General features: G+C 43.4%; 1 protein-coding gene across 1 annotated transcript; it reads right to left on the bottom strand.

Moving 5' to 3' along the window:
* Positions 1-45,011: 45,011 nt before the first annotated feature.
* RRAS2 (RAS related 2) lies at positions 45,012-95,028 on the bottom strand. Its single transcript, XM_066640229.1, has 6 exons — positions 94,755-95,028; positions 53,757-53,844; positions 53,265-53,367; positions 50,814-50,922; positions 47,196-47,314; positions 45,012-47,001 (listed from the first exon to the last, which is right to left on the bottom strand). The coding sequence occupies exons 1-6, from the start codon at positions 94,857-94,859 to the stop codon at positions 46,914-46,916; spliced, it is 612 nt and encodes a 203-aa protein (XP_066496326.1). The 5' UTR covers positions 94,860-95,028; the 3' UTR covers positions 45,012-46,913.
* Between the last annotated feature and the right edge of the window lie 21,903 nt (positions 95,029-116,931).

Consider the following 116,931-nt stretch of genomic DNA (forward strand, 5'->3'; position numbering starts at 1 on the left):
TTTATTATCTGCCCCAACCCTGTATTTTTAGTAAATTATCTTTTTTCCTTTGAACTCTTTGCCTGCCTGTGAGTGGTTGAACGTGATGAGAGCCTTGCCCCAGTTATCCTTGATCTTTGACTACATGCTGTTGTTTATATTTTGGGAAAATTCATCCCAAAACTAGGAGGAAGACATTCGAGTACTCTCTCTCTCTCTCTCTCTCTCTCTCTCTCTCTCTCTCTGGCTTTGTCCTCATAGTGGCAAGCAGACTCTGCAAATTTTGGTCTTGGCATGGGGCAGACCAGAGGAATAGAACGAGTCCCAGGCACCAAGACTCCATACCTTATTCTCTCCTTCCATTCCACAAATAAAAGCAAGTTGCTCCGCTACAACAACAACAAGGCCTGCACAACTTGTGATCCACTGACTAAGCCAAAGGCAGCCTGCTTTGGGCACAATCCAATTCCTGTCTGCAGCCTAGGAGGACAAAAATGGGATGAAAGGGAGGCAGCCAAGTACTTGGTGGGCTCTCATGCAGTGCTGGTGGACAGCCGGCGTTTAGTGTGGTGAGTCACAAGTTACACAGACCTGGATGGAAGATTGTCTTCATTCACCATTGCCCTTGGCTGCACTGCAATTGTAGCTGATCTGTTTCATGTTACAGCTGCCACATTAAATCAAGGGTCGGAAGATGTTTACTGTGATTTAAACAGAGCAGCACATAACTAAAATATTTCTTACTTTAAAAGCTTCTTGGAAATTCTTACTTAGTTTGTTTAAGAATGTATACTATGGAAGAGGAAATGAAGAGCCATGAAAATAAAGCAGGTACTTTCTGTGCCTGGCTATGATGGCAACATCTGTACCTTGCCAGAAGGGAACATTGTTTCAGGAAATGACTGTGTATTCACATAACAGTTGGAAATTCTTTGGGCTGCTTCCAGTTAATATACTTTGGGAATGGCACATATTTAATTCAGAGGACAGCACAATCCACTGCTCAACGCCAAGTCCCTGTGCAGGAAGGCTTGAACAAAATGACCTAATCGGTAGACAGCTGCGGTATACATTCGAAAATCAATTCTCTGGTGTAGACATCACTGTTACTGAAATGCTGTGGTGATTACTCTTAGCTCTTGCTATGCATTATGCCACTGATTAAGTGGCTCTTATGTTGAAAATAAAAATGAACGAGAAGATGAATGAAGAAAGAATGTCGAGCAGCAAAATACCTTGGAGAAATCTAGAAAGATGTACTGAAGGAACAACACAGTATAATATGGGAGCTCCAACTATTATGCTCCCTACCACTTTCTGATCCTTCATATTCATTCAGTAGCAAAATAGTTCATCTGATGGCCAAATGGATGCTGGACACACTGGACATTCTGCAGCTACAGCAGCAGGTAGTTTGACATTAGCAGAAAGCTCTGGTAGCTTTGTCATTGTGCTAATGTTTGCTCTCTAAAGTACAAAGAGCTAGACAAGAGCCCTTGCAAAGCACCACTGAGGATGAGAGCGTGTCCTCCCACCCTCTTCTGGGCCCATTGAAGGCAAGGCCAGGGCACTTCTTAACCAGTCTCATTTACTAGTAAAACCAGAGTTACAAAAGGTGACAAGGGCAAAAACATTAGGGAGAAAAGAAAATCTAGGCATCTAAATCCAGATGGAATGGGAAGTCTTATAACACAAGCCAGTTTCCCAGGTTTTTTTTCAATCAGTTCAGAAGGGCATTATGGCGTGAGGGGAAAAAGAGTTGATTTTAAGTTGGGTGGGTGTGTGATGATGCCTTGATTAAATGATATAAAAGCACACTCTCCACTAAAGATATACTGTATGTGCACACAGTAACCCAGATTGGGATACTGCCATCTTTTCTCTGAATTGGCAAAAACCAATAATGATTGGTAGACATTCTTCTTGAGTTTGCCATGTAGAACCCTGTTGCCCCTGGCCCATTTCCTACTGGAGTGATAAATCTGTATCATTTCAGACTGCAAGGAGGGAGGCTCACATGGCTACAGGTTCCTGCATACAAAAGTATTCCCTCTGCATAGAAAACTAGCACATCAGGGAAAAGGCTCAAATCATTTTCCCTGACATGCCAGTTCTCTGTGTGTGTGTGTGTGTGTGTGTGTGTGAGAGAGAGAGAGAGAGAAATAGCATTATCATATGAGAGTCCCCACTTGTCATTTGAAATTGAACAACCCAGGTACAGGTTTACCACTTCCATGACAAATGTCTCTGCCTAAAATTATTACTTGTTATTGAAACTGCTACAGACAACTGGTTTGACTGCTAATCCTGGCCTTGAAGGTGTAGTGTGTGGGGACTAAAGGCCCAGTCACATGTTATACTTCAGGCTAAACTGCATACTACATACATGCTTGGAGCTGACAAGCTTCATTTTTACTCTCTCTAAATAGCAGCTGTTGGGGGCAACGGCGATCCCAACTGGGATCATGGCAGGGGCAAAAAGTTCACACATACCCACTCCCCACACTTGAATTCCTCTCAGCACTGATTATCTAGAAAGGATAACGTGAGCATTTCTGCTCCAAGCACACATTTAACTTAAATGTAGTTTGGCCCATAAGTGCATCTGTGCAAATGTAGTACAAATATGCAGTTATGCTTATGTTGCCATCAAACTGAATGGCACCTTATAGAATATTTTGTAATTTAGACATTAATGCATCAGTAACTACTGCATCAACTTCTCAAAAACCAGTTTATCAGGGTAGAAAAACCAACACACTTCTGAAGTTGTTCCTCATTATGAAAAATATCCTTGAGTGTGAACCTGCTCCTCCAAAATGGAAAACCTGTAAGGGGATGTTCGCATCAAACTTTTTTCTTGTACTGTGATACATGATCCTCATAAGCCACACTGTGCCCATGCACAGACTCCCCCAGTTTCCATCTAGCCAAGAAGCACAGGTTCCGCACCACTTAGAGAGGAAAACATTGGGCACATTGTACCAAGTACCACTTACTGCACCTCTGGTTGTATACTGAAAACAGATCCAGGATGGTAGGATGGTTCTGTATAGATTTCCCCTAGAAGTTGGTACCCTTTATTGGCATCCTTTTTCACCACCGTTTCCCCCAGAACCTCCCCCATAATATAGTTGTTCTGATTCTGGGATTGCTCAAAGGTTGACAAATGCCTCTTCCACCACATCATACTGCTATTTCTTTGTGCAAAAGTAGGAACTGCTGCTGTATATTAGCCATGCAATTTGTCACTTACCGTAGATAAGAACATAAGAACAGCCCCACTGGATCAGGCCATAGACCCATCTAGTCCAGCTTCCTGTATCTCACAGCGGCCCACCAAATGCCCCAGGGAGCACACCAGATAACAAGAGACCTCATCCTGGTGCTCTCCCCTACATCTGGCATTCTGACTTAACCCATTCCTAAAATCAGGAGGTTGCGCACACACATCATGGCTTGTACCCCATAATGGATTTTTCCTCCAGAAACTCGTCCAATCCCCTTTTAAAGGCGTCTAGGCTAGACGCCAGCACCACATCCTGTGGCAAGGAGTTCCACAGACCGACCACGCGCTGAGTAAAGAAATATTTTCTTTTGTCTGTCCTAACCCGCCCAACACTCAATTTTAGTGGATGTCCCCTGGTTCTGGTATTATGTGAGAGTGTAAAGAGCATCTCGCTATCCACTCTGTCCATCCCCTGCATAATTTTGTATGTCTCAATCATGTCCCCCCTCAAGCGTCTCTTTTCTAGGCTGAAGAGGCCCAAACGCCGTAGCCTTTCCTCATAAGGAAGGTGCCCCAGCCCCGTAATCATCTTAGTCGCTCTCTTTTGCACCTTTTCCATTTCCACTATGTCTTTTTTGAGATGCGGCGACCAGAACTGGACACAATACTCCAGGTGTGGCCTTACCATCGATTTGTACAACGGCATTATAATACTAACCGTTTTGTTCTCAATACCCTTCCTAATGATCCCAAGCATAGAATTGGCCTTCTTCACTGCCGCCGCACATTGGGTCGACACTTTCATCGACCTGTCCACCACCACCCCAAGATCTCTCTCCTGATCTGTCACAGACAGCTCAGAACTCATCAGCCTATATCTAAAGTTTTGATTTTTTGCCCCAATGTGCATGACTTTACACTTACTGACATTGAAGCGCATCTGGCATTTTGTTGCCCATTCTGCCAGTCTGGAGAGATCCTTCTGGAGCTCCTCACAATCACTTCTGGTCTTTACCACTCGGAAAAGTTTGGTGTCGTCTGCAAACTTAGCCACTTCACTGCTCAACCCTGTCTCCAGGTCATTTATGAAGAGGTTGAAAAGCACCGGTCCCAGGACAGATCCTTGGGGCACACCGCTTTTCACCTCTCTCCATTGTGAAAATTGCCCATTGACACCCACTCTCTGCTTCCTGGCCTCCAACCAGTTCTCAATCCACGAGAGGACCTGTCCTCTAATTCCCTGACTGTGGAGTTTTTTCAGTAGCCTTTGGTGAGGGACCGTGTCAAACGCCTTCTGAAAGTCCAGATATATAATGTCCACGGGTTCTCCCGCATCCACATGCCTGTTGACCTTTTCAAAGAATTCTATAAGGTTTGTGAGGCAAGACTTACCCTTACAGAAGCCATGCTGACTCTCCCTCAGCAAGGCCTGTTCGTCTATGTGTTTTGAGATCCTATCTTTGATGAGGCATTCCACCATCTTACCCGGTATGGATGTTAGGCTGACCGGCCTATAGTTTCCCGGGTCCCCCCTCTTTCCCTTTTTAAAAATAGGCGTGACATTTGCTATCCTCCAATCTTCTGGTACCGTGGCCGATTTGAGGGACAAGTTGCATACCTTAGTCAAGAGATCTGCAACTTCATTCTTCAATTCCTTAATAACCCTTGGGTGTATGCCATCAGGGCCCGGTGACTTATTGATCTTTAATTTATCAATGAGGTCTGAAACATCTTCTCTTTTAACCTCTATCTGACTTAACTCCTCGGTCAGGAGGGGCCGTTCGGGCAGCGGTATCTGCCCGAGGTCTTCTGCCGTGAAGACAGATGCAAAGAACTCATTTAATTTCTCTGCCATCTCTAAGTCTCCTTTTATCTCCCCTTTCCCTCCCTCACCATCCAGAGGTCCAACCGCTTCTCTGGCGGGTTTCCTGCTTCTAACATATTTGAAGAAGCTTTTATTATTCCCCTTAATGTTGCTGGCCATGCGTTCCTCATAGTCTCGCTTGGCCTCCCCTATCACCTTCTTACATTTCTTTTGCCACAGTTTATGTTCCTTTTTATTCTCCTCATTAGGGCAAGACTTCCATTTACGGAAGGAAGCTTCCTTGCCCTTCACAGCCTCTCTAACTTGGCTGGTTAGCCATGCGGGCACTCTCCTGGATTTAGTGGAACCCTTCTTTCTTTGCGGTATACACCTCTGCTGGGCCTCTATTACTGTTGTTTTAAGCAGCCTCCATGCACTCTGGAGAGACTGGACTCTTTTTACCCTCCCTTTCAACCTCCTTCTAACCAGCCTCCTCATTTGAGGGAAGTCTGCCCGTCGGAAGTCAAGGGTTTTTGTTAGAGATTTGCCTGGTATTCTTCCCCCAACGTGCACGTCAAAACGGATCGCAGCATGATCACTGTTCCCCAATGGCTCAGTAACGTTTACATCTCTAACCAGGTCCTGCGTACCGCACAAAATTAAATCCAGAGTCACCTGTCCTCTGGTGGGCTCCGTGACTAGCTGATCTAAGCCACAGTCATTTAGCACGTCAAGAAATCCGGTTTCCTTATCGTGACCAGAACACAAATTGACCCAGTCAATATGAGGATAATTGAAGTCCCCCATGATTACAACCCTGTCCCTCCTTGTCACCTCCCTGATCTGTTTCCTCATTTCAAGGTCCCCATCCGATTTCTGGTCTGGAGGACGATAGCACGCCCCCAGTATTACATCGCTGCACAAGCCTGGTAATTTAACCCACAGAGATTCTACGGTGGAATCGGACCCACCTTCAATCTCTACTTTGCTGGATTCTATCCCTTCCTTAACATAAAGGGCCACCCCACCTCCAACACGCCCCTGCCTGTCCCTCCTGTAGAGTTTATAGCCCAGGATTGCAGTATCCCACTGATTCTCCACATTCCACCAGGTTTCTGTTATGCCCACTATGTCAATATTTTCCCTTGTCACCAGACATTCCAGTTCTCCCACCTTTGCTTGTAGACTTCGGGCATTCGCATAAAAGCATTTATACACGGAATGCCCCAGGATGGGCTGCTTATTTGCTCCTTTGTCCCCGCATCCTCTCATTGTGCCAAACCGTCTATCACATCCCATCACCCTACCTTTCCCAATTTCTTCTCCTACCCTGCCTTTGTCTTGTTGTTCTCTAACCTCCCCATCCTTATCCCATAGGGATGAGGAGTCCCGAACCGGATGCCCTTCAGCTCCTGTCGGCCTTCCCCCAGGGATCAGTTTAAAAGCTGCTCTGCCACCTTTTTAATGTTATGCGCCAGCAGTCTGGTTCCATTCTGGTTCAAATGGAGCCCGTCCCTCTTGTACAGGCCCCGCTTGTCCCAAAACGTTCCCCAGTGCCTAACGAATCTAAACCCCTCCTCCCTACACCACCGTCTCATCCACGCATTGAGACCCCTGATCTCCGCCTGCCTAGCTGGCCCTGCACGTGGAACAGGAAGCACTTCAGAGAACGCTACCTTTGAGGTCCTGGCTTTCAGCTTCCTGCCTAAAAGCCTAAATTTGGCCTCCAGGACCTCCCAGCTACACTTGCCCACGTCGTTGGTGCCGACATGCACCACAGCCGCTACCTCTCCCCCAGCACTGTCTACCAGCCTGTCTAGACGAGAAGTGATGTCCGCAACCTTCGCACCAGGCAGGCAAGTCACCACGCGGTCCTCACATCCGTCGCAAACCCCCCTCTCTATGTTTCTAATAATCGAATCCCCCACTACAAGAAGCCCCCAACCCCCCTCCCGCCGAGGATTATCCCGAGTGCGCTCGGATACGGGCCCATCCCCTGGAGAAGGGATCCCCCCTAGGGGATTGTTTCCCTCCTCTCCAGGATGACGTCCTCCAGTCCCGAGACTTCCCACCCGGGCAGCCGAGGAGCTGCACGCCTGAGGTTGGGACGAAGCCTGATCGTCCCCAGAAGTCTCCCCACGGTCCTCCTCTGGCTGCCTGCGCTTCTCCAGGTCGGCCACCAAGGCTTCAAGGGAGCGGACGCATTCCCTGAGAGCCTGGAGCTCCTTGCACCGAGGACACACCCATGACTTATGCCCCAGAGGCATATAATCATACATGTGGCACTCGATGCAGAACACTGGATAGCCCCCACCCTGCTGCTGGCTGTCTGACTGCATAGCTTTTTTGTTGTTGTTGTTGTTTTATTTAGGGGTCCTTTTAAAAACCGTACACTGGATAGCAGCCCTTTTCTCAAGGGAAGAGGAAGGGCAGTGTATGGGGCCCTGGCCTCCTCGCCCTGCTGCTGAACTCGCCCAGATGCTAAACTCTTGTGCCTTACCTGGCACTTAGTTCCAATTTTGATTTAAGGTTGCTTTAAAGGTAAGGTTAAGGTTAGAAGACAGGGAGTTAGAAAGACAAAGCGTTAGAATGAGTACACTTACCTCCTCCTCCTGCTCCTCCTCCTCTCCTTCTCCAAAACTCAGAGGTCTCCTTGCCTTCTCCTCGCCCAGATGCTAAACTCTTGTGCCTTACCTGGCACTTAGTTCCCGAGGCACTTGGTTCCCAGAGGCCACACGCGTCTGCTCAAGTATAGTACGTGAAATTTTTGCCAAGTAATCAAGTTCCAATTCTCACTTTGCCTGATCTCCGGGTCAATCAGAGGGCAGAGCCTTTCAACTCTGAACAGTTTGGTTTCTCAAGCTGCAGGTAGGCAGGCACCAAGTTTCTCAAGCAGAAGGCAGGCACCAGGCAAACAGGGCAGAGATCGTTTCTGTGGCAACTGGGAAATTCCAGCCAAAGTTAACCTTTTAATCTCCTTCCTTCTGCTGCAGCCTGGTTCTGGTTCTGCTTGGCAAATGCTTGCAGAGCAGGTCTGTTTCTTGAAACACCAGGATGGGACCCTCCTTCCCAGGCTACAGTTCAGTGCACCATTACTTAAGAATGATTTTTTTACTTAAGAATGACCCATGGAAAGCTGTGGATCTACTTCTGAGTAAAAAGGGCTGCAAATATATGCAGCTGCAGCTCTCTGCTGTGAATTGAATTCCACACTCCCAGTTATGTCTTATGCGTTGTATGTTGTACGTAGCGCTTCTTACTTAACACACCAGACACCTTAAAGGTGGATTTGATTCATGGTTCAACCTTTTTCACTTGCATATCCCTTGGCAGCCCATTTCCATAAATTGTACCCTTCATATTAGCAAAATATTTGTAATAATACAAGCCCTCATCTCCCGCACATGAAAACCCAGACCATGAATTTATTACAGTGTTTTCTCTTTTCATCTGTTTGAGGAACAGAAGACTCTGCCTTTGCACTGTTTTGCACCAGAAGTGTGCTGAGAAATTCTGACTGAATGATCACTCCATATTATGTTTCAGCTTTTTTACTGTGCTGGTTTTCAATCACTGGTTCATACTTGAATTGATGACCAAAAACTAGCTATTGGTGGGGCTTTCACAGCCAACTAGCTACCTCCCTTCCTGCCTTGCTGGCCCTGCAAAGCATTCTGGAGCACGACTTGCTTTTTTCTACCATCATTCCATTCTTTTTCAAGTACCACTACAGGTCCTGTTAAGTGTCCCTGGGAGTACATGAATACCAGGTTGGGAACCACTGTTTTACTGGTATGTTGTTTACAGTGCACTTACTCTGATAGTGTTTACACAAAGGTGGTGAAGACCAGAATTTAAAAAAGAATAAAAATGTATCTTATGATCTTTGACTATGTTTTTAATAAATTAGAGACTACAGTTCTTAGGTAACAATTAGTGGTAGGTTATTTATTTTTCAGGATCTGGCTTTGGGTAAAATCAGACAAAACTATAGTCAGACACCCCCCTAAGTTTAACCCCCGACTTATCCGAGGGTCATAGAAAATTCCATAATTGTTGGCTCAAAACCTGCCCTCGACTTATCTGCGGTGTCTACTTATGGGCGAGTGTCTGCGGTGCAGGCGCTTGTAGCAGACTGCCCTCAGTGACCAGTCGAGGGACAATGTGAGCTACAGTGCTGCCATCCCATCCATTGAATTGCCCTCCTGTTACTGCTACTATTAATGCCCACCCCTCTTTCTGCTACCACATCCACTGTCTGTCCCCTACTGCTGCTGTCACCACTGTTTTTTTTGTGTTTTTTTTAAACTGAAAAACTACTGTGTGCCAATATGGTGACTGTTCATACACTTCCTCTCACACACTTCAGATTTTACTAGGCCTTAAAGTCTGAAGTGGTACTGGTGGAGAATCATGAGCTTGCAGCCTTCTATGTCCCGGAGTAATAGTGGCCAATGGTCAAGTGGCAGTGATTAGCAAAGGCTAAGTATGATAGAAGGTAACTGGAAGAGAGCTGAGTAGCTGCTCTGATAGCTTTGAAATGCCTCCACTCAGTGGCGTTGCTAGGAGGGTGTGGGTGGTGTGGGCCGCACCGGGTGACACGCACGGGGGTGACACACTAAAATTGTGGTGGATAGGAGTAATACCATCATGTTGGATGTGGAATTTCCAGTAGAATGCACTGCAAAAAACCAGAGCGAAATATCTCCTTTCTATAAAACGTTATGGCCAAAACATTATAGAACAAAAAATGCATGGAGCCCTATGGAAAGTGAAACTGAGCCGTATTGCATGTTTACTCATGAGTAGATGAACTTGCCTTAGCCTGTCAGAAAGGGCAGGCTGAAAGGAATCCAACAACACCAGAATGGTCCTGATCCAATGAATGCAGCCCCCAAAAGCACCTGAGAAGAAAGTCCCTCCCTCCAAGCAGACAAATGTATTGAGCCCTATGAAAAGTGAAACTAAGCCTCATGGTCGCATCTACTCATGAGTGAGCAATGCCTTGGCTGGTTGTCAGACCAGGGAATGTGAAGTCACCAGAATGGTCCTGATCTGATGGAACTGGAGCTCAAAAAATGCTCCAGAAGGCAGCCTCCCCCACTAAAAAGGATCAAAACAGAGGCTTCAGCTGATGACGTGAACTTTTTTGAGACTTGCAAAGCCAGGTGGATCCTGACAGTGATCTGGTTTAAACAGAAGTTCTTAAATTGAACTGGGCACTGGGTAGGGTTGAAAACCTTACTGATTTTGGAGGGGGGGGGTGTTATTGCAGGCAGGCAGGCTACAGAGGAAATTCACTTGGTGGAATAGGGCTGGCTTATTTAATTATTTATTACTTTATTTATACTTATTTATTTTAATTTGCCTGATGATGTCAGTTCCACCATGACATCACTTCTGGCGGGTCTTGGACAGATTGTCATTCTAAAAAGTGGGTCCTGGTGCTAAAAGTTTGAGAACTGCTACGATAAGTTAGTAAGCTGACACCCTGGGGGTGTGACACCACTAGTGACCAAAATCACTAAAATCAGAATTTGGAGGAATAATACCATCACGTTATATATCAATCAATGTGTAATTTCATGCAGAATGTGGTCTATCTTTGTTCTATCAAAAGGTACAGCCAAAAAAACCACTGTGGGCAGAGTGATGGTACATCACCACGTCCACCACCTGGGGCATTGCCCCGCCCACTGCATGGGGGTGACGCGCTGGCATCCCGCACCGGGTGATGCGAACCCTAGTGACGCCACTGTCTCCGCTCTTTCTTCATAGCAGACATGCCTTGAAGGAATTAGAACAGACTAAAATTGCAAGACCATTTGTTATTCCCTTTCTGTGGTTTACTACAGCATCAGAATGCAGCAAGTGATAAGTACTATTTATGAAATTAATGTTTGAGGTTTCCAATTTCATTCAGCAACAAAAATGTGTTACTTTTGTTTTCCCACCTATGAACTCTCCACAGAGAAAAATGCATTTCTGACTCACAAAGGCTACAGTAACACTGAGAAAGAAGCTCAAAAGCACTTTAAGTGGCACCCATGAAGTCAGCCTGAGCTGATCTGCAGCCCAGTGTCTATGCTACTTGAATGAATCAAACTGGGCAAGGCTCCATAGCTTATTATCATGTATTCTCAGTCAACTGATCATGAATGGCTTGTTCTCTCTGCACCCTTGGCAATGCTTGTTGTTGTCGTAAACTGGCAGTAATGCAGGTTCACCTCATGAAAACTGAAGAATGAAGCTTAGACTTCAGCTTTACACACCCTGTTTTACTAAAGACAATATTCAACCAAAAAAAGGTTCTTGGGATAGCAACTCAACTAGTGCTTCTACCATCAGGAGCTTCCTCTATGATTAGAAGGAGTCCTTACTCATGCAAAAGGTCTGTAAGGAAATTATAAATCTTGTTGTTGGGATCCATTTTAGTGTACTCAGGAATCCATCTTGAAGAGAAAGTCTGTGTACTAGGAGGATGGCTGCTAATTGGAAAAGTTCTCATGAGAAGGAACCTGTTATCAGGACTGCTAAGCCTTCAAGGCCATGTGCTGGGTCTGTTAATTAGAAATTGGCATCAGCTGCACGTTGCAGCAAGGCAGGGGCCAGGATGAGCCTTTTGGCAAGTAACTACAGAATGTTCAGGGAATTGAGGCCTGTGATTGGCCAGAACCTTCCAGAAAGTACTTTGTTTCATCTTCCTAGGTAGATTTTATCACCCTTCTAGCCTTTTTGGGGGTCCCGAGTCTCTGATTGGTTAGAACCTGAAGAAAGCATCTAAGGCAGTGTTTCTCACCCTTTTTAGCCCAGGACCCACTTCTAAGAATGAAAATCTGTCTGGGGCCCACCAGACGTGATGTCAACAACCTGGAAGTGATGTCATAGCCAGAAATGACATCATCAAACAGGAAGTGGCATCACTGTGATGTCAGAGCCGGAAGTGATGTCATCATGCAGGAAGTTCTTGCCTAGAAACTCAAACTGTAAATGACAAGAGACAGTATTCCAGCTCAGAAGCTTCTTCCAATTCTCCCTGCCCTCGCTACCATTGCTATCAAGCAAAAAATAAATCATCTGGAACAAAATATTTGTGTATTTATTTACTACTGTTTTTATTTCTGTCTTTATTTACAAAATCTCAAGCTACTTCTTGTATTGTGCTTGAAACTAACAAACACTGATGTGGCTATTGATGCTGTGCTCAGCACTAGGCAGAAAGAAGTGCACCCTACTCATGCACCTCCATAAAAAAAGTAGCTTGAGCTTTTGTAAATAAAGGAAATAAAAACAGTCGTATCCCCCTCAGAAGGAAGATAAGCAGGGACGCTTCCCCTCATCTCCCCCAAGCCTAAGTACGTCTGCTCAGAATTGACTCCCATTATTGGCAATGGGGCTTACTCCCAGGTAAGAGTAGACAGAATTGCAGCCTAAGAGAGAAGTAAGAAGAGGGGAAGGGTGCACATCAGAGAAGCAACTGGGGGAGCAGCACTCTCCCTGGGTGCTTCCCCCTCCCCACATGCCAGGCTTGCCCTCCCTCTTCCCCCACCTCCTGGGTGCTCTCTTGGGGTGAGCACTCTCTGGGGTACCCTCGCCCCAGCAAAGATATAAAGAGAGAGAGAACGTGCTAGCCAGGGCAGGAAAGGATCGTGGCTTCCAGGTGATTTCAGAGAGGGAGAGAGATTGTGATGCAGAGGACGAGAACGGCAGTGGGGTGGCGGCGGTGGCGATGCTGCTTTCAAAGCAGGCTCACAAGAGGGGAGATCACGCGGGTCTGCCTCTACTCACCCAAGCCCTGTGTTCAGGTCTCCACCTACACTCTCCAGGCCAGTCCAGCTGCCGGGGGTGGGGGAGCTGCTCTGTCTTGCAACCCTGAGGCAGCCCATCCCATCAAGGCAGCCAAGCCGACAAAGGTTGGTGGGGAGAAGCCTGGCTGGCTCGTCCACGTCTCTCCCGGTCCTTCTTTGCCTGCAATCCAAGCCTGCACTCCGCAATTGGCCCCCCTGAGGGAAGCCTCCAAGTGCAGAGGGAGGTCCAGGTGGAAGGCAGCAGCACGCTTTCAGGGGAAAAGCAGCACGCTGCTTTCTTTGCACATGTGCAAGCCGCTCTTAGTTACGTCTCAATGCCAGGAAGTTTAAAATGGCGATAAACAGGCTTTGCCCACTTCCAAAATGGCGTTACCTAGGTCTTTTGCCATCTTCCAAGATGGCTGCCGCCAGCTTCTCATGACCCACCAGAAATTGGGTCATGACCCACCAAGTGGGTCCCGACCCACAGTTTGAGAACCACTGATCTAAGGTATTAAAGTCATTCTGGAGATACTGTAGTTTCTTCAGAGGGGAGGAAAGGTGTCAATCTTTTGATCATGTGCAGGAGTGATATGCTCAGGTGAAGTTAACCTGTGTTGGGTTAGGAACATTATTTGGCATTAGGCAAATAATTTGGCACTATTTGGCATTATTTCTGTATAATTCCCATAATAGTCTTCAGAGAGCCTTATGGTTGTTTTATGCTTTTGTTCTTTAATATACATTCTTAAACTTTATAGCAGTTGTGATTTGTGGGTTCTTCGAAATTCAGTATTAACCACAAAGTTACACGATTGAATGTTTTGCTAGTACCTGCAAGGCTTCTGTTTCCTCTGAGTAGCTGAGATGCCTATAGGACTCCTCCTTTTCCTGGGTTGGAGGACTGTCAGTTAGGGGTGGTGAAAGTACTGTTTAGCCTGGTTTAGTGATTTTAGCCTGGTTTGTGGTATATTCAAGCCAACCCTTGACTAACCCCTCAGGTCCCACTTAGCTGGACCTGGCAGGATTTTAGTTTGTCCCTGTGGGATGGCTGTAGGAGGTTGTGACATGGTGGCAAGCTTTGGTGGCATGTGTTGAAAATACATATTTTTTCTATTTTGGGTGACTAAGATCAGATCCCTGGAACCTAATCTGTACATAAATATGGGCATTAGACCTATCCCCCACCAGTTTGTTCAATGCAGCAGTGCCAACAGAGCATGTGTGGCAGCTTATGATGGAATAGGGGGCCCGACTAAATGGCCCAGGAGAAGTAAAAATATGTTTTACTTACCTCGAGGTAGGCCACCTAGCTGCTAATGGACCTGTAGCACACTACTTTGCTGGTGTGAGGAGATTTAGGGCCAAATCCTATACAACTTTCCAGCAGCGGTGCTGCCGTAATGCAGCCCTAAGGTGAGGGAACAAATGTCTCTGTGACTGTCCCTCCACCACAGGATGCAGAGTATGCCCCATTGGCATGGGTGCACAGCATTGGAAAATTGGATAGGATTGGGCCCTTAGGCAGTTCCGTGCCAGGAAAGGGGGACAGGATCTCACTGTATGCTGCTGCCACAGCAATCAACCCCTGCTGCCACCTTACCTGCTTTGGCGTAGCCTGGGTGGTCGTCTGGCCATTTGCACTGGTGGTCCCGCACCATATGACTGCAGTACATGTTTGATGCACTGCACCAGCACTTAATGACGGCAGATCAGGAGAGCCACTGCCATAAGCACCCAATAGGATTGGGCTGGCAGTACATTAGTGGAATATATAGTATTACAGTACTGTGCATGCATATTAAGGTATCAACACATTCCAAACATTATAGTGTAATGCAGAAAAGATTCATTGTAGGATGTGAAGGAAAACCAGAATGCCTTGGTTGTTACAAACAAGAATAACATTCAGTAGAAAAGTTATAGGCCTGCAACTGCCTCAATTTGCTGCTGATAAAATTCCATTTCATTTTTCCCCTCCACTGGGAGTAATATTGATAAAAATTGCAACCAAGGCCTAGAGAAGGGGGTGATAAATTGAAAGTCAAAAAAAAAGTTCACAACATTCTAGCTGATCAGTTTAATTCAGGTGTTTTTTTTTTGTTTTTTTTAGCCACTAGCTATAACAATCATTTAAATTTCTATTGCTAGTCATGTCTAAGTTTGAAAACAATAAAATATTGTTTTCTCCTGACAAAAGATCATGATCTCTTCAAAATATGAAGCTGCCTTATACAAGAGCTGTTCACAGGCCTGGATATGATCACTGTTAGTCTGTACTTGGGTACAGTTATTCATATGCTCCATTTAATGCAGATGCAATTTCTGAATCGTGTACATGTTGATCTGTAAAAATGAATGCAGATACAACCATTCACATGTGAATGGACACAGTTAGTCTGTACCTGAATGATGTATAATGCATGAACAGCCCTATGGAGTCATATCATTGGTTCATCTGTGTCATTTACATTGACTGACTAGCTCTCCAGGATTTTGGACAGAAGTCTTTCTCTACCAGGGTGATATCAGGGGTCAGCCAAGTTGGGCACTGGCCAAAGTCTCACCCCCATCAGAGGACCACCTAACGCAGCCAACCTTTGAGCCCTGGTGGCTGGAAGTAATGAGGCAGCAGATGGAAGCTACACAAATGGAAAAAAAAAACAGCTCAGAAGATAAATATAACCATCACTGTTTTCCTAAGCATGTGGAGGGCCATGATGTTTCTACATTTCTTAGGACTGCATAAAAGAGTAATAGTAATATCAAACACTAACAGCCCAGTCCTACCTAACATCCTACACTGCAATGTGACAGCAGTGGTGCAGCCTCCTCAGTATCTTGTGAGGGAGTTTTGGCTGCTGGAGGTCTCCTCAGTGTAAGGGGACATTTGTTTCCTTGCCCTGAGGGTAAGCGCCAGCTGCTGCAATGGGTTAACTCTGATCTGCACCGCTGTATAGCTAGTGAAAGTCCAAGTTGATTTGTGCAGGCAGATCAGAGCCAGGAAGGGTGTTTGGATTTGGCATGCACTGCTGCTGAATCCGTCCCCTCCCGGACCTGATCTTCTCATCCCCTGCCCCATCTCCCCCCCCCCCCATTCCACCTCTGCGCTGGGCTTACCTCCTTCAGTGGGACTTCTGAGGTCTGCCGGCACATTCAGGAAGGCTCCAGCCTTTCTGTTGGCATGCTGGCAGTTCACATGGGCATCCAGCACTTTACAGCTGCTTTTCAGCAGCCAGCACTGGTGGAAAGCATGTTCCACTGGCACAGTGATCCAACTGGGCCGTTAATTTCTAGCTTAAGAGTTGCCAGGTGAAACCTACCTGCAAGTCACAGCCTCTCTCTGAAAATCATGTCCTTCCCACCCCACAGTCCCAGATGTCTGGTAATGCTGGTTGTAGCTCCTGGTAGAGTAAGAGAGAAATTTTCTGCTGTTTTTTGTTCTCTGTTGGTAAAAGAAACTCTCTTGTTTTGTTCATTCATTCATTCCATGCTCCTTTCGGGACTGAGACATAGAAACCAATTTTCAGGGTTAATTCCAAAGGATAACTGACGAAGCCCTTGGAACAGAACTAATAGCAGACTTATATCAGACATATATTTATGAATTCTATTATAACAGAGCCGTAAGAGCCACAAACAATTTACAGGTACATGGGGATGTCCTTGGGTTCCCGCAGCACTGTGATCACTGCAATGCCGTCAGGGACTCATTCCTGAGCCTCTTAAGGGGCAATGGTCCAGTTTTGGTTCCCAATGGTGGTTGCAACCCACTCTTTGGAAACCACTGTTTTAGGCCATTCTGAAGCCTGCAGAGGCTGCAGGTGGTTGTATGCAGCCTCTGTGGACTTCAGACAGCTCCAGTCGCCTTCAGAAGGTTCAAGTGGGACCAAGTCTGGCTCAACATGGGTCCAGGGGACCCGCGTTAAGCCAGATCAGCGGATATAAAATCCACCGATAAACAGGCTCCACATGTATGTATGCATAGTTGCTCCTAAATTAGCCAACTTAGTTCCAATGACATCAATGGGACCAAGACAGCTGAAGTGTAACCATGCTGGTTTTATGCCTTGTGAATGGCAACAAAACAGTTGTACTGTTCTAGAATCCTTGTTCATATTAGGCTTCTAAATCTGACACTGATCTCTCATGGATGTTACATGCGAAGAACAGACTAGGGAGAATCCAAGGATGACTCACCTATGTCAAGAGTTAAATTTTGTGAGTGGAATGGGGAAGAACATGTGCCTGCTTCTCCCATCACTTGAAAACTGTTGCTGCCTGCAGGCCTCTGAACCAGGCCTATATTCTTAGTGTGAAAACACAGTCAGCTCACATGGCTCCTACAAGCTATACATCTCTCTTACAATACATGTATACGTTTGAAAAAGTCATTCAAGTGAACTTCAGAACTGACCAAGGATTCACACATTAAACATTAAAGTTAACAAGCCATTGAAAGACATCTTAGAGGCTGTGAAAAAGTCAATGGCAGAAGGCACACCACCTAAACAAAAATTAAACTTGACAAATGTGTGCCTTCTGGTAGTGTTCCTTGGGTGTTCAAGCAACTTCTACAACCTTGTTCCACTAGTTGATTAAATATACAACTGTCATTTGGTTCCAGACTTTTTTGGGGAGGAAATTTGTTTTCTAGCTCCATTTCAGTTAGCTTTCAGACTGGGGTTAAAACTGAAACCTTGTTGATAGCCCTGGTGGGGAATCTTCTCCAGGAAATCAAGGGAGAAGACCAGGGAGTGTGACCTGTTGATCTCATGGCTGAATCATCTGTGCCCAGTATGCTATTTTCAAGCCCTGGCTATACTTTGGACTCCATGTCCTCCACAGTAGACTTCCCTGAAACATCATATGAAGCATCCTGTGAGGTTTCATGGCATTCAGCACCACTGAGCACCAAGTTCTATGGAATGACCTAAGACAGTGTCTCTCAAACTTTGAGGGAGCTTTACTCCCTCAGTAAGTTCTTGAGGGGGAGGGCTAGGGTGCTTGTAACTTACGTTATGTAGGCAGGGCTGCAGCAGGCTGCAGGAGGTGCGGGGAGCCCTGCGCAGCTCTCCACAGTGCTCCCCCGAGGCTTGGAATGTTTGGAAACAGCAGGAGCAAAATACCTCCTGCAAAACGGAAGTGCTTTGCGCCTGCTTTTACGAATGTTTCAAGCCATGGGGAGCAGCCTACAAAGGGCTGCGGAGGGCTGCGCAGAGCTCCCAACATCTCCTGCAGCCTGCTGCAGCCCTGCCTACATAATGTAAGTCACAAGCATCCCCCCTTGCCTCCCCTTAGCAATGCGATCCTGGAGATTGCTTCCCTGCCTCTCCCATTCCCCCGCCCCTTAAAGGGATGGGGGCACCTTTACATGAACTGGTGGGTCGTGACCCACCAGTTTGAGAACCACTGACCTAAGATATTCTGTTGAGTGAAATTGGAAAGTGGAGTTAGGAGACTGTTGTTCTACCCCTTGGGATTTATCCTTCAAGGTGCAATTCTATCACAAACTCCATAGGCCTATAGCAGGGGTGTCCAAACTTTTGGGCAGGAGGGCCACATCATCTCTCTGACACTGTGTCCGGGGTTGGGGGAAAAAAGAATTAATTTACATTCCATTAGAGATGGAAATTATATGAATGAATGATGGTCTTGCAATAGCTCAAGGCCTATAAAAGACCTTGCACAAAGCAAGGCCAGCCTTTCCATCGCTGCCGCTGCTGCATCACAAATGTGAAACAGCAAGCAGTGGAGGGAGCCCTCATCCCACAGATCATGCTAGAGGTCAAATAGTCACCCTCATGCTGAGAGCACTCACGTTGGGCAAGCATGGGCTCCAGCAAGTCTCTGGAGGGCCAGAGTCTCATTGGAGACTGGGGGCTCCCCATGGGCTAGATTGGGAGTCCCCGAGGGCCACAAGTGGCCCCCGGGCTGGGGTCTGGGCACCCCTAGACTACAGTAAGAGCAGGGCTGAGCCCGAATGCCTTCCTTATTTTCAGGTCTTGTGTGTGCGTGTGAATGTCAAAGTGCTTCACATTTTTCAGTACTTGTTAAGAACATATTCACATGGTTTCAACGCACTTCTTATTGGTGCCATTTTTCATCATCTTAATGTAAGGAGAAGTTTTACTAGATTAACAGCAAAATCCTATGCATGTGTCCCTGGGAGAAAGCCCCAATGAACATAGTAGGACTCAAATTTTGGGTAAACATCCATAGGCTTGCGATGTAACAATGATACCAGAAACACTGATATAGGCAAAACTATGCTATAATAGAAGGGGAGGAACATGAAGGAAAATCTGTTGGAGGAGGGTTAGGTGGACAGGAAAGGAAGGTCAAGGTAAATGCATATGTTCCTTTGCTGTCTTTGTCAATGTTTTTATTCAGTTTCTGGTTTATTGAAATCTGTCTTATACAAAGACAGACCATAGGTCCATGACCATCTAGCTCAGTATTGTCTACACCAGTGTTTCTCAAACTATGGGTCAGGACCCACTAGGTGGGTCATGAGCCCATTTCAGGTGGGTCCCCATTCATTTCATTATTTTATTTTTAATATATTAGATGATTCTACCATGGTACGTGACTGCATATGGAGAAATATTACAGATCTGTACTTTTAACAGGCTACTATATATATATGCTTTTAACAATGAAAGTAAATTGGACTTACTCCTGGTGGTAGTGTGGGTACCTGGTGGGTAGTGTGGGTAGTGTGGGTGTGGGTTAAGTGTGGGTAGGATTGCACCCTAGGATTGTTAAAAAAATTTCCTGCTTAATGACATCACTTCCAGTCATGACATCACTTCTGGTGGGTCCTGACAGATTCTCATTCTAAAAAGTGGGTCCTGGTACTAAAGGTTTGAGAATCACTGGTCTACACTGATTGTTGGAGGCTGTCCCAAGTTTCAGACAGGGGTGTTTCCCAGCTATACCTGGAGATACCAAGGATAGAACTGGTGGTCTTCTGGATGCCAAACACATGTTCTGTGTAATTCAGATCTATGTAATGCAGATGTAGGTGTTGAAAACTGAATTAAAAGATTATTAGTAGAAAAAAGAAGGAACATGACACTGAGAAGAAGCAACATCTAAAAGAACAAAAGGGTGCTGAACAGCCCTGAATCAATGTTTCATTATTTGGTGAATTGGATATTTCTTTAGGTAATCCAGTTGGCCACATAATGTGAACTGAATATCAAAATTAGAATGATTGGCACAGGCCTGTTAGCAACTACATTGGCCAACTTCTGTAGCCTTGAGGGTGGTACTCTATTCTCCAGACAGAAGAGGTCAGTTTCAGAAACAATTAGGCATCCTTTGGCAGCTTAGTTATGAGGAATTTGCACCCAGGTGTATAATTACATACAGATATATGCAAGGTTGCAAAATCCATTCGAGGTTGAAGTACAGTTCAGTATCTCTATTTCTTACAACTTGAAAACAATTTTGTTCAAGACCAAATAGAATTCCTTCCAGGGGGTCATCTGGCTCTCAAGTCAGCAGCTGACTAACAGTCTACATAAAACTTTGGTGTTTAGGCAACAGCACCTGTATGGCACTGAATATATTCCACTGGTTAGGTGGTCTGTTTAAACAATGCTCTTATGTCCATTGGCATGCTAAACTAGGGAAAATCATATTGGAGATCATTCATGTAAGCAAACTCAATTGTTCCTAAGAGCAAAAGCATCATCACCAAAGCCTGGTTTTAACCAGAACAGAATCTGCTTATTCGTTTGAGTGCTCCTGTGCTAATGCTATTGCTCTTCTCTTGACATTTCAGTGTAAATGTGAGGACAGTTTTAGCAAGTAAGAAAGCCCTCAGCACCATTTAGCAACCTACTGTAGCAACCTACAGTAGGAGCAACAAAGCCATATATGAACTTGCATATTTCCTCTTACACCCAAACACCCACCACCCCAAATTACATCCAAGTCAGGAAGCCAGCAGGTCAAAATAAAAGTCCTGAACAAGAAACAAAAAAGACGGGGAGAAATGTAAGGGTGAAAAGTGTAGCCCAAGTATAGGGTTCATTGTTAATCAGTTATTTTTCATTCTGTGACAGGAAACTGGGAGAAGGAATATGGTGCAATCCAAGACTACTACTGCTAGGTAAAAGCTATTGTAATATTTTCAGTTACCTTTGCTGTACCATCTGTTTGCTGCAGCTGTAGCAAACTTGCCATACATCAACATTACATCACAGGACAGGGTATGAAGGAACAAGACTATAGACGTGTGTGTTGTGGATCTTGTGAAGTCAGGAAAAATGCATGCCTAGGCTTCTTCTGAAGAGGACAAAATGTTAGTTGTGGGTTTTACCCTAGTGGCTGTTTGAGCGTCCTTCACTTTACTCAAGCGGGAAGGACTACTCTGCAAACCAGTACACAAAAAGGGATTTATGTGGCCTGGTCAACATAACTTAGCTTTCCCATTTTCAGAGATTACTTTCTGGAATACGTTCATCAATTGTCATTTAGGGACAATAACTCATCCAAAAGAATCCCATGTTCTAGGTGCAATTACTTTAAAAAACAAAGGAGACTAAAACTGATACAACTTGTCAAAACACAGTCATTTGATTCTGTGTACGATTTAATGAGTGCCCGTGCTACTGTAGCAGAAAATGTTACCAGTATCACAGTGCAATCCTATGCATGTCTGCTCAGGAGAAAGCTCCACTGGTTCAAATGGAATTTACAGATAGAGGATTGCAGACTTGGGCAGGGAGGCAGGGGTGGGAGGAGAAGAGCATTGACAATTTGTAGCAGTATGTAATAGAACAGTAGCTTCAGAGAAGCATCACAGCCAACATTTGTTCATCTAAATGCTTCATGAACCTTTAGCGGTTCTCATCAGAAAACATTTTCAGTCTCATGGACATGTCAACCCAAATTCACCTGCGGAACAAATAAGGCTGAATTTGGACCGTACTTTGCTGCATTTCTTAACATGCCCTAATCAAGCATGCAGCGTTTCTTGACACGTATTTCTGAGGAAACTGCCTCAGTTGATGTGAAGGCAAAAGAACAAGCACATTTCGAGGAACTTTCCCACCTCTGTCATTACACTGGCTAGCAGGAAAAACTGTCCTTTGGAACAAAGAGGTAAACAAACAAGTAGTTTTGCATTGTCCGAACAAGCCAACAGCAAAGGGCATGTGTCAAAAACCAAGGGAAGTGCCAGTCCTACATTTCTAAAGGGAACACTGACTCAGAAGACAAATGCAATCGGCTTTAAGTGTTTCTAATTAATAGGTCCCCTATTAGCTTAGGAATTGCCTTGCCTTTTCTAACGCAGGAGAAAAATGTTAATGGTTGTGATGCACGATACCTGTCATAACTCCACCGACTGTAAGACATAGCCCTGTTGCCACTGACACCATCCATCCTCTGCAGCTCAGCACTCGCTTCTAATCCCTGTAGGCTCCTTGGTTGTCTAACGAGAGGAATGGCTGAGAGAGTTGCTGAGAAATAAATAAAAGAAAAAAAGGAGGCTCCTATCTCTGAAAGCCCCAGCCTATTGGAAGGATGCTGAGCAACACCTATAAGCTCGGAAAGGTGGGACTGGAATTAACATACAGCAACCAATTTAGTGCAGGTTCACAATCGAAGGAACGTACCACTGTCTCTTCAAGAGCAGGGGCTCTTCCTGAACTGTGATTCAGACATGCCGTGTCAATAGCCGGAATATAATTTCAGCGGTTTGTGTGGCAACGCTAAACAGAGGTGGCAGGCAGAAGGATTATGCTTGTGTGCTTTAGAGCCATTGTATAAACATGAAGCAGTACCTCTGAGGGAGGCATCTCCTGCTACAGCAGTTCCTTTGTTATTTATTCTTGTTTCCACAGATACAGCTCCATCTTTTTTTACATCACTTTTCTTTAGCCAATCGCATAATGCCCAGATCTTTCAAACACTACCTTCAGCGAGACATGCAGTAATTTAGTCCTCTGCATAGTGCTGAAATGAACCACAAATTGCACCCAGCGGTTTAGCTTCATGAAGATTAATCTGTTTTAAAGAAACAGACAATGCTTCTAATCCTATGTGTATTTAAAAAACAAAAAACTAGGCTGCTAAGTGACAAATCCAAGGCATACTGAACTCTGGACTGAGACCCACAAGCAAAGTTATTACTTTCATTTTTTTAAATGAGAGCAGAGCAGAAATATGTCTGAGCATGTGTTTGACATGTCACAAGCCTATATTTATTTCCTGTGGTATAAACCTGCCATTGTCACAGCAAATCCTTCCAGTTGCTACTGCATTACAGTGCTAGAATCTTTATTATAGCCTACTGTTATTTTCTTAGCCTGAGGGCAAAACACTTTCCAAAGGAAGGGCCCAATCCTATCCAACTTCCCAGCACCGATGCAGCCCCAAGGTAAGGGAACAAGTGTTTCCTTAACTTGGGGAGCCTCTGTGACTGCCTCCCCCCTCCTGCAGGATGCAGCACATGCCCTGTTGGCACAACTGCATCAACATTGTAAAGTTGGATATGTTTGTACCTGAAGAGACAGATATGCAAATATCTAGGATGAACTGGATTTTGGAAGTGAACTGTTGCCTTAGTATAGCTCAGTAGTTCCCAAACCTTTTTGACTAGTGACTTCCTTGACCTACTGGGCCATTGGCTGCAGCTCCCCATTAAGGCTACAATCCTATAGCAGGGTGGCAGGTTTTTGCAAGGATTCTGCAGCTCCCATGGCCAATTTCTGTGGCTCCCTGGATAGCCAAAGCTCACAGTTTGGGAAACACGGTTGTAGCTTGTTGTAATTGTATCAACAATTAGGAACATCAGTCTCTAGTCATCCAAGAATGCTCACAACCCCTGCTAATTGGGTAAGAGGCACTTTTTCAAGTGGGTGCTCCTTTCTTTTTAGCAGGGGGAGAGTAACTGGCCCACCTCACCCCAGCACTGTCTGTTCTAGTGGCTGTCTGCTGGTGTTCTTCTGCATCTTTTTAGATTGTGAGCCCTTTTGGGACAGGGAGCCATTAGTTATTTGATTTTTCTCTGTAAACCGCTTTGTGAACTTTTAGTTGAAAAGCGGTATATAAATACTGTTAATAATAATAATAATAATGTTGTATGGGTCACTCAGAACAGTCCCTACCGAAATGTAAGAAAGAAACAAATACAGTAGCTGTGATCAAGTCATTATTTTCCAGCCCAACCCCTTTCACAGGTTTGTGAGACCAGAATGTCACTGACTGCTTTGAAGGTTACAGTGGCAGCAAGGGAAAATCCAGTGTTTGTGCTGGGGGGGGGGGGGACATAAGCACTACCAACTCCAGAGCCCAGGTCAACCAGGTGGGTAGACCTGGGCTCCAAGTTGAACTTTATGGCCTCCGTGGCCAAGGTTTGCTAGGAGCCTAGACTTGGGCTCCCACCTGGCTGGCCTTGGAGCCCAGGTCTACTGCCTGAGTAGACCTGGACTCCCACCTGGGCTTGGAACCCAGGTCTAAAAGCTGGGTAGACCTGGGTTCCCATTCTAGCAAATCTGGCCGGCACCTGCCCCATGGGCACTCTGTGCCCAATTTTGCTCCGCAGCTCAGTGGGCACCCTGCCTGCTGGCAGACAGTTTGAAGGGGCCCACGCTCCCATGCCCCCCCCCCCGGATCCACCGCTGGTAGAAGTTGCCTCATATTGAGTCAAGCCATCGGTCCATCTAGTTCATGCCATATTGAGTCAAGCCATTGGTCCATCTATACTGACTGGCAGCAGTTTTCCAAGGTTTCAGACAGGAATCGTTTCCTGCCCTAGCTGTAGATTCCAGACAACACCAGCACCAGGTTGCACCAGCACCATGGGGCAAAGACCTACACTCTGTCCCTCCCATAGTGCATTGGTTGTCCCATTGGTACTGAGGTTTCAGGGATTGGCCTGACCTTCTCTGATAGGCATGGGCTACTGCCTGACCTGGCTGACCTCTGAAGCAATATGACCCCTGATGCAATAGATGCAAAAGGTTCAATTGAATCTTGGACCTTGTGCATCCCACCAATTATGGCTCCATTCAAAGGTGGGTGGGAAGCAAAGTAGCAAAAAATATAGAAATCAAACCCATCGAAACACTAAAACTCTGGTCAAGTAGGAGGAAGTATCTTGTTTTTCTGGGGGAGGGAGATAGAGCCATCCCCTTCCCTAAGTCACCCCAGTGCTTGGTTTCACTTTAAGAAAAAGTAGGCGGGCTGAAGAGTACAGTTGTCAGGTGTTCCTGACTTGCAGGGGTGACTCATTTTGCAGAGCATCACATGACTTCATATAACTTAATGGATGTTTGTCCCTCCTGTATGACATTTTCATTAGACAACCAGTTCTAGGAAAGTCTGTAACCTACCACAGTTGAACTGCTCCCCTTTTGAACTCCTGTCCCTTATTCAATAGCCAGTTAGAGGGCACTGTCCTTCAGTAAATCTATTTCTTTGCTATCAAAGGCAATCACTAGAGTTTAATTGGCTATGCAGGTTTTACATGAGAATCTCCAAAAGCTGGTGATATGCATATACAGTAACTTTACAGAAAGTGGATGAATTATCACAAGTTTGGATGGATGAAAGTTATACAGGCTTAAAATGACATTGTTTCCTCAGGAAGATACATTAATTCTGCTCCCTGAGGCTTGCATATCAAGAATTCTGTTAGAACTGATTTAAACTTTATGCTTCACTACCTAACTAGCTGCAATACATGACTTTTTTTCTTAGTTCTGTATAGATATGTTAAAAAAAAAAAACACTGTGAAGAACAGGACTGATGGCACAGGTACATTATCCACAAACCACTGGCTCCATAGATCACAGGAGTGGTTTTTAATGGACACAGTCTTTAAAATGGTGTGGAAGTGCTAAGAATTGTCTGTGGCTTCCTTTTCCTCTGTCAGTTTAATGACATACAGTATGATGATAAAAAAGTGAGTTTTCTAGGCACATACATACATCTTTCAAAGAGACTAAAGCAAGGTCATTCCTTTTGAAAGTGATGGATTGCTATGTTCAGTACATATTGCAATCACCCTATGAAATGGACAAAGTTCCAAACAACACAGTCCTGGAACGTGCTGGAATCCCTAGCATGTATGCACTGCTGAAACAGCCTGCATTGGCTCGGTCATGTCATGAGAATGGATGATGGCCGGATCCCAAAGGATCCCAAAGGATCTATGGCGAACTCGTGCAAGGAAAGCACCCTACAGGTAGACCACAGCTGCAATACAAGGACATCTGCAAGAGGGATCTGAAGGCCTTAGGAATGAACCTCAACAGATGGGAAACCCTGGCCTCTGAGCATTCTGCTTGGAGGCAGGCTGTGCAGCATGGCCTTTCCCAGTTTGAAGAGACACTTGGCCAACAGACTGAGGCAAAGAAGGAAGGCCCATAGCCAGGGAGACAGACCAGGGACAGTTTGCACTTGCTCCCAGTGTGGAAGGGATTGTCACTCCAGAATCAGCTTTTTCAGCCACACTAGACGCTGTTCCAGAACCACCATTCAGAGTCTTTTGAGACTGAAGGTTGCCAACATATCATGAAATGGAATATTCAGCTTGTGGCACAAGATCCACAGTAGGGTACTTGAGCATTGCTTAAGGCTTTGGGTTGTGTTCTGAGTTCTTCCATTCATGCAACGGGGGTGATTTTCACTACTCTTTTCCTTCCTGCTGCAGCTCACATGCCATCTTGCTCTGTAGTAATCCTCAAGTAATCCATTTTCAGGGTACTGCAGAGGGAAGTGAGGATTGGAGAAGTTCACCCCTTTCTTGCCATTCATGGAAGAACAACACAGAATGCAGCCTATTGCTCTTTCACAATCATCTGGAAGTAGAGTTAACATGTGGATGTGTGAAGCTGCATTATCAGTCATTAGATTCTTAGTGCACCTAGTGTTGGTGAATGAGACTGGCAGTGGTTTTTCACAGTTTCAGATGGTGTCTTTCCCAGTAGATGACAGTGAGTAAATCTGGGACCATCTTTACACAGTGCTTGTCCTCTACTGCTGAGCTATGGACCTGTGAAATTAAAACTGTGATTCATTCCACACAATCCATAATAATTAAGCAATGCCTACCTGCACAGGCAAGATCCTCAGAATGTCTTCAGAAATACATCCCATTCATTGCTATGAGACTTAGAAAGTTGGCATTGGTTTGTGGTGGTTGGGGACCCTCTGCAGATGCCTTCAGGTGCCCCCCCACAACATGCAGCCTGTTATGACTTGTTAAGACTCCTTTCCATTGCCACCTTGAGTCTGAAAGCAGGTGATGATGGCTGCTCCTGGCAGTGCTGTGGGTGCTTGCAAGGCTGTCCTCTCTCTGGCTGGTGATGGAAATTGGTCTTAGCAGGTCCCATCATTACTGCTACCCTGAGGCTAGTACTGCAAAGAGAACAGCTACTTCCTGCCCTCTGACTCTGGGCAATAGTGTCTACTACTAGCTACATGTTAAAACCTGATGAAAGAGAATGGTTCATGTAAGAACTGACTGTGGAGGTTTATTATACAAGCTCAGAGGAGTGCTCTGCTTTTTTGGTAGAACTTCTCCACCTGAATTCTGCTGATCACACACTTATGAATATCTGAAGTCATATCTGAAGAATGGAACTTCCAGATTTTCTTTCTCCACCTACAAATAGATGCTAAGTGAACCAGACTCACAACGCTGACCCCATCTTTTTTTCTGTAGTAGGTGCTTGCACTACATTATATCTTACCTAAGATCCACAGCTAGTTTCTCCACTCTTGCTCTGCTGTAGTGGCTACAGGGCAGGTCTGATTGCACCGATGTGCACTTGAGTCACAGGGTTCCAATGTGTGTTGGGGGTCACATGGAGCTTTGTAACAAGATGGTCACTATCCACAGAACTGCATGGGAAGGCATGAGTGGGACTTTCCATATTCAACAACCAGAAAATATTTCATGGCTTGCACATGGGAAACACAAATCAGATCATGCACTAAGAGTAATGTGCCCCTGTAAACCTAGTCATTCCCCTGGGGGCTGGGGATAAGAATAGGCCCTCAGTTTGGCTGTACTTGTCGTAAGAGGCGACTAAACAGCCACCGGGTAGATGGGACTCCTTAGCCTGGGAAGGCAGCTCATCTGAGAGAAGGAAAACTCTGATCCCAAACCTCCACTGCCTTGTGGCTACATCCAGTTATGGAAAAGGCTTCAGGAGTCAACCTCGAGACAAAATCCGGAGCCGGAGTCCCTGAGGCAGTTCATGGCTGAACACAGTCACGTTCTGGCAACTCCTGCGACGCTGCTGGAACCAACCATATTGGCCTCTGCCTTTCCATAGGACCATTTCAGCGACGTGGAGTGGGGGGATTTGCTGCATGGGTAACAGCCTATCCTCCATACCTTCTTTACCCAGGCTTCGCGCACTGGAGAGGACATTCTGTTCCAGAACCACCATTCAGAGCGTGACACCATAGTCTTCCAAGACTGAAGGATGCCAACATCAAACCTAGTCATTTCATACAGGTAGTATATGTCAAGGTGTATCCTCAATAGGCATATTTCTCATCATTGCTAAGAGTAAGGGGAAACTACACTCTTCTTCACAGGGGAAAACTATCTTGCCTCAGACAGCAGGGGTTGAGGTGCCATTGGGAGGCATTAGATTTTTCATTATTTCATGTTATTGTACTTTTAGCCAACAGGAAGCAGCACCATTTGGATTTCCTATCTTGGCACAAAAATACCTTGGGTCATCTCTGAGCACAAGGGCTTCAAATTTCAAGTCACGATAGGAAGACATCTCATCTTGTCTTAAGACAAGAACCTTGCATTCCCATTATACAGGCTCCAACAGTTGCAAGAAGCACTGATGACAGCTGCCGACCAGCAGGTCCTTCTTCAGCCATGTAGTATGGCTTTTTCCAAGGCAATGCTAACTCTGTTTTACAGTCCCAGGCTTTCCATTATAAAACATATTTCAAAAATGTAGTTGACCATTCATATGGTATTGCAAATGCTGAACTTGGGTAGGTATTGATAGGTTGATGTGACACCATGATTTGAAGTCATCTTACAGCACCCTCAACCACTGACTGACCTCCAGGTTCAGAGCTGGAATAAAAAAGGGTATGGCTGCTGTTCCTCTTCCTGGCAACCCTCTTTGTCTGTGATTTAAGAGCAGCATCTGTGGATGGTTTATGTGCTGCCAGAATAGCAGAGGTGACTCTGAGGCATCTTCTGTATTTGCTACCTGGGGAAGTCTGGATATTACATGCTTGGTGGAATTACAGCCATGCAGTGGCTGTAAACTCTGTAGTGAGGGAGCTGCCCATGATTGCTGCATCCAGAGTTATTTCATCCTGGTTACAGTGCTGACATGGCACTGCTTTCTGAGCACATGATAGGAAGTATGTTGTGCAGTGCCCTCAGAGGTGCAGCAGTAGCAGCCATGTTCCTTGACCTTCAGAAAGAGGAATATTAATGCCCTACCTGTTACACCTCCCTTACACCTTCCTGCCCAATGCAGGCTGTCTCCTCCAAAGGAGTTGTGCAACCTTTAGGATCAGGATGCAGGCTGCCACAGAACTCCTCCATGAGACAAATATATTTAGTAAATTATTTAAAAATGCAGACCAGCTGGAACAAAATGACAAGCTGAGAATTTTCTAAAGCCCAGTGATGATATCCATACACTAGCAAGTAGCCTAAAAGCAATTTCAGTGTTTCAGCATCAAACCATTGCTTATATCTTCAAATTCACCAAAGCACTGCTTGTAGCAACATGATATTTCAGACCCTCCATTAAAAGTGACCCCAGGCTTTCTATTTGAGATTGCTGGTTGTAGTTCCACAAGATTTGAGATTTGTTCTTGTTCTGACTGCATAGAAGTGAAAGAGCTGGGCATTATAATGAGGAAACATTCAGAGACAGGAGATGTCTTAATCCTAGCTGGGTAGCAGCTGGTTGTGGTTCTGCAGAATGAGAGGCATATGCTCAATAGGCACCACCATGATTCCAGAGGAGCAGCCACAATAGCTTGTTGGAGCAGAAATGACACCATCCAGTGGTGTGTTAAAGACTAACCAATTTATTGTGGCAGAACGTTTGTCAAGAACAGCATCTAATCAAGCAGGCAGTGGCCTATGAAAGCTCAAGTTACCATAAATAACAGCCTTTGAGGAGTCATAAGATGCTGTTATTTCCTCTGTTACTGCTACCCCTGGGCTCCAAGGGATTGAAAACAGGTTCTGGAAGGAAGCTTTGGTTCAAATCAAGCCACCCTAAGAGTTACAACTGTTCTTGGTGACTCTTTGGTCCATTTTTGTTACGATGTCATTTGAAGCATGAAAATTTGCCCACCCTCACGTCAGTACAGTTTTCAGCACTGTGAACTGTGCCAGCACCAATTCTCTGCTGTGTTTAGTGCAAACAACACAGCCAAGATGCACATAATGGCAGCACCGAGAGTTGGTAAACAGTGATGTGCAAACAGGCCCTATTTGCCCCATGATGACACTAATCTCTGTTCTGCAACAACAGTGTAATTTGGATCAGTGCTAATGGAAACATGAGTGCTCTCTCATCCCATTTGTCCAGCGTTTGCAGGCACTTTACACCTTGCAAAAAGCGGAAAGAAATTGCAGCAATTCAGATATCTCTAGGTGTTGTTCAGAGCATCAGAGATGCTAATCCCATCTATTTTCCTTATCATGCCTCACAATCCCTCAGGGCATATTCAGGAAAGGACAAGCAGATTAAACAGAGCTGCAGTTCTTGATTTCTAAAATAGTGGATTATCTTTTGCAGACCTTTTTTTTCTGTGGTTGTAGAAATGATTGCCAGTTCCTGTTTGCTGCAGCACACTGGGTCATGGAGACAGGGGTGTTGGAAACAGGGATCTAAATCAAGCAGAGTCATATAGTGAAAGATGCTGTTTTCCCACCACTGCTCGCTCACCACCAAGCCTGACTAGTTTGCTGCATACAGGAAAATAGGAGCAGAGGCTGTAAAAATGTTTTACTTAAATGCACAAGCATCTCTACCAGTATCTCTGTTGGTAGTAACGATCCTAGACTTGGAACAGGGAATCCTAGATCTATTCCCTTTGCAAGGGTGTGTAAGACCTCATGACATAGATTCTATGCAGCTGGTCAGAGCTCATGGAGAGAGCTCATGGAGAGAGATCTTTCATGCTTGGAAGATCAGGAGGAAAGAGAGGGAAGAAGGAAGCCTGGTAGAGAGATACCTACACAGGAGTGTAAAGGTCAAAGAGAGGTGGCCTCTGAATCAGAGGCACCACTAAGGTTTGCATTATCTGGTGCAAGAGCTCATTGCATCACCCTAATGATGGACCTCCTCCTGTACCAGACCATACAAAATAAGTTACAGTATCATACACACAACCTAAATGCGATGGCATTACTAGGGTTGGTGTAACCCCTGTTAACTTTATTTATTTTAATATATAATAGTACAGGTCACCCAACAAATCATCACCCAACAAGAAACCAGTGGCAAATTCGACAGCACTAACACAACTGAATAAGGGCACAATCCTAACCTATTTTCCAGTACCGAAATAAGGGCAATGCAACTCCAAGGTAAGGAAACAAACATTACCTTATCTTTAGGAGGCCTCCATCACTGACCCCTAACAGCAGGATGCTGCACATGTCCCAATGGCACGGCTATACCACTACTGAAAAGTTGGTTAGGATGGCACCCTAAGATTTATGATATTAGCTATGATGCATGGAAATGATGACTCATACTAACAGCATATTGGTTCCCTGCAGTACCATAACAACATCTCATTGGCTGTCAGAACAATCAGTCTTATTGGTCAGTTTTAAAGAAATTCACTTTTTGTTACATAAGACATTTGTGTTTTCCTTTTCTGGTTATTTGACCATAACGTTTGATAGAATACAGATATTTCAACAGTTTGTTTCATTGCATTCTGCATTAACATACGCATTGAATGATATATAACATGATGGTGGTGTTCGAAAATACCAAGTTCTCACTACAGGTGGAGCCTATTTATCCGCATTAGTTCTGTTCCGTGACTCGGTGCAATTAACAAAAAACGTGTTGTGCTAAATTCCATAGAGTTACGCAAATACACTGCAGCCTGACACTTCCGGATGGAAGGAAAATAAGGCAGCTGTTATCAATCCCCTTCCCTCCGCTCCGTACTCAGCCAGCTGCCCAGCTTCTTTTACATGGGATGCTGATCTTTTAAGAGTCCAGCCCTATGCGTTTCTACTCAGAAGTAAGCCCCATTCCAGTCAATGGGGCTTACTTCCAGGAAAGTGTGAAGAGGACTGTAGGCTATATCTCATGCTTTGCTTGGTGGGAAGGCTTGCTTGTGTTGGTGATTGCCTAAACCATTTCAATGGGGGGGGGGGAATTTGGCAAACACTCCCTGGATTTTTTAAAGCAATCCCCTCTGTTGCTACCACACCTGCCCCTGTGTGTGTGTGTGTGTGAGAGAGAGAGAGAGCGCCAGCACAGGGCAAAGGAGGCAAAGGTGTGTGTGACTTTCGGTTCCCGCACCCCATTCACGTTGAGACAAATCTGTGGATAAATAGGCTGAGATAAAAAAGATAAAAAATCAATGAATAAATATGCTGCACCTGTATTTTGGTCAATAGTGGAGTTGCCCCCACCCCTGGAGTGTGTCACGTAGTGCGGTCCACACCCTCCGCACCTCCATAGCAATGCCACTGCTCTGAATCATCTCCTTCCTAGACTATACATGTCCTACTTGTGTCCTGCAGATGGCATTTGTTTCCAACAAGAGAAACAGAGTATTGGAACAGATTTCGGGATGTAAGAGCTGTGACCTAAATAGTTTGGGACCAGCTTTCTTAAGAGACTGTCCCCTTACATACCATGTGTTCATTCCCTTTGTTCCTCAGCTGAGGTTCTGGCCCTGCATGTGCTTTATTACTCTTAAAATACTGCAACTGGGCAAGTATTGCATGTCTCAAACTGAGCAAAAGACAATTTTTCAAGTGGTGTTCCTCTTATATTTAGCAGAGGAAGAGTAACTGTCCCTCTTCATCCCAGCACAGTGTCTTTTCTAGTGGTGTTCATTGGTGTTCTTCTGCATCTTTTTAGTTTGTGCGCCATTTTGGGACAGGGAGCCATTTAGTTATTTGACTTTGGGCACAATCCTAACCAGGTCCACTCAGAAGTACCATAGATAGTCGACTATAGTACATAAAATTTTTGCCAAGTAATCAAGCTCCAATTATCACTTTGCCTTATCTCTGGGTCAATCAGAGGGCAGAGCCTTTCAACTCTGAAAAGTTTCCTTTCTTGCTAAATCAGCAGGCAGGCACTGCTCATTAGAAGCAATGCAGAGATCATGTTTCTATAGTAACTTTCCTGGGAAATTCCAGCCAAAGCTAACCTTTTATTCTTTTCCAGAGAATTTTGCAAATGCTGCTGCAGCCTGGTTCCCTTTTGCAAAGGCTCTGCATTTGGCAGAGGTCTTTTTTTTCAACACCAGGATGGGATCCTTCTTTCCATTTGAAATAAAGTCCCAGGCTACAATTCAGTGCACCATTATTTAAGAATAACTCCCAGGGGAAGTAGTGGGTCTACGTCTGAGTAAAAAGGGTTGCAAATATATGCAGCTGCATCTTTCTGCTGTGAATTGAACTGCACACTCTCAGATATGTGTTGTATGTTGTATGTAGAGCTTCTGGTGACACACCTGACACCTTAAAGGTGGATTTGATTCATGGTTCTCCTGCAGTGGTTCCCAACCTTTTTCATTTGCATATCCCTTGGCAGCCCATTTCCATAAATTGTACTCTTCATATTAGCAAAATGTTTGTAATAATACAAGGCTTCATCTCCTCCCTATGAAAGCCCAGATTTCATGTATTCATCACATATTTTATCTTTTTATCTGTTTGAAGAATTCTCTGCCTTTGCACTGTTTTGCACCAGAAGTGTCCTGAGAAATTCTGGATGATTGATCATTTTCCATATTATGTTTCAGCTTTTTTACTGTGCTGGTTTTCAATCACTTGTTCATACATGAATTGATGACCAAAAACTAGCTATTAGTGGGGCTTTCACAGCCAACTAGCTACCTCCCTTCCTGCCTTGCAAGGCATTCTGGAGCACGTCCTGCCTTTTTCTGCCATTATTCCATTCTTTTTCAAGTACCCCTAAAGGTCCTGTTGAGTGTCCCTAGGAGTACGTGAATACCAAGTTGGGAACCACTGTTTTACTGGTATGTAGTTTACAGTGCACTTACTCCAATAGTGTTTACAAAATGGTGGTGAAGACCAGAATTTAAAAAAGAATAAAAATGTATCTTATGATCTTTTACTATATTTTTAATAAATTAGAGACTACAGTTCTTAGGTAACAATTAGTGGTAGGTTATTTTTCAGGATTTGGCTTCAGGTAAAATCAGACAAAACTATAGTCAGACACCCCCCTAAGTTTAACCCCCAACTTATCTGAGGGTCATAGAAAATTCCATGATTGTTGGCTCAAAACCTGCACTTATCTGTAGGATTGACTTGTAGGCGGGTATATTTTGTGTATTAAGTCATATTTTGTTCAATGGGGCTTACTCTCTGTGGTTAGGATTTCCGCCTTTGTCTGTAAGCCACTTTGTGACCTTTTTATGGGAAAGCAGTATATGAATACTATTAATATGAAGTGTCTTCATGTATCTGCTCTCACACTCAGTTGAAGTATCACAGAGGGCTGTTATGAGGATTATTACTTGGAGTTCCTTGAAGCAAGTGCAAGTTAGATAAATATAATCTGAAATACTGATGCTGTGACCATGGTCAAATGACGAGGTGAGGCCATGATCGGTGATGAGAAGTTTTTCAGTCCCATTCTAAAACACTTTACTTGGATGTAAAGGCCTAAAGAGCAAAATTGCTACTTGTTTGAGGGAGTGGAACAACTAGGGTTTTCCTTTTTATGTCAGTCCTGGAAGATTCTAATTGGAAAATCATACCAGAGAACTCAACCATGAGATTAGTTCCTCCATCAGTACCATTCCATGTTGGTAAGCCAATACTACAATACAAACATACACACACTTACAAATCACCATAGATTTGGTGTTTTATTGAAGGAAAACACCAGAGGCTCTAGTAGGTGAGCAGGCCTCATGGAATGAGATTCAAACCAAATGAACAATTCTCTCAGGGTACAGAGCTATAAATAATGCATCACATTGCAAATGGAAGCAGGGCCTTTTGTGTTCCCTCATGATAGCATACATGACACACACTTTTATTATTTTTCAGCTCGGTTCCTGTCAGACAATGAAATCACTCCTGGGTTTCTTTCATCCTCCTGCATCCTACACACTGCTGAGCACTTCCCAGAAAGCTCTCCTTGACTCAGTCCCCTGTGAAGTCTTTTCCGATTCCAATGCTGGTTTTTAAGAAGTAATGTTTTTAAAGGGGAAATATATATATTTCCATACCAATTTGTACAAGGGAAGTAAGTGACAGGACCTGAGCTTTTCTATGTGACCCCAAGCACTCACTAGTATCATAGACTATTAGAGGTGAAAAGAATCTTGGAGGTCATCTAGTTTAACCTCTGCTCAGAACAGGCAACTACCATAGCATCCCTGACAGGTGGTTATCAAGGCTCTGTTTGAAAATGTCCAATGAGGGAAAGCCCACTGCTGAATGAGGCAGATGGTTCCAAAATGAGGTAACTTTTACAGTTAGAACATTCTTCTGAATATTTAGCCTAAACTTGTTGTTTCAACTCACTAGTTCTAGTCTTCTAGGAGCCAAAGGAAGCAAGTTTGCTCATTCTTCCCTGTGACCTTTGCATACTTGAAGATGGCTATCATCTATATCCCCTTAGCCCAGTCAAACATACAAAGCTCCTTTAACCATTCCTCACAGAGCCTGCTTTCTAGACTCCTCACCATCTCTGTTGCCCTCCTCTGAAGCTGTTTCAGCTTATCAGTGTCCTCCTTAAAACATTATGCCCAAAACTGGATGCAGTACAGTACTCCCTTGGTACCTGTGGGGGATCCCTTACTGCCCCCCCCCCGATACCAATAACTGTGGACACTGGCATCTGTATTGAAAATGTTTTGAAAAGTAAGAAAAAGTTTTGAAAATATTTCTTACCTTGGTGCTGCAAAATGCGTTAGCTGCAAGGCAGTCTCTGGTGCTCCCAGAAGCCACTTCCAGGTTGTACCAAGACCCATGACCCTTGGCCCGGGCATGCCTCAGGAGGACTGGCGGAAGTGTTTCCCAAGTGCTTCTGTGACCCATTCTGAGGCTTGCCAGGGCCAAGTGAGGAGTTGCTGGCCTCAGCATGACCTGGAAGTGGCTTTTGGGAGCGCCAGAGACTGCCCTGTAGCTGGCACCGTTTGTGGCACTAAAGTCAGGAACACTTTGAAAACTTTTTTTTTTACTTTTAAAATTTTTTTATAGGGAACACCCTTTTTCTTAGCCTCTGGCATGACCCAGAAGTGGCTTTCAGGAGTGGCAGAAACTGTCTCTCGCCATTTGCAGATGGTCAAATCCGTAGGTGCGGAGACTGGATAGTGAGGGCAGGGGCAGCTTAGGAGCTGTGTGGACCAATTGGAAATTTTTTGCAAGGCCTCAGCTTGACAGCCAATTTCAAAATATAAGCAGATGCTACTGACTTTTTAAGAAGAAACTAAAATCGTTGCTGTTCTTTATAAAACTGGGAATGTGTTGTTAGGTGCCTGCTGCAATGTATCATATGTATTTGACAAGACTTGTGTGCGGCCTCCTTAGGGGCAGGGCCCAATTGGGAGCAATTGGTTTAAAGCTAGCCCTGGGCTAAGGAGCACTGTATTCCAAGTGGGGGTTGACTAGCTGTTACATCCATCTGCTCCTCCAAGAATTGGATCCTAGGGGTGGGTCAAGTGGGAGAAGGTTCTGATGCCTCTGGCACTTACTCCACCCAGGAAGAAGTCTCACAGGGCTTGGTATGGGGCAACAGCACTGCTTTATTCTGGTCAAGTTCTTTACATTCATTAGGCCCTGTTACATCACAGGGTCTAGTATACATCAGTCACCAACACAATTCCCTGCAGTTCTGGATCCCAAAAGGTGCTGTTTGCCCCCTGCTGGGGCTTGGTGGGAAGACCCCGGACCCACATCGCCCCCAGGGAGGGTTGCCAGTGGCCCGGTGACCCCCTTTTCCCTGTGGGAAGACTGTCAGTGAGGTAGTTCAGCTGGCCGGTTTCTGCCCTGGCATCAGAGGGCACCCTCTCCTGTAGGTCGTAGTGGGTTGCTGGATCTATCCTCTGAGGGCTGCTCCCTAGGAGGTTGGCCCTCCCTTGACCCTGAAGAGCTTCTTGTCCCGTCTCTCCATCTAGCACTCTTGGGCCCAGACTCCCAATCTCTCCCTCTGACTTACATCTGGTTCTCTGGGAAGGAACCCAGGAGAGCACCTCCTTTCCCATTGACTGCATGGTTCCTTATGAACCTTCCAGCAAGTCTGTCAGGTTCTGCCCCTTCCTGCTCTGCTCCCTGCCTGAGTTCTTGCAGGATCTTGACCCTGGAGGAGGCTGCAGACAAGCCATAAAGGTATTCTGGTTTTGTATGCAGGCTGCTCCTGCAGGCATGGCCTCAGCCTCATCATGCAGGGGCGGGCCGACCTGGCCTGCACAGTCCTGTCCCCTTCCTCTCAGGTAAGTGGGGGATAGGAGGGGGGCTCCCAGGTGACACTAGCACAGAATAGTATCATTCTAACTCCTGGCATTTTCAGTTGTTTTTTTTTTAAAAGATAGAAGTTGAGAGGAAAGCCTTCCCTGCCCCATGAACCCAGACATCTGTCATCAGAAACAGCAGACCAATGTGTGACTCTGTTCAAGGCAGATTCACGCGTTTCCTGCCCCAGCGCTAGGAGGGAAACAGAACTGGACCTCTAGGTTTCCCAGATGAGATATAGGGCCATCAGTTAATGCCTCTTAGCAATGCAGATAACTGCACAAATTGCTGCCAATGTCACTGCTGGGCATTGTTTACAGGATTCACATCACTACTTCTTTTTAATGTTCAAAATCCTAGGAAAAGTGAAAATGTCACTTGAACATAGATAGAATTATGCATAGCTTTAATGATCTGTGGAGGTTTGAGGAACAATTGTGCACCAGGCTACAAGACATATACTCTTATGATGCAGAGAAGCAATGTATCTCTTATGATACATCGCTTCCCTTCTCACCAATATTTGCTCAGTGTCACTTCTGAACCTAATGGCACTGCAGTTGCCATCTTGGAGCATTTTTTTTAGAATGCTGGAAGGATGGGGCCTACAATTTGACTTAAGGGTTTGTTAATGCAGGGAAATGAGATGCAACTGCAAAGATGTTGACCTGAGCTCTCTGTTAGAAGAGGGAAGAAATGGCACTGAGTGATCCTGTCAATTTCCTTTTCCAGGAAACAACAGATTTGCTTTTTAATGAAGCTGCAGGATACTTGCTTGTCAGCATGTGCCTCCCCTCTCCCCTTCTTGCTTCACAGAACCGGAAATATTCAGCTGCAGCAGCAGCATCCAGAGTTGAAGTGCATCCAAGCCTGTTTTCAGCTCTGTAATTATGAAGGGAGAATTCTTCTGCCTGCTGTATGTTTAAGGCCCCCTCTGCTGGACAAACTGTTGATTCAGCTGTCAACAATTAAAGAAAACTCCTGAGTCAGAGTTCCGGGCACACTGTACAATGCGAAGAATGCGGTATCTAAGCAAGAAGACAAAGGAGGCTGTGATAGAGGGGACCTAATACACTTACAATGCCTATTCTACCCAGTCTCCAGCATCAGTGTCTGATCTGCAGTTCACACCCACAGACCTTTAGGAAGCAAATCTAAAAAATAATCCCCCTTCTTTAGCCTTTGTTTTTTTCCCCCCAGACTGCTGTGTTCTTATAAGCCTTTTTATCAGACTGCATAAAGGTGTAGTCTGCAGACTTAATCCTTCCACTTGTTTTCATGGCAATAAAAGTGCCCTAAAGCAAATGTAAGCAAGAGGCGTACTATCACATGATGTAACATCCAGTATGCAGAAGCTGAGATTGGACACAATTTAACTCTTTCTGAATGACACTCTCAACACTGACACACACACACACAAACCACACACACCACCAAAAAAGGCCTAATCCCTAGAATCTAGGGCAATTATTTCAGCAATGAACAGATGGGCTTCTAGACAGGGCAGGAAGATTTGATACCAAGTGGGAAGGATCTGTGGCTCTAGAGAACATCAGGTTGTTATAAACAGAACTTGGGTTGTAGCATGCATCAGAACAACAAGCAGAGGAAGAACCCAATGACCTCAGCAACAGAGGAATTGAAGGCCGCTCCAAGCCATGAGAAACCTTAAACTAAAAAAACATAAGTAGGAATCAGTAGGTAACATATGAGGAAGTTATTATTTAAGATCTCTCATGCAGATCTCATTTCTGAGTATACATGTACTATTGGCAGTAGCTTCTCACTACAAAATGTACACACCACAAAACACATTCATGTAACCATCCAAACTCTGCACGAGCTTGTTTTCCAGCACAAAGTATTTTTATGCAAGTAACTGGTCATGTCTGAAGCAACTCTGGAAGCCAGATCAAGATGTCCAACAAGAACAAGCTGATAATAAAATAGCATTGTCAAGGGCTACTCTGCAGTTCATGATAAAGTCAGTTTGGCTGAGTATGTAGGGTACAACCATACTGGCAGTTAATCAGTCAGTTGTGAATAACTAACAGTCCAATCTTACCTAAATCCCTGTTCAGTGATGTGGCAGCACAGGCTAGGTGGCAACCAGCAGGGGATTTTTGGCTTCTGGAGGTCTCCTTGGGGTAAGCCCCAACAGCCACTATGGGTCAACTTGAACCTGTACCATGATGTCACTGGTACAAGTCTGCATTGATCTGTGCAGGTAAGTCAGGCCCTTGAAATGGGTCAGGATTTGGTGTGTGCTGCTACCAAACCCACCTTTCCTAGATCCAATCCTCCCACTCCATCTCCCTCATTCAACCCCCTCCCCATCGAAGGGTTCCACCTCCACCCCATTCCACATCTTGTGCTGGACTTACCTGCTCCAGCAGACCTCCATCACTCCCCCAGCATGCATATGAAGGCTCTGGTCTTCCTACTGGTGTACTGTCTGCAGCAATACAAGGAAAGTGCTTTAAGGTGCTTTTGCAGCAGCCAGCACTTTATTTACTAAATTTCTATCCTGCTTTATCTCCTCAAAGTGCATTCAAAGTGGCTGTGGTAGAACAGCACTGGTAGGACATGCATTCCACTGGCAATGCCTTTCAAGAAGATTGGGCCATACATGGATTAAGAACTTCCTTCCCTCCCCCCCCATGTGTATTCAAACTGCCAATTTTTTTTTTTTAAGGTTGGCATTTTGAATCATTGCCACTGGTGCATTCGCAACTGACTGGTTGGCAAATTACAAAGGATCCAATCCTATCCAACTTTCCAGCTCTGGTACAGTTGCAATGCAGCCCTGAGATAAAGGAACAAACGTTCTCTTACCTTGAAGAGGCCTCCATGACTGCCCCACCACCACAGGATGCAGTGCACACCCCATTGGCACAGCTGTAACAGTGCCACAAATTTGAATAGGACTGGATCCCTAAGTAGTGCTGAGCTGTGAAACTGACATTAAAAACCGGAGTACTCACTCAAATCCATTACTGCCCACTCTGCTGCTAAATTGGTGACCTCACCACACCAATGTTCTTTGGTGTAAGAATGTTTGATTTTCCCAGTTCATCATAACCTTACAGTATAGCAAATAAAAACAGAAGATAAAGTACACCTGTGCTTATTGCCACAAAACAAATGCAACTGTTTAAAAGGTTTGAGTTTCTCATACTTGAAGGTTTAACTCAAAATAGCTTTGTGAACTTATTCTTGAATTCGTACACTTTTATCTTTTTAAAACACAATTATGACAGGCACAAAAACAAAAAAACATTCATTCCACACAACTAGTGCCTTCAAGGATTTAATTCTTCTGATTTTAATCATTTTTACCTACATTCTTTGGATGCTAGACTTGCTAAAAAAAATAATTGGGGTTTTCATCAGGTAGTCTCAAGGCATGATTGGCTGGCATATAAAGCAGACTTACTAGCCTGGCAGGGGCAGAATATTTTGACACAAGACTTTAACAGAAGACTGTAGCTGTCATCTGAGGGAAGATCTCAGTGCAATTTACCTTGACTTTGCATCTACCATGTTCTTTCAAACTACATCTCAAATATCCAATATCTTTTAACTTCATTTTCACCTATACAGTGAACCCTGCTTTACAAAGGGTTAACTTTACAATGGACTCTCCATAACAAAATAAATTTCACTATACATTTTTCACTTTACAATAGACTCCTGATTGCCACCAACAGGACCTTGGGGTGATGGATAAGGCAAGTACTAGCATCAGACAGTCATTCAAATTATTTATTTATCTAAAATGTTTGTGTACTTTAGATTTTTGTGTCTTCAACAGCAAACACATGTCAAACATATGAAGCTTTTAAAATTGTTTTTGAAAGTTGAACAGTTAAGTTTTTCAGACATTTAAGATCAAGTTCATTTTTCATTAACATAAAAACTTAAAATATTAGCTTCTATAGCCTACTCTGTAATCTTCACCTTCATCATCTCCATAGTTTTCATCATCTTTGCCATTTGTTCATAATCTGGAAAAGAAAAACAGGCTTTCCTGCTTTCTCAGATGCCAAACAGTTTCTCATTATAGAATGAAATACTCCAAAGGAAGAAAATATTCTTTCTACACCCACAGAATAAGAAACTGCTGTTAAAAGCTGATCATCTTAAGTCTCTGAATCAATTATCTTAGCAGACTTTGCTCTGTTCACTGGTGTAACTTCCTTTAAAAAACTTGAACATTTCATGAATGGTTCACCTTTAACTTTTATTTATTATAGTAGACATTATGGAGGGATGACTCATTATGTCACTCTTAAGATCTCACTCAATTTCTTCCAATTTCAACAGCATCAGCAATAAAAGTAGTTTTCCTGGCATGTCCTTCAAGCAAATGGAAATAGACTTCAGGACAGTCAGTAATGGTGCCATCTCTTTCAGAATTTTGTTCACAAACAATTCTTCAGAAGAATTAGGCCAGTTCTGGATACGGTGCTCAAAACAGCCCACTACCAAGTTCCATTACATGTCATGTAGAAGTCTGCTTGGTTCCTCCCACTTTCTCCATAGGAGTTGCTGCAAAGTGGTTGTTAAATAAGCACTCTGCAATTTCAAAAATATTAGGCCTTGTTTCTGGAACACTGAAATCTTTGGCTAAAATGTGCATCAAATGAGCACTTCTGGCATATGTTATTAGCTTGGGATTCTCTTCACCTTGGTTACATTTGCAGCATTGTAATGAAGCTGTGTACGAGACATATAAATATCTTCTCACTGTTTGCTACACCTTTCAGTGCTACTTCTAAGTATTGCTGCTGTGTGTACAACTCCTCATCTATCAAATTGTTTCTGCAAGGAAGACAATCCTTTCTTCTATTGTCACACATGAGATCACTGCAGACATTGCTCCAACTATCAAGACTCAGGCCAGCACTTTTCTCCTCTAGACTTTTTGCATACTATTCAATTTATCTCTCATAAGCTTTATCCAGCAATTTTCTTGTGACATCTGCTCTGCCAGGTGGACTGTATCCTGCTTATAATGGCTGAGCCACATCAATGAAGTGTGTGTTCTCAAGCATTCAAAAAGGAGTTTGCTGCATATACAAGCCAATCAATTTCTTCATCAATTACTTCTTGCTTTAATTTACTGGTTCTCATTACAAACTTGTCTATGCAGTTTTTGGGTGGATTTTTTAAATACAAGCAACACATTAATCTTACGACATGTTTTTTAAAAAGCATTTTAATACATTTTAGAAATCCATTTTAAAAATTATTTATTTTTATCCACCTTGATGCTTACACCAGGCAGTGCCAGCCCATCCAAGAGACCAACTAAAGCAGTTGCCTCAGGCAACAGCTGATGGGAGGGGTACCCATCTTGGTCTGCTTACTTGTTTCCACTCCTCCCTTCCTCCACCTAGATTTGAAAAAGAGGGGGGCAAAGAGGAAAAGGAAATGTGAAGAGAAGAATAATGTTGGACAAGTGTTGGAATACTGAAGAGCAGAAGTGCCACATCAGGTAAGCAGGGCATCATTTGGCATGGCACCTCAGGAGGCCTTGAGCCAGCCCTGATACCAAGGGATATGAAGTTTTCAGATAAAAGCAATTGAGGTTGAATCAATACTTATCCTGACTGACAAAAGCTAGTTAGAAGAAGCTGAACTCCCTTCTGCTTGGTCTGCACTTTCCTGAAGGAGAGCAGGGTGCGACTACAAGCCTGATCAAATTTCATTTCTTGGTGTCTCTCCTACCAGTTACTGTTTCCAATCATCCCTTTGCAAAATGTGTCGACCAGGCCATCACTGCAGCTCCCCAGCCTTCAAGCACTTTGAAAATCAAAAGTATCTGGCAACTCCAGTATGCACTAAGAAACCAATGAGACACAACAACTGGTGCTTCAGTGAAAGTTGTCAGCTTTGGCCCAGGGCCAACCTGAAAACAGACAGGTGTATCAGGAACAGTCATGTTTCTGCAAAATGTTTTCCATCTTAACAATGCCCCCATAATGAAACAACACCATTTGCGCTTTGTTAATAGGTTCGTGTTAACCTATTATGCTGTCTGTGGTGGGGTCGGCAACTGACAATCTCCAGCAGTTTAGCTCCCACTTGCTTATGGCTGGGTGGCAGGTGCCTGGCACTAACAGCTGGGATATTGACTGTGCATGCACACACACACACCCCCATATGAAGCGACTGAATGGAGCCAGAGCTGGTTCCTGTGGTTGCTGAGGAAGGAGCACAACTGGGACACCAGTTGCTCTTTCTGGCCAGCTGAAGCAGCACTAGAGACAAGACTCTTAGAGGGACATCTGTCTTTTCCCCTCACTGAGCAATATGAACAGCAGTGATGGCTGCTGCAACCAGCAGGAGGTCACAGTATACAGCACTGAGTACAGCACTGAATGACAGAAAATCTCAGCAGATGAGTCTCAAATTTCCAACTAGTCTTTTCTCACCCCTGCATATCTACCCAGCTCTTTACTGTAGACATATAGTACTCTAGAAGACAATGCAAATGATTTCTTCCACTAAGTGGGGATTTATTTTGTTTAAAAAAAAAATTCACACACACAGTTCAATTGAGCAAGAGTTAGTCTTAAGAGTATGATTTGTACAAGTTGCTGATGACTGTATACCAAAAATTGGGAGTGCCAACAAGAGCCCAGTTGCAACCTGACAGTATATACTGCATCTTACACGAGGGTTTCATTCTGTATGCAAGGAAAACATTGCATATAGTCAAAACTACCTTAAATCTGAAAAATATGTACTACATTGTCTCCTTAAAAACTAAAATCACACTGTGAGATACATGCAGGAAGTGAGGGAACAACAGATTTTCTTTCATCTCCTGGACAAACAATTAGTAAGTGGAATAGTTACTATAGCAGAAATTGCCTGCATTATTTTAAGTGTTTTTTTGATGCTGAGGGTGTATACTTGGATTTGGGCAAGTAAAATGTGCATATCGTGCAACCTGACTGTACTGGATTACACACAGTCCCTTCTGATAATTCAGACCATTAAGCCATAGGTATTACTCATCCTGTTTCCTCCAGTCATGTAAAAACTTACTTTATTATGCTGAATCAAGCATTCTGAGGTATTCTCAGTCAATAACTATGGGGAGTGGAGAATTCCTGCTTTGTTTTCATACAAAAGTCATTTAAAGTTGGCAAAAAAAAATTATACAGAGAGAATGAAGTCGCCTCCTATTGGTTGACAAATGGTGCCACCATCATTCAAATTCTTGCAGGAAGCAGGCACTGCTGAAATGCATTGGTATGAGTTGGCACTTGCTAGACACTAAATCTTGTCTTGCCATTAAAGTGATCAAGTTGCAATGTTTTCGATTCATTGGGAGTTAAGTCTTCTACCCACTGGACTGTGAGGGGCTTCCCCCCTGTATCGCTGCTGCTCTTTTTCTATCAATCTGTGGTCACTATGGTGACCTCAAAATCTTACCTGGATCTGTGTTGCCATTTCAGACTACTGTCTGCCCTCGACCCCACCACAGATCCACTGCTTAAAAGAAAAACAGGAAGGCAATAGACTTACCTCTTCCATAATGATTATAATCACCTTTAATTCTAGCACCTGAAGTTATACAAAGGTATGTTTAAATAACCAAAAGAGTATAGAACTGTTGTACACTTTCAATAAAAGGTGACAAAGCATGGATACCACTCAATATTTAATTTCACAGAATACTCCTGAATTCTTTAGCCACAGTTTGCATAATTCAAAGTCAAACATCATCCACAATTGAACTGAACAGTCAGTTAAAGTTTGTACAGTTTAATCATCACATAACGGTCAGTCATTTGTAAAGGATATGGAAGGCAGTTGGATAAAACAGGACTTTTTTTACAGATACGTTGGGCAGGCACTGATTGACCACTGCTGGATACAACTAGAACAGAAGAGAGATTCTACCACAGTTCTGTGAATCTTTCATTAGTTTTGTGTCAGTTAAAGTGGACTGTGAGAATTAAATACTCATCTTTACATATACACAAGTTATGCCATGAAAGCATATTTGCTTACAAACATATAAAAATACTTGTTAACTAGTTTGATAAGAAAATAATGTATAAAAGTATATAGCAAAAAACATTTAATCATCCAACAATGAAAAGAGCAAATTTATCTTTTTATATTACATGAAAAGAAAAACAGGAAAACACCCCAGCTACAGGTTTAGTTTTCTTGAATCCCTTACCTGGAAATAAAAAAGGAAGACAAAATAATTTTTATACCAAACCAGGATGTAAAGTCTTCTAAAACTGAAAATGCCCCAAGTCCAGAATAAGCCCAGGTATTTGGCCACATAGCTGTAGTAGTAATAATCCTGTAGCTGTTACTGGAGCCATAAAAAAATAAATACAGTAGACTGTTGACCATTGAAAAAAGCTGCAGCATAAACAAGAGCAGAAACACAAAACTTTACTGACAATGGAATTCAGTGTATTGGCTTCCTGTTAAGGCAAGCTGAATTTTGAAGTCTAACATAATCAAAGGGTAAAACCTCCAAATCCACTCTTTAAAAAAATACTCTACATTTTGATTAGAGGATGCCCTCCCCTTGAGTGCGATTAACAAAGATTCTACAAGTGGAAAAAATACCCATACAGCAACTTTTTAGCTTGACTTCAATACCTTGTCTAAGAGCCCAATCCTATCCGTCCCCCTCCCTGCTAGTGCAGCTGCACCAAAAATGGGTGCACCCTGTATCCAGCAGGGTGGGTTGGGAGGCTTCAGAGGCACAAAAGGATTTAAATCCTCTTACACCTCTATAAGCCTGCCAACCTGCAATGGGTCTCTTCAAACCTGTGCCAGCAAAATCCCTGGTGCAAGTCCAACATAACACAGGAGGAGGGAAGACTGCTGGAAAGGGGTATAAGATCCAGAGTGTGCCATCGCTGTCAGATCCACCCCTCCTGGAACCTCCCTGCCCCATCATGCCCTCCCCCCATTGCCTAGCCTGCTCTGATGGGTGGCTGGCAGTCTGCTGGCAGACTGTGAGCACTGCTGCCTCATGTGGCAAAACTCTCAAAACAACTTTGTGTGCTGTCAGAGGCCATTTTGTGACAGCAGAAGTGCCTTCCACTGATGCAAAGAGCTCCATGCACCAGCCCAATCTTCAACAGGATCCTCAATAGGACTGGGCTGTAAGACTATGTTGTATCCATTGTGAATAAAACTCCACAAGGTGCAAGCTTCTTTACGCAAGGAGAGAAAGGAATTGGGGTAGTAAAAGAAGCCTTAGTGTTTTGACATCAGCCCTGAGATGACCAAGATGTCTTCTAGGACCAGGTCAGCCTGTTTCTGTTAAGACTAAGGCTACTTTGGTGAGCATTTATACAACATGCACATATAAGGCTAGACAAAAACACCAAAAGACATACAGAAAGGAAAGAATAATCTGGCAGTTGATAGCTTGGTTCAGTGGATTCTTAGAAGATGACACAATGGCACCCTTTTTTGTCCTTTTCCTTCCTTGTTGGTTCTGGGGAAGGAGGGCATTCTTGTTCTTGAAATTTCCTGTGAAAACATCATCACTGCAGATTACAAACAGGCTTCCATCCACAGTCCCAGATACAAGCTTTATTTAGTATAAAATACAGCAGGTCAGTTACTAATGAGGGCACAACTCAAAGTGTTGGTGCTTATCTATAAAATCTTAAGTAGCTTAGGATCCAGTGCATTCTAAATTTTTTTCACAACACATGGCTTACCTTATAACGCGAACAAGTTCATGAAAAGCTTGGTCTACATTCAGTCGTATTTTTGCCGATGCTTCCATATATGTTACTTTCAGCTGCCGTGCTAGTTGTTGTCCTTCCTCTTGTGTTACCTGAAAACAAGAAACACGATAAGTAATTTACTGATTTTTTTTTTTTGAATTGCCTGTCCTGCCCAATACATACTCAGCTAGCACCTATGGCAGCATTTTGCATCCTGCCAGTAATTCCAAACTAAGTTTTTCTCTCAACTCTAATCTTCACCATGTGTTCTTTAAACACATTTATATTCCATCTGAGTTGAAAGTTCTAAATACTTTTCAGTGCAAAGAAAGGTTACAGGGCAGTGAGAAGTACTGAATTGGTTTCAAGATAAACATTAGAGTTCCTCATTGTCCAGTAGTTCCAGGGTGGCCAAACCTTAGCATGTGGGAGATATACAAACAGTGCCTCCTTAAGGGCAGGAATTATACCACAATCCCATACACCACCTTTTGCAGCACCAAAGGCAGTGTCAGCTGAAGCATATGCATCAACTCTATAACATTCATGAAAGCATGCACTCCAGGATGCCACCTTGCACGCAGCCTGTCAGATTGCACATGTTCAAGTAGGTCACAGATGATGCCACCCTGCCTCAATGAGTGTCAATCTCCAAAGGTGGCTTGAATAAACTAGCACCATGCACTCCCTAATTAACTAGAAGTGGTGGAGAAAGAAACCCCGAGTTCCAACTTGATCTGCTTAAGTGAACTATCCCCTCAAACTCCCTTAATGCTCAAGTCTGGGATAGGTAAAAGCTAAGGGCTTTGAAATCATCCAGGGTGTGCCAGTCCTGCTCCCTGAGAAGAACTGGGTTGGGACAAAAATAGGGTAAAACAATGTCCCATGACCCATGACACTTTGGAATTCACTTCAGGAATGCAACGAAGTTCACTTCTCTACCCTCTTACTGCAGACTATGTACAGCTGTTTATTCACCAAGAGGGCATTGATCTCAGACACCCTCCTAGCCAGAGTGACACCTAGTAAAAGGCCCATCTTTAATGCCAGCCAAGCAGGACCATGTTGCCTGCTAGCCAGGCAAGGTCAGTCCAGGGAAGCAGGGGGAGTACCTCCCCTTAGAAATCTTGGATCATGTGACCCTGCCTGCCACCAAGAAGAGGCGCTTCCCCACAAGCTTAGGCTGAGCCACTCTGGAACCACTGAAGAACGCTACAATTCTGAATATCAAACTATTGTTAGCCATCAGTACCTGCAGGGTTAAGTTCTGTTCCCCTTCTCCCGTGGATAACAGGATCCATGGATACTGAGGTCTGCTTTCAAAATTGTTTTAAAAGTCAAAATAGCCTTTCCTATCATAGCACTACAAAATCATGCCATTTGCAGGACTGCAGGGCAGTCAATGGTGCTCAAGAAGCCATTCCCAGTTTGTGTGACCCAGAAGTGGATTCCAGAGTGCCACTGAGCACCCCTACAAACAGAGCATTATAGAACCAGAGCTGCAAGAGACCTTCAACACATCACCCGCTAGAAGCAAGAAAATCTTCTCTACCGCATTTCCAAAAACGTGCCTGCCAAGACTCTGCTTGAAGACCTCCACTGGGGGAGAGCCCACCACTTCCCTCGGTAATCAGTTCCATTGTCAAACTACTCTTACCATTAAGAACTTATTCCTGATATTAAACCAAAATCTCTTCTCCTGCAGCTTAAGCCCTCGATCAGGTGTTGCACTCTGGGGCAGCAGAGAACAAATCTTTGTCCTCCTCCATGCAACAGCCTGCAAGTATTTGATGATACCTGCAGGTGGTATGTCCCTCTCTGCCCTCTTTTTTCCCCACACCAAATTCCCTCATCCCAATTCCCTCATCCCAATTCAAGGTGCTGGTATTGACCTTTAAAGCCCTATACTGCTCTGGACCAGGGTATCTTAGAGATCGCCTGCTCCCGTACAATCCGGCTCGCCCTCTCAGGTCATCAGAGAAGGCCTTTTTACAAGTGCCGCCGCCTAGGGAGGTACGTGGGGCGGCTGCAAGAAATAGGGCCTTCTCAGTAGTGGCACCAACGCTATGGAACTCCCTTCCCCTTGACTTAAGAATGGCTCCCTCTCTTGAGACCTTTCGGCAAGGCCTGAAGACCCTTCTGTTTAAACAGGCCTTCTGAGTTCGTGGCCTTTTAACATCTTTTTAACATCTTTTAATATTTTTTTACAGGCCTGATTCTTTTATGACTTGCTGCTGCTCTATGCTCTTTTTACCTATTCTTTTTACTCTGACTGTTGTTTTTAGTATGTGTTAATATGTTTTTATTTGTTTTTTAAATTGTTTTTAATATGTTGTAAGCCGCCTTGAGCCGGAGTCCCTGAGGCAGTTCATGGCTGAATACAGTCATGTTCTGGCAACTCCTGCGACGCCGCTGGAACCAAGCGTATTGGCCTCTGCCTTTCCATTGGACCATTTCAGCGACGTGGAGAGGGGGGATTTGCTGCATGGGTAACAGCCTATCCTCCATACCTACTTTACCCAGGCTTCGCGCTCTGGAGAGGACACTCTGTTCCAGAACCACCATTCAGAGCGTGACACCATAGTCTTTCGAGACTGAAGGATGCCAACAACAACAGAAGCCGCCTTGAGTCCCTTCGGGGAGAAAGGCGGGGTAGAAATAAAGTTGTTGTTGTTGTTGTTGTTGTTGTTGTTGTTGTTGATGATGATGATGATAATAACAACAACAACATCATCATCATCATCATCATCATCCCTTCCTCACATGACAGTAGTTAGGGAACAGTCTTGGCAGTTTATCAGCTCTTAAAAGTGATAAGTAGACCAACTGCAATCAAACCACACACGTGCTCATAGAGTAGCAACAACCTGTTTTTTGTATTTAAAACAAGATATGCTACTTATATCTGAAGAGGTCACTAAACCTACTCTGAGTACTCTCTAAAATGAGTAATGGTTAGTATAGCAAATGTTGTAAAACCTAATTGGAACAGGATTCATGCTTTGTTAATGATGTCATGGATCAGTCTCACAGGAGATTAGATGTTGACTTGAGTCACATTCATGAAGTAATTACTCAGAAAGAAGCTATTTTAGAAAAATGTTGCAATGAATTCAAAGAACTATATCCTATGCCATTTTGTAAATGTCAAGATTCTTAAAATTACAGCAATTCGCATTCAGTACAGCTCAAGAAGCAGCTCATCTTATTAAGCATGGCTGATTTCTTTTTGGGAGTTTGATGTCATTGTCAAAAGGGCTTTGTTCATCATCCAAGTATCCCATCCCAGAATAATAGTAGTTAATCACATGGCAAAGGGGCAGGCTGAAACAAGTGCTATCTGACTTATTAACATGGAGGACATATTTGGATGCCAAATTCAGTCAATTACTATATTATGGTAAAATTTTTCCATGGCTATTTTCACCCCTCAGCTTGCCAAATCGATTAAAACAGCACAATTATGATTATTATTATTAACAGTATTTATATACCGCTTTTCAACCAAAGTTCACAGAGCGGTTTACAGAGAAAAATCAAATAAGAGCAATAAGAGACAATAAGAGACTGACCTCCCTTACAGACCTGTACCACTGACACACATTGTACCTGTCTTTGATGGTTCAGATCTGCTTTGTTACCAACTAGAATCATTGGGAATTCATCACGATCTTTCACTCTGAGAATCTGTCTTTGAAACTTGTAGATTTCTTCAAAGCTGGAAGAGCAAATGGACAAAAACAGAATGGCAAATGTATACTATGAATACCCACATTCAGAGTAAACAGATAAATTATCTCCTTTAGGACAGATGAAATCAAGTCTCAAATTTTTTTCTCCTTTCATCTAAAAATCACAGAATGCAAGTAATAAAACCAAAATTCTAACCATAGTCCAATGAATTCTAAATTGCATGGAGATTATTATACACCACACATGGAAGCCTGGTGTTCAAACAGCTTAATATATTTTGCCAGTAGGGGCCAAATGTGTGCCTGACTCCCTACTTTTCTTCCTCCTTTCTCTCCTCTTTTGTTTACAGCAGGGAGAGTTTGAACTGCAGTAAGTCTTGGTGGGGGCAGGAGGAGGCAGTACCGCAATCCCCAGGATCACGTTGCTAAGGGGGTCTGCAGGGACTGGGATAAAATTAAAATAATAATAATACAGGTATTTCTATACCGCCTTTCTTGGTCCTCAGATTTCTCCTTAGACTTTATTCAAGGCGGTTTACACAGGCAGACAAATTTAAATCCCCGTAGGGATTTTTACAATTTTGAAAGAAGGTTTCTGTCTTTCAAGAAACCACAACATTCAGGTGTTACTTTCTTGATCTGGTCGCACATTCTGGCCTCCATCCTCCCACGCTCAGAGCAGATGGAATAACTTGGCTCAGCTTGTCAGCTGCTTCAAGGTCGCACGGTGCTGGTGGCCTCGAACTGGCGACCTTCGGATGTTATCTTCAGGCAAATGGAGGCTCAACCCTCTAGACCAGACCTCCTGCCCTCTAGACCAGACCTCCTGCCCTCACCAGTCCCTGCACTCACCAGTCCCTGCAGCAGCCATCCCGGGGTGCTGGAGCCCTGCGCGAGTGTCTGCAGGGCTCCCCAGGTCATCACAAGTGAAAGCAATTGCACTTCACTTCCGCAAAACTGGAAGCTGAGTGCAATCACTTCACTTTCAGAAGCCTGTGGAGCCCTACAGACTCCAGGGCTCCCTGTACCCCAGAACAACTGCTGCAGGGACTGGTGAGTGCATCCCAGTCCTTGTTTGCCTCCTTTTTGCCCCTGCCCCTTAAGGAGGCAGAGGCCAGGGCCTTAAGGCTGGGGCACTGCAACACCCCAGTTTGAAAACCACTGGTTTAATAGGAAGAATGAAGTTGAGAGTTCAAAAAAAGAACACTGGGAAAACAGGCAGATATATCCTCTGATTTAGAGTTTCCTTTTCTTCATTCTTCCCTTTGTCATAGCATAAAGAAAATCAATATATCTACCTTACACCAATTAGGCACATGCAGGCAGCACCTATTTTCTGCCATTCTTTTAAACAGAAGAGGGGAATTAAATCATTTTGTGCTTAATTTGCATTGAGCATGTGGGGGGTACTTTTGTTGGGTTGCTTCTTTCTTACATCCTTGCTGAGGGACACTTTCAGGCATTGGTCTACCTAAAACTTTTGGGTTATGTCTTCATAAGGTTTCTGCAATTTGTTCTGTTTGGCAGTATTGTCTTGGGAGTCCAAACTGGCACTGGAGAAAGAAACCAGTTTTGTTTAGCAGTGAAGAAAACCAGTCCAGAAGCTACACAGAATCCTGGCTTATACCAGAGAAAACTTGGAGATACCAATTGATTCTTATGGAACTGGTACTTAAGAATTGAGCCCGTTACCTTCTTTCACCCATTCTATTTTCAGAGAGGGAATCCAGGTACCTCCCTAGTCCAGCAAGTCTTTCAAAAGCCCCCCTCGGTCTTAGACACTCATTTTCATGTTTGATAATTTATGTCCCTTGTTTGACATGTCTACAGGCAGTTATTGCAGTGCAACGGTTTGCTGACAGTGTAAACACAGCCATATCCACACCAATTTGTGTATTTGAGCAGTGAGCATAGCAAGAATGAACACAAGATTGAAATGTGTTCAAAAACAGCATTAATTCAAGATGCTGAAGGGAATGGCCAAGACCCAGAAAATCACGTTACTAGTTCTGCCTGCTCAGGAGGGCTTTAGACTATGTTCCTTGATCAGCAGCTATTCCCCCCCCACCCACCCAAGGGAAACCAACAGAGTTTTAAAAGCACTTTGGAATATTGCACAGAATGCTACCATACAAACAGCCAGAAATTCTACTGAGCAAGTGAATAACTCTTGGGAATGCCTATAGTAGCTATTTGGATGCTGTCCTATGCGTCTAAGACTCAATATCAGCATTTTCTTCACTATTCATGCTCAAAGTTGGCTTAGAGAAGTGCTTAAGAATATGGCTGGGGAGCATCCATGTCAAATTTAATGTCTGCTGTGAATCTGCGAAGCAAACTACTTGCCCTTAAATCCAGTTTGACGTACCTTCCTCTATCAGTGACAGAGAAGACAAGCAAAAAGCCTTCTCCTGTCCTCATATACTGCTCCCGCATGGCTCCAAATTCTTCTTGCCCTGCTGTATCTAGAACTAAACACATTGAAGGGTTATAAAGCTATATCTCCCAAAATGAAGTTTCTCTCATCCTCCAGTGTTAGTCATGGTTAAAACTGTTGGCTTATTTGAAGGGGACATTTCTGCAGCATTACAATCCTCAAGATTACACCACCTCAGAATATGTGGAAAAGTGATACTTGGTGGAACAGCTTCGATGTGAAGACATTGTGAACCATGGCACAGGCCTGGCATGAAAAGCAGAATCACCCAAGGCCTAAAAATACCAGAAGTTATACCCCATGCACAGGTATGAAAATCAAATTGGTCTGCACAAAAGCCAACAACAATTCAAGCTTGCTTGCTGTAGCCAATAAAGGGACCCAAAGTTGGAGAAAGTTGGCTCTGAAACAAAAAATACTTACTATCCAGTCTTGCCGCTCTCTCGTCTATGACACATTGTTTTGTGTAGGAATCTTCAATTGTTGGATCATAATCCGTTACGAAATAGGACTGCAGACAAAAAAGATACAAATCAAATAAATATGCCATTCTAGTCAGATGTTAACTGCTGGGCTATTTCTTAGTTGGGTATCCATGTAACATTGTTAAACAGCAGATTAAGGCTGCATACACTTCAACTCAATGGGACTTGCTTCTAAGTATACATGCACTTTTGTACTGCAAGTCTACATTCATCAATGGTCAGCAACAGGGTGATGCAGTGTAGTGTCTAGATCAGTCATTTATCTGAAGCCCAATCTTTTTCAGGCTTCATTTTGTGAGGGAGAAGGAAGCTGTCACACTATGAACACTTGGTGGCAGGGGCATGAGATACACTCAAGGTTAAAACTGGAATTTAAAAAAGCATTTGCTGCAAATGGGTCCTGGCTTTGACACTATTTCAGTAGGTGGTGGAATTTATGCTTGACTAACACTAGAGTGCCACAGAAATTTCTGCTCTATGAATGGTCTGATCCCACACTTTTGAGACTGCAGGAATTCTGAGAAGGGCTAATTTCTTTCACGAAATTGAGGTGAAGCAGTAAATTTCAAAGAGGCAAATCCAAAGACCTCTGTATGTGAAAAAGGAGCTTTAGTTCAGAGCTCTGCATGGCCTCCGTTGCCTATTATCAGCACCTTCAGACTTCTAGGTCTTGCCCTCAAAAATCTCCACTAGAGAGCCACTTACCCCAGATACATTCAGGAAAATGTATCCTAAAAAAAATGACTGCCAATATAGAGCAGAGTAGGGCAGGGCAACCTTTATTTCTGTGTCAGGTGTGACAATATTTACAGCTGGCACTGCCTCCAAGCAAGCAAAAGGAACTCTTGCTTCCCTGTGAATGGACGGCTACACCAAAGCCAGGCTAAGAAGCAAAAAATAATTTACTTTGTCTCTCATGTACACCAGAACCTGCTAGCTTTCAACAGCCTACTTAGCTAGAATTGAGGAACAAGGGTGCTCATTAAGTAGAGTCATGAATGCCTTGAATTGTCTTCTCACCAAATGTACTTCCCTTGGTCCAGGAGGAACAGGGTTTGACACCTTAAATAGTAGAAAGGAGAGGGTGGACCATGAAAATGCTGAAGAAAATCTGATAACAGACTGGATATGGGAGGATGAGAAAGAAAAGGGTAAAAATAATTGTGAGTTGTCCACCTTGGGAATATGACCATCCTCAACAGTAATACTCCCTCCTGAGTATAAGGGCTGTGACTATGAAGCCTTTTTATAGCTTCATTTTTATGACTACCACAGTGAATCAGTACTAATGAGTCATTTATACAAGACATTGTTTGACCTAAACCTGTCAAAACAGATTTTGGATTATTCACAAAATTGTTCAGTGCTCAAGCTATTACAAAGGGACTTTCCTAAAGTGGTGGACTGTTACCCCCTACCCCACCCTTCTTCCTATTCATATTAAACTTTCCAGAAGCCAAGCATTTTGACAGCTTTAAGGACAACATAACAGATCCTAGTTTTACTCTTCTCCCCACCTACTCAGAGAAGCAAGTCCAAACCATCCAGAATCCCCTTTCAGGTATCCAACATGAGTAGATGGGTGTGTATAGAGACACTGGGTTGGCAGTGCCCCTATAAATTTATGACTAGTCATGTGTACAGAAGCATTCAAGTACACATGTATAGATCACAGGTAGAGTAACTCACACTCCTCAAGGCACATTCACTGAACACCTGAAAGGGGTTATACAGGGCCCACAAGATGCAGAGATTGAGCCCAATTTAAATCTAGTCTGTCCAATAAAGCGGTGGCCTTGCCTTACGTAAATTGTTATATAGCACCTACCTTATTCAGGTGCTCAACTGTGGGTTTGTGCTTGTCTGATGCTACAAACAGTGGCATAATATAAAGGTATGTGTCTCAAACACATTAGGTAATCTGAAACTGATCCACACCCATGTGTTCAGAACACAATAGGAAACCATTGCAGATGCTGAAGCACTATGACTAACTGCACAAGGAGACTAGGAAACTGGGTGGCAAACAGTCCTCAAAAGACAGCATTATGGTAGTTCAACTTCTACAAATTGAAAGTAAAAAGGACACTCCTAATTCTATTGCCAAATCGTGAGCTTCTCTCTGTTTCTCATGTTCTTTCAACACCACTAGTTCTTGAAAATGTTGCTGTTCTTCCAAAGTTCACAATCTTGGAATATAGTAGTCCCCTCCCGTATCCGCAGGTGGTATGTTCCAAGACCCGATTCAGATGCCCCAAACCGTGGAGAGTAATGAACCCTATACGCAAGTCATCTTTCACTTACATGCATACCTATTTTCACAACTACACTGTGATAATGCAGCAATGAATGCTGACACAATGAGAACATTAGAGGCTAACTGGCCGCAAGCACAGCAGGCCAGAATACTGCAGTTACTCGCCTATAAGTCGATCCCACAGATAAGTTGAGGATAGGCTTTGATTTAAAAATCATGGGATTTTATATGACCCTTGGATAAGTCGGGGGTTAAACCGGGGGGGGGTGAGTCTGACTAATTTTGCCTAATTTTACCTGCACCAGATCCTGAAAAATAACCTACCAGTAATTGTTACCTAAGAACTGTACAGTCACTAATTTATTAAGAACATGGTATTAAAAACACAGTATACATACATAGTATACATCTATACATACATAGTATGTATACATGCATACACATAGACTTACAAATCGTCTCTAATTAAAAACTATGATCTCTCATAGATCACAAGATACATTTTTATTCACTAAAATTTAAAATTGTACTCTCAACAACCATTTGTAAAGACTATCAGAGTAAGGCCACAATCCCATCCACACTTTTTTGGGAGTAAGCCTCATTGACTTTAATGGGACTTACTTCTGAGTAATCAAGCCTAGTACTTGGGCTCTAAGTACACTGGAAACAGCATCCCAGTAGAACCATTAATGAAATCCTCCTTTAAAGTGCCTGGTGCCTTAAGCCAAAGGCTCTATGTAGAACACACAACTGGGAGTGTGCAATGCAGTTTGCAGCAGAGAGACAAGCAACAAGGAGTGACTGAGCAAGTGCAACTGCACATAGTTGGACCTGATGTGCTTGGAAGTAGACCCTCTGTGGAGTTCCTGGCAGCTACATCTCCTGCCAGCCTGCACCCAGCTGCTCCCCTCATCGTTCCTGGAGGGGGAGGAGCCAGAGCATGCAGGGCAGTCACCCAGGCAGGTGAAGGGGGCCTTTTGCACCTGGGGGGGCTTAGGAGGAGGGTGGGCAGCTGTGCCTCCCCCAGCCTGCACCTGGCCGGTTACGACTGGAGCCTTGGAAGAGCCCCGGAGGGGACAGGGCATGCAAGGGCAGCCTACCAGCTAAGCTCCCTCGCTTCTCACAGCCCTCCGTCTGCACTCTGTGCCACAGTCCCGCTGCCTGCGGGGGAAGGGAGTGGAGCGGGCATGTCCTGGCTGCTGCCGCTGCTCGCCAGACCAACAGAGAGCAGGGAGGGAAGCGCCGGGGAGCACCTGGCAGGGAGCAGCACAAGAAAATCCCCGTGAGCTCCCTGCCCTCCATTGGTCTGGCAGTGGCAGCAGCAGCCAGCACGCCCCCGCTCTACTCCCTGCCCCTGCTGGCAGCAGGACTGTGGCGGGGGTGGAGGGCTCTGAGAGGGTGTGGGGGAGTGCCAGCGGGCAGGCTGACCCCCGTGCCCTGCCTCCTAGGACCCAGGTTCCAGGCGCAACAGGCAGGGTGCAGGCTGGGGGAGGCACAGCTGCCCATCCTCCTATCAAGCCCCCCGTGCAAATGGCCCCCCACCCTCTCCGCCCACTGAGTGACTGCGGAGATAAGACAAGGGGTCGATTCTCCCGTGAGTTTGGGGCACAAATTTATCGCCGTATAGGCGAGTATCTACAGTAGGTACAGAGATGAGTCATGAGTACAAAGGGGTGGGAAGGTTTCACCTTGTTACTCAGAATGGCACACAATTTGGAACTTGTGAATTGTTCATTTCTGTAATGTTTTCAGGCCATGGTAAATCACGGATCAAGGCCTAGGAGAGGGGGTAAATTTGTACCCAGGCCCAGGGTCAGAAAGGAGGTCCAGGATCTTACATTTTCCAGTCTTACCCAGACTCACTGCCCATGCAGGACATTACTGTGGGCACATAGCAACAACTGCTTCCACAAGTCATACACACCAGGCCCAGGAATGCATACATTCTTTAGCAGTGTCACATCTGGGAGGAAACCGACCTGCTACAATAGCTCTTTGGCTTGTGGATCTGCTAACCATGAAGGAGTGTATAGGAGCTCAGTGACACAGCTACAAAGGTCTGTTTTGGTGTACACAGGACACCCTCCATTCTAATACAATGATACTAATCTCCTGCAATGATTTTCAAGATTTTAATAATAACAACAACAACAACAACAACTTTATTTTTACCCCGCCTTTCTCCCCAAAGGGACTCAAGGCAGCTTACAACATATTAAAAACATAATTTAAAAAATAAAAACATATTAACACATCATAAAAAACAGCAGTCAGAGTAAAAAATAGGTAAAAAGAGCATAGAGCAGCAGCAAGTCATAAAAGAATCAGGCCTGTAAAAAATATTAAAAGATGTTAAAAGGCCAAGAACTCAGAAGGCTTGTTTAAACAGAAGGGTCTTCAGGCCTCGCCGAAAGAGAGACTTAGGAGTGTAACTGGTTTTTCATGTTACTGTATCTAGCTGCCAAGGCCAGGCAGGCAGGCAAACCAGAGTCCTGCATTGGGATGACTGGTAGATCTGAATTCCAAGGACTATTCCGGCTGTTGCCACTTCCCCCGCCTGTTTTGCCTCCATTCTGCCCATTCCCATCCCCCACTGTTTCACTCCCTCCCACTTTGGGAAGGGGCCCAAAAGAAACTTTGTACCCCCTGATAACATTCCTCTCAGAGGCCCTGCTGCAGATAACTAAACCTGCAGATACAGGGGTTCCACTGTGCTTAGAGTCATCTTTCCTTTCCCCTTAATTTCCTTCTGAATATTCAAATTTTTGGGTGCCAAAGGCCACTGTGTTGACGCTCCATCTTCTTTCAATCCAACCTATAGAATTGGAAGCCTGGGTGCTTCTTCCCAAGTAAATGGGGTAAAGATAGAAAAGCAGCACATTCTTCTACTACCTGGTCTGCTCATTAAAGAATATCTGAATGGGGCTGCAAACTGCCCTACATTCAAAACAACAAACTGGGGAGGGCACAGAATTTTTCACAAGTTCTTCTCCAGCTGCAGCCAGTTTAAATATTACAAATTACTTTAAGTTCTCTTTTTCACTCTGAGAAATGCAACACACGGGTTTAATCTGCAGACACACATAAAAAAAGGATACTCGAATCATCTGTTGCTAAGTTTTCCAAAGCACTCATAAGAGAAGGTAAGAGAGGGATTCAATTCAAAATATGTGTGGAATTTGAATGCTAGTTTGTGCCTCAAGTCCCAGCCAATCACAAAACTAGATTAGCATCAGTGATTAATTTTCCCTTCCCTTCATGAGTGAAGCAAGTTACACAGAATGCCAAGACTGGAAGTAGCCTGTTCCAGTTTTAAGCTTACCACTAAAAATGCAAACAGCAGCACTCTTGATAAGCTCTGACTACATAAAGGACTATTTTCAAGGACGACATCACACAGATGAATAGAATCCCCAATACAGTTGCGAAACAATAGAATTGAGGCAACCCACTACAAACTCAGTTTCCAAGGAAGCAGGCAACTGGTGAGGAGAGTCAACACTGATTAGCTTGGGCTCCAATTCTCATTCTTATTTATACAAGTTTATATCTAATCTCATTCCTAAAGGAATTCTAGGTGCTTTCAACATAATTTAAAATATAACAAAAACAAAGCAAGAAAATTACATCATAGAAACCAGCCAGAGAGACAACATAACCATAACAGCTTGACTGGGGGGGGGGGAGGGGAATGTCTTTAACAGGCATCAAAAGGAGAGGAGACACAGAGCAGCTGCCAAGAGAGCAAAAGCTACTACTTAGAAGACCCTCCTTAGACATGTTTTTTCTTCCCTCCCTCCCCCAACAATTTTCAATTTTTCCAATGGAAAAATTGGAAGTTTGAGGCAATACTGAAAACAATTCTAATTAACTTTTTTTTTCCCTTTTGGAATGAAACAAAACAATTTTTAAGGTAACTAAAAACTCTAAGCAATCCGGGGTAACAGGGTGCTGCAGTCTGCAGTTCTCCTGGGTGTATACAGGCGTGCCCCAGTATCCAAAAGGGGTTCTGTCCTGAACCCCCTTCGGTTACCTGAATTCACAGATGTTGGGAATGCCCCCGCCCTCCAGAGGCTCTTCTGAGCCCCACAGAGGCCACATGTGTCTGCCTGTGGCCCCTGCAGGGCTCAGAATGACCATTTAGGCCAAAAACGTCACTTCACATATACAGGTTGAGACTAGTTACTCACTTGGATAAAAAAACCAGCACTATAGCAAATCAATTTAAAAAACAAGTTTCTTTGCTCCAGTGATTGAAAAACAGCCTTGCTGACCTTTAGACTCCAAGATAAGAGTCATTAAGAAGAGAATCCATCAGCACTTCACTTAGCCCCTCCCTTCACCAATGCAAAATGATCACCTTTCTTTCAAGTACTGAGGGAAGGGAGAGGTCCTAAGGAGAGAGAAGGATTGATGGATTGTTAACCTGCTGCCCTCTTAAGGCGGCTGTTAAAGAACTGTTCAGTTTTTAAAACTGATTTAAAAGGGATGCATTTTTCCCCTTCTCCAGGGATCAGCACATTCTCATTTGCAGGGGCCATTGTGTTGAGTCAAATCCGTGTATAAAAAATCTGTGTATAAATAGGCTGGACCTGTACATGCCATGTTGTATATACTAACTGAATTATAAATGATGCACTTAGTGCCACTAAATCCATAAAATAGTTTCCTCTAAGGCTTGCTACAAAAAGATTGCACACATTTCTCAAAAGTAGTTTTTTTCTGAAAACTGGAAAAATCTGGTTCCCCTCCCCCAAAGCTTCAAAATGCCTGGAAATTTTGCATATCTAGCACTTATATTTGTTGCCTCCCCTCACATCATATAATTGAGACACGAAGAACGGGGCACCCTAGGGAATGATAGATTCATATGGAGACAATGACCTTTCAGGTACTCGTCTCAAGCCATATCAAGTTTTAAGGATCATACCAGCCCCTTGAATTGCACCTGGGAGCAAAGTGACAACTGATGCAGCCAGCACAACAGGGGTGTAACACACCTGTGCTATCTTAGTGCCATCAACAATCCAATAGTTGCATTTTGTGTCAGCTACAACTTCCAGGTGGTCATAGAAGGATGTCCCTCAACGACCACACTGCACCAATCCAGACAAGTGGCAACAAGGACATTGACTGCTAGGTCTAACACAGTCAAGACTGGATCAGCTAGTGCACCAGCCCAGACTGAGTGAAGGTTCATTGGATCCAGAACTCTGTTCTTCTAAAGGTGATTGCAACTCCATACAGAGTAGGAAAATCTATTAACACCAACCCTGACCATGAATACCTATACCTTGTCTTGATCTAATGTCAGCTTGTTTACCTGCATCCAACCTTTAAATGGTTTGAGGCACCAGTTCAAAGTCCCATCTCTCCCCCATAGGGATTGACAGAAAGCTGTATAACTGTGTGCCTTCAGCATACCAAGGATGTGCATACCAGAATGATCTTTCTCAGCAGCTTTGTATACATGTTGAACACTACAGGGTGCAGAATAAAACCCTGTGGGATCTCACAAGTCCCAGTGAGCAGGAGTTTTCCATCCTCACCATACAAAGTTCAGTCCTATTGGAAGAACCTGAGTTGCTGTACAGTGCTGTCTCCAACACCCATTCCAACAAGGTGGCCCAGAGAGATACCTGGTCAATAGCAGCAAACAAGGTTATCCAGCTGAGAGATCCAGCTGAACAGGGACATCTGAATGACTGATGTGAAAAAGACACTTACTGACAATGTACAAATCAACACTATGGGCAACTAGAAACAGCGTTCTGTGGAAGATCCCTCCCCTTCTGACAAAGAAAGGCAAGAGGTACAAGTATATGGAAAAATGACATGCTGGTCTTTTCAACAGCAGTACTGACATACTTGGGTAAGAAGAATTATGGGTAAGACACTTCTGCCTTGGAATCCCTGGTCATATACAATAGGAGGCAAAAATCAGAAACTTGGTATTAAATCCACCTTCAGGGGAACTAGAGATTATAGTGAATTGCCGAGCCTGAACCTAAATAATTTTGGTGGCTCATAAAATCCTACCTCAAAGAAGCAGGGCTTGAAAGCCTCTGCCAAGCTTTTCTCCGAGCCCAGGAAAAAAAGCATTGGAAGAAAATATAGAGCAACAAAAAGGACCTGAAAGTATATACTTAATTTTAAAAGGTAAGAGTTTACATTTATCTAATTCCAGAAAACTGAATCATTTAGCTACATCAGTTTCTTTATAACCTTTGTGTAAATGTATTGGCAACCTTCAGTCTCGAAAGACTATGGTATCGCGCTCTGAAAGGTGGTTCTGGCACAGCGTCTAGTGTGGCTGAAAAGGCCAATCCGGGAGTGACAATCCCTTCCACACCGGGAGCAAGTGCAGTCTGTCCCTGGTCTGTCTCCCTGGCTATGGGCCTTCCTTCTTTGCCTCTTTGCCTCAGACTGTTGGCCAAGTGTCTCTTCAAACTGGGAAAGGCCATGCTGCACAGCCTGCCTCCAAGCGGGCCACTCAGAGGCCAGGGTTTCCCACTTGTTGAGGTCCATCCCTAAGGCCTTCAGATCCCTCTTGCAGATGTCCTTGTATCGCAGCTGTGGTCTACCTGTAGGGCGCTTTCCTTGCACGAGTTCTCCATAGAGGAGATCCTTTGGGATCCGGCCATCATCCATTCTCACGACATGACCGAGCCAACGCAGGCGTCTGTTTCAGCAGTGAATACATGCTAGGGATTCCAGCACGTTCCAGGACTGTGTTGTTTGGAACTTTGTCCTGCCAGGTGATGCCGAGGATGCGTCGGAGGCAGCGCATGTGGAAAGCACTCAGTTTCCTCTCCTGTTGTGAGCGAAGAGTCCATGACTTGCTACAGTACAGAAGTGTACTCAGGACGCAAGCTCTGTAGACCTGGATCTTGGTATGTTCCGTCAGCTTCTTGTTGGACCAGACTCTCTTTGTGAGTCTGGAAAACGTGGTAGCTGCTTTACCGATGCGCTTGTTTAGCTCGGTATCGAGAGAAAGAGTGTCGGAGATCGTTGAGCCAAGGTACACAAAGTCATGGACAACCTCCAGTTCATGCTCAGAGATTGTAATGCAGGGAGGTGAGTCCACATCCTGAACCATGACCTGTGTTTTCTTCAGGCTGATTGTCAGTCCAAAATCTTGGCAGGCCTTGCTAAAACGATCCATGAGCTGCTGGAGATCTTTGGCAGAGTGGGTAGTGATAGCTGCATCGTCAGCAAAGAGGAAGTCACGCAGACATTTCAGCTGGACTTTGGATTTTGCTCTCAGCCTGGAGAGGTTGAAGAGCTTTCCGTCTGATCTGGTCCGGAGATAGATGCCTTCTGTTGCAGTTCCAAAGATTTAATTACTACTAAACTGGTTCTTTACTTCCCCAATCCAAAACCATAGATTAGTGTCTTCTTGCAAACTAGCCATTAAATTATTTTTCTTTCCTACTCACCTCAGGAAAACAGCGAGACCAACATCTAGAACATGGAGGCATTTTCACATTACAAGTTCTTCTGAGAAGAAAAATGTGATTTGCAAATATTGTCAGATGAAATATGCATTTCCAAATGCTACCAGGATAACAAAACACATTCTTGTATGTAACAAGTGTCCTGTAGATATTAAAAAATCCTTCATGGATCTAAGTGAAGAGGACCACAATGATGAAAATGCACATAGTTTTTCTCAACGTTCTCGTTCAAAAGTCCTCTTCCTACTCCATCTGTAACATCAACAGCAACACAAAGTGTTGTCCCATCAGCAGCATCTTCAAGTAAACAGATACTGAAGACAGCTGCATCTAAAAATTATGCAATAACTTCATTTGTAGACAAGATGACACCTGAAGATCAGGAAAAAAATTGATCAAGCTCTTGCAAGAGCAATATATTCTTCTGGAACACCACTTTCAATAACTGAAAATACATACTGGCATGAAGCTTTGGAATTACTAAGACCATCATACCATTTGCCCAGCAGACATTCTCTGAGCAAGCCTCTTTTGGAGTCGGAATATGAATGTATAATGGTATCTGTGCAAGGAAACGTTACTGAAGCACTGTGTCTTGCACTACTTACAGATGGACAAATGTGAGAGGAGAAAGAATTATAAATTTTGTTATAACACCTCAACCAGTTTTTTATAAAAGCATTGAAACAGGAGATAACAGACATACTGCAGAATATATCGGCTGTAAAGTATGTGACGTCCTACAGAAAATTGGAAGTGGTAAAATATTTGCTTTGCTGACTGACAATGCCAACAATATGAAAGCAGCACGGGAGATCATAATGGATAAGTATCCACATATTATTGCAATAGGATGTGCATCTCATGGGCTAAACATGCTTCTTAATGATATTATGAAACTGGACACCCTTCAAATGATCTATAGACGAGCAAACAAGTTCTAAAACATGTAAAAGGTACTCATATTGTAGCTTCAATTTTCAAGAAGTATAAAAAATGCAAATAATAAAATAGTGGACACTGAAGCTCTGTAGTAAAACTTGGTGGGCTGGAGCGGTGATCTCCTTTGAAAGTTGACTAAAAAACAAAGAAGCTCTTCAAGAAACAGTAATAGCTGAAGATCTTCAAGTACCCAGGAGTGTGAGAAACACTGTTCTTGATCAGGATGTCTTCTGGATTCAGCTGCAAAATTCCCTGAAGATTCTAAAGTCAATTGCTGCAGCAATCGCTGCATCTGAATCAGATAGTGCACGTTTGTCAGAAATTCCTTATTTAATGACCAAGATAAAAACAACCGTTTTTGAAAGATCTCAGTATATCTCCACTTACAACTATAGAAGAAAGTAAAGTGAAAGATTTTATTTAAAAAGGGAAGAATTTTGTTGCCATCCAATTCATGCTGCTGCAAATCTGCTGGATTCAAGATTCAAAGGTGGAAATATAAGTGATGATAGCACTGTTACTACATTAGACTGGATTACAAAACAAGCATCACATTTAGGACTTGATGTTGGGAAGGTACTTTCAAATGTTGCAGAATATAGAACATCTTCAGGGATTTGGTCCAGGAATGCAATCTGGGAGTCTGCCAAGCATATTCCTCCTGCAACATGGTGGCAAGGTCTTTGCACAACATAGCCTCCAACTCCTCTTGCTTCTCGCCTTCTTCACATTCCTCCATCTTCTGCAGAATGTGAAAGAATTTGGTCTATGTTTGGAAACACTCACACTAAATCAAGAAATAAACTGACATGTGAGAGGGTAGAAAAGCTTGTTTCAATCCAGGCAAGACTTCAGTTTTTAGAAGTCCATAATAACTGTGATAATGACAGATACAACAGAGTAGCTGCAGAAGCAGAGACTGAAACAGATACTGATAATTACAGTTCAGAAAATGATTCTGATTAAATTTCATGCCCATTCACTGAAACTTAGTCCCACTCCCTTCTATACAGTTCCCCCCCCTCTTCAATTCTTTTCATGAGAATGGGTTTATTTTTATTTAATACTGCGGAGAGGAAATATGAATAATTGTTACTTCTGGATTTTTAAAAATTGTTTTGTGGAGGTTTTCTGTCTGTTCCACATAAACTAGTAAACAGTTCAGGAGATTGTTGCTCCATTTGTTATAATTACAAAAAACAAAAAAAGTAAATTCTGTTTGTAATAATTGTTTGGATACACTATATTTTTAATATGCTAGTTGTGATAATTTTATGCCAAGTCAAATTGTCCATAGTCATATTTAATGTTCCTAAAGTAACAGAATGACTTTCAATCTGGAAAAGAAAAAAGTGCTAATGTAGCATTTTTTTCAATTTTTCAAAAAATTCCAATTTTTTTCAAAAAAAAATTGGGTTTTTTCCAAGCTTCAAAATTTCCAGAAATTTTACATCTCGAGGTAAGAAGATTGGCAGGTAGACTACAAACATACTTTTCACATGCTCAAAAAAGCCCTCCCATCCATCCTGAGCCTCTTACTGGTGCTTGTTGCATTGCATCTGGCCTCTCAATCCTGAAGTAACTGACAGTGACATTATTATCAGTTACTTCTGCTGGTACTTCCAATAGGTAGACCATGCAAAGTTTACCTTGGGGGACAAACACTGAGAAATGCTTCAATAACAAGATTATCCTTATAATCCTGGATTATCCTTAACAGAATTATATTATCCTTATAATCCTGTTATGCCTCACACCTTTCACATGCCAGAAAAGTTCAAGGTCTCTCAGGTGTAACTCACTTACTAAAGAGACAAGAACCTGCTTTGGGGGCAGCTGGTGCACAGAATGAGGTTTCCATAGACTGTCATCCTGAGGCACATATTTAATGAAGTACTTCATGCACACAGGTGACTATAAGATCAAAAGGCCCTTGAACAAGAGCAGGAGTGTCCAAACCTTTTAGCAGGAGGGCCATATCATCTGACATTGTGTCAGGGGCAGGGAAAAAAGGAATTAATGTACATTTCAAATTTGAATAAGTTTACATAAATGAATATATTAGAGATCGAACTTACATGAATGAATGAAGGTCTGGCAATAACTCAGGGCCTATAAAAGATCTTACACAAAGCAAGAATGGCCTTTCCTTTGTTGCTACTGCTGCATCACAGACATAAAACAGCAAGTAGTGGAGGAAGCTCTCATCCCACAGCTTGCGTGAGAGGTTGAACAGTTGCCCTCATGCTGAGAGGCGTTGCGTCGGGCCAGCACATGCTCCAGCAAGTCTCCGGAGGACCAGAGGCTCATTGGAGACTGGGGGCACCCATGAACCAGATTGGGAGTCCCGAGGGACACAAGTGGTCTGGGGTTTGGGCACCCCTGAACTAGAGTATTAAATTACCAGGACATATGTCCCTATGTTGCATGCCAGAGTGCTCAAATAGAACAGTTTACTTGTATGCCTAATACATTATGGAGAATATTTGTATTTAAACACACACAGAACAAAGAAATCTGTGAACAATGGGAGCTTTCTGAGGAAGTAGTGTTGAGGAATAAGTCAGTTGTGACATTGCAAATTGCAAAGAACTAGGAATATATTTTCTTCCCTATAAAGCATCATTAGTTTTCTGCTGAGCAGAGGAAAATACAAAATTCATTATTTCTCTTGTCTCTATTGCTTCCAGAACACATTATTTATTACCACTATAATGAAACTCAAGTGTGTCACTAGGTGTCTTAACAGGTTAAATGTTACTTGCAAGGCTGTGTTTCAAAACTTCACCCAATCGCCCCCCCCCCAAATGAACTTTTAAAGAGTTATATAGCTTACAGGGCTCAGATTGAACCATACTAGGTCACACATTTACCAATTCCAATAGACCAAACGTAATATTTCTATTCTACAGATAGTAAACTAATGTACAGAGATTCACCACTGGGTAGCCCATGCAAGTCACAATAATGGGGCTTGATGTTTTGAACTCACATTTTAAAAAGCACACATACTAATCACTATATAGTACTAGAAATTTGTGCCAATGACTAAAGAGGGGCCAGTTACAGCAATTAGGCATCTTGCACCTGAAAAAGTTACCACTGTTGGAAGAAAGCATCTGTTTCAGAAAGTCTACAGTGAGGAGACTTATTAGTATGTAGGATTGCAATCTCTCTAATGGACTGGAAACCATGAACAGTGTGAGGTTTATGCAGTAAACATACACACACAAAAGATTTAAGAGATTATATTTCCTCCTTCCATTGTACAATCAATGCTACATTCTGCACAGGTCAAACCAGTGGTCAGTCAGCAGTTTCAACATTAGGAAGCTTTTCATTGTAGGTCAAGAGCACCCATCTATCCTTTAACAGCGCCTGCCTTTAGATGAACAGAATGAAGTCACAAGAGAACACACTGCACAAGCACTTGTTACAAGTGTTTCATTCTAAAGGGGATTTTCATGCTCTGCACAAATAAGAATGTATACTTTTGAGTTTCCTACACAAGCTTTGGGGACACTTGGAAATTACTGACTTTCAGTTTGAGATGCACAACAGTGAGCTTTAAGGTCTTTATGAAAAATATATACTCAATCACATGATACAAAAATTAATCAGCACTGTAAATGGTTTAGTGAAGAAAGCAGCTATAAGAACACCTTGCACTTCTTGATTTAGTAATAAGTTGATTTACTTGATTTAGTAATAAGTTATAGGAGGAGACTGACATTTTAACAAGTATCTGACTCTAGTTCCTGGGAGGTCCTAACATCCACCTTCTGATCCTAGACCAGCCAATTTCAACCTTTTTCAGCTCACAGCACACTGACAAGGCACTAAAATTGTCAAGGTACACTGCCAGTTTTTTACTTAAATTACTACATTACAATTAATTTTAATACAATTAATACAATTACATCATGACATGACAAAGGGTACAATCCTAACCAGGTCTACTCAGAAGTAAGTACTATTTTGTTCAGTGGGGCTTACTCCCAGGTAAGTGTGGATAGGATTGTGCCCCAAAGCCCTTCCTCTGAAAGGCAGAAGACAAGGCAGGGAGGGTCGCCTTGGGCAGTTACAGGCAACTGTGGCAGGAAAAGGGGCTTTCATGGACACTTCGCCAAGCCAGCCAGTTCTTGGGCTGGTGGCCTCAGCAGACTCACTCACTTCCTACCTGCTTGCCTGCTCCTGCCTCCCTCATTCTCACTCACTGCCCTGTCTCTAGCTGCCAAATCAGCTCACAGGGCGGACTTGATAACCAATCCTAGGCAAGTCTACTCAGAAGTAAGCCCCATACTAGTCAATGGAGCTTACACCCAGGTAAATGAGGATCGGGTTGCAGTCTTCCTCTCGCTCAGCAGCAGGAGATGCAAAGCAGCTGAGGCTCAAAGTAGCCGCTTCTTCCCCATGCGCACGGCTGCTGCCTGCCTCCTCTGGCCCCATGGCACACCTGAGACAGCTGCAGCACAGCGGTTCAAAACCGCTGTCCTAGACCAGGGGTCTCCAAACTCTTTGGCCAGTGGGCCGCATCAAATATCTGGTATGGTGTTAAGGGCTGGAAAAAAAATATAAAATTTAAATAAATTCAAGATGGAACTTAGATGAGTGAATAAATGAATGAACGAGCTCATTCATTCAACCTCTCTGGCCAACAGAACACCCTCCAGACACAACCAGAGCGCAGCTTGGTCATGTGCAGTTGAGTGGGCCAGAGGCTTTCAGGCAACAGGAGGTTGGCTGGATAGAGGCTTGTTGCGGGCCGCATCTGGCCCCCGGGCCGGTGTTTGGAGACCCTTGTCCTAGACCCTTCAAGAAACAATGTCTCTCCCTTTTTCAAAGTTCTCAACAGCCTGAGAACTTAACAAGTTTTATAAAAATTGGGAATCTCAAGTTAATGAATGTGCTTCAAGCAAAAATTTGTGACTCAAGACTGTTGTAAGTCTAGTTAAGAGTAGAGAGGATTGTTGGTGTGCTCATATCTTGTAAACTCAAAAATTGAATTCAAGAAGACTATTATGACCATAATAAATGAGTTTCACATCATTAATATCTCACTCATATTATCTATACAATCCAGAATTCCAATCAGAAGTAACTTGGCATGTCAAGTAAGCTGAATTGAAACAAAACATACTATGTGATGTTTGTCTAAATTCACAAACAACTTTGGAACAAGGTTTGGAATCAATTTGATCACGAAATACAACAAAAACAGTTTCTCTTAGTAGCAACTGCATGGCATCTAATTTGGAACAAAGGCATAGTTTTATAGTTTAGAGACTGTAAGGGCTACATAAATATCCAAATATGTAAATTCAATGTAGAGTAGGCCAGAAGCTTAACTTGTTGACTTCGTAATCTTAAAAAGTTGAGGAGGCAGTCTTCAGAGACAAAGCTACTTGAACCTTGTTCTTTGGTGCTCTTACCAGATTGGATTTATGTTGTTGACACTTACATGTTATATATTCACATCTCCAGAAAATTATTTCTGGACTGAGGCACAGGGGGACATTTAGTAATATCAGTGCTGAATCTTTAAAGTCTCAGCAATGTTTTATTTGTTGTATTTAGTGTTGCTAAGTGATTGAAATGAAACAGATAAAATTAACACAAGAAAACTATTTTCTTTGATAAGACAGGCAATAGTGAGATAAATGAACTAGAGATTATTATCCTAATGGGTAAGAGCGCAAACATGCAGAATGAGAGTTGACAAGCAGCTTTATTCTCCTCACCAAATGGTTCCTCCCTCTCCCCACTGAATGGTGTGTGTACTCTAAAATTCAAATTCTGCAATAAGTTTTGCCTACTGCAACCACACAAAGCAGCCACAAAAAAATTGTTTAAGAAGATTGTAAATGAACAGAAGGTTGAAAATGTAACATTTTAGAAGTTTAGCTACTGAACAGTTCTGCTTCACATTAATCAAAACACAATTTGATGTGAGCAGAACCTCATAATATGCACATTGTTAGCCTACTAGATTTTTTTTTGGTAATATTTCAGATTGGAATGGAAATATTCGCAGACCACAGCCAGAGCCTTTACATTTAGGACTGAGTGTATACAATATGGTGTCCAAGAATGTAAGCGCGAACCAGCAGATAAAGCACTATGACTCAAATTCATGATGCCTAGAGTAAGCATCCACTAGGCTACAAATATACTGAGCAACTGTGTGCCAGTCCAACATTTCCATCTTTTCATCCTGTACTTACATATACAGTTTATCATGGATACTTTGGGCAAGAGTCTAGACACAAAGTGGGGGAAAGGCAAGTTGCCTTTCTTATGTCTAGCCATACAATTGTCACTAGAATTAAAGTACCTTTGCATTTGAAGCATGCAAATAGTAGTGTTGAATGGTTCATCTCTTTTGCATTTTTGAATACAAATTTCATTCTTTAAGGACAAATTTGGGCAATTTTTTTAAAGGGATGAATTCATAAAGCTTAAGGAGCCTACTTGAAGGTGTCATATAGGTGATTAGTAGGCCCCTGGAAAAAACAAAGAAGATTTCTTCCCACAAATCTACCAAGTCCCAGAACAACAGGCCAAGGACAGGAACATGAGTGCAGAAAAAATTAAAAAACACTTCATTCACAAATTTGCTTATGACTACCCTGCAATCAGGGAACTAGAAGCTAACCATAGCCAGCCACTATTTGGTTAGCAGCACCAGTGGCATAGCTAATGAACATTTAGCCCGGTGCAGAGCTTAAAATGATGCCCCAGAAATGATGACACAACCAGAAGTGATGTCACACTCGGGCTTTTTAAAAAGTGCAAATTGGGGGAACCTGCCTCTTCCCCCCAGCAGTTCACCGCACACTTGATCTGCCACCTCTCCCCAGCCAGTGGCATAGCTAAAACATCTATATGCTACCTGGGATCAAAGAAGATTTTGTAACACCCCCCCCCAAGACAAAAAAGTGTGCCCCTTGTTAGAGACACTGTGCTGGGTGAAGAGGGATGGTTAGCACTCTAAATTTTCATTTAGCACTTGAAAAAGTGCCTCTTTACCAGTTAGCAGAAGTAGCTGTGTTATGATACATGGAAGTGAGAGCTGACTCATTAACACCTTAGTGGTTCCATGCTGTATCATAACAACATCTCATTGGCTCTCAGAACAATCAGTCTCATGGGTCAGTTTTCAGTTAAAGAAAATCCACTTTTTGTTCCATAATGCAATTGCGTTTTCATTTTCTGGTTAATTGGCCGTAACTTTTGATAGAATACAGATATTCAAATAAGGTTTGTTTCATTGCATTCTGCTTTAAATTACCTTTCCAATGATATATAATATGATGGTATTATTTGTACATACCAAATTTTTTCACAATTTTGGCCACTGGTGTCAAGCTCAGCTTGTAGATCCCCTGAAGCTTGTTGCCCGGTGCGACTGCTACCCCCTGCACACCCTTAGCTATGCCACTGAGCAGCACTGAACACCATGTATTCACATGTTAGCCACGGTTAACAGCAAATGAACTTCTGGAGATATTGGCTATGGCTAGCTTCCCAGCTAGTTATACTGTATTAGTTTGAATTGAGTCAAACTCATTGCCAGTATGTGGAAATTGCTTTCTAATCATTTAACTTCTATGATGTAAGCAAGTTTAAAAGTTGAGCTATTGGTTCTGTATTTATCCACTGCTTATGACCAGACTAGATCTGTGCCTTCTGTTTTGCAGTTGCAAAAAACAAATCTGTCACCAATTTCAGAGGGAATTAAACTAGGCTCCAAGAATTTGGACAAGTGCAAAATAAACAAGTTTTGCACTGCAAGCTTTCAAAACATTGAGCTAGCATGGGACAAATATGCTAAAGAATCAGAACTAAACTCAGACCCTTAATGTAGATGTGGCCTTACAGAGAGTAACTATAAGGGGCTTTCCATTAAGGTGCTTCCCCTTAAGTAGCTTTTGTCCCAACTTATTTTCATTTCATGCTATGATTTGCATGGGTAAATTCTCACATGAGAATTGTTCTCAAATAGCTTGCAGTGACTTTTTCCAAAGGCACTACAAACAGAGATGTGAATGACCATTCAAGAATGTGATTATTCACTTTAATTGTAGGAGGCAACATACAGGTGCAGATGCCTGTGAATACCACAAGTGCTTTCAGAAGATTCTGTATTTAAACATATGACCTCCAGGTTCAAGTCAGTCATGAGAATCGAAGTAAGTTTTCATTTTCTGCAAAGAGAAGAGTTTTTTTCCATCTATTGAAGACTAGTGATATGTTTTTTAAAATGCCAAGTACATCGCCAGATATTGAAGGTTATCTACCTTCTAAATTCTGAACTTATTTTTGTGTTTCTAATATAGTCATCTTTTAGCAAAATACTAATCTTGTTTTTACACAGTATTTGAATTACTACTTCTAGGTAAAGAAATTCTGTGAATCCATCACTGGTCATTACGATAAATGCATAGTACCAAGACAGTTACCTGTAGTATGATATGAATCACTAGTCATATTCAAGTACTAAGAGAAGTCTGTCATGCAGAAGTAGGACCCATCCTAAGAGTAGAGACTACCTACTCCCCTGGCCTCTCACAGCAGCTCATTAAAATACAGCTGAGAATTCACTCAGCGTATCACAGAATTAGCACAATGAATGCAGACACAAGGCATGCAGCATCACAACAAAGCTAGCTTAGGGCCAAACTAAACATTAATGTAAAAGTGTGGGTGAATGCCATGCTTGGAATCCCCCTTTTAAAAGAAAATAAAAATAAAGAAGAAACTGCAGTGAGGTATTATTACTTGGACCAGTGGATTAAAGTGTAACCCATCATTCCATTCTCCCATTCTTCCATTCATTGTGCAAGCAGCTAGGGTTATTCATATAAATGTTTCAATGTTACTGCTGTAACTTGCATTTTTCTTACTTGTAGCCCATTTTGAGAGAGATTCAACTAATCAAATATAGTAAGAAGTCTCTACACTTAAAGGTCACAGAACCTGAGCTACAAGATCTCACACCTGATTGCTATTGCACACAGACAACTCCCAAGAGCAAAGGAGAAACACCTACCACATCACAAAACAACCCTATGGTAAGTGTAAAATGGCTTCCAAAATTAACCGATATTTGTTTGTCAGATGAAAATTTGCCCATGGCAGTCACATAACCAACTATGAGCGAGTGAAGAATTAAACTGCTTCAGAGTGTTAAAAATAGTTTCACAACATACTGATCACAAGAGTATCTCAAAGTGTGAAATGTAGATGTGTCAATGTGTATTCTTTTTAGCATGTTTACTGGCTAAAGAAGTCTCTGTTCAAAAATGCCTGCGTGGAATCTCTGGTGCTATTTCTGTTGAGACATCTGTTGAGCTGTTATCTGTGTACTTTAAGCCACAGAACTAAGTTTGAGGGTTTTTTGACTTATTTTTGGAAGCAACAAAAACGTTCATGAACTTGCAATTGCATGTGTTAGGCCACTGTGCTGAACGTCCTTGACCTTCAGGAGCAGCCCTGCAGGGGGGCACAACCTTTACTCTAGTTTTATGAGTTGGCCTCTCAACACATGAAGCTGCCTTATTCCAATTGTTCCACCTATCCCACATGCTCTCAATGACTGGCAACAGCATCTCAAGGAGAGAATTTTCTTAACTATCTGTGACTGAAACTGGAGCCTCCAGCAAACAATGCCTATGTCCTACCATGAACTAAAATTCTTTGGAGAGACAGCTCTCTCTTCTCCTGCTTCATGAACTTGTCTGTGATTAGAACCAACCAAGTCCTCAAAACCAACACAAGAATGCCATCCCAGGACACACAACCTTGCTGTTTATGATTAGCTTTCAATCCTCCACTGAAGGCAGGAAGATAGAGCTTTTGCTTCAGAAGAGAGAACCAGTCATATACTATTGCTCTTGACTGCATACCTCCTTTTTGCCTTATTAGTGTAAGAGACCATCTGTACAAAACAACCCCATCTCATGTGGAAAAATCATGTTTCTAATCGGGGGAAAGCTTGGACATCAGATTGGATTCAACAGCATCCTGCATAAGTAGAAAGATGCTTTGTCTGCACAAGCAGAAGATTCTAGATTTCAGCCCATTCTCCTTCCACAGTTGCATCCAAACTGGATGGACACCCAACCCTCAGAAGCAGCTTTCCAGGGAGCTGGGATGAGATGTGGAAGCCCCCATTTTGTGAACCAAAGTCCACTCACAGTTCATACAATCTCACTCACTGTTCAGAAAGTTTAACGCCAAAATGCAAAGCATAGCCAATTCAACTCCTAATGTTCATCAGCCTGCCCATCACTTTGCACTGCATCTTGACCTTCCATAAAAAACTCAGACACAAATGATATTTGATTGCCTTCCACACATCCTATTTAAGTTCCACAATGGATTTTATAACAAAGTACATTATGACAGATGTCAGTGGTCAGGCAGGTACCCCTAAATCTGTCCTTTAAAAGCAACTTGATGACAAGAGTAGTTCTATTCTTCATTGCAGAGTATTCCTAACCTTAATTTTAAATAAAAGCTTTATAAATTCCTGTTTTTAAAAGCATCAGTGAAAACAAAAACACCCAACATGCTATAGGCAATCAGTTCCCAGTGCATGCTACGAAGGTAGAAATTCATCCTAGACTGCAATATGCTGCCATTTGAGCCATGCACTTGAACAAACATTAAATCCTTACTGGGCTCCTCAGGTGCTGTGTTAAAACTGGGAAATACTCAGACTCCAGGGAAACCAGAACTCAAGCGCTTCCAAGTTTCCATGCAGCACATGAGGAGCCCAGTAATCCTCATTAGGGGAATCCTTGGCTTCATGATCAATGCAGCACAAAGCCAATCATTCGTGGACTGAGGGAGGAAGGCAGTCTTGGAGTGACAGGTACCTAGGGTCCACTATCCCAAACATCTCAAAATCTGTACCATACTCTATCCACCACACTCAACTCACATCTCCTTTCAATTTCCTCACAGGAAACTAAATTCCTTTTTCTAGGATATACTTTATAGCACTACTTTTATATATGCATTCATCCTTCCCTAGCCAAATGTCATGTTGTTTCTTTACAATCATACTTTTCTTTTTTTAAAGAAAAGGAGCAAAGTACAACACTTAATACGCCAATGAAGCAGTTTCAATCTCTTCCATCCCATGACATTCTGGAAGAAGGAATGAATGGGGTCAAGCAATATTCTTCTCTCCTTGACAGGCAGCCCAGTTCTATGCTTGTCAGTGCCCAGTGAAACATCGGCACCAAAATGGCTACCACTGTAACCTGTGCGTGCTGCAAAGCTGCCAGAGGTCTCCTCAGGGGAAGGAGAATTTTGTCCCCTTCCCCCAAGTAAGGGTACAGGCCCTGCAATGGGGTTACTCAAAGTCTAGGCCAGCTCATTTGCCCATGTCAGCACTGCCCATATTGGACTTTTCAGCAGCTACCCTATCAGAGGATAGAATCTGGAGGCGGAGGCCTCTGCAGGTCTCTCACCTTCCCCATCCTCTCCCTGTCCCCAAAAGTCGAACCACTGCCTGGCGGTGCTACTTAGACAGCATCTTTCCAGTGCTGGGCCAAGCACCTATTGGCACTGGCTCAGCACTGGAACTCCTTACTCCCCCAGTGCCACAAACATGCTCTATGGCACATTTACAACACCTAGCACTAGTACTGAGCTCCAGCGCTGGCATTCCTGGCCCTTAGGATTAGGCCCTTAATAAATGAAGGTGGAAGCCTAGCCCTTCTGGTAGCTTGACTGTCCTTAAGAATACCAAGCAGAAAGCAGGGTGGTAGGAAAAAGAATTTTTCCTGTTGCCCTATGTCACTAACAATGTTTGCAGGAATTAGAAGACATGAAAACTTAACAGCATTGTGGCAGCTGGTCCCTGCATTCAGAGGTCCACATAAAGGATAAACACTACTACTCCATGTAAGTCATTGCATGATTGCAATTCAATCCACAAGCAAGTGCACTAGAGCAGGGTTTCTCAAACTTTGAGGGAGCTTTACTTGTGTGGGAGGGGCTAGGGCAGCAACACATCCCCAGAATCGCATTGCTAAGGGGGGCAACGGGGGTGCTTGTGCCTTACTTTGCATGATGCTGGGCTGCAGCAAGCTGCAGGAGGTGCAGGCAGCCCTGCACAGCACTCCCCGATGCTTGGAACCTGCAAAAGATGCGGGCACAAACCACCTCCTGCAAAACAGAAGTGCTTTGCACCCGCTTCTTTTGCAGGTTCCAAGCATCAGGGAGTGCTGTGCAGGGCTGCCTGCAGCCCAGCATCATGCAAAGTAAGGCACAAGCACCCCCCTCGCCTCCCTTAGCAACGCGATCCTGGGGATTGTGTTGCTGCCTCCCTCTCTCGCGAACCACCAGTTTGAGAACCACTGCACTAGAGGCAGGTATAGTTGAATGGCAACCAAGCACACATTGGGTGCTCTCGAGAGTCTTCATTACTTGATACAGACCATCAGATTTGCCGAAGGTAAAATGGTCATGCTCATTCCCCTCACTCCTTCACAGGTTTCCTAGCAGAAAAATCAACTCTGACTTATTCTTTTAGATTATATAACCATCTTATACAACTTTTTAAAATAATTCTAGGTTTCTGGAACATACATAGTTGTTTGCAATTATACTTTAAATCAAATTTAGCTTTGAAAGTCTATCTGGACACATACTTAGAGCCAAAATTCTTACATTTTACCTCTGCAAATGAACCTCCCTAGCTGTTGAGGCCATTCAGCCCACAAAGCGTCTTCTGATAGGAAAAGCATTCTCTAGTGCAGGAGTGTCCAAAGTTTTTGGCAGGAGGGCCACATCATCTCTCTGACACTGTGTTGGGGGCCAGGGAAAAATTTCTATTTAAAAGTTGAATAAATTTACATAAGTGAATATATTAAAGATGAACTTATATGAGTGAATGAAGGACTTGCAATAGATCAAGGCCTATAAAAGGCCTTGTACAAAGCAAGCCTGGCCTTTCCTTCACTGCCACTGCTGTGTCACAGATGTAAAACAGCAAGCAGTGGAGGGAGCCCTCATCCCACAGCTCATGCAAGATGTCAAATACTTGCTCTCATGCTGAGAGCAGTTGCGTCGGGCCAGTGTGGGCTCTAACAAATCTCCGGAGGGCCAGAGGCTCATCGGAGACTGGGGGCTCCCTGAGGGCCGCATTAAGAGGCCTCGAGGGCCACAAGTGGCCCCAGGGCCAGGGTTTGGGCACCCCTGCTCTAGTGTCATTATCAACTATTTCCCTGTTCTAATAAAGGCCTTGAAAAAAGCAGGATCCCTGAAGTCTCCAAACCTCCTGCAAGACAAATTAAAGCAACAGCAGAAGACAGTGCAGTTAGCTATCAAGTGTGTGGAATGCAACCTGCTGGGAAGATAACGTGTTTAAAAACAAAAAAAGAAATATAACATGCCATACACATCTGCCAAGTCTTTCTATATGCCACAAACCAAAATATTAAACTGACACCAACATATTGCCTCAAAGCTTTTAACATACAAATGTGTTATTGGATAAACTACTTTTCCTAACAGAGTTGATGCGGTACTCTAAAAAGAATTAAGAACAAAAAATTACCATTTGTCAGATGCAGTATGGCTACCAAATCATATTTGGAAGAGTTCCATGAATTTTCTTGCCACTTTGTTATTAGGCCACTCTCCTCCTCTTTAATGCTCCTACTGAGCTTAGAGATTTCCCCACAAACACTGTAGCACAGTGTTTCTCAAACTGTGAGTCGCGACCCACTTTGTGGGTTGCAACCTGAGGTCAGGTGGGTCTGGAAAGATGTGCACCGCCATCTTGGAAACTGGCAAATTAGGCAGGTGGCCCCATCTTGGAAGCTGGCAAAGTAGGCAGGAGGCACCATATTGGAAGCTGGAACTGCCTTTGCCTAAGCTTTCTGTGTATGTGCGATGCCATCTTGGAAGCTGGCAAATTGGGCAGGCAGCCATCCTTGAAGCTAGAACAGCCTTTGCCTCTGCTTGCTTGTGTGTACTCAAAGCTCCTCCCAGGAGCAAAAGAGCGGCATGCACAGGTGCACAGGAGTGAGTGTGTCTGCTCAGTGTCTTTAGGGAGTGTGTTGCTGGATTATTTTGAGGTAGGTTACAACTCTCCCTGTAAAATGGGGGGCATGTTTCTTGTTTGTTTTGCTTTCTCTTTCCCCATTTCCTTCCAGTTCAACCTCTGCCTTGTGATCCAACCCTGGTAGAGAAATGTGCATTCCTCTCCCTTTCAGGAACTTAAACCTCAGCAGATCCCTGTTAAGTGGGGGGGGGCATTTTTATTCCTCTCTCTTTCCCCACTTCCATCCAGCCCAAGCTCTGCCTTTCCCTTCCCCCTCCAGGAACTTCAACTTCAGCAGATTTTAGGTTTTTCTGGGGTTGTGTGTTTTTTTTAAAATGAAATAGATGTCTCAATTTATGAACTTTTTAAAATTGCATACCTGGGAAGCCCCCTAATTGTAAAGGTGACTTGAAGAGAATTAGGTCAAGCAATGTGGCAGAAGTACTGCTGTGCTATGTAACAGTGATTCAGGCTGCAGTCCTATCCGCATTTACCTGGGAGTAAGCTCCTTTGACTATAATGGGTCATGCATGCATAGACATGCATAGGATTGAGCTCTCACTGATATGGATTTGGTCCTTGCATTTAAATAGGGAATCTTTATAGAAAGCTGATGCAATTGCTTAGAGATGGAGAGAGGGAAGGTACATCTGTTGGTCTTATGCCAGGAATGGTCTATGAAATGCAAGCTGGCAGTCTGTCCCTGTGCTCTCCTTTGCAGCCTCTCTGTTTGGCTTTTTACTTATTCGTGACAATACAGACTGGTGTGTGAGCAACACAGAGTTTTCTAAGCCTAATTTGCAAGTGGTGCAGTAGGACGCCCTTCCTACAGCTTTTGTGGCTCTGAAAAGATGCTGATATTCTTCCAAGCTGACTTTTACAGAGTATTTGCTCTGGCAATCCTGTAGTCCAGGATATTATTTTGCTTTTGTCAAGGTTGTAAATAGGTTTTTTCTCCTTTGCTATTGGAAAATGGCTGAGAAATAACCCAATAAAAGCTAATAAAACACCATGAAATACTCTCCCTTTAATACAATCAACAGGTGGGATGCTTGGTAGCAGTGGGGGGGGTGCGGTGAGAACTGAAACAACCTTCTGAGAAATGGCATTTTCTCTTGCCATTTGCAGTTAATGAATTACTAGGTGAGAACAGTGATGTCACCTCCAACTTGATGATTTCACTTCCGGCCATGACATCACTTCCAGGTTGATGACATTATTTCTGGTGGGTCCTGGACAGTTTGTCATTCTCCAAAGTGGGTCCCGGTCTAAAAGGTGTGAGAACCACTGCTGTAGCATATCCAACCCTCTCAGAGGCCTTACAAAAGAAGGGGCTCTGTGCCCCCCTTCAGCTCTCTGGTGACCTTCACAGGTACTACCTTCCCAGACTGAACACCTTCAGTTGCTCCTTCTCTTTCCTTTTCTTCTGAAAAGACACAGTAAGCCACATGGGTCTGCTCTACATTCTCACTATGCTCAGCTGCCTGATCCCAACAGCCCAATCCTTCATCCAGTCCTTCATGTCTACTCAGAAATAAGCTCACCAAGTTCAATGGAACTTACTCCCAGGTAAGTGCACATATGCAGCCTAAAACTATCCAGTCTCTCTAACATCAGGGCTGCCAAGGCAGTAGCAGCCAGAATGGTCATATTATGTTCTCCTACATCCAATTCAGGAAGAAGCTTTCACAGGATCAGCATAGTGCTATCCATTCTTAGTTGGCTAGAAAGTTTACCTGGGACACTATGAACAGAGAGTTAAGAGCCTATTAAGTGACAACAAAGAATAGACTTGAAACAAGCCTGTCTACGAAGGAGTTGGGTTCCAAACAGAAAGAAAAAATCCTTAGCAACTGAGAAAATGGTTACATTCCTAGAGGCTGTTCAGGATAATTCAGATTCTTTCAAACTTAGAACTCTATATTGTGATTATATCTGCACTATTTCACCCCAATGCTCACATACTAAACTCCAAATAGGATTGACAGATTGCATGAACAGATTAGACTTGCTTGTTAAGAATGAGTAAACCAATATCCGGTGAGGTCATGGATTATACATGTGCGACAGTAGATCATGCAATTATACAGGGATGGCCAAGTGCTGGCAGATCATCATATTCATAGTGATCTAGGCCGGGGTCTCCAAACTTTTTGGCCAGAGGGCCGCATCAAATATCTGCTGTGGTGGGTTGGAAAAAAAATTTAAATAAATAAATTCAAGATGGAATGGGTTCATTCATTCAACCTCTCTGGCCCTCAGAACACCAGACACAATCAGAGCACAGTTCTGGTCATGTTCAGTTGAGGGGGCCAGAGGCTTTCAGGGAACAAGAGATTGGCCGCAGGCCAGAAGAAGGCTTGCTACAGGTCACATCTGGCCTCCGGGCCAGGGTTTGGAGACCCCTGATCTAGGCAATGACTCTCTGAAGATAGCATCTTGCACCTCACCAGGATCATCTAAGCCTACCTAGCAACTTCACACTCCTGACTTTTAGATGATGTAAGCTCTTCAATGTGCTCAGTTCATTTTACAGTATGTTCCATGAAAATTGTTTGATAGAGCTCTACCCCATCGCCACCAGCTCTTGCTTCCAGAAATATCAGGAGACTTTGTCTAGAAGCAGATACCCTTGTTCAATGTCCTTTAACAGAGAGAAACAAATATTTGTGAATGTATTGTTGTCTTATACAGAGACAGGCCATTGGTTTATCTACCTCAGATATTGTTCACACCAACCAGCAGCAGCTCTCCAGAGTTTCAGACAGTCTCTTATATCTATGCAGAAATACCAGGGATTGAACCTGAAACCTTCTGCATGCAAACCAGCTGCTCTATGTCTGAACTATGGCCATTCCCCTCATGTGCTGTTAGATCTATACAATCAACTTCTAGATACTGTCCCATAGAGATTGATAGTTATAATGAGCTGCACAACCACTGCTCTCCAACATACTAAACAGGTTTTATACAGATGTAGAAATGGAGTAAATTTGAATTTGTTCGTTTGGGGGCCAATTTAAATTCCTCCATGGTAGACATAGATGTGCCACTGTTTCATTAACAAGCATTTGTCAGTTTTGAACACAAGAACAAGAGAAATATTTTCCAATATTTCAACTGGTACAACTTACACTTTCTTAGTGCAAAAACACACGTCATGAAGCATTTCATTTAAACTCCAAGCATTGCAGCTTTAGCTTAGTAAAAGCTGCCTTCCAAGTTAATGTGAACAAAAGATTCTTTGATATTGCTATGGTAAGTATTCAGGTTTCATCCCAAACTCTCCCCCCCCCCTTTTAAAAATGATTTTTGATACAGGCTGTTGCAATATTCTTTTGACAGACATGGATCTCAACTCCAACACTGATATTTTTAGCTACGTTTTAGCAAGCTTTAACCACTTCCTCTACCCTATCACATCGCAACTATAAAAAATAACAAAGTTACCTCCTTTAAAAGACCCTGCATAAGCTTCATAAGTGAGGATTTCCAACACAGCTCTGCATCTAGATTTCATATATGTATAGCAGTGGTTCTCACACATTGAGCACCGGGATCCAATGAGAATCTGTCAGGACCCACCAGAAGTCTGGACCAGAAGTCTGGACTATAACTGGACTTTCAGAAGGTGTTCAACACAGTCCCTCACCAAAGACTACTGAAAAAACTCCACAGTCAGAGAATTAGAGGAAAGGTCCTCTCCTGGACTGAGACCTGGTTGAAGGGAGTGGGTGTCAATAGGAAATTTTCACAATGGAGAGAGGTGAAAAGCGGTGTGCCCCAAGGATCTGTCCTGCAACCAGTGCTTTTCAACCTCTTCATAAATGACCTGGAGACAGGGGTGAGCAGTGAGGTGGCTTGCAGACAACACCAAACGTTTCTGAGTAGTGAAGACCAGAAGTGATTGTGAGGAGCTCCGGAAGGATCTCTGCAAACTGGCAGAATGGACAGCAAAATGGCAGATGCAATGTAAGTGTAAAGTCATGCACATTGGGACAAAAATCAAAACTTCACATATAGGCTAATGGGTTCTGAGCTGTCTGTGACAGATCAGGAGAGAGATCTTGGGATGGTGGTGGACAGGACGATGAAAGTGTCGACCCAATGTGTGGCAGCAGTGAAGAAGGCCAATTCTATGCTTGGGATCATTAGAAAAGGTATTGAGAACAAAATGGCTAATATTATAATGCCATTGTACAAATCAATGGTAAGGCCACACCTGGAGTACTGTGTCCAGTTCTGGTTGGCACATCTCAAAAAAGACATAGTGGAAATGGAAAAGGTGCAAAAGAGAGCGACTAAGATGATTATGGGGCTGGGGCATCTTCCTTATGAGGAAAGGCTATGGTGTTTGGGCCTCTTCAGCCTAGAAAAGAGACGCCTGAGGGGGGACATGATTGAGACATACAAAATTATGCAGGGGAAGGATAAAGTGGATAGAGAGATGCTCTTTACACTCTCACATAACACCAGAAACAGGGGACATCCACTAAAATTGAGTGTTGGGAGAGTTAGGACAGACAAAAGAAAATATTTCTTTGCTCAGCGTGTGGTTGGTCTGTGGAACTCCTTGCTGCAGAATGTGGTGATGGCATCTGGCCTGGATGCCTTTAAAAGGGGACTGGACAAGTTTCTGGAGGAAAAATCCATTATGGGTTATAAGCCATGATGTGCATGTGCAACCTCCTGATTTTAGAAATGGGCTATGTCAGAATGCCAGTGCAAGGGAGGGCACCAGGATGAGGTCTCTTGTTATCTGGTGTGCTCCCTGGGGCATTTGGTGGGCCGCTGTGAGATACAGGAAGCTGGACTAGATGGGCCTATGGCCTGATCCAATGGGTTTGTTCTTATGTTCTTAAGTGATTTCATGACATCATCATGATGAAGTGACATCATCAAGCAGGAAAATTTTTAACTATCCTAGGCTGCAATCCTACCCACACTTACCCAGAGTAAGTTTCCTTTACTATCATTGTTAAAAAAAACATACATAGTAGCTTGTTACAAGTACAGGTTTATAACATTTCCCCAAATGCAGTCACATATCATGGTAGCATCAAGTCTAATATATTAAAAATAAAATATTGAAATGAATGAGGAACCACCTGAAATTTTCTCGCGACCCACAGTTTGAGAAACACTAATGTATAGGAAAAGAACAACCTCTCTTATAGTAGGTCCATTGATCCATATAGGCAAGGCTTTGACAGATCAAGTAAAAATAACAAACTGAAATATGAACCACCAACAAATTTATTCATTTTCTATGCCTCTAGCATAAATTGCTAAAAAGTTGTCTCTAGGTTGAATGACAGTTGGCACAAGAAGTGATATTATATCTTAGTTATTCAAAGTCAATAGCCAGGAACTCCAAATTAAACACATCAGTATTTTACCAACTTAGCATTAATCAAATCATAATTACAAGTGTATGCTCAAAGGAAGAAAAGTTAGAGAGTATGTTTGTTAGTCTAGTGGAGTTTTATAAAAGAATGAGCAAATGATTACTTTAACAAAAGATATGGACACTTGCTACTTGTCACCATCCTTATTCTCTGCAGGCTTATTAGATAGACACCCTAGAGCAGCCATTTTCAACCACTGTGCTGTGGCACACTGGTGTGCCGCAAGTGGTCCACAGGTGTGCCACAGGAATTTGGGGGAAGGTCATTAGTAGGCCAAGAGGGGATGTCTTGTGAAGGCTTTCGTGCTGATGGTATTATATAAAATTATGTTGAGCCATGAACATGTTGGACACAATTCCTTACGTGATAATCCTATACCAGATATTTGAAATAAGCTAAGCTATGGATCTTGCCTACATACAAGACCAAAGGCAGGAAATGCTTTTTTTTTTTTTAAACTTGCAGACATTCATGTGTGCCAATTCTGATATTGCTTAGATCGCTGCTATCACTACTGGTATGATGTAGCATAAATTACCAAAATTCAATGGAATTTATTCTTATTTCTAAATCAGTCAACGATATACATGCATCAAGTCTTCTCGAATAACGAACAAAGTGATCCAGTTGTTCCTGATAAAAGCTGATTTGCTGCAGTTATAACTGCTTATAAGCATGAAGTTGGCTAGTGTTCAATAAATGTGACTACCCATTACTTTAACTACTGTTTAAAATAAAAATGAATCCTGCAGCAACCGACTTGTGACATTTTTATATATTGAGAACACAGCCTGGTACACTCCATCATTAATAGCTACAGATGGCTCATCTGAGGTGCAAAGAAGTGGCAACTGTTAACATTAAGAATTGTTAAGGATCCCCTAAGCTCTGTTCCTTTGGGCACAGAAACATGGAATGGTAAAAGGGTTGAGTAGGAAGCGAATGCAGGGTGTATTGTGACAGGCCAGGGCAACAGCTGGGAAAAAGCTCTACAGCAGCAGCTGTGTGCATTCTATAGCACATCCTACAACACAAAGCAACATACTTCTACCTTACCCCAGTTTAAGAAAACCATCCATTCAAATAAAATAAACAATTTGCTGAGATTTTGATCTTCAAGATGTAAGGCAACTAGTCACATCTTAGGTTGTACTTGCACTCAGTTCCTCAAAGTTGAAAACCTACCTTAACTTAGTAGTACTTAATTCAATGTTCCCCAAAAGCTCCAGAGGTAAAACTTTTCAGAATCTAAGCAGCAAGCACAGTCCATTCTTATGGATTGCAAGACCTACCTGCCTTCCTTTATGAATCACTGCTCTGCGGGGCAAACGACACAGATGTTTGGCAGGCGCACCAAGAACTGGAAGCACCTCTTCCATGACTGCACATGGGAAGGAGGGACTTTCATCCTTTCCCCTCACTAAAAATGGCCCCTAAACTGTTCCAGAACCAACAAAGGCAGAGAGTGTTGGGGGGGAGAGAAGAGAATTTCGGTGGAAAACAGTACAAAGGAGAAAGATAAACCCACTCTCCATGTAACATGATCCTGGATCAAGGACCAGGCATTTATAGCTGCTCTTTGTGAAAAAGAGGCTTTCAAGTTTTAGCAGTGCTTCCTAAACAAACATTCAAGTAATCATGTAGTTTGGTTCTAAATGTGCATGACGGGAATGAGGCAAGATCAGAAAAGTACATCCTGGAGGCACAAAATGGGCAAACTGCTTCATGGGGCAGTATTTTGGGTTCAAAGAATGAACATTTGAAGTGCAATCCTAAACATGTTTACTAAGAAGTAAATCCTCATGTGTTCAATGAGGTTTAAGCTCAAGAGTGTTAGTTATTTGATTTCTCACATATTAGGCCAATCAAAAATATCACAGGATCATTGACCCAACAGTGCAGGAGGTCAAGGTCTCCTATAATAGGTAGCTTAACACACAGTTTTTAGCTAACTTTCAAACATCATATTATATTGTTACCCTGATCCTCATAAAAAACACACTGGAAAGTTTTTTACACTCATGTATTTCACACATTTTGTTTATCATTTAAGATCTTTCACCTCTTGCACTTCTACCCACTCCATCCTTTCATCTCCATCCTGCTTTTTTTACCAAGTCATCACTAAGCATGTCAATTTCACTGGACAGACTTCTATCCAGTATATTCAGAAAACAGAATGCAGCCCTAATGAACACATATCAGAAAGGCATGTAGACATAGAAGCAGCAAATTCAGTTTGCAATCAGTACAAAATTTCACTCACTAGAAGTGCCTCTACGCCTGAAACTAGAAGCAAGAAACAAAGCTGTTAAGTCCAATAAGAAATGGCCCTTGCAGTATTCTACTGTGGATAGTATGACAACTACTTGGGAAATCTCACATGATTAGGTCATTCTTGTCAGAGAATTGACAGTTTTCTTCTCCCTCCCATTCCAATTCCCTTACTACAGATAGAAGCTAGAGTTTGTTTGCACAGCAGTGATACTAACCCTGAAGAGATCTGGTTTACTGCTATAATTAAATGAATGTTTATAGCTCTACAACAGTGGTTCTCACACATTTAGCACCAGGACCCACTTTTTAGAATGAGAGTCTGTCAGGACCCACAGGAAGTGATGGCATGACCGGAAGTAACATAATCCAGCAGGAACATTTTTAACAATCCTAGGTTGCAATCCTACCCACACTTACCCAGGAGTAAGTCTCATTGATTATCATTGTTAAAATATACATAGTAGCTTGTTACAAGTACAGGTCTGTAACATTTCCCCAAATGCAGTCACATACCATGGTAGCATCAAGTCTAATATATTAAAAATAAAATATTGAAATGAATGGGGACCCACCTGAAATTGGCTTACGAACCACCTAGTGGGTCCCAACCCACAGTATGAGAAACACTACTCTACAACATCAGTTATGAGCCTTGCTACTTGTACAGTGAATGGACCATGTGACCTCTGCCATAGTATAGCTATGCTTATTTTGAGGCAAACCCACAGGATACCATTAATACACAGGGTAACAGAGTATGTCTAGATAGCTATGAAGCAATGATTAACAAATACTCTCCTAAACTTGTAAGGAAGTATTTTTGGTTGTGGCAGATGGTTAATGCACTTGGAATGGGTCAGGGAAGTCCAGCTGAGTAATCTCCACAGAAGGCTTACCACAACACCTACTTCAACTAACAACTTAAGGTGTCACAGGACTTGTTTTCACCCACAGGCAAGTGCTGTTGTCACAGGCAGTTTGTTCCTCTCAGAGGCAGCAACACCACAATGGAGTGCAGAGATGGCTTGCCACAAAATAAGCATAGCTATACATTCAATGCTTTCAGAACAATTCTTGCTTTCAGAACAATTCTGCCTACCCAGAGTCTTTGTAGCATCACAGTCTAAGATTTTGACCATTACTGCTGGTTTTTCCAAGAACAAAAGCCACATACAACACAGTGACAGCTGAAGAGATGCTACTTCAGTCAGTCAAGCAGCCAAGAGAGTTAAAGAACTGCCAATATGAAAGGCACCACATATTTAGCCATATGAAGTAGAAAGCCAACAATCTCATGAAGAAACTAGCCCAGATAAAGACAGGCATTATCTTTCCCTTCAATGGCAACAAGACCAATCTTGATGAATTCCACTTAAAATTCATTCTATACCTGTATATGTAGATATGCCTATTAAAGATTTCACCATGAATCTGATCAAGAAAAATTCAGTTCACAAGACTTTAATTGCATTAGTCTTTAAGGTGTGACAAGGCTCACGGCTATTTGTACAGAACTGGCTACTGAAAGGCAGCCAGCAGCTACAGTAGCACCTCCCCCAGCAACTGTGAAATAGTCACTCAATCTTCTAATTGGCAAAATTAATTCCATCTTGCCCAAGTAATTAAGGATAGAAACACACATCAGCTCCAGATCCTTGTCAAGGGATGCAAGCAGTTGCCTTAATAAGTACTGCCCTGCTGCAAAGCAGAGCTGTTTACCCCTGCATCAGTTCCTCTCATACCACAGAAATATAAAGTCACACTTTCCACTTGCTGCATATGCTACTGAGCTCATATCAACAGCAAGATTAGAGCTGCATATTTTAATTATACCAAAGTACAAATTTGCTCTCATCAACACTTGGCAAGGCAAAGATTTAAGTATACTACAGTATGACATTTGCATGAAAGAATTATAAACTATGCTGTAATACACAAAATATGAACTGTAAGCCCATGCTAATACATAATTTTCATTGTTTTTCAAAAAATAAACATGGAAGGATGGCTTATTTGTTCCTCATTTCTACCTAGAAAGCAATGATTGCACTTGAGATTGTGTTGATCAAGTAGAGAGTCTAATAAGGCACATTGCCTCATCTACTTATAGAACTAGTCAGTTATGAATTTAGTCTAAATAACCTATCCAGTAGGTTATTTGTAGACAGTAGTAGACAGCTGCTCTGATAATCTGAAAATCACATGTACCTTTGAAAAATGCAAGTAATTGGCTAGATTAGGAGTCTTACTGGTACAGCAGCAACTTGGACAATATGGCTTAAATACCAAGGTATGTTCTAAATGTTGTATATGAAAACACAACAGCAACCTCATTCCTAGAGCAGGCATTTTCAACCAGTGTGCCATGGCATATTGGTGGGCAGCAAATGGTCCACAGGTGTGTCACGGGAGTTTGGGGGAGGGTCAGTTATTAGTAGGGCCATGGGGAATATGAGCTCACCACTAGCACAGCAGTAAGCCTTATCAATTGTCAAGTCACATCAGTTTTTTTTACAAAGTTAGTCCCTTGTCCCTGTGCCTTGAGATGAAGCAAACTGAAAATTGTCACTTTAAAGCAGCATTTCCCAAATTGTCAGGACCCACAAGTGGGTCATGGGCCGATTTTTGGGTCACAAAAAGTTTTTAAAATTTAAGAAAAACTTAGCAAGTACCCTTGCACGTTTTGCAGAATAAAATTGTTGGCTGAAATACTAACCTGTGGAATGAGGTCATCATCATACTCCTAAATTAAAATGCCAAATTTTCAGATTCTCATAATTGGCATGCCATAGCTCATGTGTGAATCCAGTCTCAGTTTTTTGTCTGACGTGGAAGTCCTTAACTGCAGATCTTGCTCTCCAGTTCAGAAAGAAATTCAGCCTTTTGGTTACCCTGGAATGACTATAAAAGTTTGGGAGAACAGTTCTTGAACTCAGTTTCTAGGCAGACTATAGCAACTCTCTACACACACATACTATATATAAGATCTGTAGTAGCCTTGGGAGAACAGACCCCCAATTTTTATTAGTTGATTATTATTAATAAAATATTTCTTTCTAGATTTTTTTGTTTAGTGGGTCACAGTACATTTCAAAAAGTGGATCCAAGTGCTAAAAAGTTTAGAAAGCACTGCTCTAGAGCAAGGGTGTCCAAAGTTTTTGGCAGGAGGGCCACATCCTCTCCAATACTGTGTCAGGGGCTGGGGAAAAAAAGAATTAATTTACATTTCAAATTTGAATACATTTACATAATTATACATAAATGAATATATTAAAGATGAACTTATTTGAATGAATCTTCAATGAATCTATAAAAGGCCTTGCACAAAGCAAGGCTAGCCTTTCCTTTGCTGCTGCTACTGCATCACAGATGTGAAACAGCAAGCAGTGGAGGAAGCCCTCATCCCACAGCTCACGTGAGAGGTCAAACAGTCACCCTCACGCTGAGAGCAGTTGCATCGGGGCAGTGCGGGCTCCAACAAATCTCCAGAGGGCCAGAGGCTCATTGGAGACTGCGGTCTCCCTGAGGGCCACATTGAGAGGCCTCAAGGGCTGCATATGGCCCCAGGGCTGGGGTTTGGACACCCCTGCTCTAGAGTATTATATGTTTTTCTGAGAGAGCTGAATAAGCGTATAGGCTTTCAAAATGTTACAGAATTGAGCCAGAGAAACTGGATCAGGAAGATGTTATGGAGCCTAGTTCTTGAAACAGGAGGAAAACAAAAAACTGTTTCTAGACTGTACAACTTCAGACTGCAGGATGGAGACCTTATGACCAATTTTTAAAATTGCTTATTTTATAACACAAGCACATGCACATTCTTTTAGAGAATTTGCATGCTTTTAAAAATATATAATCAACTGATCTCTATGTCCAACTTTTCATGGGATCAGTAAAAGGGGAAATGTTAGTACAGCAAACATAAGGAAGACTTGGGTGTAGTTGTCCAGCATGAGCACCTCTTACCCTCAAGTGAGCAAGAATCACAACTGAAATACACTTTGCCTGTCTGTGGTGCCTTATCACCTACACATATTGCTCCCAAGTCCAGGAGATGACACTCTTGTTGGAATTGTCCTAGTACAGAGTGCCACTATAGCGTTAACACCACTGCCTCTCCCAGCCAGACAAAAAGGTTGGGGAGGCAGCCCTAAATGGTCCAGCAACAAGTATAGGTAACTGCTTAGAAGTGCTATTTGCTTGCAGGTTTATGCAAACGCCATAGTTTCTACACACTATTCACAGAGTTAGGTTCTTTTATACAATGCATGGCACAAGAAGGATCCCCGTTTTCTTCCCCAGTGTGTCAAGAAGGAGCGTCTTGGATATAACCAAGTAGGTCACCACCCCAGCATTTCAACCATTTCTCATAATCCATTTTCTGATCCATATAGTTGAGATCAACCTCTGTTGCTACAATATTGAATAAGGATTATAAATTCCATACTACCAAATAAATTAGTAAAAAAAGCAAATGAAAGCAATTGGCATTATTTACATCATTAATTGAAAATGGGAGAAAGAAGACTTTTCCATTTAGGAATACATTCAAGTCCTTTTCTCTCCTCATGCAGAACTTAAATTGGTACTGGTCAATAGTTCTATAACTCTTCTGTTGACTTTCTGCCAATACCATTTAAGTTTGTGCATCAGAACTGTTGAAGAGCTATATTCTAGGACTGCAGACATGGCTACTCTTTTGTCCCTGATGCATTTGAAGCTCAACATTACACAGTATGCAGAGAACACATGAAATCTCTCTTGCAATCACCCTGCTATCTCATATATTCTTGGTCTTTTTTGCCCCAGTGTGTTAAAAAGCCCCACAAAAACACAAGCACGCCCTTAGGAGAACAATCTATTCATCTGTCTGGGCCCCAGCCTACAAAAGTTTTATCACAAATAAGTTTACTAGATCTTTATGATGTCCAGAGTTCTATTGTTCTTATTACAACAGGCTAACATGGCCACCCCTCTAGAATTCAAACAGGATGCAAACAGTCACAGTCAGCATCCAGACAGTACTCAGCTAATGGAAGCTCTACCGTCTGAATGGTAATCTGTGAACTGTAGCTTCAGCCATGCAGAGATAAACTAATTATCTCCATCCATTGGCAAAGATTCACCAGCAATCCTAACAAAATAGGATAATAATTATTCTAACCCCAGCATTTCAAAGAAGGCAAGCTATTCAGATCTTCACTACCATGTAATAGCAGAAGACAGCAGAGATTCAAACTGATAAACAAATCCAACATTATGCATAGATAGCCATAAACAGTCCTTTAACTCAAAGCAGGACTCGCTGTAAATGGATACTTTTATGGCTCCACTTGGGCTTTCATTTTCAGCTTTATTAGTCTGGCATCCAAAATGACATCAGACAAGAGCCAGAACACAAGAATCACCAGACACATTTTAAAAGTAGTTATTCTAAATCCTTCAAACTGTAAGTGGCTAAGGACAGGTTTAGGAATATGTTTTACAATGTGAAATATACAATCAAATATTTCTCCCTTCTTCAGATCACAGGGCAGAAAACAGCACTGGGATTCCACTGAACTTCCTATAGAGTTGCAGAAGTGCCTTGAATATGCTCACTGACTAGGAGAAAGCAGCAAGGGGTAATCAAGAAAGTAGTCAACAGCTGTTGTGAACTGGAATTTAATTCCTTCTATAACCTGCTTCCCCTCCATTTGCTTTTTCATTTAGACCAGTGGTTCTCAAACTTTTACCACCAAGACCCACTTTTTAGAATGAGAATCTTTCAGGACACACTGTAAGTGATGTCATGACTGGAAATAACATCATCAAGCAGGAACATTTTTAACAATCCTACCCACACTTACCCAGACACAAGTCCAATTTACTATCATTATTTAAAGGATATACCTAGTATCCTGTTAAAAGCACAGCAGTGGGGCATTTCCCCAAATGCAGTCACATACCACAGGAGCATCACGTCTAATCTATTAAAAATAAAATATTGAAATGAATGGAGACCCACCTAGTGGGTCCCAACCCACAGTTTGAGAAACACCGATTTAGACTATCCAATGTTATCAGTCTTCATCCAAGTAACAAATGCTGTTGAGAATTAGGGATAAGATTCATGAAAGATGTTTTGAAAAAAATTTTATATGTATGCAATCCTAACATGGGGATTTGCTATACACTGCTTTATTGCAGACATGGAGAAATAAAGTCTATCTGAATCCATATTCTGCATTTATCCACATTATTTGACTTACTGACAAGAGCAATCTATTCAGTTTCTCCTGGATAGCAAGGCATGTTAAAAACAAACAAGTCAATCACATTCTGGTGAAAGTCAGAGATATTAGCAGAACTTCTCCATTAGCCCAGATTTTCTGTAATATGTTAAAGGATGGCTTGGTCATAAGGCTGTTGCACAGGGAGCTAGTACAGGAGGGGAAAACCTTTTTTATGCCTCCAATCCGTGGATGTCTTTTTTTAAAGAGCAAACTTAGTCTACAGTGAAATTGGCATCAGGAAGAGAGTGAAGCAAGGATAGATGCTACTAACTTTTTGTTCCAATGCAGAAGCACTGCAGCAGTGTAGAAAAGCACAGAGAAAAAAGCTTTCCCCTCAACCACTTGATGCAAAATGAGCAACACACAGTGCAGATAACACAGTATTTTTACTCAAGCCTGCTAAGCAGACAGACAGATCATTCTCAAGAGGTGTGAACAATCCCCACTGAAGCCAAAGTAACACCCCTACAGCCAAATGACAGCTTAAATGCCAGTTATGTCAATACTGATCATCCAAGCTGAAACATTCAACTTATGAGCACAACCAAGTCGTCACCACTATCCTCTTCCTCTCAGTTACAACAACATAACCCCAACAGTCTTATACTGCCTACCTGTCCACAAGGGAAACTGCTCTGTTCCCAATTCAGGACTGTGATGCCAAGAAATCAAACAAAAACCTCACAAAACTTAGAGCCTGACAAAAAGGCATGAGAGAATTTTACAGCAAAATTGCACCTCTGGGCTAGATTGTTCAAACAGACACAGAGACTTGAGCTGCAATCCTATCCACACTTACGTGGGAGTAAGCCCCACTGACTAAAATGGGACTTGCTTCAGAGTAGACATGCATAAAATTGGGCTCTTGGCCATATAAATGTGAAGGAAGTGGTCAGTTAAGCTTAAATTCAGTGTGTCTGCAACTTTCAGAAAGTACAGCATCTAGCGCTCTCTCAGGCCTCAAAACGCTGTGTACATGGATACCCCCTAAAAGAAACTCTAGTTCAGAATTTATTAGGAATCATGACTGTTTTTTTAACTCCTGCATTTACTTCCATTCTGGTCCATATCTGTCAATCCTTTCAAGATCCACTGGATCCCCCAAGTGAAGCCCAAAACCTGAATGTGTCCCTTGTCCAGAACTGCCAGCTCTTGAGAGCCAATGGCAGCTGGCTACTCAGTTTTCTGCTATCTCTTTCTCCAAGGCGCAGTTCAACAACCGCGCTTTGCACACAGGCATTTTTCGACACTGACGCTTTCATACACAAACTGCATTTATTATCAGAGAATTTCATCGCAGTAAATACTTCCTGCAAGAGAGGCTTCAAGCAGGGAAGAGGTGCGGTACTGCACAAGGCATCTGCCCACTTGCCCTGCCACAGGCAAAAATGGAGGGGAGAGGAATTTTAACATGTTACATCTGAGTAGAAGAACCTTGTTTCCTCAACTTTGTCAGGAAAGTCAAACACTGTCGACATGCACACCAGATTCCACTGGCTGCCAGCACCCCTGACTTCCAGACAGCCGTGAAGGGCAGACCTGTTGCAAACAAAATTCCTGGAAAGGCATCCCTGCCCATGCCAGGGTGACTCTCACTCCAGCAGAACCGCCTGGAGCCCCAGGCTACCCAAAGCATCTGCTCTTCTCCTGCAGCCAGCACCAAGGAGCTGAAGGGTGCTTGCTCTGGAGGGAGCGAAGCACCTACAATCCTACTCACACTCAAGTGGGAGTAAGCCCCTGCGTAGACATGCATAGGATTGGACTCCAAGGCTGCAACCACACTTACGTGGGGGTAAGCCCCATTGACTATAATGGGACTTACTTCCGAGTAGACATGTATGGGACTGGGCTCTAAGGCTACAACACTATCCACACTTACGTGGGAGTCAGTGCCATTGACTATAATGGGACTTAATTCCGAGTAGACATGCATGGGGTTGGGCTCTCCTCTCGAGGAAGCGCGCCTGGCGCAACCCGGCGCCCAAGGCGGGGACCCCCGTCGGGCAGGGCCGCCCAGACAGACGCCTCGCCGAGAGGCTCGCACGACACGCCCGGAGCTCGGAAGGTGCTCGAGGTCGACCCAGCGCCCGGACCTCAACCCAGGCAAGGGCGCGCCTCCAGGCCCGGCAGCGCCGCAGCCGTCTCCCCCCGCGCCGGTCAGGCTCTCCCGCGAGCTGCCCGGGGCTCGCGCCCAGGCGCCGGCAGCGCAGCGAGGAGAGGAGAAGAGAAGAGAGGAGGGGCTCCGGCCTCACCTGGATGAACTGGATGGTGAGCGCAGACTTGCCCACGCCGCCGCCGCCCACCACCACCAGCCGGTACTTCTCCTGCCCCGGGCCGTCCCGGCAGCCCGCGGCCATCGAGGAATAGCCAGCCCAGCCCAGGCCGGGCCGGGCGAGGCAAGCGGGGTCCCTCCTTCTGCGCTCCGCCGCCACAGGCCCGGCCGCCGCGCGCTGAGCGGACCCTGCCGGGAACCCCGTCCGCCGCCCTCCGCGCCAGGCGCCTCGGCGCAGTGGAAGCTCCGCAGCCACTCCGGCTACAAATGGCCGCGGGGGAGGGGCCGGCATGCAAATACATGAATATTCAGCAGGGGCGGGGCCTGCGCGTCCCCGCGAGTGGCGCTCCCGTTACTGGGGGTTCCTCCCACGACGCGCGCCCAGCACAGCTCCTGTCTGGGAGTCCTTCAGACGCTGTTGGCACAAGGGGCGGGAGCGCGAGCTCTGAAAGACCTTCTCCCCGGGACGAGGAGTAGGAGCCTGTGCAGGTCTACTCGGAAGTCAGCCCCGTAATGGTCAATGGGGCTTACTCCCAGGAAAGTGTGGCTAGGATTGCAGCCTTGAAGCCCCATCCTATGCGTGTCTACTCAGAAGTAAGCCCCACTACAGTCCATGGTGCTTACCCCCAGGAAAGTGTGGCTAGGATTGTGACCTATAGAGCCCCAGCCTGTAATCAGAAGGAAGCCCAGCTGAGTTCAGTGGGACTTATTATCATGGAAATGTGCACAGGATAGCAGCCTAAGGGAGGAATCCTATCCAATTTTGCAGCGCCAGTGCAACTGTGCCAATGGCATATACATTGCATCCTGTGGTGGGGAGCAGTCACAGCCACCTCCTCAAGTTAGGGGAACATTTCTTCCCTTACCTCAGGGCTGCATTGCAGCTGCACTAGTGCTGGAAAGTTGGATAGGATTGGGTCCTGAAACACTTGGGGATGCAACCCAGACTCCAGTGAAGTCATGTTACCAGAACCAGGGAACATCCACTAAAACTGAGTGTTGGGAGAGTTATGACAGAGAAATGAAAATATTTCTTTAGTCTATGGAACTCTTTGCCACAGGATGTGGTGATGGCACCCGGCCTAGATGCCTTTAAAAGGGGATTGGACAAATTTCTGGAGGGAAAGTTCATCACAGGTTATAAGCCATGATGTGTATGTGCAACCTCCTGATTGCAGAAGTGGGCTACATCAGAATGCCAGATGCAAGGGGAGGCACCAGGATGCAGGTTTCTCCCTGAGGCATCTGGTGGGCCACTGTGACATACAGGAAGCTGGACTAGATGGGCCTTTGCGCTGATCCAGCAGGACTCTTCTTATGTTCTTAAGTAGCAAGCCTCATATTATGGGACAGGACTGTACACACCTTGGTCACACAGGGGTCCCTGCCCATTGAGATCAAGGAACTGATGTGCCCAAGATCTGGGTTGAGAGTGTGACCTTTGCTTTAAAGCTTTAAAGCAAAGGGCACAGGCTTACAAAGGAAAACATAATACTTCAAAGGAAAACAAACCTTTTTGCAGGGCTTAATTTGAATCATGGCCCACCAGGGAAGTTTTGCTTTGTCAGCAAGGATACAACCCTGGAACATATGAAAAACTTATTTTTTTTAGCTGTTACAGCTGTGTTAGTCCTTCCTGCAAGAAGCTCAGATTTATATCTATTTGTGGTCTTCTAGTGGGGTGAAAACAAAGACCTGACCTATTTTACCGTCAGAGTTGGAGCCAGTAGCATAGCTAGAGGGGTTGCAAAGCACCAAGTTTTGCACAATGCCTCACCAGGATGTCCGAAAGCCAGGGTGGTGTAGTGGTTTAGGAGGTCGACTTAGACCTGGAAGATCCAGGTTCAAATCCCCCCTCAGCCATGAAGCTTCCTGGGTGACCTTGGGTCAGTCACCTTCTCTCAGCCTCACCTACCTCACAGAGTTGTGAGGACAAAAAGCAGGGGAGCAGCTGTGTACACCACCCTGAGCTCTTTGTAGGAAGGATGGTATAAAAATGTGAAAAATAAATAAGTGGCCCCTCCCTCTTGGAGCCATTCCAAGCCACTAGAACAAAACAGAGAAGTGTCTGTCTCAGCAAGGGCAACCCATTAACAGAAACTAGTTTTCAGTCACAGATCCCCCTTGCTAAAAATGTCAAAGGCTTTTGGTGGAGGAACATACATGCAGCACTCCAGGTGAGTGCACACCCACTCCAGCAGCACATGCCTGGGAACAGATGGTCAGTGCTGCCAGCTCTTAACAGTGTAGTAGACCACTTCTTAAGGGGAAGGAGAGAGCCTTGCTTCTTCTTTCCCTTTCCAGCAGGTGGTCATTGCAAGCAGCACCAAACATTTGAACAGAAAGAGAAGGGAAGTAATGATAACAGGCAATGAAGAGAAGACTGAAATGCTAATTTTGCTTTGATCTTCTCTCACAAGGGAAAGGTGGCCCAAGCCAATAGTGGTTGCATCAATAAAGGGAGGTGGAGAAAGATAGGTAAACAGACTACGTTACTAGTAGTAGATAGTTACTTTAATGAATTTAAGGCTCCAGGACCAGATAGACCTAAAGCCACTGTCTGTAATCTTTAAGTACTCCTTGAGGTACCTGACAACTGGAGACAAACAAATGTTCCTGTCTTTAATGGGGGGGATGGAGGCAAATCCAGGAAACAACTGCCCAGTCAGCTTGAAGTCAATACCTGTTCCTGAAAAGATCCTGGAGCAGGTTATTAAGTAGAATGTCTTTGGGCACTTAGAAAATACAAGATATAGCTTGGGTTTTTCAAGAACAAGTCATGTCAGGTTCATAGCATCTCCTTTCTTGACAGAGTGATTAGTCTAGTACAGGGGTGTCCAAAGTTTTTGGCTGGAGGGCCACATCATCTCTCTGACACTGTGGGGGAGGGGAAGAATTATCTTAGATGCCTATAGTAGCTGAAATTTTTGCCAAGTAATCAAGCTCCAATTCTCACTTGGCCTGCTCTCCGGGTCAATCAGAGGGCAGAGCCTTTCAACTCTGAACAGTTTGTTTCTCAGCTGAGCTGTTGCTCAGCCCAGGCAGGCACCTCCTTAGTTGCTATAGTTACTTTCCAGGGACATTCCAGCTAAAGTTAACCTTTTATTCTCCTTTCTTCTGCTGCAGCCTGGTTCTGGTTCTGCTTGGCAAATGCTTGCAAAGCAGGTCTGTTTTTGGAAACACCCGGATGGGACCCTCCTTCCCAGGCTACAATTCAGTACACCATTAATTCTGAATAACACCCATGTGAAGCAGTGGGTCTACTTCTGAGTAAAAAGGGCTGCAAATATCTCATCTCTCTGCTGTGAATTGAATTGTACACTCTCAGTTATGTGTTATGGGTTGTATGTTGTATGTAGAGCTTCTGGCTTAACACACCAGACACCTTAAAGGTATCTTTGATTCATGGTTCTCCTCATGTCCACCTTAAAGGTGGATTTGATTCATGGATCTCCTGCAGTGGTTCCCAACCTTTTTCACTTGCATATCCCTTGGCAATAATAAATTGTACCCTTCATATTAGCAAAATGTTTGTAATAATACAAGCCCTCATCTCCTCTCTATGAAAATCCAGACTTCATGTATTCATCACAGTGTTTTCTCTTTTTATCTGTTTGCGGAACAGAAGACTCTCCCTTTGCACTGTTTTGCACCAGAAGTGTGCTGAGAAATTCTGGGTGATTGATCACTTTCCAAATCATGTTTCAGCTTTTTTACTGTGCTGGTTTTCAATCATACTCATACATGAATTGATGACCAAAAACTAGCTATTGGTGGGGCTTTCACAGCCAACTAGCTACCTCCCTTCCTGCCTTGCAAGGCATTCTGGAGCACGTCTTGCCTTTTTCTGCCATTCTTTTTCAAGTACCCCTAAAGGTCCTGTTGAGTGTCCCTAAGAGTACGTGAATACCAAGTTGGGAACCACTGTTTTACTGGTATGTAGTTTACAGTGCACTTACTCTGATAGTGTTTACAAAAAGGTGGTGAAGACCAGAATTTAAAAAAAAATAAAAATGTATCTTATGATCTTTGACTATGTTTTTACTAAATTAGAGACTACAGTTCTTAGTTAACAATTAGTGGTAGGTTATTTTTCAGGATCTGGCCTCGGGTAAAATCAGACAAAACTATAGTCAGACACCCGCCTAAGTTTATCTGAGGGTCCCCACAATAAAAGTTATTTGTTCTTACCTCTTTGACCTTACTTCCTTCTTTCCTGTATGCCATTCCACTAAGCTGTATCACTTGATCCCTGCATGCATAATGGATTTTCCCCATGTGCACATTACACTTGTTTTAAAAGCAGTGCCACGTCCTTAAGGACCCATCTGACCAGGCCTGCCTGAACCTTCAGTACTAGTGGCATTGGTAGCACCCAAGGTGCCTGCAGGGAGGAAGGCACAGGCACTATGTGGAGACCAGTGCAGAGCTTTGCCCCAAGGCACCCAGCAACCTGGCACTGCTGTTGATTGTAAGACTTCAAGGGTGTTGTGGTTATTTTGGGCCACATGCTGCTTTGGGACTAATGCTTTCTGCCTGTGTACACGTCAGCTGCTGAGTATATTCAGGCATGCCCTAGTATTCACGGGAGCTCTGTTCCGGAACCCCCATGGATACCTGAAACAGTGAATACTGGAGACGCCCCCTACAATCCAGAGGCTGTTCTGAGCCCCACAGAGGCTGTGTTCATCCTTTCAGGTTTCAAAATGGCTGTTTAGGTAAAAAAAAAAGCTGCTACCAGTTTTTCCGTAAAACCGGAAGTGACATTTTAATGCCTTTAAAAGGAATTATGAGGGCTGAGGAAGCCATTGAGTGCAGCTGTCCTTACCTTCAAAGGTTTCATGGGGGGGGTCTGCATCTGTGGACTCGCGGATAAGCAAAACCATGGTACAGGATCCATGGACGGTGTTATGTATGCAAGTTATGCAGGATCGAAATCCTGCATAACTGACTGGCCCAGACTTATGGCTTCCTTTATTTGCATGGACCCACTATATAACAGAAGGCACCTCCCCTATATTTGTCAATAAACTGCTAATGGCAATAGTATACCATCTCTAGGGCTCTCAGGTAGTCTAAAGGAAATGATCTTTCAAAAATTTCTTAGCTTCTTCCATTGTTCACAGAAGGCAGGAGCAAGAAGGAATGTCTAGGGCTGCCCTGGGACCTGAGCTTTCAGATAACAAAAACTGAACTCACTGGTACTAACAATTGAGGTAGAGATTTATGAACTTATGGGTGAGACCACCAATTTCACATATCTGAAATGAAAGGCTGCTTCAGCTCCACCTAATTCAATCATCTGAACATCCTATTATTACACAGCCTCAGAGTAAAGGTGCTTTTCCAAATCCCTGTAGATGTAGAATATCACAGTGCAGACATAGCTCACTAGTCAGAAATAAAATTATCTGTATGATTAATTGTACTTTCCATTTCTAAATCTCTCCCACATACCGAGCAGAAAGTCTCCTGATTCAACTTAGTACAGAAATAGCAGTAGATGGCATCTGTTAGCATAATTGTTTTAACTGATCATTTCTCTTCTTTTGAAGATTGTACCTGAGTTTTTGTACCTGCACGATTCCTTCATGGAGTTCTCTTCTCATGGCTGCACAGGGAAATGCACAATACATTGTCAGGGGCGGCCCTTTCATGAGTAAGGGTGAAGCCCCTGCTTCAGGCAGCAAATTGGGGCACCATTTAAGAAGTGGTTCCTTCATATATTACCCCCTTAAGGACCCAATCCTATCCAATTTTCCAGTGCCGGTGCAACTGTGCCAGTGGGGCATGTACTGCATCTTGTGGTGGGGCAGCAATCACAGAGGCCTCCTTAAGGCATGCGAACATGTGTTCCTTTACTTTGGGGTTGCATTGTGTCTGCACCGGTGCTGGAAAATTGGATAGGATTGGGTCCTACGGTGGCTATCTACACCACCTGTTCTTCTGGCAGTTGTGGGTAATAAATATGGCACACACATATTTTAGAGAGGACCTTTGGATATACCATTGTTACCAACACTGCTGATTCTCATATATACACACACCCCTATTCCTTACATGTGTCATACATGCATACTCAGGTCCTAATCTGCCCTGCCCAGACACAAATTGGGGAGATTAGAAATATTTCTAGAGTGAGAAGTCAAATTTAACAGTGTCTGACAGTTTGGGGATAATTGAGAGAGGAATGAACATCCTCAAAGTACAGTACTGTACCTCTAAATAAGACTTCCAGTAACCAGAAGACTGACCTTTTCAAATAAGATAGAATTTATTAATATAGATAAACAAGAGAAAAGGCACATTTACTTAATTTAGATCGATTATTTTGCTTGAGAGATCAGTTACTCAGAACTTGAAGCACTTGTAGGTGAAAGAAATATTTGCAAATAGCTCTGTTTTGGATAGGCAGGGGTTAAAATAAGGAAGAAAAAGAGCAAAAGTTCATCTTCTGAAAGATCAGTTTCCTGTGGTGGTGGTAACACAGGGGATTTGCAAAGATATTTGTAAATATATATTTTTTAAATCTACAAATGTATATATATATATTGTGGAGGAATGGTAGGGAGTCAGCAACAAGTACTGTTTCCAAGGCAGACCCAAGACAGGCCTCAGAATGTTGGAGCATGGCAAGAGGCTTCTGCCAAAACATCATCACCAGCATCCCAAAGAGCCAATTAGAATCTGCTTATTCATTGTCCTTTGGCCTGCACTCGCAATCCATGTGTAAGTTTTCTAAGAAAACCTTAAACATTTTATCAGGCTGTTAGGCATCCTTGATTCAATAAAATGGTCACTGGTACTCCTTCCATTAATAATGGATTCCATTAACAGCAACCAGGTCCATTTTCAGTGTGTGGTGATGTAAACATTTTTTTAAAAAACTCAAGTCATCAGACACTGATCTATCCACAAGGTGAAGATAGCCATACAGCAACTACTAGTGGATTCACTCCTTTGCCATGAGTTCAGCTAATTTTCAGGCTCATGAACCTCTACTGAAAAGGTAAGGCTTTTCAGGTATGATAAGCCCCTGGTCCTTTCCTGTTCTATGATTTGTTAGCTGTCCACAGAACCTGTTTGTTATGTGCATCTGCAACAGATCTAGTCATAAGTATGGTTGCTCAATCAGTTATTTGTCTTCCTAACTAGCAAATATATAGTTTATTCTACTGAATAGATTCTAATTGTACTTTGTTCACTAGATAAAATGCTTGTTCATTTACATAGACAGCACCATCAGCACATGGTGCACAAGGACAAATCAATGCTCCTAAGGAGCTTGCAGCCTACTGTTTTACAAGGGGAGGTAATACAGAAAGGGAGGGATCAGAGGTTAAAAAAAAAAAAACAACCTATAAAAACCCAACCAATAGTGCAAGTATAGGAGTCACTGCTCTCTTCCATAAAATCATCCTGAAAACCCACTTTTTCTGTATGACCTCTGACTTATCCTCTTAATCCTTATTCCCAGAGGTAACAAAGACTTAAGTAGTTGTAATGGCACTTGCCCATATTTCCCTACATTTGCCTCTCCCTCCCTCCATCTCTTTTGCTTCCCCGTTGTCCAAGAACCTGTCCATGTGATTCTGTGAAGGTGCCATTTGCACTGTTGGTGCGGAATGAATGAATGAATGAATGAATGAATACTGTTAGCAAATGCAGTTACATGTGCTTGGATTTTATTTTATTGGGATAAGGACTGAGGTGTGAATCTAAAAACCTCCATCTAAAAAAAGGGGTGTTTTGAGGATTGGAGAGAAGGGGGGGGTGTTCTGAGAGGGTTTTTCCAGCCTAAGGGTCAGCAAGAGAGTTGTTTATGACTACTGGAGAGTGTCAAAGTGGCACAGGTGGAAGAACAGCAGTCATCTGTGTGTGTGTGGGGGGGGGGTATTTGGGGGAAGTAAGGACAGAAAGTAGATTGGAATCTACTGATACCTGCATAATTTGCAGGAGACCAAGAGTGTCTGACTCGGAATTGTTTAACAATAGCAACAACAACAAATCTCTCCCCTCCATTAGGCAAAACAAAGGGAGTGAGAGGAAGGGGAACCCAGGACTGGATTTTTGTGTGAAAGGGCTTTCAGCTCAGTCCTTGTATTCAAAATAAATCTGGGGCTGATTGTGTGCTCAGAGAGGCCCCTTGTTCTTTTATTCTGAGCTAAGCAAGCCACACAAGTCTGCTCACCTCTGATCTACAAATGGTCACAGAAATTGAACTAATTTGTTTGTATGGCTGCCAGTGGATGCAACCTACAAATCTCATTGACATCTATGGGACTATCCTAGAATAAGCTTACTGAGAAATGCAGCCTTGTGCACCAGTTTCCCTTAATTACCATCAGGCATCACTATTCCAACATATATGGTTTCTCCTCCACTCCTTTTGATTGCATGCACTTAAAAAAAAAAAAAGTTAAATTATCACATGAGTCAGAATCCCTATAAATGTCAAGCCAGTCCCTAATGTTGTTAAGGTTTAAACTGCGAACTATGAAATACAGTTTACAGTCAGGACCTCTGAGTCATGGTCAGGTGAGATCTCAGAAAGCTGAGTCAATAAACAAGCAATGTTTCTTCTGGGCAAATTGCAGGGTCTTAAAGCATTATTGTGAAATTCTATGGAAACCCAATTGAAACTGATGTGATACCCATTACCATTCATATCAGTGGGATTTTTGTTGGAGAAATTTTCTTAAATCTTAAGGGTGAAAATCCATCACACATTTAGGATGTTGCTTGTTTCACTGAGATTACTCTTGACTGATTATAGGTAATCTTTGTTCCTTCTTTTGGGGAATGTATAAGTATTTCTGCCATCCTAAGAAAGGGTGTGATGGATGTCTCAAAAATGTGTGTAGAAACTACTCTTCTTTTATACAAGCTATATTGATTCATGAGAAATGTCCCATATGCCAATGTTTAGACATGTCCTGCTATCTGAAATTGTGAGGTGTAGCTCTTCATTTGGTATACTGTTTAGGGCGCAAACCTAACCATCCTGCAGTTGGGTGTCACTCACGGAGGCCTCCTCAAAGTAAGGGAATGTTTATTCCCTTACCTCAGAGCTGCATTGCCCTTATGTCAGTGTTGGAAAGCAGTGCTGGAAAGCACTGACATAAGGGGTTAGGATTGCGCCCTTAGTCTCACAACCCTTTGTGGTGAAGACCAACAGGACTATGGAATTCTTAGAGGGTGATAAAGAATAAACACTTTATAAAGTGTAAACACTTTATCACCAATGTTTGGGATATTTGTGTATGGAATGGGTCCTCAGCATTTGGAAAATTGAAATCTAGCAGTTTTATAGTGGAATCCCATCCTTGAGCCATGCTCACTTGCAAGGGTAGAATCATTACTAGACCCTCCAGCGCAAGCAGAAGAAAATATTGTCAGTATAATGAATGTACAGCTACTTAAAGTTAGTATGGTATTGGCAGGACACTTGGTAGCATGACCCATATACTGATGGAACAGTAGCTCTGTTTAGATGACAAGACTCATTTCCACACGTCTAGAACACAGTCTCTGCCACCATCCTTACATGTGTTTAGACCCTAATCCTAACCAGGATTAATAATAATAATAATAATAATAATAATAATAATAATAATAATAATAATAATAATAACTTTATTTTTACCCCGCCTTTCTCCCCGAAGGGACTCAATCCTAATCCTAACCAACTTTCCAGCACTGGCATAGCAGTGCCGATGGGATGTGTGCTGCATCCTGCAGTTGGGTGGCACTCACAGAGGCCTCCACAAAGTAAGGAAATGTTTGTTCCCTTGCCTTGAAGCTGCGTTGCCCTTATGTCACTGCTGGAAAGTGGGTTAGGATTGTTCCCTTCAATGCACATCTGCAAATATGCATATACTTGTGTATACTTATTATCCACGTGACTGGGAACCATGTAAAAGAGGGCTTCAGATTTTATGGAATGCTGCCCATGCACATACAGTTGAATGCACCTCAGCACACTGCAGATATGTGTTTGAAAGTGCCTACAATGTGTGTATGGGGGGAGCACAACTTTGGGTTGACAGCTCATTCAGTTTCCACCAGGGGTGCCCAAACCCCGGCCTGAGGGCCACTTGCGGCGTTTGAGGACTCCCAATCCGGCCCTCAGGGAGCCCCCAGTCTCCAATGACCCTCTGGCCCTCAAGAGACTGCTGGAGCCTGCACTGGCCTGATGCAACCGCTCTCAGCAGTCGGCCAACTGTTCGACCTCTCATGTGAGCTGTGGGACGAGGGCTCTCTCCACTGCTTGCTGTTTCACATCTGTGGTGCAGCAGTGGCAGCAAAGGAAAGGCTGGCCTTGCTTTGTGCAAGGGATTTTATAGGCCTTGACCTATTGCAAGACCTTCATTCGTTCATGTAAGTTCCATCTCTAATATATTCATTTACATACATTTATTCAAATTTGAAATGTAAATTGATTCTTTCCCCCCCCCCACCCCTGACACAGTGTCAGAGAGATTATTTGGCCCTCCTGCCAAAAAGTTTGGACACCCCTGGTTTACACAAAGAGGATTCCTGTTGTTTGAACAAAGTTAATGGCAGAACAAGTGAAAAATGGGGAGGACAACTCTTGACACTTGTAGGGGGACAAATAAGTCAGTTCACATCCAGTTTGTTTGCCTGGCAAACAAAATGGAAAAGCACTGAGATGAAGGTGCTCTTTCCTAGTCACCACTGTCAACGAGCATCCTGTCACATAACTTTTGCAGGTGTTTTCCATTATTCATCACTACCTCCATCTCTGTCTGCCTCTCCCTTATCTCATCACTCCAGGAAGCTTTCTGGCATCCACAGAAGAAGGGTTGTTCTCTGTCCAGTTCCACACAGACCACAAGCAAGGCCTAGAGCAGGGAGGGAGGTATGTGGGGCGGCGGCTAGAAATAGGACCTTTCAGTAGTGGCACCAACGCTATGGAATTCCCTTCCCCTTGACTTAAGAATGGCTCCCTCTCTTGAGACCTTTCGGTGAGGCCTGAAGACCCTCCTGTTTAAACAAGCCTTCTGACTTCTCGGCTTTTTTAACATCTTTTCAACATATTTTAATTTTTTACAGGTCTGATTCTTTTATGACTTGCTGCTCTATGCTCTTTTTACCTTTTTACTACTTTTTATCTGACTACTGTTTTTATGATATGTGTTAATATGCTTTTATCTGTTTTTAAATAATGTTTTTAATCTGTTTTAACCTGTTGTAAGCCGCCTTGAGTCCCTTCGGGGAGAAAGGCGGGGTAAAAATAAAGTTGTTATTATTATTACGCGTATTATTATTAGAGCAGCAGCAGTGACAAGGGGGACACTAAGTGTTCCTTGGTGGAGTTACTATTCTTTTCCTTCCTCCAAAGCATCTTGCACCTTCTTTTCTTTGGCTCTTTTACTTACCATGGAGATGCTGTGGTGGAGCTGTCTCCCATGCAGCTTTCCAACATGCTGCACAAACAAAAGGGTTGTCAGATGTTTCTCTGTGATGCTAGCAAAATTCATTGTACAACTGCGAAGGCAAGGGGCAATGAATGGTTTCATGAAAAAGCCCATCACCTCCATCACCTTTGACTTAGTCCTAGTAAAAATGCTAGTTCTTAAACTTGGCAAAAAGTGAGAATGTTCTTTTGACAGAAAGGAATTAGAACTCCTTAGTGCGAAACAAGACTTCCCAGGTTCTAATTGTCCCCCTGCAAAAACTCATTAGGAGGCCTCGGGCAATCCACTTGCAGCCTCAGCTTCCAGATATAATATGAAGCAAATAACAGCCTAATCCTGAGCTGCCCGGCACCCAGAGGAGCAGTGGTGCCAAAATGGCTACTGCCGAATCCTATGAGTGCTGCAGCAGCTGCTAGAGTTTCCTCAGGGGAAGGGGACATTCGCTCCCTTCCGCTGGGTAAGACTGCAGGCTCAGCAATGTGTGTCCTCCAGTCTGCGCTGGCTATTTTGCTGGTGCAGACTGAAGGCACTCCATGTCACACTTTTCAGCACAACATGGGCCATTGGATCAGGCTGAGCAGGATTAGGCTCTAATACCTTGTAAGCTTTGTTGTAGAGACAATACATCTAAAGCACTTTGCATGCTCAGAAAGTGCTATATATAGGGCTGACCCATGACCATATCCTAATCCTCTCCTGGCCTGGGAGACCTGACACTGATCTCCACAAATCTGTGCCCACTCATTAGTGGGTACAGATCAAAGGAGACCCATTGGGGCCACCTGGGTATTACGCGGGCTAAGAGTGTGTAAGCTCCCTTATCCTGAGTAAACCTGGTGCTGCTTTTTAGCCCCATGGGATGCAGTGGTCACCATTTCAGCACTGCTGCAGCCCTGGGCAGCACAGGATAAGGCTGTTCATTATTTTGGATATAATTCATGGATTTCAAACATGGCACAATTCTATCATTTGCGCAGCTGACGCAAATGGTTTCTAGTGCATGGCTTTTTAGTGTCTTCAGCATATTCACAAGAAGTCTCTCTGACTCATGACATTTATAGACCTTTGACCTCTTTTGAGAGATTATTACTCTCTAATAATCATAAAAAGCTTTTGTCTCAGCTGAATAAAACTACAATTGGTAGACAGCCCAGAACTGAATATTCACTGACTATTCAAGAGAACTGGGAAGGGAGAGTTCAATACTAATGTTTCTAATAAGTAATGGCTTTGACTTAATAAATGGTTGATACTGGGTCAAGAGAAAACTTATTAAAGATGCTGTATAGATATTACTTATATACCAGAGGATGAAAAAAAAAAACATGTTTGGATTGACATAAAATGCGTGTTAATGTTGTCTTAATATAAGTACATTTCATCATATTTGGTGGGAATGTCCTCAGATTTTTTAAAGACAGAAATAAACTTTATTCTGTACTAAAACAATTAACTTTTGGTCCCCATACTGTCTTTTTAGGATGCCTGCAGAGACATGTCAAAAAAAGGAATTCAAGTACCTTGTTCCTAAAATGCTTATGGCAACTAGGCTTTTAGTGGCAGAAAACTGGGCACAGGATCACTTACCGCCAATAGAAGCCTGGTGATGTGAATACAGAATACTGTGTTAATGAAGAAAACAACCGCTTATAAAGGATCTTTGGGAATGAAACACTTATCTGTTCGACAATCAAAATTGAATCAGGTTGTACTCCAGAAATACACTAGATGTTCTGTTACTGATTTAGCTAGAATTTTGATTTCTACCTAAAATTGGTTTTGAACTTTTGCATGTGCACGGGGGAGGGGGGGGAGAGACGGGACAAGGGTGTGAGAAAGAAAATGTCAGCAGAGCCCTGCTGGACCAGGCCAAAGGTCCATCAGCTTCCTATATCTCACAGTGGCCGGTGAGATTCCTCAGGGAACACACAAGGCAATTATACTGGTATCCTGCTGCCACTCCGTTGCATCTGACATTCAGAGGTAGGCTACCTCTAACACCTGGAGGTTGCACATAGTCATCATGGCTTGTAAACTGTGATGGACTTTTCCTCCATAATTCTGCCCAAATCCCCTTTAAAGACATCTAGAAATAAGGGAGCAATACATTACATGCATGTCGGTCTTCCCTCTTGGTTTCTCTTTTTTTAAAGTGGGTCTAATACACCTTTTATCTACCCACCTATAGTGCACTTGAAATCTTCTGCTATTTTAGAGATTCTGGACTGCAGTACTGGGTGGTCTGGCATAAAACCCTGCACTGGACCCACCATGTTACCCCCTTTCCCTAGATGATACATTTGGCACTATAACTTCCGTCAGCACTGTAGGTTCAGGAGTTATCTGGCCAAGTGGATCCTCTGATGCGTGTGGACTTTTGACTAGTGCCTGGCTTGATCAATTCTGAAAGCCCCCCATGACTGGATTCTGTTGAGCCCCCATCCTCATTTGCCTGTCTATCCCATTAAGACCTGCTCACGTATTATATGCTCACCGGATGGTAGTGGTTCATGAGAAATGTTCTGTCATCTGGGCAAGACCCTCTACTGAAATAGCAAGTGCAACTTTTTTATTTCAGTAGTGGAAGGTTTGCCTTTGAGTCATAATGAATCATAAAAATCTAAAAATGAGAAGTCCCCTTCAGGCACCAGGACCACTCTTAACTGATTGTTTCCCGAGGCCAACTGGCTTCATTTTTTGTTGGCAACATCCAGTCAGAGGAGGATAATGGGAAAGAGGCTTCATATTATTTGAAGCTGACAAAATACAGTATTTAATATTAGGGCCGGCCCATCCATGAGGCCAACTAAAGCAGTCATGTTGGGTATCAGAATGATGGGAAACAGCCTTCTCTATCTGTCTTCTTGCTTCCACTGCTCCTCATTCTCCTTCTACTCTCTGGATTGAAAAGGAAGTAGGGGAAAGAAAGGAAGAGGAAATGTGGAGGGAGGGGAGTACTGAACTACAACACTGGAGAGGGCGGGGATCAGAAGCTGGCATATCATTGGGTAAGGGGACAGCACTTGGCTTGCTACTTCAAGCATCAGGTGGCAGGGCCTGCTGCCATCTCCACCCCGCTCCCTTCCCTCTTCCTCCCCTGCCACACCTCCCCCCACACCCTGACTTACCACTCTACTCCCTGGCACTTGCCCGGAGCTCCAGGGGGTATTCATCGGTCCTCCACCTGGCACTGGCTCAACATGGGCTCACACTGAGCCAGTGCCAGCCCAGCGGTAATACAGGCATGCCTTATGGCACATTTGCAACACTGCATGCCGGGGCCAGGCTGGTGCGAATCCATTAGAATTGAGTCCTTCGTAACCACTAAGCACCACTGAAATCAATATGTCTTTGGGATTAATTTATGTCCCAATAATTTCAATGAACTAATAGCTCAATCCTATTCCCACCATTCCATAGCATGCAGCCACACCAATAGAGTGCTCACTGCATACTATGGGGGCGGGGGGGAAGCAGCCAATGAGAGGTAAATACCTCTCAGTAGGCCTTCTAGTTGCCTCATACTCATTCCAGCTATTTTTCTGGCATAAGTCCAAGAAGAGGAAGAGGGCAGGTCCAGGCCAGGAAAGCGATCTGGCATGCAGATCCCTGGGGAGGGCCTCCCTCTCTTGCCCTCAAACCACTCCCTAGTTCAGCCCCCACCCCAAAACTACGCATGGCTCAGTGCTGCCACCACTTTATCTGATTGAGTGTGCCCTGAATAGGCATTTGCCATGCACAGGAAGCTACCAGTCATTTCCGCTGGTGGCTCCTCCTTGCTTCTTCTGCATGCCATTTACGGCAGCGCTGCTCCTTTTACAATAGGATAATGGAAGTTCTGCCATAATAAATGGCAGACAGGAGTGAGCCGTCAATCTTGAGTTTCTTTGCATACAACTCTATTACCTCACGAATCAGTTCAGATATTTCCTCTAACTGACTTTCCCCACAGGATAAAAGATGTGCAGATTCATGGCAGGCACATGTCCAGGACCCCCTTTTCTCTTCTGGGCAAGCTGGGCCAGTTTCTGAATTGCGTGCACTATCTTTAAATCTATTTAAAGCATACTTTAAAAATAAAGATTTAGGAGGCTTTGTGTGATTTGAATGAACCACACAATTAATGAGAGGGAAAAGAGCACATGCTGGGAGGAGGAATGGGAGGTATGTGATCACACTCTTCATCACTCAAAGAGAAGCCCAGTATTACAGCTTGGTAGTATTTTGAAAGAGAAGGAAAAGATATTTGGCCTTGGGACCCATATTGTTGCAGAACTTTTTACTTCACACAAGAGACTTGAAATTCCAAATAAATATATTAATTCCAGCCCGAATTTTATTTAACCATTGGTGGGAGACCCAAAGCACAAAAACTGGGGCAACACTTTCGGTTTTACAGATGTGATTCTGTCAGCCCAAAATAACTGCAAGATTGCCTGTTTTTTCATATCTGCCTCCACTTTCCTAATTATAACTAGAACTTGGCTATAATCTTGCAATATTTTCATAACAGCACATTTTTTTGTTCACATATTATAAATACCAAACTTTGTGCATAACCATATTTTAGCTTAATCATTTTTAAAGTTGTACATGATATATCAGCCCAAAGGCCAAAGGTTTAATGTAAAAATTCAACAGAAGCAATGAAAGTGAGTAATCTTGCCTTATACCACAATTCCATTTCCTTTCTGAAGACCATAATTCATTGATTAACACGTTTGCTACAGGAACCTCTTCCCTGATTCCTCAGACATTTGAGGTGTGATTCAGGTGGCGAGGGAGGTCTCTGTGTCAACGTTGAGCTGGCTATACTTACATAAAGCTAAAGTCAGATTATCAGCAAGATTGGTCTTCCCTCTGAAGACCATGAAGCAGCTGCTTTGATTGACAAGTGGGGGGTGCACACTGTTCTGCTTTTTACCTCTTTGTATCATTACATAAAAACAGAGCAGACTGGGGTGTCATGTTGACATTCCTGGTATGAAAAATCTGTAGTGGCACTCATTAAGGGCTTACTGGCAGCTGCTAAAATCTTGTGATATCACAAGTGGCTAGAGGGTGACCAAGCCTGAGAATAGTTAATCCCAGTAAAATCAGAGGGCTAGTCTGAAAAGAAATGTTTTAAGGCCCTACCAGAAGGCTTCTAAAGAGGGAGCAATTCATAAATCTAAGGGGAAGGAATTCCATAAAGTGGATGCCATTACTGAAGTCCCTATTTCCTGCCATTGTCCCTCCCACCTCTTTAAGCCATGACATATCTAAACAGGTCTTCTCTGACTACCAGAGAGGGTGAACTGGATTATATGGAAGAAGGTGGTCTCTCAAATATGCTGGTCCCAAGTTATATAGGGCCTTAAAGGTCTAGACAAGCACCTTGAATTGGGCCCAGAATGAAGCAGAGGCTAGTGCAGTCACCTGAGCAGCAGTCCAGCAGAGCTGAATTGCTAACTTTCTGTAACCACACAACCCCCTATGTTCTGCATTAATTGAAATTTCCGAACTGTCTTCAAGGGCAGCCCCATGTAGAATGTGTAACAATAGTCTAACCTTGATGTTAGCATGGATTGGATCAGGTCCACACAATTCTGTTTTTACTGCAGCTGAGGCACCAGCTGAAGCTGGGCAAGGGTCCTCCCCCGCTCTGGCCACACCCATCACCTGGATATCCAGGAGCAGCTGAGAGTCCAGGAGAAACCCCAAGCCTGTTCCTTCAGAGGGAATGTAACCCCATTCAAAGCACGACAATGGCCCAATATCTGGGCCATCATAGATTTCTGAACCAGGAAAACATCTGTCTTCTTTATCCTCATCCAGATCACCAACCACCTCTGGTGGCTTGACCTGGGTGTCATCCACATACTGATAGCACCCTACTCCAAATACCTGGATATCTTTTGCATTACATAGCATGGGGGACAAGATTGAGCCCTGTGGCACCCCACAAGGGCCAGGATGTCGAACAGGCATTCTCCAGCACCACCTTTAGGGACCTTTACAAAGTAGGAGTGGAACCACAAGACAGTGCCCCCAACCTGGCTAATTGGCCAAGGAAACCATGGTTGATGGTGTTGAAAACCACTGAAAGATCCAGCAATACCAACTCCCTTGTTCAGTCCCCAGAGTAAGTAATCCACCAAGGCAACCAAGTCTGTCTCCATACCAAAACCCAGCCTAGAGCCAGATTGAAAGTGATCCAGATAATCAGAGTCATCCAGGACCGTCTAGAGTTGCCACCACCCACTCAATCACCTTGCCCCAAAATAAGGAGTTTGTATAACAACATTTTCTCAGGATTCAACTCAGAGTTAAGCACTTGGAAGTCCTTTGGGTTTCAATAGATGACGGTTATGTGCATGCTTTAATATCCTATTAACATAAGCGAGGCATCATATTAACCAGACTGAGTGTGGAAACAATGAACTGAAACTGATGCTCCTAAGCAGTGCTTTCAACCACGGCTACCAGTTCCAATAGTGGTACATCACACAGTATGGTACTTGGCCCCACTGCTGTGGTGACCACATGGCGCTACCTCAGCTGGCCGAAATGTGCTGGAAGTAGAGATGGCTGGGGCAGTGGTGCATCAGCATGTAATATGGTCCTGTGCAGCTTCTTGTTCCTTCCAAAGAGGCACAGCTTAGGGGAGGAGGAGGAATAGGAAGCTGAATGAAACACCAGCTGTGGGGTAAGCTGTGCACTGCTGCAGTCTCTGGGGGTAGTGGTGCTACTTGCAAAACTCATATCTGCCAAAGATGTCCTTGCAAAAATAAGGTTGTTCCTGATCCCACCTCCACTATGCTAACATGCAGGGAGTATTAGAAATAAACCTGATTGTGGGAGGTGAGAGTTCAGTGAGATGTCTGGGTGAAGTAACAGGCAGCAATCAATGAACTCCCTGTCTCTTAAAATAATGGACAAAAGTAAACATAATGTTATAGGTACATATGTGGGATCCTCCCCCCAATGCAACTGAAAATTAATTTAAATTAAATTATATTGCTCTGAGAAATTGCAACCTGCATTTCCTCCAATAACTACTATGTTGTGAAATGAGCTACAACAGCTAGTGTATACCCATGGGAAAGAATTCAATCTAGTGACCCTATAATGATCCAGGACAGCATAAACACAATTAAGGAAACCACAGTATTCATTAACGAATGAGCGCATTAGGAAATGAGGAAGCCAGAGCTCATTTAATGAGTGTGCCTGCGCTTGAGGCCTAGAGGCGACAGAGAAATTTAACTTGTGGGTTTTTAATATTGCTAAGGGTTTTAGTTGAAATCAAGCAAGTCCCCTAACTTTCTAAGCGCACATTTTTTCAGTGAGGTTGTTCTTACCATTCTGTACTCTAGTATGCTGCACTGCACAAGTTCTAACATAATAGAACATGACCTACCACATCATGTCATGAGGGAAGGCTGCTGCCTGCCTTGCAGGTTTCCTGGAGGCATTTTTTGATTGACCACTGTGGGAAATAGGAAGACTTCTTGTTATGCTGTAAACAGAAAAGGCTGAGGATATGGTGTCCCAAAGAGGGAGAATATGCCATTGCTGGCAATCCTAGGCAGACTAATTGATACGAAACCATACTATTTTTGCTGGGTCAAGTTGCGTGTACTTCATTCCTTACCCAGGGATAAACCTCCAGTGCTGTAACTCTACTCAGACCTGCACCAGTGATTGGAGTAGTGTAAGTTCAAGTAAACCTAGAAAGGTGGATTGAGGCCTGGAAGGGGGAAGGGATAGTTGCAGTGCCACTGCTGCCAATACAATTCAGTTCCAGGCCCGTTCCACCTCCTCCCTATTTTGCCCTCTCCCACCCCCGGCCCTGACTTACTGTGCTGGGAGGGCATGGAAACTCCACTGGAATGGGATCAGTTGCTCACTGCTTGCAATGGTGACCCCACTTCATGATACAGCCTGCTGTCTTTTGGAACAGCTGTAAAGGAAACTAGTCATTGACTATGTAATCTATTCTTGTGCTCACTCCACATGCTTAAGAAGATAATGAGTCCTTGGGAGAATTGCAAATATCACCACTCCTCATTGATCTCAACAGGTTACATCGGAAATGTTCAAGACCTATCACTGTACAACTCCTTTCCCACTGTTTATACTGTGCCTTTGCTCTCCTTTTTACTTCAAGCCACTGGCAGCAACTCATATTGTTTATTTATTGTATAACACCTGACACCTTAGACCCATTATTATCCCATGCAAGCTCATAACACAATGAAAGAATAATAAATGGAACCAAATAGAGAACATCAGAATACAGACTAGAAAACCATGTTCCTCAATTCCCCCCCACCTCTTTCACATGTTTAAAAATGCACTCAATGTGGGCCCATGAGAAGCATTTTGCTGCCTGAAGTGAAGCACTAAATAGCACCCACTCTCTTCCCCCTTTCTCTTTTTTCCTATTAAATCACACCCCAAATTCCTTCCTTCCAGTAACATTGCTAGGGGTGTGTGGGGGGTGTGAGCTGCACCGGGTGACGCGCACAGGGGGGCGACACGCAAAAATCACGGTCGTTAGGAGTAACCCCATCATATTATATACCGTTGGATGTGGAATTTCGAGCGGAATGCAATACAAAAAACCAGAGTGAAATATCTCCTTTCTATCAAAAGTTATGGCCAAAATACCAAAGAACAAAAATGCATGAATCCCTATGGAAAGTGAAACTGAACCTATCACGTGTTTACTTGTGAGTAAGCAACCTTGCCTTAGTATGTTGGAAAGGGCAGGCTGCGAGGAATCCAAGAACAGCAGAATGGTCTTAATCCAATTAATGCAGCCCCCAAAAACACCTGAGAAGGAAGTCCCTCCCTCCAGGCAGATGAATGGATTGAGCCCTATGGAAAGCGAAACTAAGCCAGAAGTTCACGTTTCCTCATAAGTAAGCAAACATGCCTTGGCTGGTGGTCAGGTCAGGCAAAGGGGAATGTGAAGCCACCAGAATGGTCCTAATCTGATGGAACTGGAGCTCAACAAGTGCTCCAGAAGGCAGCCTCCCCCTCCCACTAAAATGGATCGAAACAGAGGCTTCAGCTGATAAGGTGAACCTTTTTGATACTTGCAAAGCCAGATGGATCCGGACAGTGATCTGGTTTAAACAGAAGTTCTTAAATTGAACACTGCACTGGGTAGGGCTGAAAACCTTACTTATTTTGGAGGGGGGGTTTTATTGTAGGCAGGCTACAGAGGAAATTCACTTGGTAGAACAGGGCTGGCTTCTGCTTATTTATTTGTTTTACTTTAATTATTTATACATTTATTTTAATTGGACTGATGATGTCACTTCCACCATGATATCACTTCTGATGGGTCTTGGACAGATTGTCATTCTAAAAGGTGGGTCCCAGTGCTAAAAGTTTGAGAATTGCTGCAAGAAGTTGCTAGTAAGTTGATACTCAGGGGGGCGGTGTGACACCGCTAGTGACCAAAATCACTAAAATCATAATTTGGAAGAATAATACCATCATATTATATATTAATCAATGCATAATTTCATGCAGAATGTGTTCTTTGTTCTATCAAAAGGTACAGCCAAAAAACCAGTGGGGGCAGAATGATGGTACATCACCACGCCCACCACCTGGGGTGTTGCCCCGCCCACTGCATGGTGACATGAATCCTAGTGATGCCACTGCTTCCTTCATCTCAAATATCTCTCTTTGTTCTTTTTCTGTTAGGAAAAGGAAAAGCAGCATGATGGCATTTCACCAGAGACCATCTAGGGAAAGGGTATGTTGGAAGGGCTGCTGTATCACCCTCTAAGAACAGGCCCACAATACACCACCTGAAGCAGCCCACCTTGCCCTGCTTTAGGAGGGCCAGCCCTGAATGCCCCTTGCTGGAACAAAATTTCCCTCCAGACTGATATCAAAGTTACTGGGACAGATTTGGTTTATTGAAATGAGTATCGCAGAAATGACAAGTGTAAGTATTTCCACATGGACAATGAAGCAATCCTGCTCCCCCTGCTAGCAGTCAGATTGATGAAGTTTACTCCCTCCCCCATCACAGTGTATCCCTTCTCAGATGCACATGGCCACCATACTTGCGAACCTAAGAAGCTGCCTCAGTGAGTCACAGACTCCATGTATCTGACTGCTATCAATCCTTTATGTACAGTGGAATTTATCGCAGTCTGCAAATATTGGAAAGGAAGAATTTGGGAAAGGGCACAGTAACCATTTTGCCGGTAGGAGAGCCCACCCCTTCCGGATGCATCTTGGGAAAAACACAGCACAGAATCCAGTAATCTGGGGTCAAAGCAGTTCAACAAGGGTTTCAATTATTCTCTTATAGAAAATAAGGAAGTGAGATAGTTGATCATAAAACAATCAACCCAGAGTAGTAGTTCTTAACAGAGCAAAGTTTAAGAATCACTGATCTAGACAAGTTTTTAAGTAGAGGACACTGGCATGATCACCATCTGTGCCACAAGTCTATTCTCTATTTTATACTATTGGCACAGGAGAGACTCTTGCAGGCATATTGCACAAGATGGTCTTTGACAGTTGAGAGAAACCTATACAAAGCAAGAAAAAAAATCAGAACACACTACAGTAGTCTCTTCACCATATAAGTAGAATTCTGCAGGTGGCAATAAACTGAAATTAGCAGCTCAGATATAATTCTTCATTTCTCCCCTAATTACAAATGAACCAGTGTTGAATTTCTCAGATGATTTGCATTTT

This window comes from Tiliqua scincoides, chromosome 1, assembly GCF_035046505.1.
Source record: "Tiliqua scincoides isolate rTilSci1 chromosome 1, rTilSci1.hap2, whole genome shotgun sequence".
NCBI classification, from domain to species: domain Eukaryota; kingdom Metazoa; phylum Chordata; class Lepidosauria; order Squamata; family Scincidae; genus Tiliqua; species Tiliqua scincoides.

Coding starts and splice junctions, on each gene's coding strand:
- RRAS2 (XM_066640229.1), bottom strand. CDS start 94,859: ATGGCCGCGGGCTGCCGGGACGGCCCGGGGCAGGAGAAGTACCGGCTG. Junction 53,368..53,756: donor GAGAGCGGCAAGACTGGATA/GTAAGTATTTTT, acceptor CAATGTGTTTAG/TTCTAGATACAGCAGGGCAA. Junction 50,923..53,264: donor TCTGTCACTGATAGAGGAAG/GTACGTCAAACT, acceptor TTGCTCTTCCAG/CTTTGAAGAAATCTACAAGT.